The sequence below is a fragment of the Hordeum vulgare genome, chromosome 2H (assembly GCF_904849725.1).
Source record: "Hordeum vulgare subsp. vulgare chromosome 2H, MorexV3_pseudomolecules_assembly, whole genome shotgun sequence".
Classification (NCBI taxonomy): Eukaryota; Viridiplantae; Streptophyta; class Magnoliopsida; order Poales; family Poaceae; genus Hordeum; species Hordeum vulgare.
The window spans coordinates 619,151,550-619,295,728 of record NC_058519.1 but is presented as its reverse complement, the minus strand read 5'-3'; the positions used below and the strand labels follow the sequence as shown (position 1 = coordinate 619,295,728).

At 44.1% G+C, this 144,179-nt stretch overlaps 9 protein-coding genes and 1 pseudogene across 9 annotated transcripts; 5 read left to right on the top strand and 5 right to left on the bottom strand.

The window, feature by feature from the left end:
• The first annotated feature begins 6,097 nt into the window (after positions 1–6,097).
• On the top strand, positions 6,098–8,467 carry LOC123430872 (protein IQ-DOMAIN 19-like). The gene is made up of 4 exons (XM_045114707.1): positions 6,098–6,847; positions 7,037–7,267; positions 7,363–8,004; positions 8,130–8,467. The coding sequence occupies exons 1-4, from the start codon at positions 6,437–6,439 to the stop codon at positions 8,148–8,150; spliced, it is 1,305 nt and encodes a 434-aa protein (XP_044970642.1). The 5' UTR covers positions 6,098–6,436; the 3' UTR covers positions 8,151–8,467.
• A 4,769-nt stretch (positions 8,468–13,236) lies between these two features.
• LOC123428781 lies at positions 13,237–16,484 on the bottom strand (annotated as a pseudogene).
• A 4,020-nt stretch (positions 16,485–20,504) lies between these two features.
• On the bottom strand, positions 20,505–21,764 carry LOC123430871 (BTB/POZ and MATH domain-containing protein 2-like). Its single transcript, XM_045114706.1, has one exon. It carries the CDS (start codon positions 21,760–21,762, stop codon positions 20,689–20,691), a length of 1,074 nt encoding a protein of 357 aa, XP_044970641.1. The 5' UTR covers positions 21,763–21,764; the 3' UTR covers positions 20,505–20,688.
• A 5,774-nt stretch (positions 21,765–27,538) lies between these two features.
• On the bottom strand, positions 27,539–28,388 carry LOC123428780 (senescence/dehydration-associated protein At4g35985, chloroplastic-like). The gene is made up of 2 exons (XM_045112927.1): positions 28,320–28,388; positions 27,539–28,204 (listed from the first exon to the last, which is right to left on the bottom strand). The coding sequence occupies exons 1-2, from the start codon at positions 28,386–28,388 to the stop codon at positions 27,539–27,541; spliced, it is 735 nt and encodes a 244-aa protein (XP_044968862.1).
• A 7,168-nt stretch (positions 28,389–35,556) lies between these two features.
• Positions 35,557–36,450, top strand: LOC123430870 (acidic endochitinase-like). Its single transcript, XM_045114705.1, has one exon. It carries the CDS (start codon positions 35,557–35,559, stop codon positions 36,448–36,450), a length of 894 nt encoding a protein of 297 aa, XP_044970640.1.
• Positions 36,451–65,159: 28,709 nt separating this feature from the next.
• Positions 65,160–65,792, top strand: LOC123427905 (histone H4). Its single transcript, XM_045112044.1, has one exon. The coding sequence runs from the start codon at positions 65,234–65,236 to the stop codon at positions 65,543–65,545; it is 312 nt and encodes a 103-aa protein (XP_044967979.1). The 5' UTR covers positions 65,160–65,233; the 3' UTR covers positions 65,546–65,792.
• Positions 65,793–75,165: 9,373 nt separating this feature from the next.
• On the bottom strand, positions 75,166–80,250 carry LOC123427904. The gene is made up of 6 exons (XM_045112043.1): positions 80,054–80,250; positions 79,099–79,837; positions 76,876–77,623; positions 76,641–76,797; positions 76,384–76,446; positions 75,166–75,515 (listed from the first exon to the last, which is right to left on the bottom strand). Exons 1-6 carry the CDS (start codon positions 80,108–80,110, stop codon positions 75,363–75,365), a joined length of 1,917 nt encoding a protein of 638 aa, XP_044967978.1. The 5' UTR covers positions 80,111–80,250; the 3' UTR covers positions 75,166–75,362.
• Positions 80,251–80,807: 557 nt separating this feature from the next.
• On the bottom strand, positions 80,808–84,419 carry LOC123427903 (probable CDP-diacylglycerol--inositol 3-phosphatidyltransferase 2). The gene is made up of 11 exons (XM_045112041.1): positions 84,094–84,419; positions 83,752–83,882; positions 83,210–83,294; positions 83,064–83,113; positions 82,775–82,814; positions 82,636–82,680; positions 82,449–82,514; positions 82,070–82,184; positions 81,706–81,762; positions 81,518–81,616; positions 80,808–81,245 (listed from the first exon to the last, which is right to left on the bottom strand). Exons 2-11 carry the CDS (start codon positions 83,810–83,812, stop codon positions 81,192–81,194), a joined length of 672 nt encoding a protein of 223 aa, XP_044967976.1. The 5' UTR covers positions 83,813–83,882; positions 84,094–84,419; the 3' UTR covers positions 80,808–81,191.
• A 26,578-nt stretch (positions 84,420–110,997) lies between these two features.
• On the top strand, positions 110,998–115,456 carry LOC123427902 (myosin-3-like). Its single transcript, XM_045112040.1, has 3 exons — positions 110,998–111,690; positions 113,328–113,453; positions 113,543–115,456. Exons 1-3 carry the CDS (start codon positions 111,328–111,330, stop codon positions 115,130–115,132), a joined length of 2,079 nt encoding a protein of 692 aa, XP_044967975.1. The 5' UTR covers positions 110,998–111,327; the 3' UTR covers positions 115,133–115,456.
• A 6,220-nt stretch (positions 115,457–121,676) lies between these two features.
• On the top strand, positions 121,677–123,514 carry LOC123428779 (exopolygalacturonase-like). Its single transcript, XM_045112926.1, has 4 exons — positions 121,677–121,838; positions 121,977–122,141; positions 122,471–122,647; positions 122,771–123,514. Exons 1-4 carry the CDS (start codon positions 121,677–121,679, stop codon positions 123,512–123,514), a joined length of 1,248 nt encoding a protein of 415 aa, XP_044968861.1.
• The last annotated feature ends 20,665 nt before the right edge of the window (positions 123,515–144,179 follow it).

The following is a 144,179-nucleotide window of genomic DNA, read 5'->3' as shown; positions in this document are numbered from 1 at the left end:
AAATAATGTTTTTCTTAAATAAATAAATAAATAGATATATTAGTTAAATTAATTAATTAACATAATTAGAGTATGACACGTGGGTCCCCCACTAAATTAATCTGATTAATTAATAATTAATCTTAAATAAAACTTGTGCCTATGACGTTCGGGACCCGCAGGTCAGTTGACCAGTCAAATGTGATGTCAGCATGACATCGCGATGATGTCATAATGGGATTTTATTAAATCTTTTAAATCTGTTTTTAATTCCTAAATAATTAATAAAACTTTGGAAATTAATATTAAATAATCCGTAAGTCAGATCAAATTAATTTCAACATGAAAGTTGATCAGCAAAGCGAGACGAACCCGGATACACGGTCTGTTCGTCTGTCACGCGTCCCTAGCATAGCAAACATGGAACTTTTCCATCGTTTCCAGTGTAACCGGTAGTAGCCCGAGACCCGGAAAATATCGTCAGATATTCTTCCGACCCGTCTATGACGGATGTTGCTGCGTTAGCTCATGTCTAGCCTGCATCTTTCCATGTCATGCTTTGTGTTGCATCGGTGCTATTATTTATTGTTTCTTCCCCCTCTTCTTACCGGTAGACCCCGAGACTGACGATGCTGCCGGGTACATCTACGACCCTGCCGATCAGTCCTTTGCCGCAGAGCAGCAAGGCAAGCAAACCCCCCCTTGATCATTCCTATATCGCCTATGTTTTTCTTCCTACTGCTTGCATTAGTATTTTGCTACTGTTGTAGTTAGCTCCTATATCTGATGCATAGCCTGTTTTTGATGAACTGCTACTTTCAGTCCTGTACTTCTAATATGCTTAGTATAGGTGGAGCAGTCATCCCCCTGACCCCGTAGATCAGTTGCCCCGCTTGTTTTCAAGTCTCGATCTCTGATCGACGAGCCAGACCCGACACAGCACATTCACCCCCCCCCCCTTGTTGTACGATGCTACAGAGATACTATCGGGTACCGAGGGTGACACCTCGCTAAGTACTCCTGATGATATCTCTGTAGTATAGCTAGTCGGTCGTGGTTATCGAGGGTGATTCCTCTTTCACCATTCCCGACGACGTCTCTGTCGTGCCACCCCGCGAGTGTGGGACCCCCGAGGGTGATTCCTCTAAGCCCACCTTGACGGGTACATCGTTCGGAATCCAACGAGGGTGATACCTCGGATTCCCCCGATGTTACTACCACACAGTTACTCGACCATGTTACTGGGATCATTGGTGATTAGTTGTAAGACGGGTGGATTCCCGCGAGACTGTGTTGTTGGCCTAATTAAAATGCTAATGGATTTGGGTATTTGATCTGGGTTGGTCGGAGACCTTTTCGCACTAACCGGCTACGCGGGAAGAATTATGGGTACTCGGCGTCGCGGTATCAGCCGAAGCTTTTCAGATGCCAGCAGTGTAGCGGCGCGCGCCCGAGTGGTCCCGAGATGCATCGCGCTTGTGATTAAGGGATGCTAGGACTGACGTCGGCCGCCCACGCCACGTGCAGGAGCGTGAAGGGGAACTGGGCCCATGAACCCTTTGTGCTTAGGATTTAGACCGGCGGGCTGGCCTCTCTGATTAGTCTTAGGTGGGGCTGCGACGTGTCGATATTCCGAGGCCGGGCAGGACCCAGAAAAGTATGTCCGGCCAGAGTGTTATCGAGCGTGACGGGACATGTGGTGCACCCCTGCAGGGATGAAAATTAACTATTCGGATAGCCGTGTCCACGGTTACAGGACGACTTGGAGTTGTGCCCCGATCTTTTACAACTACAATTGTTACTTAACTGGATTTAGTTTGCCTCGGGATTGCTTCCTCGCAGGGAGTCGAGGGAGGATCTTTAGGCGTGACCTCACTTTAATATTGCTGCAACAATATGACTATTAATGTTTTACCCGTGTTCTACTCTCGTCTATTGCTGCAAGACCCTGAAGATGCTAGTCTTCGATAGGACTAGGCCTTCTCTCTCTATTCTCGCATTGCTGCAGTCAGTCCACATATAACCCCCTTCTTTGATACTGATGCATAATTAGAATAGTTCTGATGTAAGACTTGCGAGTACTTTGGATGAGTACTCACCGCTGCTTTGCTCCCCCCTTGTCCCCTTGATCCGTTTGCTGCAACCAGATGATGAAGCCCAGGAGATGGAGGTCCCCGCCACCGACGACTGCTACCCCGGCGGTGCCTACTACTACGTGGAGGCCGCTGATGATCAGGAGTAGTTAGGAGGTTCCCAGGCAGGAGGCCTCGCCTCGTTCGATCGTTGTATCTTTTGTGCTAGCCTTCTCTAAGGCACCCCATGTTTTATGTCTGTACTCAGATATTTGTTGCTTCCGCTAACTCGTGTGTTTATCGAGCTTTCGTATTCTAGCCCTCGAGGCCCCTGGCTTGTAATATGAAGCTGGTGTTATTTTATTTGTGTCTAGAGTTGTGTTGTGATATCCTCCCGTGAGTCCTTGGGTTTGATCGTACGCATTTGCGTGTATGGTTAGCGTATGATTAAGCCAAGGGCGTCACACATATCTTGAGGCAATCATGCTTAAGCTTCGCTTTGCTAAATCTTGGGTATGATTAAGTCTATCTCTTTTTCAGTTTTATTCAATAGAGAGAAACTGGACGAGTTTAAACCAGCAAGGGGTATCAGACAGGGAGATCCAATCTCCCCTTATCTCTTTTTTATTGCAGCGGAGGGCCTCTCGTGCCTCTTGAAATCTGAATCTCAATCATCGCACTTTGTGGGAGTGCAGGTGGCTCCGACAGCTCCGGTTGTTAACCACCTTCTCTTTGCGGATGATAGCCTGCTACTTTTCAAAGCGAGTGATGAAGGGGAGACTATGGTATCAAACCTATTGACTACCTATTGCAATGCTTCTGGCCAGAAAGGTAACAATGCTAAGTCCTCAATCTTTTTCAGCAAAAGTTGTCCTCAAGCTGTCAGAGATGCCATTAAAACGTCGCTTGAAGTGCACAAGGAAGAGCTAAGTGAGAGGTACTTGGGAATACCTACTGAGGTGATACAGGCAAGCAATGGAACTTTCAAGTATTTGCGAGATAGAGTTTGGGAGAAGATTAAAGGATGGATGGAGAAGATGTTATCGTATGGGGGGAGGAAGTCTTGATTAAAGCAGTTGCACAAGCAATTCCAGTTTATTCGATGGCATGCTTCAGATTACCACGTGGAATTTGTGAGAATATAACATCGATGATCCGTCAGTTTTGGTGGGGCAGTAAGAGGGGCAAAAGGAAACCATGTTGGGTTTCATGGGACGTTTGCACCACACCAAAATCTCTTGGTGGTCTTGGTTTCAAGGATATTGATTTGTTCAACTTGTCACTTTTGGCAAGACAAGCATCGCGGCTGATTGACGGGCCTGCAACGCTGAGTGCAAGGATTCTAAACGCAATGTACTATCCCTCGGTCTCACTATTAGAGGCTGAGTTAGGTGGGCACCCTTCGCAAATTTGAAGGGCAATTCTGAATGGAAGAGATGTTGTTGCACAAGGAATTATTAAGAGGATTGGGACAGGAGATAACACCAATATTTGGACCCAAATTGGTTGCCCAGGTCAGGCATGATGAGGTCGACCGCATTCCTGGTGGTTAATCCTCCACAACTAGTATCGAACCTTATTGATGCTTCGGCAAGTGCATGGCGTGAGGATGAACTACACATAATTTTTATTCCGATTGATGTCGAGGTTATCTTATCTATCCCACTATGCATGAAGAGGATGCGTGATTTTTTGGGCTTGGAGTGAAGATCTCCATGGCTTGTTTTCGGTAAGTTTAGCTTATATGATGCTTTTCAAGGCAAAATAAGAAGGGGAGAACTTTTTAGATGCCTGAATGGCACAGGAGAGGCGTCGGCTCTTGACTGAGAGAAGCAGGCATGGGTGTCCTTGTGGAACATCAACGTTCCCTCATATGCTGGTTACTCTCTAGGCTATCTGGAGATCGAGGGGAAGAACAATCCACGAAGAGATCTATGGCAGTCCGTTGCAGACCACCGGTTCATCGAGGCTTTTCTGCAAGATATCGATATAGCGTCAAAACCGGCACATCATAGTTCTGCGATTCATGCTCTCAGAACCAATGGGTGGATCCCCCAACACCGGAATTCGCCAAGATGAATGGCGATGCTGCAATTGCTGAAGGGTGTGGTGTTGTTGGTGTGGTGTGCAGAGATTCCGAGGGAGTTTTCCTTGGGGCTTCGGCCATCTCGTTTCAGCATATCCATCCAGTTATCTTGGAAGCACTGGCAATGAGAGAGGCGATGGCTTTAGCAGAGGACGTTTATGTCCAGAAGATACAAGTGGCGTCGGATTGCAAGACCGTGGTGGATGATATTAAGCACAGAGGAACCGGAAAGCATGCATCTATTATAGTGAAAATAATCGAGCGATCTCATGCTTTTACTTCTTGTGATTTCATTCAAGAATATAGGAGCTCGAATTTCGAGGTTCACGGACTCTCTAGGCATGCTCTTTCACTTGATATGGTCGACATGTTTGGTTAGGCATGCCTGGGAATTTAGATTTCCTACCTGTAAAGATTGATTCAGTCTAATAAAGCCTCGTGAGTTTGTCTCAAAAAAAGTAATAAAGAAACAGCGGGTTGCACGCCTGCGGAAATAGCCGAACGATCGATCACAAATTTGCATGAATATTTCAATTTTTATCATGATGTGGATAATGTTGATGTGATGTAGTTATTTCATATCTAGATGTGAAATAGCAAAACTGGTATGCTGGTAGTAATTGTTGTGTCCAGAGAAGAAATAAAGACGAGTCGACTCATTTCCTTTGGAAATCAATCGAGTCTATAGCTCTTCGATTCAGCCATAGATGGGGTCAACGCATCAGTTTGCTTCCGTGTTTCTCCTTCCGAAGTCAACAAACACAAATATCAGACTCCTCGACTTGCCATGCCCGTGTCCGACCTCTCCATCACCGCCAACCATCATCGCCGACTCAATGCTACTGTAGAGTAGGAGAATCAACTCATGGCCGGTGACGACGTGCCTTAAATGCAGCATCGATGGCCGGTGACGGGGCTCCATTGCAGCGCCGGTGGCCGACGACAAGGGCTTTGTTGCAGCTCTGGCGAAACTCCATTGCAGCTGCGTCGGAGCTCCAACGGCCCGAACAACGCTCCATTGCAGCCCCAGGTGCGCTTCATTGGAGCACCGACAAAAACTCCATTGAAGCCGCGGCGGAGCTCCAACGGCCCGGGCGACACTCCATTAGAGCCACGGGCACGCTTCATTGGAACGAGGACGAAGCTCCATTGGAGTCGCGACGGAGCTCCGGCGGCTCGGACGACACTCCATTGCTGCCCCCGACGCGCTTCATTGGAGCGTGGGCGGCCGCGGCGGAAGCTGAGACGCAGCGCACGGCGACGATTGTGGAAGCTACGATGCAGCTCGGGGATACTGCAGTGAAGCTCCGGCGGCACTTTAAAGCAGCGATGTTGGAGCTTCAACGCCTCACACGGACACGGTGCTCCACCGAGGATGAATCAGGCAACGCCGACGGTCGTCCTGCGATGACGACGGGGGGAGCTGCGATGCAACACGGTGATGCTGTGATGCAGCCATGGCGGAGCTTTAACGACCTCACGCGTGGTGCTCCAGCGATGTCTGAATCAACAACGTCGACGGTGGTTTTCTCCTCCGCAGCGACGGTACTGCATGCTTTAGTGTGCGGTGTAAACTAGAGAAAGAGGATAAGAAAAGAAACGAATGAGTATATGCTTCGGAGGGACGATTAGGTGGAGGAGATGGGAGTAGTGGACAGACCCACGACGACACGTGGGGCGCGAAGAGGACGGCTTACGCAAGAAACTTTTCATCCGGCTGATTCTCACCATTTTCCAAAAATAAATCAAATCTGCATCATTTCATTTGCAGTAGGTTTTGGACCATGACCCAAGAGGAATGCATGGACCCTGGAAGCTGCCTGCAACTGCATATCAAAGCCTGAGAAACTGATTCAGATTCACATCACGATGAGTAGCCCCAGCGCCTCGTCATCGTGATGCGCGAGACGACGATCCATGATTGACATGGACCCCGGCAGGCCAGCTCTGGCTGATCCGAGCTGAGCTCTCCGAGTACAGTGCACTCACCTTGTGTGTTTGTTTAAAGCCGAAAGATTCTGACAGCCAGCCTTTGTAGGGAAGCTCTCCACGTTCCTCCGTCCCGCCCGCACATGCCATCGCCGACCGGGCGCCAATGCCATTGCTCGGCGGCCCGCGTCGGATGACTGACACGTCCTACTACTGCTCCAAGCTCGCGCGGCGCGGCCGGGGTGGTTGGCTGGTTGGTGATGGCGCTTGCAATGCATAGGCTTCTTAATTTGTCTCCGGGGGCTATAATATAGTTCATCAGTCCGTCGGCTCTGTTGTGGCTGAGGGCGGTTCATCCAAGGTGCCGGCAATGGGGAAGGCCGGGAGGTGGCTGAGGAGCATCTTGGCCGGGAAGAAGGGTGGTGGCCGGAGAGGGGACAGGCGGGGGCAGTCACAGTGTGACTCGACGCCTTTAGCCGAGCTGCCGGTGGCTGCCAGCCCGAGGGAGAAGAGGCGATGGAGCTTCCGGAGGCCTGCGCCGCCGGTCAAGACCGCCGCCGCACCGTCGCCGTTGGCCCTGGAACCTGGCGGTCTGTCGGTGGCGGTGGCGGAGCGCGAGCTTGAGCAGAGCAAGCACGCCGTGGCGGTGTCCATGGCTGCCGCCGATGCCGCAGTCATACGCCTGAGGCCCCCCGAGGCGGAGGACGACATCAACTTGTATGCAACCCCTGTCCAGGAGGCCGCTGCCGCAAGGATTCAGGCCACCTTCAGAGGTTACCTGGTGAGCTTGACAATACCAAGTTTGATAATGTGTTGGTCCATCCATCTTTATGTGATTAGATCGATTAAAACGCAATGTGCTCCTGATTTAGCAATGCACGTTAAATCAAATGTGGATGCAGCTGAACAAATTCTGCAGAAGCAGAAGCATTTCTTTTCTGATTTGAGCTGAGCATGTGAGGTGGTGCAGGCAAGGAAGGCTCTCTGCGCACTGAGGGGGCTGGTGAAGCTGCAAGCGCTGATCAGGGGTCACCTGGTGAGGAAGCAGGCCAGGGCCACGCTCCGACGCATGCAGGCCCTCCTCATGGCGCAGACCCGCGTGCGCGCGCAGCGCATGCGCATGCTCGAGGACGAAGACCACGCCGCCGCTGCCCCTGTGGACCGCCGGTCGCCGCAGCACCCCAGGCGGCGCCGCTCCTACGTAAGCCCGCGCGCTAGCGCTAGTACGTAGTACCACGGGATCGTGCAGGCCGACATGATTGAACCAGGGAATGTGTGTGTGGCTGGTGCATGCAGGAGATGGACAGGTCCGGCGAGGAGCATGCCAAGATCGTCGAGATGGACATGGGGGAGCCGCCGCGGCGGGGGCGGAGCAGCTGCTCGGTCGCGGCGAGCGAACCATGGTCGAGGGAAGGCCGGCGAGCAGATTACTACGGCCCCGGCCAGTGCTCGCCAGCGCCGTCGGCGGCGTTCACCGAGATCACGAGCCCGCGCGCCTACAGCGGCCGCTTCGAGGACTTCGAGCCGGCGACGGCGCGTGTCAGCGCGTACGTGCCGGCTGGTTACGCCGCCGACGAGGGCGAGTCCGCGTCCGAGTTCTTCCCGAACTACATGGCCAATACCCAGTCCTCGCGCGCCAAGGCCCGGTCCCAGAGCGCGCCGAAGCAGAGGCCCGACTCGCCGTCGCCGCTGGAGCGGCAGCCGAGCCGTCGCCGCGGTGGCCCGGCGCCCTTGCCGAGAAGCGTCAAGATGCAGCGGTCGTCGTCGCACGTCGGCGTGCCATGCTCGGCGGCGGCCACGTACGCACACTACTACCCGTGGCCGGTGAAGCTGGACCGGTCCAGCGCGTCGCTCCATGAGAGCGAGTGCGGGTCGACGAGCTCCATCCTCACCGCGTCTACCACCGTCGGTTACAGCCGCTCCATGGTCGGATTCGAGGTACGCGACTGGATCACAACTTCACAACACACACACAAACACACACATTTCTTGGTTTCTTGTGTTTCTGCATCTGATCGCTGACCGATGAGAACTTCTTGATCTTGCTTCTCGTGCTGTTTCAGGTGCACAGGAACCAGTACTGAATCACTGGTAGCTGAAGCAAGATATAGTAACTCAACTTCAGAAGAATTCAAAGATAATGTGCCCTGCGTGCGTGTCAAATGTGGGCGCTCCCTGCCTTGTGATTCGACCCCTTGCTGCGTTTCAGTAAAGTGATCTGTTCATAAATCTGAACAATCTGGCGCGGTGAAACGCCCAAAATAATTCGTACAACATCAGAGTTGTATGCTTTTCAGGAGGCTGATAAATATGTTCGTGTGTTGCAGTGAGAAAAAAAAAATCATGCTGCCTATAAATATGATCTAAAACACGTGTTGAATATTCCCAACATGAAGAAGAATCGTATGCTTTCAGGCAGACCATATTTGCAAAACGCTAAAAAATGTATTCATTATTCGGTTAGGGCCAGAAACAATACACCCCAAAACAATGATTGCTTTGGTAACATGGCCATGACCGAGTGGACTTGATCGAGGCCTGCCGCACCTCCCCATCTGCTAGCCCCGCAGAAATTGCATCATGGGGGTCAATATTTAGCCAGAGTTCCTTTGGAAGCCTTCCAGCAAACACTCCGTGCGTTATCATTTGGCGTGTCGTAAGTGGCGTGTTGTAAGTCGCCGTCACGTGTCATGTCTCGAGTATTTTTTACGTATTTTGTCTTTTTATTTTTTCACATGCGTTTTTAGCTTTTTAGAATGGTTTTTCAGAAAAAAATTCTGTTTCGGTTTTTTATCAGACATTCTTAGCTTTCAGACAAAAAATATATTTATTTTACACGAAAAAACATGTTTTCCATTTTTCGCGAGATGCACGGTTTTGCTTTCGCGAGAGGCACGACCATGCCTTTCAAAAACAGAAAAAAAAATATTTCTTTTGCGAGAGGGCACGGTTTTGCTTTCGCGAAAGGCACGACCATGCCTTTCAAAAACAGAAAAAAAAAACATATTCCTTTTGCGAGAGGGCATGATTTTGCTTTCGTGAGAGGCACCGTTTTGTCTTCACGGGAGGCCGTGCCTTTCGAAAAGGAAAAAAATATGTTTTATATTTTTTTTCCGTGAGAGGCACGGTTTTGCTTCCGCGGAAGAGGCACACTTCGCCTTTGTGAAATGAACGTCCGTGCCTCTCGGAATGAAAAATAAAAACATGTTTGTTTCCGTGAGAGGCATGATTTGGCTTTCGTGAGAGGTACGATTTTGCCTTCATGAAAAGCACAGCCGTGCCTCTCGAAAAGGAAAAAACACGGAAAAAACTCATTTTCTGTTTTTCTTTCTATAGCAAGAGGTACGATTTTTTTTTTATGTTCGTGAAAACATATCAACATGGGATCTAATTTTAAAGATCTCGACGTGAGAAATCCAACGGTGAAAACGGTTCGAAATTTGGATGCATACTTTAGGAGATAAAGCATTTTGAAAATACGAATCTATGAAAAAAGAGAAAACTCACAGATTGCGACAAGTGGCACACATGTAGTGCATCACTTGCCGCAACCTGTGGAGATGAGAGTGATCTTTAAAAGAAATACTTCCTAATTAGTAATTTCTCTGCATCATTCCTTCCAAGAAAGTTTTAATGGTTTTGCTAAAACACATCTACTCCCTTTGTTTTCTAAATATAAGTTTTTTTTAAGTTTCACTCAAAAACTGTATATATATGTATATAGGCATATTTTAGAGTGAAGATTCATTCATTTTGCTCCGTATGTAGTCCCTAGTGAAATATCTAAAAAGATTTATATTTAGGAACGAAGGGAGTAGGTGTGAGATAATTATTGCACATCTAAGTCCTATATCATTGATCTTACGTGGAGATTCATGTGAGTATTTCTTTTCCTTTTTATATTTGATTTAGTTATTCTGATGTGCAATAACTATGTCACATCTAGACACACCCATGTTTTAAAGTGAATTTGACAAACTAATTAGGGCTCTACTTATGCTACCTAGCTTTCAAAATTATAGGGCTGAAAAGATGCACTGTGCATTTTTTGCGAGAACTTTTTTGATCTATTTCATCGTGCCACGACAGTACAAAAATTACATACATGTCAATAGACAGCCCATCAACGAATACATACACTAAACCGAACCAAAAGTGCGCCGTCGTCATCGTCCCTTCCTCACTCGAACGCGGACCAAACTAGTAATAGTAGACAGTCGTCATGCAAAGATGTCACGAGACAAATACTCTAGAACAACAACTATCACCGATAAAGAGAAGTATTGATTGAAAGAATCAAATATGTAGACACGAGCACAAAGACTAGATCAAGCAGATCCAGGTAAGACTAGCACCGACCAAATCTCGTGGGATCCGTTGAAAAATCATGAACATCAAGAAAAACAAAGCTTAGATATTTTTCTTGCTGTTTTGAACTTTTAAGGAAAATCAAATTTATGTAGCTAAAAAATCAAGAAAATGTTTTAAAGTCAAGAAGCCTTCAAAGGCACCTCGCCCCGCATGGGTGTGAGGAGCCCTGCGGTCCCTACATGGCCAGGCAATAAATGGCATTGCAAAGCATCCATCGATGCATATTTATATCGCGGTAACACGCAAAAATTGCTTTTGGAGCTCGGCCTCCGTGGTGGTCTTTAAATTTAAAATTCAAAATTTATGAAAAAAATTATATTTCTATATTTCAAAAAATTCTGAAAAAATACAAAGACTGGTGAGGGCGTAACACGTGTATAAATTTTCAGAAACAAATACGCTGAAATGTGGCATGTACAAAAAAAACAAATTCACATGATACTATTCATATTTCCATGCCATGGATTTGTTTTTTTTGTGTAGATTGTACTTCAAGGTATTTCATCCTAAAAATTTGCACACATACACATAACATCCTCTTTTACTTGCATATTTTTTTATATTTTTTTTAAACCAAAAAATATGAAATTTGATTTTTCAAAAATTTCAACTCCATAAAGCTCGGCCTCCAAACGTCCGTTCTCGGTAACACATAGATATTGAACATAGCTAACTAAAATTTAGTAACCCAGATAATTAAGCACATTATAATGCTTTTATGTTTCTCTCCATTTTCACGAGTGACATTGAAATCACGTCCCATCACAATGAGATATGAAGCTGAGATGAAAGGCCATTATTTTTGCTAGGACGGCCTCTACACCGTGGTCAACGGCACTATAGACCCAGTTCCAAACGAAATTGCCCCCACACTCTAGATTGTGAAGCTCGATCAGTGCTGCCGCTATACATAATAATGTTGTAATATATTCAGTTATATTTAGATGATCATAATTAACTAAACAACGGAACACTAACACATGATAATCTTGTACTGCCTCCGATCAACAATAATTTGAACTAATTTAGTACAACTTTGTGCTAAATCAACAACAATTAATATGGATAGAAAGAAGTGCTAGTACATTCACTCACGTCCAGATAATGGTAAATAAACTTAACATCATATAGAGACTGTCATCATAATTTACGAATATTCCATTATGAGCCCGGCTTATCTGCACCAGGTCAGAAAACAATAGATAAAAATTCAAAAATTCTTTTTATTTGTTTAAGGTAGTTAATTTGATGCATGAGGTGCGTTCAAATTTCAGACCATTTAAACATTTGATAGCTCTCGGAAAAAAACAAATTGGGTCCGAACAATACATGATACACTTTTTAAAAGCCCCTAAATTTGTTTTTTTGCCGAGAGCTACTCGGATGTTCAAATAATTTGAAATAGGAGCGGACATCACGCATCAAATTTTTTATTATGATTGCTTTTTGTAAATTTTCTGGATTTTTCTAGTATTTGTTTCCAATTTTTTATTCAGCAAGGGCACAGATGAGCCTGGGAGCCAAAACGCCTCACTCCATAATTTTGTACTATACTGTACAAGTAATCAACCAATACTCTCTTAATAAAGTGAACCGTAAAAAATATCAATGTTATTCTTGAAATAAGCTTTCGCCCTGCTATATAAATATAGCAACCGCCTGATACATCAGTGAGTCCAATGTTGGGGTAAACAACACACGTAGGTCCAAACAAAACAAAAGACAAAAACGATGATGACCCGCAACCACAGTGGCCACCGAAGAGTATCCACCTCACTCGTAGCACATCGAACCTCTAAATACCAAGCAACACCTTCAAGAAGGAACATGACGACGACGACGCTGGCACCCGGACTAGTCCTAGAGTTCCGCTGGTATGCAGAGGGGCGTGGAGAAGGGGAATATCCGACACCTTTTAGGAAGGAATAACGACGTCCACGGGCATCACTGCATCGGTGTTGGTAAGCCAACAAGGATTTCTCCCGTCCGAAAAAATCCACAACCCCGGATGATCCTATGTGCTCCATCAAACCTGCCACCCATCAACATGCGCCACCACGGTCTTGCCATCATCACGGCCTCCTCATCATGGTCATCGAAGCGAGACCGACAGAGCCGAGTGGGAGCAGCCGGGAACGAGGAGCGGCAGAGTCAGCAACCACGCAGGAGGGACAACCCCCGCCGCCCTCGGTCGTCAACGATCGGACACTGCAATAGGAGCAAACAAGTCCCTCTAGGCCCGGCCGAGCCCGAAAGGTGTCTGTGAAGCTCCCGTCACCGTGCTGCATTAGGCGTGCCGCCGTCTCCGCTACTTTGTCACATGAATTATGCCTTGAAGTAGACAAATGTCTTTAAATTTGTACTGCAAGTCTGCAACTAATCTGCCATGCTCTCTAAAAAACTAAGATAATAATAATGCTATTTACTAGCATAATTATGTCGAGGTATTAATAAAGATTACATGATATAAAAATGGCATTACAAAGCGTCCATGGATGCATGATAGTATCATGGTAACACATGGACATTACAATGGAGTAGATAATTAAACATGAATAGGATAGGTGTTTAGTCATCTTGATCTTTTAGCCATTCCAGGCTGCGGCGTGATGTTCGCCATGTATCTCTTTTTTCCTTTTTATATACTCTGTACTTACTGGATACTTATTTTGATTAATATATGGCCGTATGCATCACTCGATGCAGAAGCCGGGGCAGGGCCTCCTTTTCGAAAAAAACAAAAATCTAGCTAGTACCCCGCATAAGCATAATTAAGCACATGGTCATCTGTCCTCTCAACTAGTCACCATATGACACCTTGTCCAATATATCCTTCATGGCGGAAGGACGAGTTGCTAGCAAATCCTTGAATCCATCAGTCGCCATGACAGCACATAGCACTTTAGGTGGAGCCATGAACTCAACGCAAGCCTGTAGGGCATCCTTGCAACCGTGTTTCTCTGCTAAAACCAGTGTCGTTGCAACCGTCTGCACGTCAATGCTGTCACACAATTTGCGTTCACAAAGCACCTTCAACCTGTCCAATCTGTAGATCCGCCGCAACCAGCAATTGATATAGTCTCGCAACTTTGCCTTCTTTATAGTGCTTGTTGTCATCTGGCAAAGAATCCGTGTAGACAAAGTGCAGTAGCCCTTCAAAGATTGGAGGCTCAATGCCTTCAATATTGATGCATTGTGTTGCCTTCTGCTTTGTCGGGCCGAAGAGCTCCGCCATGAAGACCGGAGACCGTGCAGCCAACAAGCATCTGTGGGCTTTGAAGGATTGGTCACGAACAATGAATGTCACATCTGCTCCTTGTCCACCCTTCCACATCTGCTGGAGATGGTCTGTCAAATTCGACTGGGGAGCCAAGACATGGTGGCTCCTCTAAACCACGGTGTGTGGTTTTTCGATGACGGTCAGATGGCACCTTATTGTCAAGTAGTCGGATGATGATTCCAGCATTGGTTTTTCAATGAACTTCATAAAGCCCCAGTAAAATATTGGCGCCGAAAATGCACGTTCCTGTACCGTGAAGGCTGTTATTGGTACTTTGCCGTCTTCCTCCATCGCGATGAAGGAGAACTTGGCGCGCACATCCTTCACTTGGCTTAGTTCGCTGACACAACACAGAAATGCTGAAGCATGGCCGGCGGACTCGACCTCGCTGAAACCATCTGGGTAGAACCTGATAGCGAGATCGTAGCCGCCGACGTTGAAATTGCCCGAGCTAACATACTTGCCGACGCCCATGCCGTTGAGAAGAGGGTAATTGGTCACGTCGAAATCGTGAGTCGCGCTGAAGCTCTCCGTGAGGCATCACGACGACGTCTTGGATACGCGCCCGGCCGCGGTTAACCGCAGAGGTGCAGTACTAGCAATGGCGGAAGAAAAACGCCGGACCATGCTGGTTGTTGGTATCATGACGAGTTTCATCGGAATAGCACTTCAATTGTATCGGCGTTAGAGCTATAACGCACGAACTCGCATAATTCTGATGAGTATACGGGCTTGGTTTAATTTTCTGGCTATAACAAAGCCTATATACTCGTTCGGCCAGTAATTCTGTTTACCACGGCCCACAAACCTCACGCCTGAAGCCGTATATTTACGCGTTTGCCAAGCAAATACGGGTCGAAACCCTATCCCCCGCCGCCGCGATTCCCCACTCTCTCCCTCGCAATTCTCGCCGCCGGTGAGCCCTCTTCCGCCTCCAAACATCATGTGGGGCCATATGTGGAGCTCTGGCCACAGCTCTGGCGGTGGCGACGACCTCGAACGGGAGCGGTGCGTCCGCGTAGATGGCGTGAGGAAGCGTGGCAAGGAGGTGGATGAACCAAGGCCTCGAGCCGTTGTCAAGCCTCTCGCGACTGAGTACGACCATCAGCACGGGCGGACGCCCTCCTCGACTGCGGGCGCTTCCTCGGTCGTGGGCTCTTCCTCTTCCGCGCGGGGGGGGGGGGGGGGGCATCTGGTGTGGCGCTTCTCCTTGTGAAGAGGGAGTGGGCGGATGAGCCGGAGGACCGCGAGCTCGTCGTCGTCAAGCAGGAGCTGGGGGAGTTCGCGTGTCGAGGCGTCGCCGGGCCCGAAGATTACGTCGACGACGATGTTGATGTGGTTGCAGCCACCATTACCGAGCGGAGCTTGCGCAAGGAGGCGGAGCGCCGCCGCTACGACGAGGAGATTGAAGACCTCTTGTTCAAGCAGGCGGTCACGGCCAACCTCGCCGCTAAGGACAAGGACGACGAGTGGCGACACATCCACGAGGAGCAGAGGGAGAAGTTCATCGAGCTTGTCGGCTCCGACGAGGAGGACTGAACTCCTCCACCACCTCGTCCTCGGCCGTGAGCTCGTCCATTTTGGTACATCGACCTTGGCCTCACAGCCCCAAGATCCCTCACTCCCTTTAGTAGTAGTAGTAGAATGTAGTATATATGATCATTTAGTATGTGATGAACTAAAAAGGGTAATATTTCCAAACTAGAAGTAAAATCTTCTTTTACCAAAGATTTATTTTCTTTATCAAAAAAATGAAATTCTTTCTAGAGGTTTCATCCACGCTAGCCCATTCGAGCCAATTTGTTAATTCATTTGTGTCTGACGGGTTGGGGCACCTAGGATAAGCCCAAACGGAAATGGACGTCCCAAGCCTTTTAGTTCTCAAAAAAGTATATATTTCTATATAATATAGCGAAATATTTTAGTACAACATTAGTAAAGCAGAAATCAGATTTTAAGTAATCCATATCCGCCAAAAATTGAAATATGTTTTAGAATTTACATATAATATTCATGTATGTTAAATTAAATGTTGATGAGTGACACAAAATAATACTATCATAACATCTAATCATTTTTATGTTCAAATTTTGATGAGTGACACAAAAGGGATCAAATGAACCGACGAGTGAAAAGGACACTTGTCAAATTATGTTCAAATTTACACTGGGACCAAAATCAGCCAAGCTCGCTCTTGAAACATAAAACGAGCAAACATTTTTGTCAATCACTAGCGTAATAATGCATTGATGTATAATAAATATTACTCCTACATGTATAATAAATATTACTCCTAGCGTAATAATGCATTGGTGTATGGTTCTCCTATCACTGTGAGAACGCACCGTATAATGAAGCTCCCATTGTTTGCGAGCGACAGTGATATCAGCCTCGATCTGTTGACGAACTGAGGAAAGCCCCGATAGATGCATTCGGGGGTGAAGGTATACTCCACCTCCTCAAACTTGGTAACCTGTACTTCATCTTTGTCAAGCAGGTTCAAGGTGAACCTTGCTCTCACATCCTTTTCTGGCCTGACACAATTCAAGAACGCCGAGGCGTTGCCGAAACTGCCAACTCTCACGCCGTCCGGGAAGAAGCTGACCGCCCACCGGAAGCCACCGACGGTGAAGACGGTCGAGCTGACGGGCTTTTCGACGCCGATGCCTTCGAGCAGCGGGTAACTGGTGATCTCGAAATCATGGGTCGAGGTGAAGCTCGGGGTGTAGCATGTCGACGAGGACTTGGTGGAGTTGTTGCTGGCCATGGCAAAAGCCAAAATGTTTAAACTTTTTGCCCCAAAATTTATAGATAGCATTTGGATGTGACTAAGTACACAAATAAACTTTGCCTTAATTTTTATTTCATTTCGCTTTCTTTTTTTTGGCCCCAGGAGCATACGCTCATAGGAGCCAAATTGGCTGTCCGCATAGAAGTGGTACTAAAACTGGTATGATCAAAATAGCATCAAAATGCATAATACTCCCTCTGTTCTTAAATATAAGTCTTTGTAGAGATTTCACTAGTGGACCACATACGGATGTATATAGACATACTTTACATTGTACATTCAATCATTTTGCTCCGTATGTAGACACCTAGTAAAATCGCTTAAAAGACTTATATTTAGGAACGGAGGGAGTATCATGGTAAAACAGAAAAATAGAAATGCAAATGATTGTTTGTCCTATTTACAGGACTAAACACTACATGAAACTTTGTCCAGTATTTCCTTCATAAGCAGACGACAGCTTGCAACCAAATGCTTAAATCCGTCAATTGCCATAATATCCGGTAGCACATTCCATGAGGCAAGATTACTCCCAACAGGCGTTGCAAGCTCTTGCACATAAACTACCTATACGTACGCGCCTACTTATACAGCTTTCCTCAATACATATATATAAAGCAATACTGCCGAACTGATCACGATCAGAACCCGCGACTTTGCCAAGCATCGGTTGATTTGTTGACTGCATAACGTCGGGCATCCGGCAAATAATTCTTTGCCCGAGTGCATTTTTTTCTCCACTCGGCAAACAAATTGTTGTCGAGTGCTACGTTTTGTTTTGTTTGCACTAGGCAAACACATAATTTAGTTGCTCAGAAAAATATCTTTTTCCTTTCTTCTCCTTTCCACTGTTTCTTTTATTTTGTACATCACTTGTTTCTTTTTCCCTTTGATACTATGTTCTTTTCTACATTTTTTTATTTGATCATTGCCCCCCCCCCCCCCATCCCCCCCTCTCTCTCCTTTTTTTTTGTTTTCTTTTATATGCACTAAGACGGTTATCATTGCGTTGGAGTCGAGTTGTCCTTGCTATTCAATCGGAGACTTTTTGGGAAAGGAGGATTACCCCGGCCTCCCTGCATCAAAATGATGCATGCAGTCATATTATTAAACCGAACAGTTGACAAGTACTTAGTCAGTACAAGCTCGAACAGAATTGGATGCTAAATAAAACTTGCCACAACCGGCACAAATAGTTCAAGATAACTAGATACATATCCTATTATTGGACCATCATCCAAATCGATTGTAGTTATCATGTGCTACTGTCTTTCAGTCGGTGCATAAGCGATATGCTCCTCGGCTTTCGCAAGTTTGAATGACGACCACGCACAAATCCAGCTAGTTGGTATGTATATGACCTACAAAAGAATCGTTATGGTTTGTCTATTAAATATCACGTTATTTCGACGATTTGATATACCCCCAAAAAATGCACACACTCTGAACCGAATATGTGCCGCTATTTTAGGCTCTACCGATTTTGTCACGTCTCAAATAATATGTCAATACTATTAAAAGGACTGACATTAAAGGTCACATGTAATGTTGTCATAGTAGCTTGGTTAGTGGGCATTTGAGAAAAACATATTGGATAGTCTCATCCTGATTGTAAAAGCAACATCATGTGTTGCCTTCCCAAGTACATTTTGTTTTATTATGTTATCCTTAGTCAAGATCACTTCTTTGTGAAGGAACCACGTAAATAAAGGCACCTTAATTTCTCATATATGAAATGATTCTGAAATTGTATTGGAGTTAATCAAATCTAAATACGTAAACTTCACTAAGAAAATCCTCAACACATAGTGTTTCCAGTGCATTGTATATGGCTCATCATATAAGGAACTAGCCCGCCCACCTGGCCGTCCTCTTTGGCTTGCCCAATGAGAACCGCCAACACATCTATAACTATATTGAACAAGATAGAAGACAAGATCCCCTGTCTTAGTCCCTTTTGCGTCTGAAAATAATGACACATGTCATCATTTACCTTGATCCCTATGCTGCCCTTTTTTGTAAAGGATGTGGCATGCTTCCTCCAAGCATCATCAAAACCCTTTATACGCAGAGCACATTGCCGGAGTGTCCATTTACCTTTACCGTATGCCTTTTCGAAGTCCACTTCGAAGACGACTCCGTCTAGATTCTTCAAATGAATCTCGTGTAAGGTTTCATGTAGAATGACCACACCCTCCAGGATGTGTCTGCCTGGCATGAAAGCCGTCTGAGTTGGTTGCACCACACTATGTGTAATATGGGTTAGACAATTCAAACCAACTTTTGTAAATATCTTGAAACTCACATTAAGCAGACAAATCAGTCTGACCTGCTCAATACGAATTGCATCCTCCTTCTTTACCAACAGTGCAATGGTTCCAAAGTTGAGGTGAAATAATTGTAGTTGGTCATTAAATAAATCATGAAACATGGGCATAAGGTCACATTTTAATGGTATCCAACCACCGCTTGTAAAGTTCAGATGGAAAACCATCGGGTCCTAGTGCCTTATTATTCATTTAAGATATCGCATCAAACACCTCCTTCTCTGACAAGGGTGCCGACAGAATCTCGTTCTCATTGGTCCCTAGTTGAGGCAAATCCTCACCCATATGTCCCTAAAGCGAAATAGAATACTCTCTCGTGCCCCAAAGAGAATTTTGTAGATCTTTGAGATATACAATTCTAGGTTCTCATGTTGTAAAATCGTACCCTCATCCTTTCAGCTGGATAATTATCTTCTTCTTGTGGTTTCCATTTCTCAGTCAGATGAAAAAACCGGGTATTATTATTCCCACGAACCACTTGTCAGACCTTAGCTCTAAATGCCCATTTCATCTCTTTTTCTCTAAGAAGTTTACCTATCATATCATCGGCTTCCCTCTCAGGCTCTCAGCAATCTAGACTCGGCCCTTAATTTTAAGTCGTTAATAAGTTGAAGAAGCCTTTCTTTTTCCACTTTATAGATGCCATTTTCATTTTTTGCCTAGCCCCACAAGAACTGTTGCAGATGTCTAATCATATATTGTCATCGTTTAATATTTGATTGACCTCTGGTCTATTTAGCCTATTCCCTGCCTACCAAATCAATAGAACCTTCCCTCTCGAACCATGAAAATTCAAAAGAGGAGACGTTCTTGTTGCCCACGTGGGTCGCATCCCCTGAGTCAACTAGGAGGGGATGTGGTCAGAAATTCCCCTTTGTAACGCTCACATCGTTACTAGAGAGAACTTCTGCTCTCATTCCACACTCGCAAGAACCTGATCCAACTTCTCATAAGTTGGATTCTTCAGATTACCTTATCTCTGGCTGCGAGTTTGCAGTGCAGTTTGGCAACGCCTCGGGCTATCTCCAACTGTTACCTCGGTCCGGAATCTAAATCTCTTGGAGGTTGCTCCGGTGGTCGGGGCTGCATCGCCTTCCGCTTTTTTGCTCCTCTATTGTCTACATCTATGAAAATAATAATTTTGTCGTGGTCTTCGGGGAAGACATGCCCTCTCTGAATGCCACAATGAAAAACTGCCACAGTGATGCGGTTCTATGAACGTCTTCGCATGTTGGTGTCGCGTTATTTTCTCTGGGTTTGGTGGTGTTGGGTCTGCCATTCGGAGCCGCGTGTAATTACCCCTCTCTATAAAAAACATGAATATTTTGGCCTCTTTTAATGATATAATGGACAACCGACTCTACAAACCAAAAAAGACCGAGTGGCATCCCAAAAGGAAAATTTGTGGGCACTCTCAAACTTACTCTACATAATGTAAATATTCCTGACAATTCTAAATATTCAGATGTTTTGTTAATCTTAATTTAGAATGTATCTGAACGTGATGTGTGTTTATAATTAGTAAATTTACTTCAAAATTGCTCATTGGTTTGAGTAATTCTACAGAGCTACATCACCGCAATACTCGGATAAATGTTCTTAGTACAGTATCATAGTAAATTCAATCGGGTAGAGATTATCTGAATAAACTGAAGAATGGGACCGTGCACAGCGTGCAGAGTATTATCCCAAAGGAAGAACCGATACAACTTTTTTTGCCAAATGAGCCTGGAAACAGTACTAGAATTGATATGATGAAAACAGCATCAAAATGCATACACGAATGCATAGTATCACGGCAAAACATAGAAAATGGAATTGTAGATGATGGATTGCTTGTCCTCTGGACAGGTCTAGTCAGTACGAGAAACTTTGTCCAATATTTCCTTCATGAGCAGAGGACGGCTTGCAAGCAAATGCTTGAATCCATCAGTTGCCATAACAGCTTGCAGAACATTCTGTGGAGCCATGAACTCAACACAAGCTTCTTGGAGATCCCTGCAATGGTGCTGCTCTGCTAAAACCAATGTCGTCGCAACAGTCTCGACGTCAATGCTCTCACAGAGCTTGCTTTCACAAAGCACCATTAACCCATCTAGTCCATACCTATCCGCCGCAACTAGCAAGTGCTGAAGCTTTGCCGTGCTCCCATCTCTGGAGTGTTCGTCGTCGGGCACTGAATCAGTGTACACGAAATGAAGAAGCCCCTCGAAGATTTGGGGCTCGATGTCCTCCACCTTGATGCTCTGCGTTGCCTTCTCCTTCATTGGACCAAACAGTTCTGCCTTGAAAACCGGTGATCTTGCGGCCAGCAAGCATCTGTGAGCATGGAACAGTTGGCCACACACCCTGAATGTCACGTCTGCTCCTTCTCCCTTCTTGCGCATCTCTTCCAGCTGGTCTTGCAGATTCGGCCGCGTAACAAGAGCACGGTCCCTCTTGACCTCGGTGCGGGGTTCTCCGATCACGGTGAGAACACACCGTATAACGAAGCTCCCATTACTGTCAGACCAAGATTTCAGCCACGATCTGCCGGCGAACTGAGCGTAGCCCCGATAAACGCATTTGGGGGTGAAGGTGTACTCCATCTCCTCAAACTTGCTGACCTGTGCTCCACTCTTGTCCAGCAAGTTCAAGGTGAACCTTGCTCTCACATCCTTCTCTGGGCTGAGACAGTTCAAGAACGCCGAAGCGTTGCCGAAACTGCCATGTCTCACGCCGTCGGGGAAGAAGCTGATTGTCCAGTTGAAGCCGCCGACGCTGAAGACGGTCGAGCTGACGAGCTTTTCGACCCCGATGCCCTGGAGCAGCGGGTAGCTTGTCACCTCGAAATCGTGCGTCGCGGTGACGCTCGGCGTGAGGCATCTGGACGAGGACTTGGGCAGGCACTGGCCATGGCTAGCTGCAGCTGTGGAGTTGGTGGCCATGGCGAAAGCGAAAGAGGAATGAATGCAAGGGGCGTCGCAGGCTAGCATAGGGTCCGGCTTTTCTAGGCGAGGGAAGTGAAGGCGCCGGCGCACGCTCGCATGGGTACTTGGAAGCCGGCCGTTTGGTCTCCCGGTGAGCAGGGGGCAGGGGCATTAACTCGGAATGCTTACCGTCGTTTGACCTCGTCGCATGCAGTGGGAACAGAGACGAAATTCAATGGATTGAACATGAATTAACTCCGATCCGTGCTGTTCACATGCATCATTATTTCGACGATTGTAGTTATCATGTGCTACCGTCTTTTATTAGCGAAGGGAGGTGAAAGGCACGGGATGACAAAGGGATTCATCATCCAAACTGATTGTAGTTATCATGTGCTACCGTCTTTTATAACTCCTTGGCTTTCGCATGTTCGAATGACGACCACATACAGATCCGGCCAGTTGCTATGTATGAGCAAGTACAATAGGATGACGTAGGCGGGCTGTAAGACTTAAAATAATATATTTCTGATGAGTTGGAAGAGAGAGAAGATGAGAGAGAAGAGAAACGGGCTACAAACTAACAGCCGGCTGTAACACTTGCTCCTAGACAATGTGTGAGAGGGGATGGTGGGCCTTGTATCAATAAAGTAGTGCTCATTTACATCTATCTATTATACTTGCGGGCTATAAGCTTGCTATAGATGACGTGTCAACATCATATAGCCAACAGCTGGTTGTATTATTAACCATTCTCTATATGACCTGCAAAAGAATTGTAATGGTTTGTCTATTAAATATTACATTATTTCAACGATTTCATATACTCCAAATAAATGCACACACTCTGAATCGAATGTGTGCCGCTATTTTAGACTCTACCTTCCATTAGTGCAGCGGCCCACAAGGGATGTAAAAGGCCCGGGATGACAAAGGGATTCATCACGCGAGCACGAGATGGCGATATTTTCGTTGACAAAGGGCAACTTTTTTTAGAAGAATAACTAGGATCCGTCCATAGGGGCATTGGCCTTCACAAAATTTCAAACAAAACAAATAATTTGCATCTTCTTGGAACCTTCCGCCAGTTTTCGGAAGGTTCCAATCGGCTTTTTCTTTTTTTTTTGTTTCTGTGTTTTCTCTTTAGAATCAACTAGTTTAATACCCGTGCGTTGCCACGGGAGAAAAAAACATAACTATTGAATAATTGTTTCAGTTCACAAATTTATTGACATGATGGTAGGTGGTTGTCATGAATAAATTGATTTTCTCCCGTTTCTTTCCCCACTACAATTATCGTTTTCTTCGCAACCATAGGCTACTCGCAAGAAGACAAAGTAATATCTCAACTTCTTCATGTCTCTTTTTACTGTCATTTTGGATCTTGTGCTTCTACAAATATACTATATTTATTGATTTAAAATAATATTTATTTTGTATCTCTCATTTTTTGATGGGCTACGAGTATCATATTCAGCAACCAAAATGACATACTAAGTGCGGATTGCCAGAAAGAATCTCTGTGTGTGAACTATTTTCCTGCTTGCAAACAGGCGGCAAAGCATTTTCATTTTCATTTTGTCGGTGTATTGTTACTAATCGGTATCCAAACAAAGCATTTTAACTGTACAAGTGTATTATTCTATCATAATATAATCAGATTATTCTATCATAAACTAATCGGATTACATTATGCTTAAGGGAGAAAAAATATAATATAATCCTAAAAGTTCTACAGTTTTCCAGTTCCTAGAATTATACAGATAACCCAAAGACAATCCACCATAAATGTGTTCTGAGAAAAACATATGTGAATTTTATCCGTCATATTGAAGTGACAGAATTCAAAGCGAGAAACAATATAAAACACTGAATTTTATACAACACATTGAAGTGGGCAGAATCCATAGCGAGACAAACACTATATTTAATATGTGTGAAAGTAATCTGAAAAAAACAACCTGGACAAAATTATAATAATCAGTGAAGATAAGAATGAAGAAAATACAATTTCATTAACAGCTACCAATAAATCTTTGCGGGCCTTAGCAAATCGTTTTAGCTGTCCTCCAATCATATTGAATAGAAGTGCATCGAGGGTCAGCAAGGGTGCCATTCCAGGCCTCTCAACTTTGATTGCGACAAGCTCTCCAGAGTGTAGATGAGCTGCATGACTTGAAATATCAAAGGCATGCATTTCAATTTGGAGAACACAGGTCTGAAATGTATGCTAAAGGAAGCAAAATAAAATAAATGAGGACAAGGATGATCATACGAAAATAGCCAAATCCTAATCAGATACAACTAACCTTTGTATACTTGCCTCAGTGATGCTGCTGCAATTGGCTCTGGACTGATATCAGCAAATAGATCAGACACTCGAGAGCCCAGTTCAGACTCGATGGTCCTGATTGCATTACGAGTAGGAAATGGTGGTATTTGATCCTAATGAGATTGTTGTCAGCAAACACAGTGAAATGAAATCATCAATAGATAAAAGAAAGAAGAATAAAATATAGTACACCGTACAACAAGTTCTTAGCTTTCAGATTCCGAATTTAGTGCTGTTAATTACAGAAAATCTCATTGGGCTATTGTCATTTTAGGATCAAAACTTTTCACTGGCCATATATTGATGCCTTGATTCCAGAACCTTATCTCCATCTCTAATCCCTGACCTTGTCATTCCAGTGCAAAAAGATTATATTCTTAAACGCTTGGTTGTCGATCAAGTGAAACTATGTAATGCACAATGAGATGATACCTGCAGCTTTGAGAGCTCTTGACAATATGCGATGGGCAATATATCAGGGCGCGTGCTCAATGCCTGTCCAAGCTGCATGGTGTGGAAGGATAAGAAAAGGATTACATTATGAACTCCCGACCATGGCCAGGGAAAAGGATTACATTATAAACCTTGGACATTGTAAACCAACCCAGACCATTGCATGAAAGAAAGTTGGTGCTGATGGCATGAAGTGCAGAATCATACAGACATATGAGTATGAGAAGACCACCTTGCTAATCATGGTGCTGCCAAAGACCCAGAGCTACCACTTGAGAATGCCATGCTCATCTCACGTGTCCTACACGCGTCGCTGGGGCACCATCTCCATAATTCACACCAAGAACCAAAGGTACTACACGTGTGATGCACCGTGTACTGCCATCGTGCTCTAAAGTGACAGTCGCCGCCTCCTACATCAACTTCAGTCTCTATTTATGGAATTTAAGCAGACAATTAATATGCATCGCGATATTTCTAATTCATCGCATAAATTAATTTGGGTTTAATCTCCCAAACTAAAATAATGATTAGTTGTACGGAACAACATTCAGACAGAAACATTATATCTCAAACAAAACCAATGTTTAATCAGGGATGCCATTCTCCTTTGTCCTTTGGATGTTCAGAATATCTATTACTCCTTATATTAGATAACAGAAAAGAACAAAAAGAGAAATAATCAACAGCAATGGTGACGAGCAAGATAAGGAGCATAGGGATGTTTAGAAGCAGTTACCCTGGGGCAGGTAGTACACGAGCATCGACCAATGCAAGTAGGTTCATGACTTTCATGCCAAATTCTTTTGAATAGTCATCATTGCCATAATTATTCCTATTAACAATCTGAGAAAGATAAAAAGATGGGATCAGTCATATATCCTCAAACCAAATGAATACAAAAATGTTGATATAAGAGCGATACAAAACAAATAACTGTACACTTATGCTCTGCTACAAATATGTAGTACACAGTAATGGGAATTAAGGGCTCAAGTTCACCTCTAGAACACTGCTCTCCCGTTGAGCTGGTCTTTCACATGTCATCTTTGGCATGCTTGAAACTTGGCGTTCATTCAACTTTCGAGAATATCTTTGTCCCGCGGTTATGCTGCAAACCTGAAGAAATCATATGTACACAATAATGATTTAACTACCAAAACAAAAGACAAACTTAGCGAGTTACAAAATAAGAGCAGTCATAAGCACCTCCATAGGCAAATATATCGGTCTGCTATCACAACCAGCTTGAAGGCAAGGTCGATTGATATATTTCAGAGAGTAATTGTATTGCTTCTTAAAGTACTGGACAACTGATACGCGCACACCATCTTGATCAAACCTGCAAAATCAAATAATGACTCGACTACATACACGATAAAAAAACACAACTAATTTATTATTTAACATTGTCATAAGAATACATGACAAATGTAAATAAAGTGCATCAAGGAAACTTAGCATAAAAGTGAGCATATACATTAATTCCTTCAGCGGAGCAGAGGATATGCTAGTGATCTTATAGCGTATGGTTTTATCCTTCCGATGAGTGGCATCAACCCGGACACCTCTAAGGGCTTTCTTCAACTATAATGCAGCAGCAACAACAACAACCAAGCCTTTCTTCAACTATAAGGCATACTACTTCAACTATAATGCAAAAAATAAAAAATAATGCAACAATTAGTTTCGCAGGGAGAAAAATAATAGAATAGTTAAAGAGAACAATATATTGTCATCTTTCATACCTTAATACGATCCCGATCAATCAAGGGCCTTGAAGCATCACAGATATTCAGATATTCGAAAGCAAAATCCATCACTTCTTAGGCCTTATAAAATGTCGTTGCAGAAATATCTGAGAACATAAAATCGACTGACAAAAAAAAATGAACATAATTTGATCAATATATGCTTGCCCACTAAAAATAATTTGAACTGCAAAGGGATATGTTTAAAATAATCTAAGTACATATTGGTAGCTAGATTGTTTATATACAACACAGAGTGAAGTTTTTTGACCATGTATTGAAACCGGAAGGTCTTTAATTTCTTTATAGAGTCGTATGTCTTACTCCCACTGAAATCCCTATCAATCACCATGTCCATCTCTCCAAACCTAGGTGCCACCTGAATACAAGAAGATAAAGTATGATGATGATGTCTCTCATGCTTCAACTTCACATTCTCGACAACTGCCTGAACAAGCAGCATAAGGATAACCGGGTTAACTAAAATAGTGGAAGCGATATATTCTAGTAGGGCTCTCTCCTACTATTCTTTGCTTGATGCAATAAATGTAAGGTAATTAGATATAGAACTCGCCTCGATTGCTAAGTCCAGTTGCAAAATTCATCAAAATGCAGCTGTCTACAATCACCGAGTCTTTCGACATGAGTGCTTGCGATTCTTCCTATATGATATGATATGCAATCACGGCATCAAGCCATAGCTATAATTCACGAATCACCATACAGAACAGGAATAACCAGCCAAGTTTAACATGGCACCAGCGATGCCAAATAGCAGAGCAAGTCAAAAAAGTTCCAGTGTCAGAACGATTGCGTGTATAATTTGGGAAGATTATCCGTACTAATAAAGATATTTAGCACAACTGAAAAAACATCGAATGGAAATGAGATACCCATGATGGCACATCGCAACACGATTTATAAACTACTAATCTAATCTAACTATGAACTATGACATGCTCAAAGCCTGAAGAATTTCCTCCTACAACACAAATTATACTGATAATTCTTCACGACTGCAAATCAAAAACACACTTGGTATGAAAAATCTAAGAAAGACAGTACTACCTTTGAATCGAAATAAGATACACATGATCGCACTTTGCATCACGATTTAAACGAGTAGTACAATCTAACTATGAACTGTGATGTGCCCAAACCTTGAAGCATTTACTCATCACAATCCCACTAATTAATAAGTCTGCATGAGCAAATAGGAACACATTTATGTGATACGAATAACTGAGGAAAGAAAGCACTACCTTTTGATCCGCCTGAGCATCTCCGGGCTGACCTCGGCCTCAGTATCGCCGGGCTGGATCCTCTTTTGGAGCACCTCGTTCCCCCAGCGGAGCCTGTCCACGGTCATGACCCCGCACCAGATGATCCCCTTGGTGACGTTCTTAGCGCCGGACGCGATGGCCCTGGCGACGGCGCTGCAGTACTCCTCGACGTTGGACGCGACGACGGTCCAGTACGCGACGGCCTCGACCTCGCCGCGCACCCCGTCGGCCAGCCCCTCGCTACCGGCGACGGAGTGGGCGGAGAACCTGGTGTAGGCGCCGAGCAGGGCGTCGAGGCGCGGGTCGGGGACGGAGAGCGTGAGGCCGTAGTGGAGCGGGTCGGGGGCCGGGTCGTCGGGGGAGGCGGGGAAGGCGAAGAAGAAGGAGTAGTGGAGGGGGTCGAGCTTGACGGCCGCGACGTCGCGGGCCAGCGGCCACTGGACGGCGCCGAGGGCCGCGATGGCGGCCAGGGGGGTGTCTCCGGCCCGGATGCGGTGGAGGGAGAGGTCGCCGGCAGCCAGCGGGTGGCTGCGCTGGGGGACTCGCAACAGCACGTCCTCCGACGGCGCCGGCGCGTCGAGGGTGGCCGAGGACCGCGGGATCTCGACCGGCGGCAGCGGCGTTGGCGATGAGGAACTGCTCTGCGTGGACAGGACGGATCTGGGGCGAGAGGTGGGGGAGACTGGGAGAGGGACGTGTGACGTGGGAGGAGGAGGTGGACGAACTTTTTTTCTCTTTCTTAGCGTTTTTCTTTACGTGGGCGTGGGAAAAGGAGGTCGAACGAAGGAAAGGTGGGATCGTACGATCGCTCGGAGGTCGAACCATCGCGGAGGTTGAACCATCACGACGACACATCCTGCTTTAATAGTAGAGATTAGTTTTATTTATTATTATTATGGGAGCAGCTACACGTCAACCGGCGGAAAAGATCCGCCGCCTCGCAAGTCGGTGGATGCCACACAATCCAATAGCTCAATGTCTCTATCTACTTTGCAAGAAAGGTCTCGTTGTCGAAACATTTGCAAAAAAGATTATATTATAGATTATAATTTTTGTAACATAGGTTGTGTTGCGGTATTTTTCTAGCAACGGAGTTTTTGTCATAGTTTTTTTTACAACAAAGATTTTGTTACTTTTTTTATTGCAACAGAGTTGATGTTACAAAAGCGAATCTCTCAAACGTGTGTGTCGTAAACTGCAACAAGTTGTTGCTGTGGTGTTTATTCCGTAACAGCGGCTTTGTTGCAAAACCACCCAAAGTGTCTTTTAAATGTGTCACGTTATAACCTTAAGTGTTATTTTTTCAATAAAGATTATGTTGCAGAAAAATATTTCCAACAGACATTGTGTTATAGTATTTTTTTTCCTTTTTCACATTCTTCTAACATAGGTGATGTTGCGGAAGATTTTTGCAACAAGAATGATGTTGCAAAAAAAAAAACGATGATCAAGTTATGTACGCGTGGGCTACTTGTTGGGGCTTTGTATGTTAGTAACATAGCCTGTTTTACAAGGTGTGTTTGCAACATGCCCAATATTGCATACTTTTTGAACTGTCTCACGTAACGTTACATGGTATATAATTAAAAACTAATCGTACGGTCACATAGACGACGAATACGTGAGAGTCATCCACGGGTGAAAATGTAATGTTTCCCCATTATTATTACTATTGTTTTTTAAATATATATTTTGACAATTTATTGGATATTTTTAAAACAGGGTGAAGATTTTATAGACACAGATTGAATATTTTTCATAAACATCACATTTTCTTTCAATAACATTGGACTGTTTTTTAAGTTTTGCAAATATTTATAAAATGTCATGAAAATTTTCCTAAGTGGTAATATAGGTATTTTTTTTTCAAAATTACGCAAACAAATTTTTAAATAGTGTAATTTTACGGGCGTTCTACGAAAGATTTACAGACTCGTTAGTTGTGATTGGTTGGAACTTGATTAAGAAGGACGGTCCCACCAGTGAAAATTTGGAAAGGGGAATTAAATTAGGCCACGTTACCATTTCGTAGAAGTCTATTAGAACCTGTCCGTAACTTTAGCATTTTTGGCAGCCCACACCAACGTCGTCACCCATTATCGTGCCTCGTCCACTCTCTAGACCATGGCTTGCTGGCTATTGTTACAGGAAAAGGCCAGCAACTGTCTTAAAAAAAAAGTCCAGCAACTATTGGTTCAATAAAAAATGGCATCAGTTTTTTCATAGATGATTTTTATTTTTGTATATATAAAAAAGGTTAATGGGTTTAATAAAGGTGGTTAATTTACAAAAGTTCACAATTTTCCACTACAATCCAGAAATTATTAAAATATTCAGCAATTAAGAAAACTCAGAAAAATGAATAATGCTCAAGATTTCAAAAACGTTCAAAAAATATTTGAAAATTTTATAAATTTTAGAAAACAATCAGAATTATTTCAAAAGGATTTTCTTTTCACAAAAGAAGAACAAAAGATTGAGTAAAGCCTCGCAAAAATATGCATAAAAGAAAACCAAGGCAGAATCTTTTGCGAACTTCCCCAAACTGGTGGGAGCTACTCCCTCCATTTCTAAATATTCCCTCCGTCCCGAAATAACTGTCTCAAACTTAGTACAACTTTGTACTAGAGCTAGTATAAAGTTGAGACATTTATTTTAAAACGAATGGATTGTAGTACTATTCATCATCCAGGGTGCAGAATAAGTTATTCTTCACCCGGGATAATCTTACTATTGTTTTATAAATAAATAAATTCCGAATATAAATAGTTACATTCATATTCATCCACTATGTAAATTTGGCACAAAAAAACAAAAATATAGACCATAAAGTAAGAAAAAATGTATTTTATGTATAGTTTTCACTATGGTTTTACATTCGTAATTTTACGTAATAAAAATATTTTTTACGATGATTACGGTGCATAAATTTACAGAACGTAAAATTACGGTGCATTGATGTTCAAATAGAGGGGGTGAAGAATAACTATTTTTCACCTAGGGTGACGAATAGCGCGTGTATATATATATATATATATATATATATATATATGTATACGCGCTATTCTTCACCCCCTCTATTTTCACATTAATACACCGTAATCTTACATTTCTTAAAATTTAATATTATCTCATACGTAAAAAGAAACCCTAAGAAAATACATAGTCACCGTAAAAGATATTTTATGTCACGTAAAATTACAAACATAAAAACATAGTGTAAATTATGCATAAAATGCGATTTTTCTGGTCTTATGATGTTTCTTATGGCAAATTTTCCGTAGTTAATCAATATAAATGTATCTATTTGCATTTCAAATTTAATTTATTTATGAAATGGTCGTAAAATTATCTCGAGTGAGGAATAATTTATTCTGCATCCTGGGTGATGAATAGAGTTTCTATATATATATATATATATATATAACGTATTTAAAATATAGATTCATTTATTTTGCTCCGTATGTGATTTTATAATGAAATCTTCTAAAGACTTATATTTCAGAAACGGAGGACGTACATGGGAAACACATTTCCCTAAAATGGCTGTCCGATTAGGAACAACGTAGAGCCCTGAATGTGCACTTGTTACACTTAGCACACTATTTTGCGCCTTAAGCGGCAAAGATCCCCCCCCCCCAATTGTTGCCATGCTCAGTAATGTCCCGCCGTGCATGGCTTATGTTGTAAGGAATGATTGCATTGACATTTTAATTGATTAATATATGCATAGCTCGGATGATTCGCTTCTGTGTGATGGAATCAATCCATCAGGGTTCAAGTCCTAGACTTGGCGCTGATGCTCTCATTTTCTTGGATTTACTTTAGGCTTTTGAGCTATGTACGTATTATGAAAGAAGACGTTCTCGTCGACTGCGAGACATCTGTGGTGACTTCTTCAAACTCAAGATGTTATGTTGAATCAGTGTCTCAGAGATGCTCATACAGATAGGATGTGTGTGCGTTCATTTATAAAAGTGAGTGTATGTGCGTGTTATGAGCGTATGCAATTGTACCGTGTTCAAAAAATGGATATATTAAAAAAAAATGTTGTCATGCTTACCTTTGAAGCCAACAAAGATGTTATTGATAATTTCTTTCACAACCAAGGACGACTATCAAAGTATCAAGTGTTCGCGCACCATGTCTCTCACGGGATGAGAGTTTTACGACAAGCAAAAGCCTTCTAAAACGTTGGGTCGGTTACGCCGAGAAACACCGTCACCGATGTCATCGGAACGTTCCCATTTGTTGTCGCAAACACACTAATAGTGTCACAGTTTTTATTTGTGGCAACTGTGCCGTACACATAGACTTTCGACACACCTGAAGGGAGAGGAAACCAACTTAAAGGGGTTGGTTGGCTGCATCGTCAGCGGACTTTGATGTTTTCTTTCAAGGATTAAACCTCAAGTATTGCGAATCTATATCACACTTGCCTGGTGTGTGTGGACTTGGCCAGCTTTCCTATTTTCCCCATTTTTCTTTTTCTTGTTATTTGGTTTGGTTTCTAAGTGCCCTTTTTGTTTGTTTACTTCCCCTTTTACCCTCTTTTTATAAGTTTTTTTTCAATTTCTTGTGTTTCTTTCATGTTTTTCATTTTTTTTCCTTTTTCTTATTTTTTATTTTCTTTATTCATTTTTGTTTCTGTTTTACAAATACACTGACAATCATTTCCCATTTTTATTTATATAAATTCTCTAAGTTCCTTTTTTCATCATGTATTATAAAATGTACATTACATGTTCAAAATTATTCATTGCTTATTTAACAGTGGTTTATTGTCTATTAAAAATGTATTATATATTAGGAAATGTTCATCGTTTATTTGAGAACTATTGAGGTGTATTTAAAAATGTTCATATGTATTTTGAAAATGTTAACCATGTTTCTACATTTTGTAAATGTGCACGTGTAATACAAAAATTTACATCACTTAAAAAAATGCACATAGTGTATTGAAAATGCGAATGATATTTTTAAAACTTTCATCCTATACAAAAAAAAATTCATTTTATATCTAAAAATTGTCCAAGTGTATTTACATAATGTTCACGTGTATTAAGGAAAATATTCATTGTGTACTAAAAATGCTAAAGCTGTATTTGAAAATCATTCATCATGTAAATTGCTCAGTATGCATTTTAAAAATATTGAACTATATTTAACTTGTTCACATCTATTTGAAAAATGGTCATCGTGTATTAATATGGTCAAGTTGTATTTAAAAATATCTAGTATAATTTTTAAAAATGATCATCGTATTAGGGTCAATAGTCTTTGTTGAACATAACACTGTCAGTTGCAAGATCGAGAAACATAATTGAAGGAAGAAAAAATGAATTGGGGGGGGGGGGGATGAGCCCATTCTATATTTCTTGGTGGTTCCATCACTTTCTTGATTTGTTGCCTAAGTTGGGAGCAGCAAGCGAGCTTTTTCTAGGGACGGTCGACTCTCACTCACTATTGGCGTGGAGCAGTTTCAGGAAGGCGGCGGGAGAGCAGCCTTTAGCTCAGCCTCAGTCTCACTGGTTACTTCACCAAGCCGGTAGAGCCACCAACAGGTAGAACTACTTTGTGAGGTCAATTTGTTACTTTCTTGCGCATTCATGTTGCTCTATCAATAACTCTGTAATTATCTATGATTAATGTGTATTAGCAATTCAAATTGCATTATCACAATTCTTGCCGATTCGTCTGTTGTCAGTAGGAACTTGAATCTCATTGTAGGTTAATCGTGCCACAAGGTCACCCGTTTGCCTTCTATTCAGTTCGCCATGGGAAACATCAACTCTTGCTGGGCTCCGCAAGCGCGGACGCCGGTAAGCACGACGACGACGTCGTCGGTATGCACGACGGAGGCCACCACGGCGGCGCACAACTTCGTGGTGAAGAACTACTCGCTGATCAAGCGCATGGGCGCCGACAAGTACGTCGCGTCGAGCAGGTTCAGGGTCGGCGGCTACGACTGGTGCATCGACTTCTGCCCTGGAGGCGACGCCCGGGCGCCTGGCTACGCGGCGGCCTTCTTGCGTCTCTGCGGCGGCGCGGCGGCGACGGACGTGATGGTCAGGTACCGCTTGAGCATGCGGGAGGAAGGCGGCAAAGTGCACAACGTTTGGCCGCTGTGGAGCACAACCTTCCGATCGGTGGGTTGTAGATTCGGCAGCCTCCGGATCGCAAACAAGTCCAAGCTGCGAGGGGACTGCTTCATCATCACGTGTGATCTGACCGTCATAGGAACCCCCACCGTGCAGGACTGCGTTCTGCTGTAAACCTTCTTTTCTTTTAGGTTTTTGGGGGAGTAACGGCTTCTACATGTGATATGAAACGTGTAGGATGACTTCATTTGTGTTGAGCGCAGTATTGTTTTTTTCCTAAGAATATACGGGTCGAGAATTTCATCCTTTCGCAAACATTATAATGTTTTTTATTTCAAGTAGTCTATTTTCTTAAAGAACTTTTTATACTGTGTTGGGGTTGTTACGAAAGACCTGTAACATGCATGCATATAGAAGCCCGTACGTGGATGTAGGAGTGTTGTCCTCATAATGCCTGGTGGAAGAGAGACGATGTGAACATCTCCAATGCAGATCAACAATGTGTCGGTACTGGCAGGACCAGGCCTCCTGTACAATTTTGAGACGGAAGGAGTACATTTTTTTAGGGTCATCTTCTCAACTAAAAGGATATCGAGTGTTGAACAGGCCACAATGCCATATGAATCTGTACGATGACTAGCTTGCTTCCGGTGTGCTACTATAGCTAATTTAGATGTCGGTTCGGATGGGACAACTATTGTGCATGCACATCTATGTATTGAACACATGTTGAACATTTTTGCATAACGGATGAACAATTTGTAGATACAGGTTGAATCTTTTTTTAATACATGTTGAACATTTGTAAAATGCATATTAATCAGTATTTAAATACATATGAATATGTTTTAGATACAAAGCTATCATTTTTAAACGCATGTTCAACATTTTTCAAAAAAAAATATAAATATTATTTTTCAAATATGCAAATATTTGTCAGGTGTTGGAATTTTTATTTCAAATGACATGGATATTTTTTATATATTATTCACTTCCTTCTTAAATTATTAGACTTTTATAAAATCGTGAAACATAATTTGAAAACACATGAACATTTTAAAAAATCCATTAAGAAGTTTTTGAAGTGGTATGCACATTTTTTCGCAATTACATGAATTTTCGATATTTTCATGAACATTTTTAAAAATGTCTTGGAAAATTGTAAATGTGCAAAAAAAATGAATATCATGAACATTTTTCCGAATGATACGAACAATTTGTAAAATTGTGCAAACATACATTTTACATCATGAATATTTTTTAACTTGCAATGAACTTTCAAAAAAGATAACCAATGTAATTTTTGAAATATATATATATATATATATATATATATATATATTTAGGATATAGACGTGCCCGTTCCCTTTACGTGTGTCAACTCCTTGGGCTTCGAGCACATGGCACACGAATGGTACAAGATTATGTCGTATATAGTGCTCCTCCTGAAAGAAAAAAAATCTTATATAGTACGCCTTCTACTTGTCTGTTCTTAATCAAATTTTTTTTGACGAATTACTGAATTCTTAATCGCTTAGTTTGCCGTCGCCAACACACAGCTGTAGTACGCCTTTCCTTGCACGTTATTCTATTCACGTAGTATAAGATAATCTCTTACAAGCTGAAGGTGCAGTATAAAATCACGAACACCGTCGCCGTTAATTAGCTGCCAACTGAGCGTGTTCGCAAGTGTTCATCTATGTGCCCAACAAGTCACGCATGAGGATAAACAATCTGGGAGTGGCAGATTTCACACCAAGAGTCCCCCCTCGTATATAAGCCAACCATCAAGCACAAACTCGGCACACGCAGCAAAACAAAAAGCATACTCCTACATCTGAAGGCACCAACACTGGAGAGAAGAGTTCAGTAGGAACAATATTTCCCCAGAGATGGCTAGTAGATCATCTCTGCTCCAACTGCTGGTCGTGGCAGTAGCCGCGACGCAGTTTCTCGGATCCGAAGCGGGCGGCATTTCCATCTATTGGGGTCAGAATGGCGGAGAGGGAACACTGGCTGCAACATGTGCCACCGGCAACTACAAATTTGTCAACATCGCATTCCTTTCCTCTTTCGGCAATGACCAGCCGCCAGTCCTCAACCTAGCAGGCCATTGCGTCCCAACCAACGGCGGTTGCTCTAGCCTGAGCTCTGACATCAAGTCATGCCAGAGTCGGGGCGTCAAGGTCATGCTATCCATCGGTGGCGGGGCGGGTGGGTACTACCTTTCCTCTTCCCAGGACGCCAAGAATGTCGCGACGTACCTGTGGAACAACTTCTTAGGAGGCACCTCATCTTCGCGGCCTCTGGGTGATGCAATCCTTGACGGCATCGACTTCGATATCGAGGGCGGTACACCCCTGCACTGGGATGATCTTGCAAGGTTCCTGAAAGGGTATAGCAACTCCGGCAGGAGAGTGTACTTGACGGCCGCGCCACAGTGCCCTTTCCCTGATGCATGGGTGGGAGGCGCCCTCAACACCGGCCTCTTTGATTATGTGTGGGTGCAGTTCTACAACAACGCTCCTTGTCAGTATACTTCAGGCAGCACTTCCAATCTAGCTGATTCATGGAAGCAGTGGTTGACGGTTCCTGCAAAGCAGATCTTCCTCGGTCTCCCGGCGTCACCTCAGGCAGCTGGGAGTGGATTCATCCCAGCTGATGACCTAAAGTCGGATGTTCTCCCATTGATCAAGAGTGCAGGGAAGTATGGTGGGATCATGTTGTGGTCCAAGTATTACGATGACCAGGATGGCTACAGCTCTTCGGTGAAGAGTGATGTTTGAGAGGGTTGCCTTACGTGTGAACCATATGGTTGGCATTCCTTGTGTTGTGTGAGGACTCATCCATTTCCCCTTTCGATTTGTAAGTTATTATGTGGTACTGGTTTGTTGTGTGTAATATAAATAAATTTTTACTTACCTCGATCTTTCATTCCGCTATCTACTAGCGTTTTCAAATGAGGAAATGTAAATCAGTGATAATTAGTTAAACATGAAAAGATTTGCATATGATGGCTAGTTTTTATTATATTTAATGGTTTTGGGTGCACAAAGAACAAATGCAAAGCCTCTTTTGAACAAAGCTGCAAAAAAATGGCAAAAAGGCAACACAACAAGCCAATTCCACACCCACACCCAGAAATAATATTCCACGATGGGATATTAGTTTACGGAGATGTGTTTAGATAACTAAAATAGCAATCTAAATGCTCTTATATTAGTTTACGGAGGAAGTAGAACATTATTGGCACCATCCCACGATGGGATAGACGAAGTCAAAAACACACTTGAAACCTAGAGTCGTTAAAATCATCGAAAGCTGAAATGAATAATGATAAGGCGGGAATGATCTCGAAAAGAAGCTCGCGTGTGTTTGTTATTCCTTATGTTTTGTTTTTATGTTTTTATTGTTGTTTAGGTTCTTGAAAGTATTTAACTACTTGAGAATTCAAAAATGGTTAGGCATCAAGATGAAGAAACATTTTTACAAAAATGAAACCGAATTCCAAGTCTATCATCTTCAAAATGGGCCTCATGACTACCATTTTCTCCATCATTTAGCAAAATCTTAACCGCAAGGACCAAAATGCACTAGCACAATAACACAAAAATTACCAGGAAGCACTATACTTGAAGACAACGACTTCACTAAGAAATAGGTGATCACTCGGTGATGCTATTTGGCCTAACCGAAAAATAGTCTATGGTTTATCACGTCTCAAGTTAACACCTTCAAGATCACTGGTTCTCACCAGAAAAAAGGCACTCATTTATCAATTCGCTAAAAGCATCATCCACCATCTCTACCGTTCGACACTTGCTTACATAGAACACTATGCTTGATGGCCTCTTCCGCAAAAAGAAAAATCATTATGCCATGATCCATATAAGAAAAACATGTGGTTGTTCGCCCTGGAATCGAGGGTAGGTTTTCTCAGAGGAGGGAACCGACATTGTTGCCTCCTAAAGCCACCGAGCCTATGCCAAATATCAACAGTTGTTTTTTTTTCTTTTTGAAAAAGGAGGAGCGGAGCCCCCAGCCTCTGCATCAATCGATGCATGCAGCCATATTATTGAATAAGTTCAAAAATGAAGTCTTAGGTCCACAAAATGCTCATGATCTGAGCATAAAAACAAGTGCAAAGAATAAATAAAAACTGCCATAGCCGGCGAAACCAAAAGTAGGCTACGATGCCTCTACACTGAACCTATTATTAGCTCGCCATCCAAATCGGCTAAATATAGCCTGTGCGACCGCCCCCACCGGTTGCACCCAATAGCCATAAGCTCCCTCGAGTCTGCATGAGTGAGTAACGGTCACATATGGATCCAAGACGTGGCTCTGTAATAACCTGCAAAAAATTATTGAAGTTCTTGCCATTAAGAATCATATCATTTCTAGTGTTCCATATAGCCCAAAATAAAGCACTTATATCAATCCGGATAAGATTCGCTATAGTTACGTCTACTCCATTGAGTCACGTCCCAAATAGCGAATTAATGCTCGTTGGTGGATTAACGTTAAAGGTTATATGAACAAATCGCCATAATAGTCTTGCAAGTGGACAATCAAGAAAGACGTGTCTTATTGTTTCATTTTGATCACAATAGGAGAAAGTAGGTCTGCCTATCCATCTTCATTTTATCAAGTTGTCTTTGGTTAGTACAACCCCCTTGTGTAAAAACCACATGAAATTTTTCATTCAAAGTGGCACTTTGATTTTCCAAATATGCAATGATCTAGACAGAGACCCAAAGTTGATCAGATCCATGTATATGGACTTCACTGAAAAAATCCCGTTCGTAGCTAAATTCTAGTGGATACTATCTGACTGGTTACGGAGTTGAACGTTCATCAATCTTGTCACCAAGTGCCAGCATTCTCCCACTAGAGCTCGCCTGAGTTGTATCTTAAAAGGTATCATGTCTAATAGTGTGGCTACGTACTCTTCCATATATTGTACTTCCTCCGTCCGGAAATACTCGTCCTAGAAATGGATGTATCTAGACTTATTTTAGTTATAGATACATCCATTTTATTCATTTCTAAGACAAGTATTTTCGGACGGAGGGAGTACAATATTATATAAGGTAGGATATTGTAATGCTAGCGGTGTATCCTTGAGCCATGTGTCCTTCCAGAATCTTATTATGGTACCACTACCAACTACAAATTTCACCCGCTGGAATAAGGTTACCTTCATCTTCATTAACCCCTTCCAAAAAGGTGAGTCGTTAGATTTAGCTATAACCTGGGCCAATGTCTTGGATTGTAGGTACTTATTCTTCAATATTTGAACCCACATCCCTTCGGCCTCCGTAGATAACCTGTATAGCCATTTGCTAAGCACGCATTATTCTTCACTTTTAAGTTTTCAATGCCGAGACCTCCTTGGTCTTTGGGTGTGTAGATGATATCCCACCTTGTCAATTTGTATTTTTTTCTTAGCCTCATCACATTGCGAGAAGAAACGAGATCTATAGAAGTCTAATATTTTCTGTACCCCTACCGGTATTTCAAACAATGGTAGGAGGAACATTGGCACGCTTGTCAAAACCGGATTTATCAGCACTAGACGTCCTCTAGGAGACATAGGTTTGCCCTTCCAGCAACCTAATCTTTTTTTTCAAATCTATAATCAATACCCTTCCATTCACTATTTGTCAATCGTCTATGGTGAATGGGAATCCCTAGGTAACTAAACGATAGTGCTCCCATTTCACATCCGAATAGTTACCTGTAAGCATCTTGTTCCTCCTTTGCTTTCCCAAAGCAGAACAATTTTCTTTTGTTAAAATTAATCTTTAGTCCAGACATTTGTTCAAATAGGCAAAGAACATGTTTCATATTCCTAGCTTTTTCCATATCGTGCTCCATGAAGATGACCGTGTCATCCGCGTATTGTAGTATGGATACTCCCCCCTCTAGAAGATGTGGAACAAGTCCTCCTACTTGGCCATTTTGTTTAGCCCGACCAATAAGGACTTCCAACATATCCGCTACTATGTTGAACAGCACCGGCGACATACAATCTCCTTTGTCTCGATCCCTTATGTGTTTGAAAGCAATGACCTATGTCATCATTTACTTTAACCCCCACACTGCTACCTTTCTAAATGAAAGCATGCACCCGATCCCTCCAAGATACGTTGAGTCCCTTCATGCGTAAGGCTTGCTGAAGGAATGACCATTTGACTTTATCATACGCCTTCTCAAAATCCATTTTAAACATTACCCCATCAAGTTTCTTTGTATGGATTTAGTGCAATGTTTCATTCAAGACAATGACCCCTTCTAAGATGTGTCTCCCGGGCATGAACATTGTCTAAGTCGGTTGGACTACCGGATGAGTGATACGTCTCCATCGTATCTACTTTTCCAAACTTTTTGCCCTTGTTTTGGACTCTAATTTGCATGATTTGAATGGAACTAACCTGGACTGACGTTGTTTTCAGCAGAATTGCCTTGGTGTTATTTTTGTGCAGAAATCAAAGTTCTCGAAACGTCCTGAAAATTTACGGAGATCATTTATGGAAAATATGAAAAATATATGCGCCAAGTTCCACCTGAGGGGGTGGGCCAGTGGGCCACAAGACCTGGCTCCGCCACCCCCCCCCCCCCTGGTGGCGGTGCGCAGGCTTGTGGGGCGCACACGGCTCTGCCGCCCCCAATTCCAGCTCTATAAGTTCCCTTTCGTCCCAGAAAAAATAAAAAGAGAAGTTTTCGTCGCGTTTGCAATACGGAGGCGCCGCCACCACCTGTTCTTCATCTGGAGGGCAGATCTGGAGTCCGTCTTGGGCTCCGGAGAGGGGAAATCGTCGCCATCGTCATCATCAACCTTCTTCCCTCTCCAATTCCATGAAGCTCTTCGCCGTTCGTGAGTAATCTATTCGTAGGCTCGCTGGGCGGTGATGAGTAGGATGAGATCTATCATGTAATCGAGTTAGTTTTGATGGGATTGATCCCTAGTATCCACTATGTTCTGAGATTGATGTTGCTACTACTTTGTCATGCTTAATGCTTGTCACTAGGGCCCGAGTGCCATGATTTCAGATCTGAAATTATTATGTTATCACCAATATATATGTGTTTTAGATCCGATCTTGCAAGTTGTAGTTACCCACTATGTGTTATGATCCGGCAACCCCGGAATGACAATAACCGGAACCACTCCCGGTGATGACCATAGTTTGAGGAGTTCATGTGTTCACCAAGTGCTAATGCGTTGGTCCGGTTCTTGATTAAAAGGAGAACCTTAATATCCCATAGTTTCCTTTTGGACCCCGCTGCCACGGGAGGGATGGACAATAGATGTCATGCAAGTTCTTTTCCCTAAGCACGTATGACGACACACAGAATGCATGCCTACATCACATTGACGAACGGGAGCTAGCCACATATCTCTCCGTGTTATAACTGTTGCATGATGAATATCATCCAAACAAATCACCGACCCATTGCCTACGAGTTTGTCCTACTGCTGCTGTTACTACTGTTGCTACTACTGTTACTTGTCTTGCTCTGCTGCTACTACTGTCGCTTGCTACAGTTGCTACTTGCTACTGCTGTCACTACTGCTTTTCCTTGCCGTTGCTATTGCTCATTTCACTGCTGCTACCTGCTACAATTTTGATTCGCTGGTCGTTGACGGGAACTGACGATTTCCGTCAACGAGGCAACTTGGCGCCATAGGTACAATCGTTAGAAATAGTCTGCCGTGTCAACAGATCGTTTCTGACACCGTTGTTATCATATTACTTTGTTGTTACTACTTTGCTTGCAGATACTAATCTTCCAGGTGTGGTTGAATCTGACAAATTCAACTGCTAATACTCGAGAGTATTCTCTAACCTCCTGTTTGGCGATCAACAAATTTGGGTCGAATACTCTACCCACGAAAACTGCTACGATCCCACGCGCTGGTGGGCCGTCAACAACATTCTTCTAGTTTTGATTGCCGGAGAGTGCTAGCAGCATTCTTCTGGTGCCATTACAAGGGGAAGAACAACTAACATCAAGCATTTTTCTGGCGCTGTTGCTGGGGAGGTATTGCTATATTCTCTGAGTCACTTCGGATTTATATCTGCTGATCACTATGAAGAATCTGAAGGATCCAAAAACAAAAGTCTTGCCCTCAACTACGAGGGGAGGTAAGGAATTGCCATCTAGCTCTGCACTTGATTCACCTTCAGTTATGAGTAAGTTTGCGACATCACCTCCTGCTAGAAATCTTGATATGTCGCATGTGCTTGATGATGCTTATGATGCTACTGCTAGAGATGATATGCTTGATACTATGCCTGATGTTATGCCTGATACTGCTAGAGATGCAATGCTTGATACTGCTAGAGATGCTATGCTTGATACTGTGCCTGATGATGCTAGAGATGTTATTTTGCCTGACGATGCTATGCTTGATACTGCTAGAGACACTACTTTGCCTGATGTTCCACTAGGGGTGTTCCTTGATGCTCATATTGCTAGAATTACTGCCAATGCTCGTGATGCTTCTGTAACAACCGATACTATTGAGATAGAACCTGCTTTTGCTCCTGTTAGATCTAGCTCTCCTAGATATGAATTGCCTGATATACCTGAGGGTTACGTTATGGAGGGAGAGATAGCTGAGGATTTTCTTGCGTGTAAGGATGCCTATGATGCTGAGAAGTTACTTCTCAAGTGGAAGGAAAAATCTCTGAAAGCTAGGATGAAATACGACCCGAAGTTTGCCACTTCACCTATCTTTATCACCGATAAGGATTATGAATTCTCTGTCGATCCTGAGATAATCTCTCTAGTCGAATCTAATCCTTTTCACGGTTACCAGTCTGAGACGGTCGTAGCCCATCTTGCCAAACTACACGATATAGACACCCTTTTCACTAATGAGGAGAAGATCCGCCACTACTATATCCTTAAGTTGTTTCCTTTCTCTCTAAAGGATGACGCTAAAGCCTGGTTCACTTCTCTTGCTCCTGGATGTGTGAGTAGTCCCCAGGATATGGTCTATTACTTTTGTGAGAAATATTTCCCTGCCCATAAGAAGCAAGCTGCCTTGCACGAAATATACAACTTTGCTCAACTCCAAGAAGAGAGTCTTCCACAAGCTTGGGGGAGGCTCGCCCAGCTACAAAATGCTTTGCCTGATCACCCTGTTAAGAAGAACGAGATACTTGATATCCTCTATAACGGACTTACCGATGCCTCTAGAGACCACCTAGATAGTTATGCCGGTTGTGTTTTTAGGGAACGAACTGTAGAACAAGCTGAGACCCTACTGAATAACATCTTGATCAACGATAATGCTTGGACTATTCTCGAACCACCTCCTAAGCCAACTACGAAGAAAAGAGGTATTCTATTCCTCAGTCCCGAAGATATGCAAGAAGCCAAGAAATCTATGCAAGATAAAGGCATTAGATCTGAAGATGTCAAAAATCTACCACCTATCGAAGACATCCATGGTCTCGATAACCCGATACAGGTAGTGGAAGTGAATTCTCTGCGTAGGTTTGATGAGAGTGATATTCCTTTTGATAAACCTGCTAGCCTATGCTTTGATGAATTTTACAACTTTGTTGCCAAACAACAGAGTTTCAATGATTATATTAGCAGACATTTGGAACAAAGTACTCGTATGCTTAGCCATTTAAGTGCTTGTGTGGACAGAAATGTCAATGATCTGAAGCTTCTGAGTAAACACGCCTCTATGATTACTACTCAGGTAGAACAAGTACTTAAAGCTCAGAATGACTTGCTCAATGAATTAAATGACAACTCTGTGAGAGTCATTACTAGAGGAGGCAAAATGACTCATGAACCTTTGTATCCTGAAGGTCATCCTAAGAGAATTGATCAAGATTCTCAAGGAATCAATGCTGATACACCCAGTCATCCTAAGGAGAAGAAGAAAGATGATAGAAACCTACATGCCAGATCACCAAATACTGTCACACCGGAAGAACCTAATGATATTTTTGCGTCTGATGCAGAAACACAATCTGGTGATGAACATGAACCTGGTGACAATATGGACAGCGATGTTCATAATAATGCTCAACCTAGCAATGATGAGGATGTGGAGATTGAACCTATGGTTAATCCTGATAACCCACAACCTAAGAGATACTATAATAATGACTTCACTGCTAGGAAGCAAGGTAAAGAAAGGGAGCCATGGGTTCAGAGATCTATGCCCTTTCCTCCTAAGCCATCCAAGAAAAAGGATGATGAGGATTTTGAGCGCTTCGTTGAGATGATATGACCCATCTTTCTGCAGATGCGGTTAACTGATATGCTCCAAATGTCTCTGTATGCCAAGTACATAAAAGATATCATGACTAATAAACAGAAGATACCAGATCTTGAGATCTCCACCATGCTTGCCAATTACACTTTCAAAGGTGGAACTCCTAAGAAACTTGGTGATCCCAGAGTGCCCACTATACCTTGCTCCATTAAAGGAAACTACGTAAGAACTGCCTTATGTGACCTTGGAGCCGGTGTTAGTGTTATGACGCTCTCTCTTTATCGTAGACTTGAATTGGATAAGTTGACACCCACTGAAATTTCTCTGCAAATGGCCGACAAATCAACTGCTTTCCCTATCGGCATTTGTGAGGATGTGCCTGTTGTGGTTGCTAACACCACTATCTTAACAGACTTTGTTATCTTGGATATTCCCGAGGACGATGCCATGGCTGTCATCCTAGGAAGACACTTTTTAAACACTACAGGGGTTGTTATAGATTGCAACAAAGGCAATGTCACTTTCCATATAAACGGTAATGAGCACACAGTGCACTTTCCGAAGAAACGATATCAAGTACATTGCATCAATGCTATCGAAAAGTCTTCATCGATTCTCATTGGGAGCTTTGAATGCCCTATTCCTTGTGTCAAGATGAAGTATGATTTTCTTGTTGGGGAGATACATATCCCCATTGAGGTGACTTAGTGGCTATTACAAAATTCTCCGTTCTCTCTTGCGATTCGAGAAGGTTTTGTCATGAGGACTTGATCAACCCCATTGACGGATTTCTTTCGATAACCGTGAAACGGATGAATCAAAGAGTCACATACCTCTGTTTTAAGCTTTCATTTTCTGTTGCTTAGAAGAAAAATGATAGAATTAGTTTAGTTTTTCCTGTTTTCTGTTTTAGCGTCCCGGAGAAAAACACCTCGGAAATAAAAGTTCTCCGATGGTCCTGAAAATTTAGTATGATTTTTTCTGGAATTTTTAAAAATTACTCGGCCTGAGAGCTAGCCTGGGGGCCAGACCAGTGGGCCACAAGCCCTGCCACCGCCACCCACCCCCTGGTGGCGGAGTGCAAGCTTGTGGGGCCCACAGGGACCCCCTCCACTCATTCCAGCTCCCAGCCTCTTCTTCCACCTCCAGAAAAAATTGTTTCGCAGCTCAAACCCGTGTTCTTGCTCATTTGGCTGTGATTTTTTATCTCCTTGCTCAAAGCACCATTCTACGAACCGTTTTGGGGAAATTACTCCTTGGTAGTGACTCCTCCATTGGTCCAATTAGTTTTTGCTCTAGTGCTTTATCCTTCGTGTATTCTTGCTACCTTGGTGACCCTGTTCTTGAGCTAGAAATGTTGGTTTTAGCTGGTCCCAAGTAGTTTTAGCACGTGATACGGTCTCTAGGCACTAGTAGGAGTAGTTGCTACAAGGTGTGGTGGGTCTGTTGGGGAACGTCGCATGGGAAACAAAAAATTTCCTACACGCACGAAGACCTATCATGGTGATGTCCATCTACGAGAGGGGATGTGTGATCTACGTACCCTTGTAGACCGTACAACAGAAGCGTTACTGAACGCGGTTGATGTAGTGGAACGTCCTCATGTCCCTCGATCCGCCCCGCGAACCGTCCCGCGATCAATCCCACGATCTAGTGCCGAACGGACGGCACCTCCGCGTTCAGCACACGTACAGCTCAACGATGATCTCGGCCTTCTTGATCCAGCAAGAGAGACGGAGAGGTAGAAGAGTTCTCCGGCAGCGTGACGGCGCTCCGGAGGTTGGTGATGATCTTGTCTCAGCAGGGCTCCGCCCGAGCTCCGCAGAAACGCGATCTAGAGGAAAAACCGTGGAGGTATGTGGTCGGGCTGCCGTGGAAAAGTCGTCTCAAATCAGCCCTAAAACCTCCGTATATATAGGGGGAAGAGGGGGAGCCTTGCCTTGGGGTCCAAGGACCCCTAAGGGTTTCGTCCGAGCCAAGGGGGGGAAGGTCTCCCCCCCAAACCGAGTCCTACTTGGTTTGGTGGGTGGAGTCCTTCTTTCCTTTCCCACCTCCTCCTTTTTTTCTCTTTGATTTTCTTCCTATGGCGCATAGGGCCTTCTTGGGCTGTCCCACCAGCCCACTAAGGGTTGGTGTGCCACCCCCAAGGCCTATGGGCTTCCCCGGGGTGGGTTGCCCCCCCCCCCCCCGGTGAACTCCCGGAACCCATTCGTCATTCCCGGTACATTCCCGTTAACTCCGGAAACCTTCCGGTAATCAAATGAGGTCATCCTATATATCAATCTTCGTTTCCGGACCATTCCGGAAACCCTCGTGACGTCCGTGATCTCATCCGGGACTCCGAACAACATTCGGTAACCAACCATATAACTCAAATACGCATAAAACAACGTCGAACCTTAAGTGTGCAGACCCTGCGGGTTCGAGAACTATGTAGACATGACCCGAGAGACTCCTCGGTCAATATCCAATAGCGGGACCTGGATGCCCATATTGGATCCTACATATTCTACGAAGATCTTATCGTTTGAACCTCAGTGCCAAGGATTCATATAATCCCGTAAGTCATTCCCTTTGTCCTTCGGTATGTTACTTGCCCGAGATTCGATCGTCAGTATCCGCATACCTATTTCAATCTCGTTTACCGGCAAGTCTCTTTACTTGTTCCGTAATACAAGATCCCGCAACTTACACTAACTCACATTGCTTGCAAGGCTTGTGTGTGATGTTGTATTACCGAGTGGGCCCCGAGATACCTCTCCGTCACACGGAGTGACAAATCCCAGTCTTGATCCATACTAACTCAACGAACACCTTCGGAGATACCTGTAGAGCATCTTTATAGTCACCCAGTTACGTTGCGACGTTTGATACACACAAAGTATTCCTCCGGTGTTAGTGAGTTATATGATCTCATGGTCATAGGAACAAATACTTGACACGCAGAAAACAGTAGCAACAAAATGACACGATCAACATGCTACGTCTATTAGTTTGGGCCTAGTCCATGACGTGATTCTCCTAATGACGTGATCCAGTTATCAAGCAACAACACCTTGTTCATAATCAGAAGACACTGACTATCTTTGATCAACTGGCTAGCCAACTAGAGGCTTGCTAGGGACAGTGTTCTATCTATGTATCCACACATGTAAATGAGTCTTCATTCAATACAATTATAGCATGGATAATAAACGATTATCTTGATACAGGAATTATAATAATAACTATATTTATTATTGCCTCTAGGGCATAATTCCAACAGTCTCCCACTTGCACTAGAGTCAATAATCTAGCCCTCACATCATCATGTGAATTACATTGTAATAAATCTAACACCCATACAGTTCTGGTGTTGATCATGCTTTGCCCGTGGAAGAGGTTTAGTCAGCGGGTCTGCTACATTCAGATCCGTGTGCACTTTGCATATATTTACGTCCTCCCCTTCGACGTAGTCGCGGATGAGGTTGAAGCGTCGTTTGATGTGTCTGGACTTCTTGTGAAACCGTGGTTCCTTTGCTAAGGCAATGGCACCCGTGTTGTCACAGAACAAGGTTATTGGATTCAGTGCGCTTGGCACCACTCCAAGATCCGTCATGAATTGCCTCATCCAGACACCCTCCTTAGCCGCCTCCGAGGCAGCCATGTACTCCACTTCACATGTAGAATCTGCTACGACGCTTTGCTTGGAACTGCACCAGCTTACCGCACCCCCATTAAGAATAAATACGTATCCGGTTTGCGACTTAGAGTCGTCCGGATCTGTGTCAAAGCTTGCATCGACGTAACCTTTTACGGCGAGCTCTTCGTCACCTCCATACACGAGAAACATCTCCTTAGTCCTTTTCAGGTACTTCAGGATATTCTTGACCGCTGTCCAGTGATCCACTCCTGGATTACTCTGAAACCTACCTGCCATACTTATGACCAAGCTAACGTCCGGTCTAGTGCACAACATTGCATACATGATAGAACCTATGGCTGAAGCATAGGGGACGGAGCGCATATGCTCTCTATCCTCATCAGTTGCTGGGCACTGAGTCTTACTCAATCTCGTACCTTGTAAAACTGGCAAGAACCCTTTCTTGGATTGTTCCATTTTGAACCTCTTCAAAACTCTATCAAGGTATGTGCTTTGTGAAAGTCCTATCAGGCGTTTTGATCTATCCCTATAGATCTTAATGCCTAGAATGTAAGCAGCTTCTCCTAGGTCCTTCATAGAGAAACTTTTATTCAAGTAATCCTTTATGCTCTCCAAAAACTCTACGTTGTTTCCAATCAGCAATATGTCATCCACATATAATATTAGAAACGCCACAGAGCTCCCACTCACTTTCTTGTAAATACAAGATTCTCCAACCACTTGTATAAACCCAAAAGCTTTGATCACCTCATCAAAGCGTTTGTTCCAACTCCGAGATGCTTGCACCAGTCCATAAATGGATCGCTGGAGCTTGCACACCTTGTTAGCATTCTTAGGATCGACAAAACCTTCGGGTTGCATCATATACAATTCTTCCTTAAGGAAACCGTTAAGGAACGCCGTTTTGACATCCATCTGCCAGATTTCATAATCGAAAAATGCAGCTATTGCTAACATGATTCTGACGGACTTAAGCATCGCTACGGGTGAGAATGTCTCATCGTAGTCAACTCCTTGAACTTGTGAAAAACCCTTTGCCACAAGTCAAGCTTTATAAACAGTCACATTGCCGTCAGCGTCCGTCTTCCTCTTAAAGATACATTTGTTCTGAATAGCCTTGCGGCCCTCAGGCAGTACCTCCAAAGTCCACACTTTGTTCTCATACATGGATCCTATCTCGGACTTCATGGCTTCTAGCCATTTGTTGGAATCTGGGCCCACCATTGCTTCTTCATAATTTGCAGGTTCATTGTTGTCCAACAACATGATTGATAAGACGGGATTACCGTACCACTCTGGAGCAGCACGTGGTCTCGTCGACCTGCGTGGTTCGACAGAAACTTGAACCGGAGTTTCATGATCATCATCATTAACTTCCTCCTAAACCGGCGTCACAACGACAGAGGTTCCCCCTTGCCCTGCGCCACCATCCAGAGGGATGAGAGGTTCGACAACCTCGTCAAGTTCTATCTTCCTCCCACTCAATTCTCTCGAGAGAAACTCCTTCTCGAGAAAAGCTCCGTTTTTAGCAACAAACACTTTGCCCTCGGATTTGAGATAGAAGGTGTACCCAACTGTCTCTTTTGGGTAACCTATGAAGATGCACCTTGATGCTTTGGGTTCCAGCTTTTTAGGCTGAAGCTTTTTGACATAAGCATCACATCCCCAAACTTTAAGAAACGACAACTTTGGCCTTTTGCCATACAACAGTTCGTATGGTGTCGTCTCAACGGATTTTGATGGTGCCCTATTTAAAGTGAATGCAGTTGTTTCTAATGCATAACCCCAAAACGATAACGACAAATCAGTAAGAGACATCATAGATCGCACCATCTCTAATAAAGTACGATTACGACGTTCGGACACACCATTACGCTGTGGTGTTCCAGGCGGTGTCAACTGTGAAACAATTCCACATTGTCTTAAGTGAGCACCAAACTCGAAACTCAGATATTCACCCCCAAGATCAGACCGTAGGAACTTGATCTTCTTGTCACGATGATTTTCAACTTCACTCTGAAATTGCTTGAACTTTTCAAATGTTTCAGACTTGTGCTTCATTAAGTAGACATAACCATATCTACTCAAATCGTCAGTGAAGGTGAGAAAATAACGATATCCGCCGCGTGCCTCTACGCTCATCGGACCACACACATCGGTATGTATGATTTCCAACAAGTCACTTGCACGCTCCGTTGTTCCGGAGAACAGATTTTTAGTCATCTTGCCCATGAGGCATGGTTCGCACGTGTCAAGTGAATCAAAGTCAAGTGACTCCAAAAGTCCATCGGCATGGAGTTTCTTCATGCGCTTTACACCAATATGACCTAAGCGGCAGTGCCACAAAAATATGGCGCTATCATTGTTAACTCTAACTCTTTTGGTCTCAATGTTATGTATGTCTGTATCGCTATCAAGATTCAATATGAACAATCCTCTCACATTGGGTGCATGACCATAAAAGATGTTACTCATAGAAATAGAACAACCATTATTCTCTGACTTAAAAGAGTAACCGTCTCGCAATAAACAAGATCCAGATATAATGTTCATGCTCAACGCAGGCACTAAATAACAATGATTCAAGTTCATAACTAATCCTGATGGTAACTGAAGTGAAACTGTGCCGATGGCGATTGCATCAACCTTGGAACCATTTCCTACGTGCATCGTCACTTCATCTTTCGCCAGGCTTCGTCTATTCCGCAGTCCTGTTTCGAGTTGCAAATATGAGCAACAGAACCGGTATCGAATACCCAGGCACTACTACGAGAGCTAGTTAAGTACACATCAATAACATGTATATCAAATATACCTGATTTTTCTTTGGCCGCCTTCTTATCTGCCAGATACTTGGGGCAATTGCGCTTCCAGTGACCCATACCCTTGCAATAGTAACACTCTGTTTCAGGCTTAGGTCCATCTTTAGGTTTTTTTCGTCGGATTGGCAACAGCCTTGCCGCTCTTCTTTGAATTACCCTTCTTGCCTTTGTCGTTTCTCTTGAAACTAGTGGTCTTATTCCCCATCAACACTTGATGCTCTTTACGGAGTTCAGACTCTGCGACTTTCAGCATCGCAAACAACTCGCCGGGTGACTTGTTCATTCCTTGCATGTTGTAGTTCAACACAAAGCCTTTATAGCTTGGCGGCAGTTATTGAAGGATTCTATCAGTGATAGCCTCCTCGAGAGTTCAATCCCCAGCTCAGCTAGACGGTTTGAGTACCCAGACATTTTGAGCACATGTTCACTGACAGACTAGTTCTCCTCCATCTTGCAAGCATAGAATTTATCGGAGGTCTCATACCTCTCGATCCGAGCGTTCTTCTGAAAGATAAACTTCAACTCCTGGAACATCTCAAATGCTCCATGACGCTCAAAGCGACGTTGAAGTCCCGGTTCTAAGCCATACAAGACTGCACATTGAACTACTGAGTAGTCCTCCTTACGTGCTAACCAAGCGTTCTTAACATCCTGATCAGCCGTAGTGGGTGGTTCATCTCCTAGCGCAGCATTAAGGACATAATCCTTCTTTCCAGCTTGTAAGATTAGCTTAAGATTACGAGCCCAGTCTACAAAGTTGCTTCCATCATCTTTCAACTTAGCTTTCTCTAGGAACGTATTAAAATTCAGGGTGACTGTCGCGTGAGCCATGATCTACAACACAAATATATTCAAAGTGGACTTAGACTATGTTCAAGATAATTAGAGTTTAACTTAATCAAATTATTCGCTAAACTCCCACTCAAAAAGTACATCTCTCTAGTCATTTGAGTGGTTCATGATCCACTTACACTAGCTCAAGTCCGATCATCACGTGAGTTGAGTATAGTTTCAGTGGTAAGCATCCCTATGCTAATCATATCATCTATATGATTCATGATCGACCTTTCGATCTCATGTGTTCCGAGGCCATGTCTGCACATGCTAGGCTCGTCAAGCTTAACCCGAGTGTTCCGCGTGCGCAACTGTTTTGCACCCGTTGTATGTGAACGTTGAGTCTATCACACCCGATCATCATGTGGTGTCTCGAAACGACGAACTGTAGCAACGGTGCACAGTCGGGGAGAACACAATTTCGTCTTGAAATTTTAGTGAGAGATCACCTCATAATGCTACCGTCGTTCTAAGCAAAATAAGGAGCATAAAAGGATTAACATCACATGCAATTCATAAGTGACATGATATGGCCATCATCACGTGCTCCTTGATCTCCATCACCAAAGCACCGGCACGATCTTCTTGTCACCGGCGCCACACCATGATCTCCATCAACATGTCGCCATCGGGGTTGTCGTGCTACTCATGCTATTACTACTAAAGCTACATCCTAGCAAAATAGTAAACGCATCTGCAAGCACAAACATTAGTATAAAGACAACCCTATGGCTCCTGCCGCTTGCCGTACCATCGACGTGCAAGTCGATATTATCTATTACAACATGATCATATCATACATCCAATATATCACATCACATCGTTGGCCATATCACATCACAAGCATACCCTGCAAAAACAAGTTAGACTTCCTCTAATTTTGATGTTGCATGTTTTACGTGGTGACCATGGGTATCTAGTAGGATCGCATCTTACTTACGCAAACACCACAATGGAGATATATTTGTTGCTATTTAACCTCATCCAAGGACCTCCTCGGTCAAATCCGATTCAACTAAAGTTGGAGAAATTGACACCCGCCAGTCATCTTTGAGCAACGGAGTTACTCGTAGCGATGAAACCAGTCTCTCGTAAGCGTACGAGTAATGTCGGTCCGAGCCGCTTCGATCCAACAATACCGCGGAATTAAGAAAAGACTAAGGAGGGCAGCAAAACGCACATCACCGCCCACAAAAACTTTTGTGTTCTACTCGAGAAGACATCTACGCATGAACCTAGCTCATGATGCCACTGTTGGGGAACGTCGCATGGGAAACAAAAAATTTCCTACGCGCACGAAGACCTATCATGGTGATGTCCATCTATGAGAGGGGATGTGTGATCTACGTACCCTTGTAGACCGTACAGTAGAAGCGTTAGTGAACGCGGTTGATGTAGTGGAACGTCCTCACGTCCCTCGATCCGCCCCGCGAACCGTCCCGCGATCAATCCCACGATCTAGTGCCGAACGGACGGCACCTCCGCGTTCAACACACGTACAGCTCGACGATGATCTCGGCCTTCTTGATCCAGCAAGAGAGACGGAGAGGTAGAAGAGTTCTCCGGCAGCGTGACGGCGCTCCGGAGGTTGGTGATGATCTTGTCTCAGCAGGGCTCCGCCCGAGCTCCGCAGAAACGCGATCTAGAGGAAAAACCGTGGAGGTATGTGGTCGGGCTGCCGTGGAAAAGTCGTCTCAAATCAGCCCTAAAACCTCCGTATATATAGGGGGAAGAGGGGGAGCCTTGCCTTGGGGTCCAAGGACCCCTAAGGGTTTCGGCCGAGCCAAGGGGGGAAGGTCTCCCCCCCCCAAACCGAGTCCTACTTGGTTTGGTGGGTGGAGTCCTTCTTTCCTTTCCCACCTCCTCCTTTTTTTTCTCTTTGATTTTTTTCCTATGGCGCATAGGGCCTTCTTGGGCTGTCCCACCAGCCCACTAAGGGCTGGTGTGCCACCCCCAAGGCCTATGGGCTTCCCCGGGGTGGGTTGCCCCCCCCCCCGGTGAACTCCCGGAACCCATTCGTCATTCCCGGTACATTCCCGGTAACTCCGAAAACCTTCTGGTAATCAAATGAGGTCATCCTATATATCAATCTTCGTTTCCGGACCATTCCGGAAACCCTCGTGACGTCCGTGATCTCATCCGGGACTCCGAACAAAATTCGGTAACCAACCATATAACTCAAATACGCATAAAACAACGTCGAACCTTAAGTGTGCAGACCCTGCGGGTTCGAGAACTATGTAGACATGACCCGAGAGACTCCTCGGTCAATATCCAATAGCGGGACCTGGATGCCCATATTGGATCCTACATATTCTACGAAGATCTTATCGTTTGAACCTCAGTGCCAAGGATTCATATAATCCCGTAAGTCATTCCCTTTGTCCTTCGGTATGTTACTTGCCCGAGATTCGATCGTCGGTATCCGCATACCTATTTCAATCTCGTTTACCGGCAAGTCTCTTTACTCGTTCCGTAATACAAGATCCCGCAACTTACACTAACTCACATTGCTTGCAAGGCTTGTGTGTGATGTTGTATTACCGAGTGGGCCCCGAGATACCTCTCCGTCACACGGAGTGACAAATCCCAGTCTTGATCCATACTAACTCAACGAACACCTTCGGAGATACCTGTAGAGCATCTTTATAGTCACCCAGTTACGTTGCGACGTTTGATACACACAAAGTATTCCTCCGGTGTTAGTGAGTTATATGATCTCATGGTCATAGGAACAAATACTTGACACGCAGAAAACAGTAGCAACAAAATGACACGATCAACATGCTATGTCTATTAGTTTGGGTCTAGTCCATCACGTGATTCTCCTAATGACGTGATCCAGTTATCAAGCAACAACACCTTGTTCATAATCAGAAGACACTGACTATCTTTGGTCAACTGGCTAGCCAACTAGAGGCTTGCTAGGTACAGTGTTCTGTCTATGTATCCAGACATGTAAATGAGTCTTCATTCAGTACAATTATAGCATGGATAATAAACGATTATCTTGATACAGGAATTATAATAATAACTATATTTATTATTGCCTCTAGGGCATAATTCCAACAGGGTCTTCATTCACTTTTCTCTTGAACTTCAAAAATTTCAGCAAAAAGGAAACTATGTTCAGGAGGAAGTTTCATGGTGGTTCCTCAAGTAAGAAGGGTCCTCGTCTTTCTTTTCGGGAGCCCGAACCTTTCCGACTAAGGGACGCACCGGTACAACCTTGTGAATGGCCTTCCGATGAGTTCATGATTGAAGCAGGTTTCAAGGATGAGTTTGATACACTTGTCCGCAATGCCGGGTTAGAAGAATTTCTCTCGGATAAATGTGAACAGTATGCTATGCTCACTGCCTCTTTCGTGCGTAGATTTAAATTTTTAGTTGGTCGTGACTCATCCATACTGTTTGATCTGTACGATAAATCCTACCGTGGATCTGGAGGATTTTAATAGGATTTGCAAGATACCCGATGGGGGTAGTATTAATGATCCTTCTAAATCTTCGGTTAGAGACTTTGTCTCGAGTATAACTGTTGGAGAAACCAGAGATATCACGCAAGCCACCATAGGAAGCATCCATTTCCCTGCCTTGCACTACCTTTCCCTCTTCATAGGTAGGTGCATTAACGGCAAGGGTGCACATTTTCACCTATGCGCTTCCGACCTTAGCATCCTTAAGAGCGCAGTAACAGGTGACAGGAGCTTCAATATGGGAGCTATAATAGCAAGGAGGCTGAATAAAAATGCCAGTGAGGGGGATTTCTTTGGTGGAGTTTATGCTACACGCTTAGCAAATTTTCTTGGAGTATCCATCCGTCCAGAAGACCCTCCTCTCCGTACAACCTACCTTGATCGTGTCGCTCTAACACGCTACTAGTTCCTTGAGAGAGATCATGGATCCCTCCTATACCGCTTTCCATATTACCCTTCCTGCTCCTGCTTTCTTTGACTTTCAGGTAAAACGAAGATACTACATAACCATAGGAGAGGCAAAGGAGTATGAGAGGAAGGCGACGGCTGCTCGACTTCGTGAGGCAGCTATTCAGGCAGCGGCTGCATCACTCCCGTATAACACCCATTATGATTTTGGGTTTCGCCAGGACCATCCATGGCAGTAGACCAAGCTAGGCCAAAAGCCTAAGCTTGGGGGAGTACGTGTTCTCACCGACTTTACATTCATGCTTATGCTTTCACTTTGTTAGCCGGTGTTTACACTTTGCCATTGTATTATCCATGCTAGTTTATTTTCGTTTTCTTGTTTTCTTGTTTTGTGTCCTTTTGAGAAAACCCAAAAAGATTTTTCTTTCTTCTTTTGCTTGTTGGGAGCTTTCCCGTGTAAATAGTTTTCTTTTTCTTTGGGTCAAGGTAGAAGATATTGGTTACAATGTTTATTGGTTCTTGCATGCATACCTGTTTAGCTTTCAAAGAGCCATATTACTTTGTCTTCTCCTTTGTGTTTGCCTGCAGATTCAGCTTAGTCCAATGCACGAGCACTCTTATCATTGTTCACATCGTTCGATCATGCAAATGAAAGGCAATAATGATGATATATGATGAAGTGACTCAGACTGAAAAGCTGGTATGAACTCTATCTATTTTATTTTTGTAAATATGACTAGCTTGTCGACCCAGATTTAAGCTTTGTTGTGAGAGAACCATGTTTGCAATGACAAATTAGAGAACATAGTTTCTGATGTCATGCTTAGTAAGCTGAGAGTTTATAATGGTTTGTCTTGAATGCCAACATAGATTTTGAGATGACTATGATGTAGTATGATAGGATGGTATTCTCCTTTGAATGTTTCAAGTGGCTTGACTTGGCGCATGTTCATGCATGTAGTTGAAACAAAATCAACATAGCCTCTATGATGTTCGTGTTCATGGTGATTTATATCATGTTCATGCTTGCACTCAATGTTGGTCAAACTCATTGCATCTTGATGACTGTTGTCGCTCTGTAGTTGGTCGCTTCCCAGTCTTTTGCTAGCCTTCACCTGTACTAAGCGGAATACTGCTTGTGCATCCACCTCCATAAACCCAAAAGTTTTTCCATGAGAGTCCACCATACCTACCTATTTGCGGTATCTACCTGCCGTCCCAAGTAAATTTGCATGTACCACTCTCTAAACCTTCAAGAAATAATCTTTTTTGCATGCCTGAACCGCTCATGTGGTGACAGGGGGCTATTGGTATCTTCCATGCTAGAAGTGTTATCCTCAACATGTGTTTATTCACTGTCATTCACGAGAAAGGGGTCGGTAATTGGAATGCCCAGTTCCACGCTTAAATCGAAAACATAACTGTAAAACAAGACTCCCCCTGGATTGATGTTAGTATGGACGGTACCCGAGGATTCGGCTAGCCGTGGAGTGTGATTGATTGGTGGTGGAGGAGTTAAAACTTTACTTTTCTGTTTGGGAACCGCCTATAGCATGAGTAGCATGGAAGATATTGAGAACTCTTGGTCATTGCGTTGACAAATGAAAGCATGCCACCCAAAATTATTATCTCTGTTTTCAAAGCTTGAGCTCTGGCACCTCTGCAAATCAATGCTTCCCTCTGCGAAGGGCCTGTCTATTTATTTTCCTGTCGAGTCATCCTCCTCTTATATAAGCACCAATTAGAGAGCACCTCTGTCATTTTTATGCTTTGCTTTTGATTGATATTGACTATGATTATGACTGGATCTTTGTTGCTACGAATTACAATGTTTAGTCAGCCCTTGATCTTTGAAAGTGCTCTGCTTTTATGTTTTGCGGTCTCAAAAAGAGCTAGCGAGATACCACCTATTCATATTGCTTCATACTTGATTTGATTGAAGTGTTGGTATTTGAAACTCATTATTATTTGCTCGTTAGCTGATTATGCCATTGATATTAGTTTACCGTGAGACCTTTGTGTCACTTGCTTATGTGGTTAACTTGTGATCTTGCTGAAATTCTGGTTATGAGTTAGACATAGTTGCAACAACAAGATCAAACAGAGTTTGTCAAAGTTTTTCTTTCTCTCTCGGTTTGTCAACTGAGTTGCTTGAGGACAAGCAAGGTTTTAAGCTTGGGGGAGTTGATACGTCTCCATTGTATCTACTTTTCTAAACTCTTTTGCCCTTGTTTTGGACTCTAATTTGCATGATTTCAATGGAACTAACCTCGACTCACGCTGTTTTCATGAGAATTGTCTTGGTGTTATTTTTGTGCAGAAATCAAAGTTCTCCAAACGTCCTGAAAATTTACGGAGATCATTTATGGAAAATATGAAAAATATCTGCGCCAAGTTCCACCTGAGGGGGTGGGCCAGTGGGCCACAAGCCCTGGCTCCGCCACCCCCCTGGTGGCGGTGGGCAGGCTTGTGGGGGCCACACGGCTCTGCCGCCCCCAATTCCAGCTCTATAAGTTCCCTTTCGTCCCAGAAAAAATAAAAAGAGAAGTTTTTGTCGCGTTTGCGATACGGAGGCGCCGCCACCACCTGTTCTTCATCTGGAGGGCAGATCTGGAGTCCGTCTTGGGCTCCGGAGAGGGGAAATCGTCGCCATCGTCATCATCAACCTTCTTCCCTCTCCAATTCCATGAAGCTCTTCGTCGTTCGTGAGTAATCTATTTGTAGGCTCGCTGGGCGGTGATGAGTAGGATGAGATCTATCATGTAATCGAGTTAGTTTTGATGGGGGTTGATCCCTAGTATCCACTATGTTCTAAGATTGATGTTGCTACTACTTTGCCATGCTTAATGCTTGTCACTAGGGCCCAAGTACCATGATTTCAGATATGAAATTATTATGTTGTCACCAATATATGTGTGTTTTAGATCCGATCTTGCAAGTTGTAGTTACCTACCTATGTGTTATGATCCGGCAACCCCGGAGTGACAATAACCGGAACCACTCCCGGTGATGACCATAGTTTGAGGAGTTCATGTGTTCACCAAGTGCTAATGTGTTGGTCCGGTTCTTTATTAAAAGGAGAACCTTAATATCCCGTAGTTTCCTTTTTGGACCCCGCTGCCACGGGAGGGATGGACAATAGATGTCATGCAAGTTCTTTTTCCTAAGCACGTATGACGACACACGAAATGCATGCCTACATCACATTGACGAACGGGAGCTAGCCACATATCTCTCCGTGTTATAACCGTTGCATGATGAATATCATCCAAACAAATCACCGACCCATTGCCTACGAGTTTGTCCTACTGCTGCTGTTACTAATGCTGCTACTGCTATTACTTGTCTTGCTATGCTGCTACTGTTGCTACTACTCTCGCTTGCTACTGTTGCTACTTGCTACTGCTGTCACTAGTGCTTTTCCTTGCCGCTGCTATTTCTCGTTACACTGCTGCTACCTGCTACAATTTTGGTTCGCTGGTCGTTAACGGGAACTGACAATTTCCGTCAACGAGGCAACTTGACGCCATTGATACAATCGTTAGAAATAGTCTGCCGTGTCAACAGATCGTTTCTGACACCGTTGTTATCATATTACTTTGCTGTTACTACTTTGCTTGCATATACTAATCTTTCAGGTGTGGTTGAATCTGACAAATTCAGCTGCTAATACTCGAGAGTATTCTCTCACCTCCTGTTTGGCGATCAACAAATTTGGGTCGAATACTCTACCCTCGAAAACTGCTACGATCCCACGCGCTGGTGGGCCGTCAACAACATTCTTCTAGTTTCGATTGCCGGAGAGTGCTAGCAGCATTCTTCTGGTGCCGTTACAAGGGGAAGAACAACTGACATCAATGAGCTATCTGCGTCTCCCTATTCGTGTCAAACTTTGTAAAAAAATTGAAACTGACATTGAACACACAAATCGGTCTAAACTGCTCGAATAGCCTCCACCTTATTTGGCAACAACATTATTGTTCCAACGTTAAGGTGGAATAAGTGTAACTAGTCGTTAATAAATCATGGAACATAGGCAAAAGATCACCCTTTATAATATGCCAACATTTTTTTATAAAATTCCGTCAGAAACCCATCCGGTCCCGATGCCTTATTTTGTTTCAATTGTGCTATTGCCTCGAACACCACTTTCTCAGTAAAGGGAGCTGACAATACCTCATTCTCATCTGAACTGAGCTGTTGTATGTCGCCTGTTTTGCTCTCATCCAGAGAAACAAAATTCTCATCGGATGCACCAAACAGTTTCTTTTAATAATCGGAAATGTATAATTTTAGGTTCTCATGTTCTACAAGTGTACCCTCGTCCTTCTCAAGTTGAATTACTTCCTTCTTCTGATGCTTGCCATTTGCAATCATCCGAAAATATTGTGTGTTATCATCCCCGTGAACCACCTCCGTCAGCTTAGCTCGAAGTGCCCATTTCATCTCCTCCTCCCACAAAAGAGTTTGCAACTTCTTCTCAGCCTCAGTCTTAATATTTCGATCTGACATATTAAGAAGTGTAGACTCTGCTTTCACATCTAACTTATTAATGAGCTGAATAAGACTCTCTTTTTCCACTTTGTAAATGCCACTTTGAGTTTTGGTCCACCCTCTCAAGAACTGATGCAAGTGTCCAATTTTGTTTTGCCACCTTTCCATACTGGAAGACCCACCACATCCCTTTCCCATTCGGTAGCAATGAGATCCATGAATCCTTCTCTCTCGAACCAACTTAATTCTAAATATTAATTTATTTTTTTGTTACCTACATGCATGATCACATTCTCCAGAGTCGACCATGAGTGGTGTGTGGTCTGAGATGGGTCTTTGCATGGCATGGACTGAGACCAGCGGGTACTTCTGTGCCATTCCACGCTGGTCAGGACCCGATCTAACTTCTCATATGTTGGCACCGGCAGTGAGTTCGTCCATGTGAATTGTCTACCGGTGAGGTCAATCTTCCTCAAACCGAGACTCTCGATAACTATATTGAACATAAGTGACCATCTTCCTTCAAAGTTGTCATTATCTTTTCCTCTTGTCTTCTAATGATATTACAACAATTAATGAAGGCCAGACTTTCTCCCTCTCCTTGTTTTGCAAATGTCATTACATATATGTGCGATGTAAACTGTATAAAACATGCATCTAGATGTACATGCCTACTGATACAATGATTGGACTTCTACTTGAGAAGAAACATATTTTACAATAATATCAAACATCTCACATAATCATTTTAGTGTGAAGGTGGATTTGTTTTGTTTCTATCAATTCTTTTTATGCTCAAGAACCTCCTCCAAATGAAGGCTACTCGCCATGAGATGTTTGTACCTGACTGTTGCTAGCACGATACGTAGTGCTTCCTATGATGACATAATAAATTTAGAATACATATCCTTGAGCCGACCGCGTTGTGGTGTTCTTTCACCATTGCCAATGCTGTGCTGACTGTCTTTGCATCCATGCTCTTGCATGGTTTTGTTGTGCAGCTCACACCTCGAGTCTCTCTATGACTCTGTCCCATACCTATTGGACGCGACTAGCAAATATTGCGGTGCCGTCACGATGTAACCTTCGCCATTGTGCGACAGAAAACTTATGTAGAGTTTGTGTTCGTCCGTCTAAGGATAATAACAATATCAGCAAATTAGTGTGTCTTTGTCCACGCGAATGGGGACATGGTGCGGATTTTTTTTACAAAAATGACTCAAATCTATCACAAATGTTCACCAAATCACAAATAACCGTAAACATAATAAAAAATTGTATTGAAGACTTTGGACCATCAAGCGACCATTGTCATCGACGATACCAATGCCTTCATATCGGATCCGGCCTGGCCATGTCAATGACAATCGACATATCTTGTGCATATGCCATTAGGGACCAACACTCTCAAGTCGTAATCGTCACCGTTGAACCCTTAAATCAGTCCAAAGAACCTGACACCAAGTCTCATCATCGAATACGCACGACAAAAAATCCTAACATCACTTCTTCGATGAGTCAACAAGAATTTATGTCGAAGCTCCATCTAATCCGTTTTGAAGGATGAATTTAAGAAGGATTGAAGCTCAAAATTGACTACACGATGAGGCGTAGCCATCTGTGCGAGCGTCGTCTCCGGAAGGACTAAAACCTAACCTATCTAGTACTGGGAGATGAGGCACAAGGATTCCCCTCCTTGCCACCGTTTGCTGAAAATGCATGCAGAGAGGAGGCGAATCCATGTGTTTGAAGGCGGCGACTGGAAGAAGGAACATCTTGTCTCGGTCTGGGAGGAAAACTACGTGTCGAGTTGCCCTCTCCCCAACCCTCCCGTCCCCGCCTCGCGCCGACTCCTCAGGCGGCAGCCGGGGTGGCTCCCCCGCCTCCCTTCCTCGCCCCCTCCGTCCTCTCTACCGTGCGGCCACCAGAGGGTGCCCCCGGATCTGGACGGGTGGTTTCAGCGGCGACGGGTCTTCCTTTCCCTCGCTTGCAGCGCCCTACCTAGGACAGGGTTCGGCGAAGGGTACTGCTCGGCGGGCGGAGGTCCGGCGCCCTGGCAGCACAGGCCGACGGCAGGCATCGTGGTAATGCTGCCCTTGGCAGCGGCCGGGGGGCGGGGGGGGGGGGGGGAGGGGGGGCTGGTGGCGCTCGGTGGTCGGTGGCCCGACCCTGGCCCTGAGGGCCCTATCTAGGTCCTAACGGGCCAATACTTATGTGGCTTCGCTACCTCCAGCGCGGTGAAGTGGTGGATCGGCTCGGACGGGGAGCAGCGACATCGATGGCAATGCCCTCTGCAGCACGACTACGGCAGCTTCACGGGTGTTTCAGTGCCTGGCCGGGTGTGTGGGCCCATGGGCTTGGTATGCTCGTGCTGTCGTGTCCGGTCGGATCCCGTCGATGACGGGGGATGTTGGGCCCTCCCGCATGTTGACGGTGCTGCTGCTCTGAGTCCCGACTCCTATTCTTCGTTGTGCAGGCCCTACTGCACAGTGTCGTGATGAGACAGCGGTGGAAGCTTCAAGACTGTGTTCGCGCAAGGAGGTGGTCGGTTTGGTGGCGAGTTCCGAAACTCCCCTGTCCGACACCGACGCGGTGGTGCGTGAGAGTGTTGTCTGACCTTCGTGGAGGGCATTGGGGGCTACATTTCCTCTTCCTCGTTGCGTACCAAGGGATACCCTCGGCAACATCGACGTCATCGTTGCGTCCTTTCTTGGAGGTGTTGATTGGCACCGGCGCCTCGGGGTCATGGAGTTTGCTGTGAGATCCGTAGGCGCAGTGATTGCGAGGCTTCTTTGTTTTTGTCGATCTGTCGTTGTCGGCATTTGTTTATTTTGTATTTTTTTCCTTTCATTTTTTTGGACATGACTGTGGTGCTTCTGCCCAACACATATCGTTGGTTGTTTCGGTTGAATGCATTGTAATATAAAACAGAGGAAAATCTTTTTTCGTGACTCGAAGAAGGAAGAATTTGCCTAAATCACCTTGTAAGAGAGGAAATGATTCCATACCGACGATAACGGACATGCATCTATCAAGTTGTCTGCAATTTCCAATGCCATAAAACCTATAAAACCCTCGATAAAAAATCATTACTTTCAATTCCTTAGATGATGAACGAACACACGAACTTCGTGGCAAAAAAAGGCAAATGGCTCGCTTGGAACCGGCAAAACCCAATCATTTTTGAGCTGCCTCCCGCCTCACTAGACGACAAAATTTGAGACGACGTCAGCGATCCGCGCCATCTGTCCTTGGGTCGAGATCTTGACCGTCCATTTTCGTCCGGATCTAGCAGCAAGCCGCACCCTCCTCCCTCGTTAAATTCCCTTTTTGTTCTCATTCCCGAGCAGCAGCCGCCACCACCGCTTCTCCTCCGCTATCAAGACTAAAAAGCAAAGATAAAAGATAACGTGCAACTCCCCTATCTTGAAGACTGGAGTCCCCGGCAATGTCGCCAGATTTTTTTCTTGATGACGAGTTGATGGATATACTTTTCGCCCCACGTTGGTTACCCCAAGTGGAAGGTAGAGATGTAGTTAGCAGTAGATTTCCCTTACACGGGGACTATAAGGTTCATCAAACCAGGAGAACTCCGAGGATCAACAAGTAGGTGTCCGCTGCTTTGACGCTAGCAGAAGACGTGGACCTGCACACACAACAAATAACTTTGCTCCCAATGAGTACAAAGAGGTTGCCAATCTCTCCGGCCTTGTAGTTTGCAAATGATCAAAACACAAGCGGGAATAGTGATAGTGATTGCAACGGAAAAGTAAATGAAAGCAGTAAATGATGGAGGTGTAAGCAATGGTGGTGATATGGACTTGAGTCACATGATATTCACTAGTGATGTCTGTCTCCCAAAACACGATAAACAACTATGCATGGGTAAACAAATTACAGCTGGGCAATTGACATAATTATAAACGCACCGCAATGCTAATTATGCTACTTGAAAGTTAGAGGCTCAATAGTAATGGACAGTACGCCAAGACAAGTAGACCGTTTATTCATCAACATCTATTTACTAATCATCCACCTTGAGATATCTATCCAAAACATCTTGCTGGTATTAAGTTGCGAGCCCCACCCAAAGTGTAAACTCAAGGCAACGGACAACTTCATGAACGAACTTTGTGTAAGGTAAACAATCCTTACATAGATCGCCCTATCCAGGCCCAGATCTGGGCCGTGAGGGCCCCATCAGGGTCCTTGCGGGCCAGCGTCGGCGTGGCTTCGCTAGCTACGGTCCGGTGAAGTCGTGGAGCGTCTTGGACGGGGAGCAACGGCATCGATGGCAATGCCCTCTACAACGCAATCGCGGGAGCTTCACGGGTGTTCCAGGCCCTAGCTGGGCGTGTGGGCCCGTGGCTTGGTATGCTCCTGCTGTCACGTCGGTCGGATCCCGTCGGTGATGGGGGAGGTTAGGCCCTCCCGAGTGCTGACGGTGCTGCTGCTCCAAGTCCCGGCTCCTATTCTTCGTTGTGCAGATCTTACTACATAGTGTCGTGGTGAGACAGCGGTGGAAGCTTCAAGACTGTGTTGGCGCAATGAGGTGGTCGGTTTGGTGGCGAGCTCCGAAACTCCCGAGGTGAAGGTTGGGATCAGGAAAAATCCAGGTCGGTCTGGCCGATACCGACGCGGTAGCGCCTGAGTGCGCCGTCGGACCTTCGTGGAGGGCGTCGGGGGCTACCCTTCCTCTCTCCTCGACGCGTACCTGGGGACACCCTTGGGAACATCGTCGTCATCGTCGCGTCCCTTCTTGGAGGTGTTAATTGGTACCGGCGCTTCGAAGTCTTGGAGTTTGGTGGAAGATCTCTGGTGGACGCAGTGGCTGCGAGGCTTCTTCATTTTTGTCGATTTGTCGTTGTCGGCATTTGTTCTTTTTTATATTTTTCTTTCATTTTTTTAGGCATGAATGTGCTGCTTCTGTCCAGCACCTATTATTGATTGTTTCGGTTGGTTGCTTTGTAAAATACAAAACGGAGGAAAATCTTTTTTCGTGAGTGAAAGAAGGAAGACTTTGTTCAAATCATCTTGCAAGAGAGTAAATGATTTCGTACCGACAATAACGGAAATGCATCTATCGAGTTGTCGGCAATTTCCAATGCCATGAAACCTATAAAACCCTTGGTAAAAAAAAGTCATTACTTTCAGACCCTGATTGGCATACCGTTTTGTGCACAATACATCTGTAAAATAAATACAGATCTCTATCCATCGGTTTAATTTCCAGTCCAAAAACATCTATGCTCAGTAAAATACACCTGTAAATTTTATACCTACACCAAGCGCACCCTCAGTGTATCAGATGATGAACGAACACACGAACTTCGTGGAAAAAAAAAAGGCAAATGGCTCGCTTGGAACCGGCAAAACCCAATACGGAGTAGTAGTTTTTTAGCTGCCTCCCGCCTCACTGGACGACGAAATTTGAGACCAGGTCAGCGATCCGCGTCATCTCACCTCGGATCGAGATCTCGACCGTCCATTTTCGTCCGGATCCAGCGGCAGGCCGCACCCTCCTCCCTCGTTAAATCCCCCTTCGGTTCTCACTCCCGAGCAGCAGCAGCCGCCACCACCGCTCCTCCTCCGCTCCCATCCAAGATCCATTCAACTCCATCTGCTCGGGGCTCCACCATCATGTCCGGCCGCGGCAAGGGCGGGAAGGGTCTGGGCAAGGGCGGCGCCAAGCGCCACCGGAAGGTGCTGCGGGACAACATCCAGGGCATCACGAAGCCGGCGATCCGGCGGCTGGCGCGGCGGGGCGGCGTGAAGCGCATCTCGGGGCTCATCTACGAGGAGACCCGCGGCGTGCTCAAGATCTTCCTCGAGAACGTCATCCGCGACGCCGTCACCTACACCGAGCACGCCCGCCGCAAGACCGTCACCGCCATGGATGTCGTCTACGCGCTCAAGCGACAGGGCCGCACCCTCTACGGCTTCGGCGGCTGATCTGCTGCTGCTGCTCCGTCCAGTCTCCGCCGGCTGCTGTCCCATCAGCCGGAGTGCGCGTGTTGTTCCGTCGGTCTGTGTAGTAGTGGAGTATGAATGCAATGAAATCAGTCTTGGATGCATCTCTCGATATGTTTCTGTGAGCTTGTTAAATTCTTCCCAGCAAGAAAGGTTAGGGAATGATGTAGCTGAGGTAAACGTCGGATATTCATGAAACAATCACAGGAAACTGCTACAGGTGTTATGATATCTGGGCTTACAGAAACATCTTCTCTGATTTTGTTTCTGTCACACGATGCATTTCTTCAGGAACGAACCTACGCGCCTCATTGTTTGCAGCTTGAGAAATTCACTGGCGTGGATTATTATTATTTTCTTCTGAAAGGGGTCCAAATTTTCTGTCTCAACCACGCAGTGTGCAGAGGTCAAAATTCTAATGCGGGAGTTGCGTTTCTATTTGGTTATATGCAGAAACGTTCTCTGAATTTAAGCGTGTGTTTTATCAGTCATACTGAATACTGATCTGCGTTTCCAGCAGCATGGTGGCCATTCTTGACTTTTTCGCCTCTATCAATCTCCTTCCTCTTGCCAACCATGGCTTCTTTTTCAGTAGAACTAGTGTAATCTAGCCGATGGAGTATTCATAGTGTTTCATTATTTTTGCAGCAAATCGAACGGCCCCCATTTTCTAGTTTAGTGTTCTCTAGCCAATTCCTGCCATGCAATTCAGTTTTCTGGAACAAAATGGGGCTTTGTTTTCTTACTGTCACAAGCTAGCCTGTAATGGTGCACCCGAAAATAAAATCTTGAATCTTCAACCGGTCAGACAAGCACATGCTACTCATATTTTGTTGAAATACACACTTCCTTATGAGACTGCGTGTGTTGATATAAAAAGAAAACCGAACGCTGTTTTGATACAATGATGCCGGCCAGTTAAAATGTAATCTCAAACTGTTGGAGGAAGGTAGATTTGAACACTCCCCTCACATGGGGCTCTTCCAAACCTAAATCCCGCCCAGAAGTGCACTACAAGTTTCTAGTTGTGTCCGATGGGCCTTGAACTCAAGAATCTTTATGATACATGTGCGGTCTTTTACACATGCCATTTCATTTCTGTGCTAGTTTTGTTATATTGGTAGTTGTCTTCTCTTTCATTTTTATGAGGAATGAATTGTCACAAGCTCGCAATGTGAAGGCGCTCGTGTTTGGAGTAGTTGTGTGTGTGTGAGTGGGTGTGACATTGATAACAAATAAACGGTTCCAGCAACCGCACCTTGCAAAACCAACCATTTATATACCACTAGTGATCGAGTGCATCCACTATATACATCACGAGTCATTTCAACATCCTTTTCTATTACACTAGCCGTCGGTAGAAAAGAATGCAAGGGAAAACAATTCATTACGACCACCGATCAGGTGTGCTGCCTGAGTTCTCAAGTCACTGAGGCTCGACATCCTCGTCATCAATTGTTAGAAAAAGCAATGCAAAACAACACAAAAATTGGATCAGGTTATAGCTTAAGAGTAGGACACACGGGAAAGGAACGGTCAATATGAAATGGAAACACGAGACTTCGTAGTGCAATGGCTTGAGAAGGTACTATGCCGCCTTCGACCAGTTTACGTGCCCGAGGGCCTTAGCAACACGGCTTGACCTACCGGAAGCGCACATTACCTTTGACGTTGTTTCCTCATCCACATTTTTCATCAACGCGAGTGCAAGTTTTTTCTCCGTGTCTTCTCATAACGGAAGACTCGACGCAATGATTCAATAGATATGATGGACATAGAAGCATTCACGTTGGCAAGATGATGGCCGAGGGCATGGAGACAGGGGTAAGTGATGAGTTGCACCTGCTTGGGCAACCATTGAACTCTAAAATAAATGCAAGGTTTTTATTTTGGCCTTTAGAGCCCATTTATCTCTTAGTGACCTTTTTTATAGGATCCTCATGCAAATGATAGTATCTCATCATTTGCCCCTTTTGTCTGTGGGATTGCTGTGTTGAGAAGCATGTCTCTAACTTAGTGCTAGTATGCATTGCCCTCTACAGGGCTGGCCCTGGCATTCCAGAGGCCCTTGTGCGAACTGAAAAGATGGGCCCTTACACTATATAATAGGGAGAAAAAAACTTTGGACTGAGAAGTGTACATTTCAATAGCAAAAATATGGTCTTAATACACCACGGTCCAAAGATATATCAGATGATTATAGAATTAGGATACATGCTTTAACAACCCATAAGTCATGTCTTAACTCTTATATATATATATATATATATATATATATATATATATATATATATATATATATATATATATATACATACATACATACATTGTTCTCAATTCTTGATACAATACGAAAGAAGCTACAACTCCATCTCTAGCAGTCCATCTGCAAACGTGCATCAACAAATATCAGAGCCACCTGAAAAATACACAAAGAAGAAGTGAATGGCATACTCAAGAGAAATGACACCTTCTAGCATTTTTGGATGCAAAATCACTGATAATTGTGTCCAGATCAATGTTATCCAACATATCTTTCTCAATACATCACATGGCCAAGCCATTCAATCTCTCTTGTGACATGGTTGATCTCAAATGTTCTTTAGTAATTTCAGTTTTGAAAAACTTCTTTCAGCAGATGCTATAGTAACAGGAACAGTTAAGAGGGTTCGATAAGCAATGTACACATTTTGATAGCAATCTGCAGCTCTAACAAAATCAAAAATATCATCTGCTGACATGAATCTATTTGACAAAGTCATTTGAAGCACTTTTAATTCAGAACAGAAATCATCTAAATTAACATCTGACGAGCTACCATGAGAATATGTATTTGCAAATTTAGTGCAACATTTTTTAAGTTCATTATCATCCAAAGACTTCAATTTCTTGGAGTTGAATAAGAAACCAAATATACTTTCAAACGACTTCAAATCCTCAAATCTGTTGGTTAGTGAAGCAATCGCAACATTTATCATGACTAGAAAATATTTAACTCTAAACGACTCCTCCTCGGTTGCTTGTGCTTCTGCATTTTTATCATTTCCTTCGTCATCATTATTTTCATCAAACTGCCTTTTTCTCGTAACACGACGTTTTGTCGAAAATCTGGGTTTGATATCCATGGCAGATGCAATAGATTTTGCAATATTCAAACTAGATGTAAAACCATCATTTATGTAATTCTAAAAAAATGAGATCGCACCTTCGATTTGCTTAAGGTTAATGTCAATGCAAACAAACTTAGACAACAACTTCTTACTTATAGCGTTTATGGTAAATAAGACATCATGCCAAATGACCATACCAAGTAAAAATTCAAAATTCTTAAGTGCGGTAACCAAAGAATGTGCATCACTCTTAGTTTTTGGATCATCAGTAGAAGTTCTTTCCAATTCCAACAATGCTAACAATATCTGAGGAGCTTGATATCGGATAGCTTGGACACTTTTTATCCGACTCTCCCAACGAGTATCACACAAAGGTTTCAACTTTAGATCTTTAACTTTATTAACTAATACCTCCCACCTTTTAGTAGAACCCGAAAACAGTGTATAAATTTGTTGCACAACTCCAAAGAAAGTAAAAGCTTTGCTACATGATTTTGCCATGTCACAAAGTGTAAGATTGAGGCTATGACACGAACATGGCATGTACAATGCTCTAGGATTTATTTCAAGCAAACATGTTTTAACACCTTGATGTTTTCCTTTCATGTTAGAACCATTATTCGCATCCTTAGAGTACACCAACCATTTCCTATCACTAACCTCCCCATTACTTAGATTTCTTGAGTAGTACACATTTGAAAAATGCCTGCCATTTTCATCTGGATGATACAAAAGATTTAAATCCCCTGTAGGCCCTTTCTCTATTAGAATGTCTCTCGATTTGTTGTGAAGAATTTCCCAAGTTCTAGGGTCAAAAATATCTAAACTAGAAGTTTTTTGGTCGTCCTCTTTAGGATTTTCAGTATTAGATACATTCTCATGGCTACCCAAATTTGTAGAATCCTCAATGATAACATTTTCCTCAAACTAAGTTTTCATGAGATTGTTGTTCTCCAACACTACCAATAGTTAATACCTCTGGATTCTCGGCAGTGGTTTTTTTTAAACGAATTTATGAATAGCACCCTTTTGAGTTCCAATGAATTCATCACTAATTTTCTTCTTTTTTCGTTTCGCACAACCAGATAAATGCTTTTTCTGCAACATGGTTACAGAAAAAAAAGGAAAGAGAACACTTAAATCTGAATGTTTCCAGGGTCCCTGACTGAATGATTGACTGCTTGTCTTCTTGAATCACGTGCTTTGTCTCTTGGAGTAAAGAGTAGAAATCCCATGCTGCTCCACAGTCAGGCATGCTGCTCTAGAATACCACGGCTGGCTGCCTGGTTCTGGAAGGCTGGAATTAAGCAAGTTAAGCATCTTGGGGAGTCGAATTTACGAATAACACCCTTTTGAGTTCCAATGAATTTATAACTAGTTTTCTTCTTTTTTCGTTTCGCACAACCAGATAAATGCTTTTTCTGCAACATAGTTACAGAAAAAAAAGGACAGAGAACACCTAAATCTAAATGTTTGCAGGGTCCCTGACTGAATGCTTGACTGCTTGTCTTCTTGAATCACGTGCTTTGTCTCTTGGAGTAAAGAGTAGAAATCCCATGCTGCTCCACAGTCAGGCCTGCTGCTCTAGAATGCCACGGCTGGCTGCCTGGTTCTGGAAGGCTGGAATTAAGCAGGTTAAGCATCTTGGGGAGTCGAATTTATGAATAGCACCCTTTTGAGTTCCAATGAATTCATCACTAGTTTTCTTCTTTTTCGTTTCGCACAACCAGATAAATGCTTTTTCTGCAACATGGTTACAGAAGAAAAAAAAAGTACAAAGAACACCTAAATCTGAATGTTTGCAGGGTCCCTGACTGAATGCTTGACTGCTTGTCTTCTTGAATCACGTGCTTTGTCTCTTGGAGTAAAGAGTAGAAATCCCATGCTGCTCCACAGTCAGGCCTGCTGCTCTAGAATGCCACGGATGGCTGCCTGGTTCTGGAAGGCTGGAATTAAGCAGGTTAAGCATCTTGGGGAGTCGAATTTATGAATAGCACCCTTTTGAGTTCCAATGAATTCATCACTAGTTTTCTTCTTTTTTCGTTTCGCACAACCAGATAAATGCTTTTTCTGCAACATGGTTAGAGAAGAAAAAAAAAGGACAGAGAACACCTAAATCTGAATGTTTGCAGGGTCCCTGACTGAATGCTTGACTGCTTGTCTTCTTGAATCACGTGCTTTGTCTCTTGGAGTAAAGAGTAGAAATCCCATGCTGCTCCACAATGAGGCATGCTGCTCTAGAATGCCACGGCTGGCTGCCTGGTTCTGGAAGGCTGGAATTAAGCAGGTTAAGCATCTTGGGGAGTCGAATTTATGAATAGCACCCTTTTGAGTTCCAATGAATTCATCACTAGTTTTCTTCTTTTTTCGTTTCGCACAACCAGATAAATGCTTTTTCTGCAACATGGTTAGAGAAGAAAAAAAAAGGACAGAGAACACCTAAATCTGAATGTTTGCAGGGTCCCTAACTGAATGCTTGACTGCTTGTCTTCTTGAATCACGTGCTTTGTCTCTTGGAGTAAAGAGTAGAAATCCCATGCTGCTCCACAGTGAGGCCTGCTGCTCTAGAATGCCACGGCTGGCTGCCTGGTTTTGGAAGGCTGGAATTAAGCAGGTTAAGCATCTTGGGGAGTTAGGGTCGTTGCCTCTTAGGAAATCGGGTCAATCAATGGGATTTGGGGAAGATGAAGAAGAGAAAACGGGAGGGAGACGATGAGTTGGCGGCTGGCGGCGGCGTATTTCTGGGAGTTGGAGAGAGCGAAGGAAACGATGGGATTGACTTTGTTCGTGCGTTCTTCTCCTTCTTAATGGGCTGGGCTGTTCTCTTATATAATATATACTGTCTATTAGTATACATGTATAGGGTATGGGCCCTTGCTCGGGTTGGGCCCTAGTCCGTGGCACTTGCTGCCATGGCCTAGGGCCGGCCCTGGCCCTCTAAAACATTTGTTGTTGTATGCGTCGTCGCTCATACATATCATTTTCTATGTTGTCCCATGTTCTTAATGCATCTGGCTTAAATTAGGGGGACCGGAAGTCCAATTTTGTCCATTATGATTTCACAGTGCAAACAAAAATGCTATCTCTGTCTGCATATTTTGTGTGCCTCTTTGGAGGCACTGTGACAAAATTTCACGTTTTCTGCCATCTATTTAGATGCTTGTATAGTTCTCCTGATTAAAAGGAAGGCAAGATTCCATGGAGATTAGTCCGGACTAGTAGTGTATTAGGACTTGAGTTTTCACTTGGGATCGTGGTTTTAATTTTCTTATTAATTTGGCACATAGTGATAAATTATCTTTCGGTTTATAAAACAAAATATTAGTTAGATCTCAATCAAATTCAAATGGAAATTTCGGTCCTTTGAATGGAAGGGAAATTGGAATCACCGAATTCCGGTCATCGGGATGTTTTTTTGCACGGCTTGGATTATGCTTCTTTCTTGTCGTCTAACATTTTCTAAGGTGGTGATCACTTCAAGAGAACCGGCATGTATTGTGGGCCGACCATCACAGTTGTGACGTAAATTTGTAGCTTCCTTGGTATCGTCTTGGGGGGAAGTTCCCAAGTAGTTGTATGAAGGCATGGATCGGTTATTTCACGAGCGGGCATCTCAGGCTATCAAAACAGGGGTGATTACAACAAAAGGATTAATTTTTATTTTATGCAATGGAAAGTATGGTGTGACAGATTACATTTGTTTAACATTCTAGCGGTGATTGTGAAGAAATGGCAGATGTTTCTCTTAACAAGTCCAGTGACGGCTTGAGTGTTTATCCGTGTGGATGACCCTCTTTAGAGGAGATACTCTTTTTTTCAGGGTGTAGGGGATTCTTGTTTTTTCTTTCTAAAAATTGATATTGGCCAAGAGACAATCAAATAGGTTTTCTCTTTAGTGGGCATTTCCATACAGAACTTGTTATAATTACTTTATCCGTTTCTAAATATAAGTCTTTTAAGTAATTTTATTAGGGATCCACATACCGAGCAAAATGATTGAATTTACATTCTAAAATATGTCTACATAAATTTGTATGTAATTCACTAGTAAAACCTCTAAAAGACTTATATTTTGAAACAAAGGGAGTAATTACTTCCTTCGTTTCTAAATATAAGTAATTTTTAAAGATCTTAAAATATAAACTACGTACAGATATATACACATATTTTAAATTGTAGATTTACTTATTTTGTTTTGTAGTAGTTTTTTATTGAATCTCTAAAACGACTTATATTTATAAATGAAGGGAATATAATAAAACAAGCAGGGGATGGTGCATTACTCAAATGTTTCTGAGAATGCAATAAAATATTCCACACTAGAACAAAAACGGTTCCTCGAGTCATCTCCAGTTCATGATAGCTCCATAATATCACGGACCACTTTTCACCGTCAAAGCAGACCTTGATATCACTAGCCGCAAGTTTTAAAACATCTACTATATCTATATGTACAATGTCGTGATGATTCATAAAGCCGAAAATCACAAAATGCCAAAAGTCTTGGACACAGAGTTGAGAAGCATACAATTAAATTGAAGTTAGTTTCACCTTTTACCCTCTATTTATACATATGTTACATGGTTTATTCTGTTTATTTAATCTTCTGATGAGGATGGTAACTGAGAGCAACTCCAACGGAACGATCATTTTCGTCCTATGCAGTTCGTTTGGATCCGCGCGAATAAAAAGTTGACCCAACGTGCCGACCCAAACGGGCGCGCGTCCACTTTTTGTTCGCCTGCCGATTCATTCCTGACCCAATTTTGAGCCTGATTTGGGTTGGTGCGGACATAAAGCGGACGCGGACGACGCACGCTTTATCCATCCCTGACCCACCAGTCGATGGCACATTGGTCGTTTTCCACCCATATCGACAACGTCGACAGCTAGCCCTCGCCTCGCTCCTAGCTCTGTCACCGGCGCCGCCCAGTTCCGTTTCCTCCTCCCGTACCTCCCAAGCGCCTACCCACGCCGCCGGCCGCATCACCGATTTGCCCAAGAGCAAGAGAGTGCTAGGAAGGATGTCGAGCGTGTCTTTGGTGTTCTGCAATTTTGATGGGGCATAGTTCGGTGTCCTGATAGAATTTGGAGCACCAAAAAGTTGTGGAAAGTGATGACTGCTTGTGTGATCATGCACAATATGATCGTAGAGGATGAGCGCCCAGAACATCTTCACGATCAAGGGTTTGAGTTTCAGGGTCATATTGTGGTGCCGTAGCATGACGGAGAAGCGGCATCGTTTGCACAGTTCACCCAATTTCATCATGAAATGCGTGATTTCAAAACTCATATGCAGTTGCAAAATGATTTGGTTGAGCACATGTGGGATCATGTTGGCAATCAATAGGTGTATCTTGTAGACAATTTATTTTTTATTGGGCTTGTAAAACTTTGCTATATATTACTTTCGGTTGTGAAACTATGTTATATCATTTGCTTTTAAAAATATGCAAAATATTTGTATTTGTTGAAAACCGGCGGCTAGCCAGCCACGTTGACAAATATGGATCGACGCGTTGGATGCGCTGCCGACTCAAATCATAAACCAGACACACACACAACCGACGAACGACCCAAACGGACGAAAAACGAACAAAATCACCATCGTTTGGATCGGGCGATTGGAGTTACTCTGCGATGCCAACTTTGGAAGTGTAAATCAGCTAGACATGTCCTCTTACCCACCTTGTCCCCCATCATTTCATCATTTTCCATGCTTAGTACTTCCTCCGTTTCTAAATATTTATCTTTTAAAAAAATTATTATGAACTACATACGAATGTATATATACATAATATAAAGTGTAAGTTTATTCATTTTACTTTGTATGTAGTCCGTAGTTAAATCTTAAAAAAAAAAATGAAAACGGATGGAGTATAAAGGAATGCAGTTCTACCGTGCATTTACTACAAAACATGCATTAAGACTCCCCGTTGTGTCCTACTACGACCAAAGGTGCCCATCTTCAAATCAACTTAACAAAGGGTTTAGGTCGAAGGTTGTAGTGTATTCGTGTTGACCCTGTTTTATGTTACAGTATTTACCTGTTCATTTTAATCTTCAAATTAAATTAACTTAACAAAGGACCACCACATTTTACCCTCTATTTGTACATATGTTACAGTGTTCATTTTAATCTTCCGATGTGGCTAGTAACTCGGATGGCAACTATGGAAGTGTAAATCGGCTGGACATGTCCTCCTACCAACCTTGTCTCCCATTATTTCATCACTTTTCCATGCCGAGTTCATTTGCATTGCACTACTCAAATTTACTCCATTTGTGTACTTCCAAAGCGTATTTAACACTAGTGCAGCGTCAAAAACACTCTTTTGTTATGGGATAAAGGAAGTACAATATAAAGGAATGCAGTTCTACAGTGCATTTACCGCAAAACACGCATTAAGGCTCAACATGTCATATCCATCGCCTCCACAACGACCAAAAAGCCCATCCTTCCTCCCCTCAACAACAATTTACACAGTTGACTAGTTCAATAATTACCTTAATAAAGAAGAAGGTTTCAACCGAAGGTTGTAGCGTGTTCATATTGACAGAGTAAAACATGCAACCGTAGCCTAATCTTTTGTATCCCTGAGAGATGAAACGCACAGGGTGAAGCAACTAATTACAGTGAAATCTTCTCTACTGTGAAAACTGGGCCACCAACGGACCTCTTCTTTATCTCATCGCTTCCTTTTGGCTCCTGAGCTTCGCTTCGCTGTGGAACTGGAACTGGCTTTGTTTACTGTAGAAGAACCACGTTTGGCTCTAGCAGAACCTGCCTTCTTGACTGTACTTTTCTTCTTCTTGAAGTTGCGGAATCCCTTGCCGCTTTCCTGCAGGGAACATGTAGTTAGATAGCAGTACCACGATGCAGTGAAGGTAATAAAGTTATTTCCACTGGCCCATTAGCATCATGCTAATAATATAAAAAGAACACCAACTTTATCACTTCCGAAAAAGATGGAACGATTGAGCAACGTTTTTCTACCGACAAAGGATGCACCTGACCATTGCCAAGTTCATTAAACATTTCCATGGATCCCAAATAACACACACCATCGGTTTGTCTGACTCTCCAACAGGCTAAATTAGGAGAACAATCTCGTTCATATCCACTTTTTCAAAGAAAACAAGCTTTGCGAAGTAAAGTTTATCCAATGCTCATAACTGTCCAAATATCCTTGCCTCGAAAGGGGAACCAAATTAATTCTCCCCGTTCAGGAAGGGAACAGAGAAAATCTCAGGTAGTCTGGCTGCCAACATGTTTAGGTGTTAAATAATTGATGCCTAATCTCATGTGGAGATCATATCTACAGTAGGCATCCAACTGGTAATCTCCTCCCTACTTTTCTTACTCGAACAAGATTACGTGTAGTGAATCTGGATAGCTTCAACTGAAAGTACTAAAATTTTCAAAGGGATTTCAGCTTAGGCTTTAGAGCACAGGAATCAAACAAATCATCCCACCCACACTGGGGTGCAGCTCAACTGATTTATCTTCTCCTAATTTACCAGGCTGAGGCTATAGAATAAACAATCCCTACAGTAAATGTGTATTTATAATGCAAATAAGTTCATTCCCTAGGGCTATTCCGAGATCAGGCAGAATGGTGGATAGATGGTTTTCATATATGTGCACTGAATAAACCACGAGAAAGTAGATGCATCTTCGTTGTTTTTTAAAATGGAGAAGCATTTTACCTTTTTGTATTGTTTATAGGCATCACGTCCAGTTAACTCCTGTCCATTTTTGGAGACATAAACCTGCAGCAAAAAATATAATGAAGCAAATGATGAATGCATACCACTGAAACAGAAGTGGCTAGAAGGCCTTCATTTTATTTTTGGCGCATAAGGCCTTCATTTTATCAAAAAAAAAAACATGAAGCACGCAGGCTAGCAAACCAACTAGCCCTTACAGAAAATTAACTGGAACTCTGAAAATTAAACGTTCTTACCTTCCTGCCATCCTCTCCAGTGAACCAATGGCCAGAGCCAGACTGACTTCCCCCAGCATGTACCCTTCTTTTGCCAAAATCTGTTGGGACAGAGGTCCTACTGTTGGGAGTCACCCACCGATCATTAGCACCACCACTCTGGCCAAACTGGCTCCTACTAAAAGGAAGCAAAATAACAGCAATTAGCAAATGACACTACCAAGAAAACTAAAGCTTGGATTATGATGCGTCTTACCTGTAGTTCAGATTTTCTTCTACACCGTACTCATTTCGCTCGGAAGTGCCAGCCCCAATGGGAACAAAGTGCTTTAATCTTTCACGAACCAGGTTCTGCACCATCTGATCATGGTGAAAGAAATAATGCATGGCAGGTGGATGGTTGTCCGTCAGATTCTCTTCGAGTACAATTCCGGTCAAAGTGCTTTCATGCTGGAAATGTTCCCCGAATTCACTAACAGAGCTGTATGGTCCTGAAACCTTGGAGCCAGAAATACTGTTGGTTTTTGTCTGCTGGGATGGCCTTGAGTCTTGGACAGATTTGAAATACTCGCTGCAGAAGTCATCAAGAGCAGGTGTCGCCCAATTGTCCTTCATCATATCTTTACTCTTCTGCACAACAGTGCTCCCTTCAGATTTACTGTTTTGCTGCAATATAGGCTTCTTCTGCATATACATGTGAATGGATTCCTGTCTCTTCTTGATAGGTATCACAGGCTTCTTTGGTTTACTTTGTTTCTTGTTATCATCTGAATCAGTGTCCGAATCAACAAAATAAATTTTCCTCAGTGGGCTTATTGTCATCTTAGGAAATAGCTTCTTCGTGCAGCTTTCTTCTAGAGGTTCTGAAGCAACAGAGTTTGAGATTGGTGTAGATTTTGTTGTCTTTGCTTTGCTTGTTGATTGAGTCATCAGTACACTGTGGTTCAGAAGAGAAAATTTTGAATTGCTAGAGCTCCTGCAACTACCAACTGATGGTGTCATGCCTGCAAGTAAATAAGAGAAGATGGCTTAATCATTTAAGTGCTAAAGGTTCTCAAAGAAAAAGAAAAAACATAGCAAAGACTTTATCGCAGATGTTGTCAATGGATGAATTAAAAACAAGGAGCTAAAGGAAAAGGACCATGCCTACATAAAATTTGCTTCAGCACACTGATACTTACCTCCCTTTACTGACACGACAAAAATACATATCTGCTCAGTGCACTATGGAACAACTTCATTTTCTGGAACGCGGCACCTCGATTTAAAATCTCTTCCTACATATCTGCTCAGTGCACTATGGAACAACTTCATTTTCGGGAACGCGGCACCTCAATTTAAAATCTCTTCCTAACCTAACAGGTGAGAGAAAACATTTTTTTCCTGTTCATTTCAGGATTTGCTCATGGGTGGCTGATGTTGTTGTTTCATTTCTGTGCATGCTATAAGCTAAAAGAAACACATTTTTAACAAAAAAAATTGGGAACATTTCAGCATGAATATTTCAATATTTTGCAGCCACGTTTCAGGAAAAAAAGTTGACAGAGTTTCAGCAACATGTGAGCACCAAACGAAAACACTGCATATAATTAAGGTTCAATGTACCCAGATGATTCAGTTTGAGCTACATGGCATAGAAAGTAGTTCAAGGTTCATCCACTTAATAACAGAATGCTCATACTATCACCAGAGAAATGAAGCAGGCCGATTCAGTCAAAGTGTGGTCTAAGCCAGGATAGGCAAGAAACTTTTCTGTTTACATAATTTCTCTAGAAAACGATTTTTTACTAGAGGCAATTTGCTCTAGCAAATTAAGTGTATTAAAACCGTGTTTTCCAGCATGCATAAGCAAATGGTGAGAAATAACTATGTGGTGGAGCAAACTTGGCATGTCTATTGGGCTAGCAGTTGCTTGTTGGTGCACTTTGCTGCCATGGATCAAAATTGCAATTGGAAGGATTTCAATCGTCCATCAAGCAGACATGATATATGAAACTGCTTCTTTCTTATTATGCTGAAAAAGTCTGGTCTAGGAGGAAAACAGAAGATGATATTGTGAAATCAAACTGTGTGCAAGGCAGATTAGGTAAACTTCAGCTGATTTTGTCACCATACAGATCCAGAATGAATCAATTTTCCATAATTCAACTAAGAATAACCAGAAATGATTCCATGATTTCTGAAGGCATGCTTAGATATCTAGATGCTACACTACCTGGGTATCTGTACAAAAATGAACTAAGTTGCCACAAAATTGAACAATAAGGTCAGCGTTTCCATTGTCCATTAATTTTTTCACATACTAGATTACATAAGGAATTGACCACGCAAATTTGTATGGAAGATATCAAGCAATAGATTCATTGATTTATGCAGGCATGTGGAGATAATAAATCGGAATTGCATGATTAGTAACAAACACCTCTTAAGTAAGAGAATTAAGCTGAAATTCCACAAATAGAGACAGCGTTTCCCTCACCTCGTGGTGGCTCCTCGTCACTGAAACCTTCAATTTCGTCCTCGTAGCTCCCAATATCCCCAAGTGGTGCCGCCTTCCGGCTGAAATATGGAGATGCTTCGGTAGCCACGGGAGCTGCTGCTCTGGGAGGAGGGGGAGGAGGCGCCATAGATGGCGGCGCAGGACCTCTCCGCAACCTCTTCAGCACATTCGTCTCCGGTTGCGGAGGCAGGGGTTCCGGGTCCACGGTTCCTGCGGCAACGAAGTCATCGTCGTCGTCGTCGATTCCGAGTGAGAAGGAGGGCGCGTCGGGCGCCTCGTAACGCGGCACAGGACCCCTCCGCAACCTCCTCAGCCGGTTCGTCTCCGGCTGCGGAGGCAGGGGGGCCGGGTCTGGGGCTCCGCCGGCAACGAAGTCGTCGTCGTCGTCGTCGTCGATTCCGAGGGAGAACGAGGGAGCGTCGGGTGCCTCGTAGCGCGGCGCGTGCTCCTCCCGGCGGCCTCCAGCGGGGAGGTGGTGGGGCTCGCTGGCGCCCCCGTCGTCGTCGCCGTCGTCATCCAATCCGAGCGAGAACGAGGGCGCGTCGGGCGCCTCGTAACGCCGCGGCTGCTCCTCCCGGCGGCCTCCAGCGGGGACGTGGTGGGGCTCGCTGGCGCCCCCGTCGCCGTCGCCGTCGTCGTCCAATCCGAGCGAGAACGAGGGCGCGTCGGGCGCCTCGTAACGCCGCGGCTGCTCCTCCCGGCGGGCTCCAGCGGGGATCTGGGGCTCGCTGGCGCCCCCGTCGCCGTCGAAGCCGAGGCCGAGCGAGAACGAGGGGGCGTCAGGCGCCTCGTACCGCCGCGCGGGATCCTCGCAGCGGCCTCCGGCAGGGATCCGGGGCTCGTCGTCGTCGTAGCACCCGAAATCGAGGCCCAGAGAGAAGGAGGGCGCGTCGGGCGCCTCGTACCCCCGCTCCTCCTCGCGCGGGTCGGCGGCGGGGGCCGGGTCGTCGAAGTCGATGCCGAGGGAGAAGGAGGGGGCCGTGAAATCCATGGCGACGGCGCGGCGATGCTGGCTGGTTGGCTGGCTAGCTAGGGTTAGGAGAGATCGGGATTTGGGGAATGGAGGGAACGGAGGGGATTGTGGCCAGGTGATTCGGCGTCTCAGAGCAGGGGAGGATGGGCGGGGCCGTGGGAGGCCGCAGGATGGAGATCTGGCGGCGGGGAGATGGGTTAAGAGCGCCCCTCGGTGGCGGGAGAGCTTCGTTTCGTAAATCCAGTGGAGGGAACCGTGGAAATTCGAACGGATCTCCGTGTTGCTCTCGACTTATTTGGCGGAAATCGACCGAAATTCGTGTGAAATTTGTTGTTTGCTCGGCGTTTTCTACCTGCATGGGCATGTAAATTGTAAATGTGACGTGAATTTTTGTTCGTCTTTCATTCAACGTCGACCCGTTTGATACCGTCGTTGTGCCCTGTTCATATCCATTTGATGTTCCATCGCCTGGCCAGATGCCATTGCCGATGATCGGTTAGACAGGGCTTCGTTCCCCTCAAGGAGCAAACCATATGGTATTTCTTTTTCAGTTGCGGAGCAAACGATAATTGCTATAAATAAACGGAAACTAGGCATGCATGAAGTGGACTGTGGCATGCCTGAAACGCACGATTTCTAAAGAAAATTCCCAACCAAACTTCCATGCAGAGTGAGAAAAATAACTCCCAGACAACATACGCAAATGGAGCCAATCTGAAACCACAAAGAAAACAACCATGTAAATGTTGGCATGTACACCGGTACAACAGGAGGGAGGAACCCTTATCATTTCTAGCCAAGTACTAGTAACCAAATCACCACGCTGCTACGCAAACAAGATCGAATCATCATGTAGAAAAGACGTACACAATACAGAACTTGCCGATCCCTGTGTTTTTGTTAAGAAGCAGTTCTCCCTTTTCTAGTTTTCTTTCCACATGCTGCTTTTCCCCCAGAATGTCCAACCCCCGGACCGGAGACATGTTAAGATACATCAAGGAGCTACCATATGTGCCTTACAACCAAGCCCGTCTGACGGTATGTTTTTCTTGGATATGCCAACGCAAATGAAAACTAAACCATGGTGGTCCATTTTTGCTCACTTGCCTCTTTTCGAATCGAACGCCACACAAGCATCTGCAGCTGTTTTCATCTGCAACAGGGAAATGTACATGGATGTCAAAGGTCGCGGCAAATGATATCATTATTACTGTCAGAATCATGTGGAGTAACACATTGTTCTAGTCATATACATATGCCTAAAACTTGAACATTACAGACCACCACCACATGACTGTTATAGCCTAATTGCAAAGAAATAGCTGTTCTAAATCTAACAATCAGCAATGACATGGCTACAGCTCAATCTGGATACATCATGATGTGCAAATAACAGTTAGTAGCACTAAAGTTCTTGTTCAATACCTGGATGACATTGATCACTTGTTTGAGTGCCCACCCAATTAGAGTTGAAATAAACATGAAGACAACTAGGGGACTTTCCTTCAGAATACCTCTGCACGTCTGTAGCATACAGGAATGACAGATGCTAAGCAACATGGATGCTAATTGCTTGATTAGAGAAGACAGCCATAGAGATTATGCTATCTTACATTAAGCAAGCTTGTGGACTTCTCATCAGCATAGAGAAACAGGATAATGTACAGAACCTGTAAGTTGAAATTTTTGCATGTGAGAAGATGGAATAATTGGTGCTGGATGTGCAGATATGGCGTTCCGATGGATATATGATGTTTGCTATATCACTTCCATGGGCATAACTGCAGATGCACAATGGGCTTGTTCATTGGGTTGGCGTCACACAAATATGTCCTGTATCAAGCTGTTAAAACACACACCTATCCATGCTACACCCCATGTGCTCACCCAACCAAATAACATCCCAAAAAGCGCTCATGTTGTGTTCCTTGATTTGTGTTATCATTCAAGCTGTTTTAAGTGTGAACAGACATTTACCTCAGAAGCAACACAACAGAACGCCATGAACGGACGATATCCATAATATAACTTCAGAAGCCCATTGCCTGTGTGTTTCACATCCTTGTGGCTAGTTTTACCTGATAAGAAAGAACTAGTGCAGAAATTTATATCATAAGATGATTAGCGATGGATGTATAAATGAACTAGAGACAGATAAAAAAGTATAGCAAACGAAGCTCTTAAACAATGAGCAAAAAATCTATGCACCATAAGACCATCACACAATACTTGCACAGTTAGCATAGTTGGGTATTTATATCTTCCTTTTTGTGTCTTTACAGACATGATTAGGTGCCTACTAGAAGAACAAAAGAGAAATATGGCATGAGTTGTACAAATTGATAGAGAAACTAACCTGTACATTTGAAACCAGTGGCTCGTGATGTCCAACCCAAGTAACAGTATGAAAACCAAGCCAGGTCTGAAAAAAAAATTGCATACAGAGAACTTTGAAGAGACAATGTGGTACGTACGGAAATTAAGGCAGGTATCGAGATTCAATATACAAAGATTGAAGTGCTTTGAGCTGTAGTTTTGTTTACCTGTAAAACTGCGAGAGAAGCGCCAACAAACAAGCAGTGCTAACCCTGAAATAGATGAACATGAGAAATGAAACTAGTTCGTGCTGTAGAATAATTGCACCTGGTGTATGCATCATTAAATGATTTATTTAAAGAGTACCTATCTGTTACCATGTCCAACACAGCTCCAAATGTTGATGCTGATACATGCAATAGGATAAACTTGTCAGATAGTTTCAAAAACTTACCTATTATGTTATATAGAGAAATTAAATAATAACAAAAATCTCATTTAAACAGGACATATACAGATTTTAGTGTGATCATTATTTACATCAACTTCTGCAAAGTTCATTGAGATATAAATGCAAAGTTTCAGCATACAAAAAAGGCCAAAATCACTCTTATCTGTGGAAGGACAAACATGGCTTGAACATGTGACTTGTTACCTTGATTGAACCTCCTGGCAAACCAACCATCCAACCCATCACAGAAGAAGCTGGTATTTTCCAAAAGTGTTAGAATCATAGAGGTAAATTAATTGCATAATAAGATCATAAACACAATTGATCCTAGATAAATTTATGACGCTTGCCTGAAGAAGTATAGGATAGCAAAGAGTGTTCTGTTGGTATAGCACACAGCAAATGCAATGAAGTTTATGATAATCCTGAAATATCCTGCAGAATAACAGTAGTCATATGTTAAGATATACACTTTTAATCCACACACCAGCAACAATTTGTACGAGGAAAACATTGCCCTCTTCCGAATTTTCAGCGCCATGCTTGGATTTTACTATTATATGTCCATTGTTTCCTTTGGGTTGCTATTTTTTCTGTATTATGCTGCTTAGTGCAAAATGGTGAAGATGGTGCAGGAATATGATACGTCTGATGTATATATATGTATATAATACCTTAGATTAAAGAGGCAAAATCCAGGGGCAGCAAAGTGATAGTGTCTCAAGTTGCGAATGACATAATAGAATCATACAGCATGTTAAATGTGGACTTGTGGAGTTATATAATCAGCATATTAATGACAATTTTTTCTAGCATAGCATTTGCACACTGGCTATGTCAACAGCACCATGATAATACTGATATTTGAACAAGCAATCATCCGGAAGATTACCAATGATGTTAGGGATGTACAGGTACACCGACAGCGTCTTTTTAGCTGGAGGCTGCGCCATCGAAGGTCAGAGGTACCAACTTGTAGAAGACTGGCAGTTTCTTACTAAATGGGTATCCTTCCCGAGATTCCTGCAGAATCATTACATCATTCCACAGAATTGTCCAACAGTAGTCTCTCACATGCAATGTAATAAGACATCTCCCGGTAACAAAACGCTACCGCTACCGCTACAAACATCATCGTGGAACCCTCGTCTCGTCTCGACCGATCGATCCAGATCGGGGTGCGACCCTGACTCTCTGCTCGATTCGCTAGGAACACGGGACAGGAGGAACGTACCGCGTGGTTTCGAAGACGTCGTGGTCACCAGCGGCGCCCGACCGCGTCGTCGTCGCCGCCGCCGCTGGACCGCGGCCGCGCCGCAACCGGTGCCGTCGGTGGGGGATGGCCGCGCGGCGTGGGGCGGGACGGTGGACGGCGGGGCGGGGCGGGGACGGGCGGCAGTCCGTCGGGCGCCACGGGAGGAGCGGCGCGGCGGGAGGGGCGGGGGCGGGGGCGGGGAGCGGCGGTGGGAGGAGTGCACGGTGGAAGCGCCGAGGTGGGAGGCGAGGGCGAGGACTCAAGAGGGGACGCGGCTAAGGTCGTGTCGTGACAGGCGAGCGAGGCGGCCCGTTCTTTTTTTGTTTTTGACCCTCGCTTTATCTTCTCTTTTTCTAGGAGTATCAATCAAGGGAATAAATTCGCTTTGGTGAGATCTCAAATCTCAAGCATGCTGCTGTTATCCCAATCCCATGCCCCTTGTGCAAGTTGCAGCTCTCGGTCCGTCACATCGCTTCACTGCTCTGCTCTGCTCTGCTGTGCTGGGCCGCGGCTGGAACCAGAATAAAGTGGCCGCAAATGTTCTCCGGCGTGTGGAGCGCTCTTATCCCTTCTTTTCCTTTGATGTCTCGCTGGACTGTGGGGCCTGTACTTGTTGAACCTTATGTTTTCTTGTAGACTTTTACTCTCCCTCGGTTCCTAAATACTCCCTTCGTTCTCGTTCCTAAATATAAGACCTTTTAGAGATTTCATTATAGACTATATACGGAATAAAATGAGTGAATCTATACTTTAAATTATGTCTATATACATCCGTATGTAGTCCCTAATGGAATCTCTAAAAAGTCTTATATTTAGAAACGGAGGGAGTATAAGTTTTTCAGATATTTCACTAGGAGATCACATATGAAGCAAAATGAATAAATTTATATTTTAAAATATATCTACGTACATTCGTATGTAGTCTTCTAGTGAAACATCTAAAAAGAATTATATTTAAGGACGAAGGGAGTATATTTTAGATACTTGTGGATCGAGTTCCGACATTAAAATCGTTATATTTTGGTAAAATAAACTTTTATAGTCGTTTGAATCCTAAGGGTTTCTCCGATTCAAAGTATTCATAGGAACGTTGGAGGATTAGAATCCTTAGCGTTTTTTCCTTTGTTGGTCGTTTGATTCACATGATTGAATTGTATAAATTTTTCAAGGATTTCTAGCAACTACTTAAGGCGTCATTTTGTTTGTAGGAATTTTGTAGGAATTATGCAGGATAGGATTTTTACAAGAACAGAAAATCATTAATGTCCTCTGGTTTGGACGATTTTTGTATGAGTTATGTAGGATAGGATTTTTACAAAAAAAACGTGGATATAGAAATTAAACTCAATCAACATGAATAAACTCTATCGTTTTATCCTTAGTAGCAGCAACACAAAGACGCATCTTGTCTCATTCTATCACCGGGATATAGAAATTCGCGAGGTTGAACCTATCACAACACACCTTTCTCACCGAAGAAATATCGATCTAGTTGGCCAAACTATTTGTTGAGGCATAGTTTATGCCTAAGTAATTTTGGTGATTGATGACAGTACCGTACAGGACTAATCGTGTGTGTCAAGGTTTCAGGTAACACTCGTCAACGGCACAAGACAACTCGTCTCCTCTCTTCTGGAACGGAAACACGGCGCTCTCTACGATTCTCTTTATTTGAGTCATAGGAAAGCCGTACTATTAAGAGGGGATCCGTAGTGGAAAGGTTTGGGTGGAATCTATCTTTACACACGCACTCATCACAATTCTCCCCTTCTGTGTTGGAGCGGCCCTCGCCTACTTCGTCTTGAGCTTCTCTGCAAAATGGTCCCCAGCGGTAGTACCGCTGGTGCCAGCGGTACTACCGCTGCAGCCAGCGGTAGTACCGCTGTCTGGCGGTAGTACCGCCACTTGACAGCGGTAGTACCGCTAGCCAGCGGTAGTACCGCCCCCTGGTCAGCGGTAGTACCGCTCCAGGTGCCTTGTTTCACCTACCTAGCGGTAGTTCATGGACGGACCCTTTTGCGAAGACTTTCCCGGCGGTAGTAGTGCTTATGCACTACCAAGGGGCCAGCGGTAGTACCGCTGGTGCCAGCGGTAGTACCGCTGGAAGCCCCAGCGGTAGTACCGCTGCAACCAGCGGTAGTACCGCTGGATCTCGGGCAGAGAGTGGGAAAACGGTCTGATTTTCCCCCCCACTATATAAAGGGTTCTTCTAGCTGAGGAACCCTATCTCTTACCTCTCTAAGCTCCATTGTTGCTCCTCAAGCTTAAAAGTGCCCGATCTCTCTCCCTACCCAATCAAACTTGTTGATTCTTTAGGGATTGGTTGAGAAGGTCTAGATCCACACTTCCACCAAGAGAAAAGTTGATTCCCCCACCCATCCCTTGCGGATCTTGATACTCTTGGGTGTTTGAGCATCCTAGACGGTTGAGGTCACCTCGAAGCCATATTCCATTGTGGTGAAGATTCGTGGTCTTGTTGGGAGCCTCCAAGCTTCGTGTGGAGTTGCCCCAACCTTGTTTGTAAAGGTTCGGTCGCCGCCTTCAAGGGCACCTATAGTGGAATCACGGTACCTTGCATCGTGCGAGGGCGTGAGGAGAATACGGTGGCCTTAGTGGCTTTTTGGGGAGCATTGTGCCTCCACACCGCTCCAACGGAGACGTACTTCCTGTCAAAGGGAAGGAACTTCGGTAACACATCCTCGTCTCCATCGGTTCCACTTGTGGTTATCTCTACCCTTTACTTTGTATTTGCTTTTACTTGTGACTATATCTTACTTGCCTTAATAGGTCTTGTTGGTAGCATCTATAGGGATCACCTCTTTGTCATATTATTTGTGAACCCGTATAGTGTTTACCTTAACTTGTTAAGATTAATTAAAAAGTGGTCGTTGTCTATTCACCCCCCCCCCTCTAGCCAACCATATCGATCCTTTCAATTGGTATCAGAGCCACGTCTCTTTATTAAGGGTTTAACCACCCGAAGAGTATGGAAGGCGGAGAGGAAGTTAACCGTGGGAAACCCGAGGACATGGACTTGACTTCGGTCACTAGGGACGACTTGAATACGGCTATGGCCGCCCTCAAGACGTCCTTGACGAGAGAAGTCAAAACCATGCTTAAGGAATTAATTGATGGTCTTAAAAGTTCACCCGAACCGGCTTTAGTGGTTAAACCCACCATTTCCGATTCGGAGGCCAACTCCTCTAAGGAAGCGGCTAAAGGTATGCAACCTGCTTCACCTCATGAAAAAGATGGAACGGGAACACATGCTTCGGTTCCACCTCCCATGACATATGGAGGACCCGTTCTCGCACCTCGTCTTAATCCTGTTGGTCCTCCTCCTAAACTTGTAAAAGGTGACTTTGTTAACTGGGTATTTTCTATTAAGTCTCATTTGAATCACAGCTCAACAAACTTGTGGAGAATTATCGAGCAAGGATATTACCCCCATGACCCAAGCAACCTCACTCCAAGAGAAGATGCAGACAATCAATATAATCACTCTGCGCTGTTTATTCTCCAGTCTGTTGTGCCACCTGAAGATCTTCCCCACTTACGTCCCTTCACATTGGCCAAGGATTGTTGGGAGCATATTATGATGTTGTACAAGGGAAGCTCAAGTATTCAACGATCCAACTATGAAGTGATACTTGATCAGACCGATGAGTTTGTGATGAAGAAAGAAGAGGACCCTCGTGATCTCTATCGGAGGGTGACGGCTATTGCTGTGGCACTAAAAGACCATGGGAGTAAGGATGTGGATGACACTTGGGTCAAGCGCAAGTTTCTCAAAGCCATCATGCCTTTCAATAAAGCCATGTCATCTGTCATTCGTCAGCGGCCAGACTTCCACTCCTTGTCTTCCAGTGAAGTGTTGGATGAGTTCATTGCAATGTCAATCATGAACGAAACAGCCGACAATGCACTTGCTCGTGTCCGATCAAAAACCACTTCACACAAACTTGCGTTGAAAGCAAGAGCAATGCTTGAAGAAGAAGAAGAAGATGAGGAAGAGGAGAGCTGCCCAGAAGACACAAAGTATGCCTATCATGAGCACATGGCTCTTGCATCAAGGCAATTCTGGGGAAATAAAAGGAACTCAAGACCAACCTTCAACAAGAACAACTCTAGTGGATTCAAACCCAAACAACGAGTAAGGACATGTTATAACTGTGGCAGCGTGAGTCACTTCGTGGCAGAATGCCCCTATGAGAAGAGAGAAGACAACGGAGGCAAGCTCATTCGCAAAGACAAAACCAAATCATTTCCAATCAAGAACAACTTTGTGAAGAAACCTCACCCAAAAGGAATGGTGGCCCTGGAGGAGTATCCTTCTGATGATGATGATGATGATGATGATGATGATACAGTGGCAACGGCAACTGTTGCTATAGCCACTACCCCTTCCCAGAAGGTGTCTCTCTTCAACGCCCCCAACGAGAACCACATCACCAAGTGCCTCATGGCAAAAGGTACCAATCAGGTAACTCCTATCATTAAGACCAACATTGCTTCTGCTCCTTCATTGTTAAATTGTGTAGAAAATAGTGATGTTGGAGAACTTAATGAGCATGATCTTGATAAGTTTCTATGCACTATTAAGGGAGAAACCAAGAAGCATTTTGTTGCCCTCTTGGAACAACTGGGTGAGGCCACTGACCTCATTGAGTCTCATGAGGAGACCATCTCCGAGCTTCATGGACATAGCCGTGACTATGCCGATGAAATTGCCGAATTATCTAGTACTCTAGAAGAAGAGCGCACTCTTCGTTTGGCTCTTGAGGAGTCATATAACGATGACTGCACTAAAATGCAAAAGAAACTAGATCATGATGTTGTTCTTACTCGCATGCTTAAATCTGAAAAGTATGCTCTTGAGGTTGGCCGTGACAGACTCAAAGAAGAGTTTGACATACTTGACAAGGCCCACAAAGCCTTGAAAGGTGCTCATTTCGCTCTGAAAGAGTCCCATGATCAACTCCAAGCAAAGCTTACCAAGGAGATCTCTACTTGTCCTCCCTTTGTGTTAATTGATAATACTTGTGCAACTAACCCCTGTTGTGAGCATGTTCATCTTGTGGAGGAAAATGCCAAGTTAAAGGAGAAACTTGAGAAGGGCCTTGTGTCATGCAGACAAGGTGAGAAGAGTCTGAACGATCTCTTGAGCACTCAAAAGGGTGTTGTAGGAAATGAAGGACTTGGACTTACTTCCGGGTCATTTCCTCATATGTGTTATGTTGTGCTAGTGATGGACATGTTTATGCCAGATTTATTGGTTCCTACGATGAAGATATTGAATGGGCTATATGGGTTCCTAAGACCCTTGTCTCTAACATGAAAGGACCCATTAAAAAATGGATACCTAAAACCAAGCCTTGATCTATTGCAGGAGTTTGCTTCCGGTGGGGTGTCATGGTTGCTCGATAGTGGAGCAACAAATCATATGACCGGAAGCAAGGACTTAGTGGTGGATGTGCATCCTTCTCCATCTATGCCCACCCATGTCCAATTCGCCGATGCATCCTCGTCAAAGGTATTGGGATTTGGTAAGGTGGTCGTCTCTCAAGATTTGTCTATTGAGAAGGTCATGCTTGTTGAGTCTCTTGCCTACAATTTACTTTCCGTTCGTCAACTTGCAATCATGGGTTTTTCCACATTCTTTAATATTGACACCGTGGTCCTCCTAAGGAGCAAGACTCTTAAAGTAGCCTATGTTGGACATGTCGAAAATGGTCTCTATGTGGTAAACTTTTCAAAACGACCCACTAAGACTGCGACATGTTTAATGGCTAAAGTTGACGTGGGCTGGCTTTGGCATCGCCGTTTAGCTCATGTCAATATGAGATCTTTGCAAAGTCTTCTGACAGGGGACCATGTTCTGGACTAACAAATATGAGCTTTGCTAAAGATCGTGTTTGCAGTGCTTGCATTGAAGGAAAGATTCATGAAACTGCTCATCGTCCAACAACTCTTATCTACAGTAAGAGGCCATTGGAACTTCTTCACATGGATCTGTTTGGTCCTCCAACATTTGATAGTATTGGAGGCAGAAAGTATTGCTTAGTCATTGTTGACGATTACTCAAGATATACCTGGGTATATTTCTTCAAAAGGAAGAGTGAAACTCAACAAACGGTCATCAACTTTGCCAATGAAGCGCAACGTCAACATGAAGCAAAGATCTTGATGATTAGGAGTGACAACGGCACCGAGTTCAAGAACTACACCCTAGATGAGTTTCTAGGTGATGAGGGAATAAAGCACCAATATTCTGCACCATATACCCCTCAGCAAAACGGCGTGGCAGAAAGGAAAAACCGGACCTTGATAGACGCTGCAAGAACAATGATGGCAGAATTCAAATCTCCATACAACTTCTGGGCAGAGGCCATCAACACAGCATGCCATGCGTCCAATCGGCTCTACATCCACAAAGGCTTGAACAAGACTCCGTATGAGATTCTAACTGGAAACAAACCCAATCTCAAGTACTTCCGGGTATTCGGTTGTAAGTGTTTCATTCTTAGAAAGGGAGCTCGGTTAGCTAAATTTGATTCTAGAGCACATGAGGGTATCTTTGTTGGTTATGCTACAAACTCTCATGCTTACCGTGTCCTCAACAAGTCCACCGGACTAATTGAGGAGACGTGTAACGTGGAGTTTGACGAAAATAATGGCTCCCAAGTGGAGCAAAGTGGTCTTTGTGATATAGGTGATGAAATTCCTCCCGAAGCCATAAGAAGAATGGGGATTGGTCAAATACTCCCCATTGAGGAACCCCTTGTGGCCGAAGGAGAAGGACAATGCTCTACTCAAGTGGAGCCATCACCCCCACAAGCCCCACACGCTTCCGATGAACAAAGAGAAGACTCTCAACAAGTTGATCAAGCTCTCGGTCAAGATCAATTGCCTAACAATGGTGATATGCCCACTCAAGCACTATCCCAAGACCTTGAACCAACACGAGATCAAGATCAAGAGCAACCACTAATACAAGACCAAACCAGTGAACTTGCTCAAGTCGAAGGACAAGATGATCAGGAGACTGCCTCACAATTCCCGTCTGGAGCTCCAACAACCGGCTCAAGACGCAAGAGCAAACAAGCGACACAAGGCGACGCACCTCCGTTATCTAATGAAGAACTCTTGGAGCGTCGAGCAGCCAAGAATGCGAACAAGCTGAGAGTCAAATCACACCTTATGAAGAATGTTCTTGGCAGTTTAAAAAAGGGAGTATCTACTCGTCAATAGCTTTGGAATTATTGTGAGCATCACGCGTTTGTCTCGTATTATGAACCTCAACAGGTACAGGAAGCGCTCGATGATGAGGATTGGCTTATGGCCATGCACGAAGAACTTAACAACTTCGAGCGCAACCAAGTATGGGATTTAGTGCCTCGACCAACGAAGGAACATAATGTCATTGGGACCAAATGGATATTTAAGAACAAGCAAGATGCAAATGGAATTGTGATTCGAAACAAGGCAAGATTGGTGGCTCAAGGCTACTCCCAAGTCGAGGGTATCGACTACGGTGAAACCTTTGCCCCTGTTGCTCGTCTAGAATCTATTCGCATGTTACTTGCATTTGCTTCTCATCATAACTTCAAATTACAGCAAATGGATGTGAAAAGTGCATTTCTTAATGGTCCTTTGAATGAGTTGGTATATGTCAAACAACCCCCGGGATTCGAACATCCCAAGCTCCCCAATCATGTGTACAAACTCAATAAGGCACTCTATGGCCTTAAACAAGCCCCACGCGCGTGGTATGAGTACCTTACTGAGTTGTTACAAGATCGCGGGTTTGAAATTGGGAAGATTGATCCCACTCTTTTTACTAAGAGGGTTAAAGGGGATTTGTTCATATGCCAACTATATGTTGATGATATTATCTTTGGCTCCCCTAACATTTCATTCAATGAAGAATTTGCTGCACTAATGACTGAGAAGTTTGAGATGTCCATGATGGGAGAGTTGAAGTTTTTCCTCGGGTTCGAGATTAACCAAGGTCTCGAAGGGACATTCATCAAACAAGCCAAATACACTCAAGACATGCTCAAGCGGTTCGAGCTCGAAGATGTCAAACCGGTCAAGTTTCCCATGCCAACCAGATGCAAGCTTGACAGTGATCCCAATGGTAAAGCTGTGGATCAAAAGGTATACTGCTCCATGATTGGATCCCTCCTTTACCTCTGTGCATCTAGACCGGATATTATGTTGAGTGTAGGGATATGTGCATGGTTTTAATCCGCACCAAAAGAAAGTCATTACATGGCTGTCAAACGAATCTTTCGATATTTGGCTCATACCCCAAACTTTGGCCTCTGGTATCCCAAAGGAGCAAACTTCAATCTAGTTGGCTATTCTGACTCAGATTGGGCTGGAGATTGTGTGGAGAGGAAGTCAACGTCTGGAGGATGCCAATTCCTTGGTCGCTCTTTGGTAAGTTGGTCTTCAAAGAAGCAGAACTGTGTCTCTTTATCATCAACCGAGGCTGAGTATGTGGCGGCTGCAAGTTGTTGTGCTCAATTGCTATGGATGAGGCAAACTTTAAAGGATTATGGTGTCACTTGTGACAAAGTGCCTCTTCTATGTGACAATCAAAGCGCCATCAAGATTTCCCTCAACCCAGTGCAACATAGCAAAACCAAACATATTGATATTCGTCATCACTTCATCCGTGAACATATCAAGCTAGGTGATATTGAGGTTCACTTCATCCACACTGAAGAGCAACTTGCAGATATTTTCACCAAGCCACTAGATGAAGCAAGGTTCCGGGAGTTAAGGCATGAGCTAAATATCATTGGTTCAAGTAATGTGGATTGAAACTAGGCATATTGCACCTCACTTCACATTCCATCTTGGTCTAGATGTAGGCATAGACATAGGGGGAGTGTTGTTCTCTCAATGAACTCTCCCTCCCCCCATTATGCGTAAATCAATCTAGTCTTTCACTTTAGCCATTGTCAAATGGTACTTGTGCTTCAAAGACGAACATTGGTCATGAACCCAAGGATAACTCTTCGCGGTGTCATACCATTGTCTCAAACATAGGTGGCCTCGGCCATCGCCCCTCCATCCTCTCTTGCGTATAAAGGAGAGGTTATACAATGACAAGTCAGTACTTTTTCTTGGAAGTCATCCCTTTTTGCTCACTTGTCATGTGTCCAAGTTTTCCCGCTTTCCTTAGCCGTGTTGAAACATGTACAGTGGTACTACCGCCACGGTAGCGGTACTACCGCCAGGACCCCAGCGGTACTACCGCCAGGGGTGGCGGTACTACCGCCAGGACCCCAGCGGTACTACCGCCAGGATTCAAAATCTACCACGACCGGCTAGAAAATTTCTAGGGTTTCAAGGGGGAGCGGTACTACCGCCAGGGGGAGCGGTACTACCGCCAGGACCCCAACGGTACTTCCGCTGCACCACAGCGGTACTACCGCCAGACCAGCGGTACTACCGCTGCACCCCAGCGGTACTACCGCTGTCCGTACCCCTTGGGCTATATAAAGGGAGGGGGAGCCCGATTTTCCCATCTGTTTCTTCTTCCTCGCGGCTCCACCCTCCCCTAGACCGAAAACCCCCTCGATTGGATCTCACTTTGTGGAGATCCTTCTCCCCGTTGGTGTGGAAGGGCTGCTTCACTTCTTCTTCCTCCTCCAAAGCCATGAATCCCGGTAACAAAATCTCCTCCCTTCTTCTATTTGGTTGTTCTTCGTGTTCTAGGGTTAGGAGCATTGGGGATTGGATTCATCTTGTTGATCCTATGGCTAGTTATTGGATGGCATGAAGGAAATATTTAAGGGGAGTATAGGTCCAATGGTTTGTTGTTATGATTGCTGCCATGGTTTAGGATTTCATCGTCTTAGATCGAATACTTGAACTTTTGATTTAGATCTAAAACGTGCTCTCTCCTGCCTAGGCATGTGTGTACCTCGTGTTACTATGTGTTCCTCATGACAGTAGGGCTGGGGTGTACGTCTTAGTGTTCATATTCAGTCCATGCCCTCGAAAACGAGTTTTATATGTCAGATCTTAAAGTCAAAACCCCCCAACGGTACTACCGCCAGGAGCATTCACGGTGTTTTTGTTTTCTTAGCAATGCATGTTTCCTTTTTCTGCGTTTTCAAGATTCATTGCCTTGACTTTTCTTGTCGCCTATTTTTCGCTTTGTGGTCTGTGTCACAGGTGGCTCTGCTCGCCGTTCGAACCCCCCACGGGACACGGCATCCAAACAGTTTCACAACACAGAGGTGCGCGAGGGGTCTGCCACGTCTGGTCTGCCTCCCAAGAAGAAGACCTTCAAGAAGGTCGCTCACAAGGAGAAGAGGGTCAATATCCGTTCTATGTCCTCCAAGGACTTTCTGCAATTCCGCACCAAGAACCCCTATCTCAAGGAGAGGGAAGTGATTGATGGGGTTGAAAATGTCTGGGTAAAGGACCAGTGCAGGATATATCGAGATGTTATTGCTTCCTTCAAGAAGAACCATGTCTCTGTTCAGTGGATTGATCTGGCACATCTTCAGCGGAACATGGAGTACTTTGGTGATGCCCTTTCTCTGGTTGACAAACTGGGCATCAAAGACATCATTACCTTCAAGACGGACTTTGATCCCACTGCAGTGGCCCACTTTTATGTCACAGTCCATTTTTCACCTGATGATCAGCGTTCCATGATCTGGATGACTGGGTCAAAAAGGATGACTGGTTCCTGGACTGGGTTCATGCAGTTCCTTCACATTGACTTTCAGGGTGCTGACACTCCTCTTGGGCTGCGTCCACATGCTGCAGCCCCCACCAATAGGGCCTCCGCAAAGGACAGACTGCAGTCACTGTATCTGAGGAAGGGGGTGCTTCCCAAGCACCTGGACATCATGCATCGGATCTTTCGCAACACTCTTTTTCCTCGGATTGGTAACTTCGATGAGGTACATGGCTACTTGGCTGAAATGTTGTTACTGTGTGAGGATGCTATGTCTCAGGAGTCTGCTCAGCTGGATATTGCAGATGTGATGTTCACAGAGCTCTGGAACTGCATCATCAATCGTAAGGTTCCTATCTATGGGCCTTACCTGTTTGCATACATTTGCCATAAGTGGGAACAAGCTTTTCCGGATGAGGTGCTCTACGCACAATCTGATTACATTGTGCATGACCCAATCAGGCTGCGCGTCAAGGACAAGTGGGCCAACCCATCTTCATCTTCTCAGCACATGGACACTGATACAGAGACCGCTGCTGGCAGAGGACCTGCCTCTCAGCCCCGCTCATCTGCCATGCCATCTTGGGCTATCAAACTGCAGGACAAGATGAAGACACTTTTCTGTATGCAGGCCAAGAGACAGTACCAGACACATGTGGCTTAGAAGCAGAGCCATCAGAGGCATAAGCGTGTTCTCAGGACCTTGGATGTGGACATCTCCAGCGGCTCCGAGGACGACATCACTCCGGAGGCCACTTGGATGCATGCTCAGGGGTACCAGTGGTCTGGCGATGAGGCAGCAAAGGAGGAGCAGACCGACCAGGAAGGGACATACGAGTCTGGTGATCCTGAAGACGAGGAGTAGTTACGTGTGGCATTAGGTGTGACCCTTTTTGGTGTCTTGTGCCAAAGGGGAGAGAGTCTAGGATTTGCTTTCACTTCAAACTTTGCATTGCTTTGCTTTATCTCGTATGGTTTGCTTTGAACTTGGTTTGATTCGTTTGCTATCTTGTGTGAGACATGATCTTTCTTATGTGAGATTAGATTTATTTCCATCATATGCTGTGAGTCATATGTCATATATCTCTATCTTTTTATTCTCATATTATTATCTATGCAAATCCGGTATTGTCATCAATCCACCAAAAAGGGGGAGATTGTTGAGGCATAGTTTATGCCTAAGTAATTTTGGTGATTGATGACAGTACCGTACAGGACTAATCGTGTGTGTCAAGGTTTGAGGTAACACTCGTCAACGGCACAAGACAACTCGTCTCCTCTCTTCTGGAACGGAAACACGGCGCTCTCTACGATTCTCTTTATTTGAGTCATAGGAAAGCCGTACTATTAAGAGGGGATCCGTAGTGGAAAGGTTTGGGTGGAATCTATCTTTACACACGCACTCATCACAATTCTCCCCTTCTGTGTTTGGAGCGGCCCTCGCCTACTTCGTCTTGAGCTTCTCTGCAAAATGGTCCCCAGCGGTAGTACCGCTGGTGCCAGCGGTAGTACCGCTGGACTGCCAGCGGTAGTACCGCTGCAGCCAGCGGTAGTACCGCTGTCTGGCGGTAGTACCGCCACTTGACAGTGGTAGTACCGCTAGCCAGCGGTAGTACCGCCCCTGGTCAGCGGTAGTACCGCTCCAGGTGCCTTGTTCCACCTACCTAGCGGTAGTTCGTGGACGGACCCTTTTGCGAAGACTTTCCCGGCGGTAGTAGTGCTTATGCACTACCAAGGTGCCAGCGGTAGTACCGCTCGAAGCCCCAGCGGTAGTACCGCTGCAACCAGCGGTAGTACCGCCGGGCAGCGGTAGTACCGCTCCTTCCCAGCGGTAGTACCGCTGGATCTCGGACAGAGAGTGGGAAAACGGTCTGATTCCCCCCCCACTATATAAAGGGTTCTTCTAGCTGAGGAACCCTATCTCTTACCTCTCTAAGCTCCATTGTTGCTCCTCAAGCTTAAAAGTGCCCGATCTCTCTCCCTACCCAATCAAATTTGTTGATTCTTTAGGGATTGGTTGAGAAGGTCTAGATCCACACTTCCACCAAGAGAAAAGTTGATTCCCCCACCTATCCCTTGCGGATCTTGTTACTCTTGGGTGTTTGAGCATCCTAGACGGTTGAGGTCACCTCGAAGCCATATTCCATTGTGGTGAAGCTTCGTGGTCTTGTTGGGAGCCTCCAAGCTTTGTGTGGAGTTGCCCCAACCTTGTTTGTAAAGGTTCGGTCGCCGCCTTCAAGGGCACCTATAGTGGAATCACGGTACCTTGCATCGTGCGAGGGCGTGAGGAGAATACGGTGGCCTTAGTGGCTTTTTGGGGAGCATTGTGCCTCCACACCACTCCAACGGAGACGTACTTCCTGTCAAAGGGAAGGAACTTCGGTAACACATCCTCGTCTCCATCGGTTCCACTTGTGGTTATCTCTACCCTTTACTTTGTATTTGCTTTTACTTGTGACTATATCTTACTTGCCTTAATAGGTCTTGTTGGTAGCATCTATAGGGATCACCTCTTTGTCATATTATTTGTGAACACGTATAGTGTTTACCTTAACTTGTTAAGATTAATTAAAAAGTGGTCGTTGTCTATTCACCCCCCCTCTAGCCAACCATATCGATCCTTTCACTATTTCAATAAATAGGAAAAAAATTACGAAGCTATCATAATCATGCACATAAGAATCATATAAGTAATTAGAGGAGACTCAAATAATTATCATGAATAATCTGAACATAAACACACAGTTCGTTGGATCCTAACAAACGCACCGCACATCATATGGATCAAAGCAAAGATGCGATGACCATTGTATTGAAAATCAAGGAGAGAGAGACTGATATCTAGATATTGAATATGGACCCGTAGTGTTATAGCATATTTCTCCATACCTGGTTTTGATAATTGATGACAATTTCCATGGACTAATGGTTGCCTTAAGTTGTATTTATAGGATTTGTCCATAGGCACTTCTTGAAGTCCATTTGTTGAGTTCAAGGAGTTTATATGATGACCAAGATGGTATTCAAGTTATTATCCAAAGAATGGTCATAGAGACACAAGGTTGATCAAGATCGTCAGACAAAGAGTAAATCAAGATGATCAACACACAAAGCATACAAGATGTACCGAGAGGGATCAAGTGATCCCATGGTATGGTAAACATTGTCCATTACGTGTTTGTGTACTAACCCATGGTCTTCGCGAGAGTTCTATGTGGGGGTTAGGTGTATTTGCATGGGCTTGCGTCAAAAGGAAGATCTCATACAACCCATGAAGGATGACGTCAAGTGGTGACCGTCATCAAGATTGCGGTGCGCAAGTTCAAGTGGATCAGCACGAATATATCATGCTTGAAGCTTGTCGTCCATTTTGGTAGCAATGGACTTGTGAAGATATGCTGAAGAGTGGCTCACCCATAGTGAGTATGGGAGAGCAATCAACTAGTCTTCATCAAGCCAACGCAATCAAGAAAGGTGGTCCATCTTGAGGAGCCAAGATCATCATCATCTAGCTCAAGAGGACGAGGTGCAAGGTATAGGTTTACCCTTGATAGGTTTTCTGTTTTAGAATAGATTGTTGTACTATCAAGGGGGGCTCTCAAGTGAGTAGCTTGATCGTATCGTTCGTTGAGAGCTCAAACCATTTGCATCCTTGCATCATACTTCTTGGTTCTTGTTTGCTGTTTCTCTTTGTGAGTTTTAGAGTTTATGGTCATCTTCATGACAAGCTCGAGTTCATCAAAAATGAAGTCCATATGCATCTTCTATGATGTTTTCGATGTTGGGAGTTTTTACCGGTCTTATTCGAAGAAGGGTTCTCACCATTTTCTTATGGGCCTTTTCTAACTTGCTTCCTATTGATATTTCTATCAATATTGTGCTATCCCATGTCGTTAGCTTTCCAACAAACTTGGCTTCGTTGAAATCGGAGTCCGTATGCGAAAGTTAGAGCAGATTCAGTATCCAGCGGTAGTACCGCCCCCCGAGCTGTAGTACCGCCCCCGGAGCGGTAGTAATTTCTTACTACCACTCCCTAGCGGTAGTACCGCTCAGGGTGGGTGATAGTACCGCTTCGGGACGGTAGTACCTCTCTCTGAGCGGTTGTTTTTCGTCCGACTTTTTGCGAAGACTTTCTCTAGAGATAGTACCGCCAGGGCTAGAGGTAGTACCGCCAGGGCTAGCGATAGTACCGCCAGGGATAGCGGTAGTACCGCTGTGCTCGGGCTGTGAGTGGGGGTAACGGTCTGATTTCTTCCCCCACTATATAAAGGGGGTCTTCTTCCCCCTTGGACTAATTTATCCGTTGAACTCGTGTTCTTCCCCCATTGCTGACCTTCTTAGAGCTTGCTAACTCTCAATCCCTCCAATGATTCTTGCTAGTTCTTGAGGGAAAAGAGAGAGGAGATCTAGATCCACATTTCCACCAATCACTTTCTCCTCTATGTGAGGGGAACCCCTTGGATCTAGTTCTTGGAGTTCTCTGTGAGCTCCTTGTTCTTCCTCTCATATTTCTTCATAGCTTTTGTTGTTGTGGATGGATTTGAGTGTGAGGGATTTGACCACTTTGTGTGTTCTTGCCATTGCATGAGTTGCATCGATTTGAGTTCTCCACGGTGATACGTGGAAGTGAAGTTTGAGAAGTCATATTACCTTTTGGTACTTAGTACCCTAGAGATTGTTCTTCATGGATGCTTTGGCATCCTAGAAGCTTGGTGGTGTCTTGGAGCTCAATCATTGTGGTATAAAGCTTCGGGCAAGCGTCGGGGTATCCAATTGGATTATGGAGATTGCCCCGAGCAATTTGTACGGGTACCGGTAACCGCCCCCAAGGGTTGCCATTTGTACGGGTTCGTGACCGCCCTCAACTGTCCCTTAGTGGAATCACGACATCTTGCATTGTGCGAGGGCGTGAGTAGATTACGGTGGCCTTAGTGGCATCTTATGGAACATTGTGCCTCCACACCGCTCCAACGGAGATTAGCATCCGCAAGGGTGTGAACTTCGGGATACATCATTGTCTCCGCGTGCCTCGGTCATCTCTTACCCGAACCCTTTACTTATGCACTTTACTTTGTGATAGCCATATTGTTTATTGTCATATATCTTGCTATCACTTAGTTGTTTATCTTGCTTAGCATAAGTTGTTGGTGCACATAGGTGAGCCTAGTTGTTGTAGGTTTTGTGCTTGAAAAATTAAACGTTAGTTTTATTCCGCATTTGTTCAAGTCTAAACCGTAATTATTTTAAAGCGCCTATTCACCCCCCCCCCTCTAGGCGACATCCACGTCCTTTCACGTAGGTTTGTGGTGAACTACTCGCACATCATTGTGAGGGCACCAAGATTGATGAAGAGGCCCTCCATGATCAATCCCTCTCGAGCAGGGTGCCGGAACGGAGCTCGAGTGGCCTCCCGTCGAAACAGAGACTTGTGGTGGCGTAAAAAGTGTTTTGGAACTCCCTCTGGTGTCTTTAGGGTAGATGAGAATTTATAAGCCAAAGAACAGAGTCGGGAGGACATGAGGGAGGCACAAGCATCACCCCCCGGTCGCGCCATGTTGTCTTGTGGGCCATTCGTGAGGCCACCAACCTTCTCCCAATGCTCGTTGGTCTTTTTTTGGTCTAGAAAAAAACACCAAAATGTTTCAGGGCAACTGGAGTTTGTTTGGTATGGAAAACCGGAAAAGTGAAAAACACGCAAAAAACAGCAACTAGCATTGGGCACTAGGTCAATAGGTTAGTGCTAAACAATAATATAATTTGGTAAATAAATACCCCAAAAGTATTCTAGAATGACAATATATCAGCATGGAACAATAAAAAAATTATAGATATATTGGAGACGTATCAAGCATCCCCAAGCTTAATTTCTGCTCGTCCTCGAGTAGGTAAATGATAAAAATAGGATTTTTGATGTGACATGTTATCCATGATGTAACCTCATGCATGTATGATCATTGAGAAATGATGAATTAACACATCAATACTTATAGGTTTAAGCAGCAAATCATTATTTTTTAAAGTATACGATCCTCATAGATTGTTTTACCCCCATCCATCTTTATTATGTTAGCAAGGCATCGCTCCATATTCACCACATTAATACAAATGTCAAGCACCACAGTGTCCAAGTCAGGCAATTGGATCATACTTTTTCAATATGCATCAACTTACGTGGTTGCTATGGGTATCTAGTATGATCACATCTTACTTACGCAAAAACCACAAGGAGATGTGCAAATTGCTATTTAACCTCTCTCCAAGGACCGCCTCGGTCAAATCCAATTCAACTAAAGTTTAAGAAACCGACACCCGCCAGTCATCTTTATGCCACGAGTTGCATGTTGGTCGATGAAACCGGTCTCTCATAAGCGTACGAGTAATGTTGGTCCGGGCCGCTTCAATCCAACAATACCGCCGAATCGAGAAAAGACTAAAGAGGGCAGCAAATCGAACATCAACGCTCATAAAAACTTTTTGTGTTATACTCGAGATTACATCTACGCATGAATCTAGCTCATGATGCCACTATCGGGGAACGTTGCATGGGAAACAAAAAAATTCCTACGCACACGAAGACATATCATGGTGATGTTCATCTACGAGAGGGAGATTGGATCCACATACCCTTGTAGATCGCTAAGCGAAAGCGTTAATAAACGTGGTTGATGTAGTGGTATGTCTTCACGATCCATCCCTCGAACAGTCTCACAGACTGTCTCGCGATCCTCCCACGATCCGTCCCGATCAAGTGTCGAACGGACATCACATCCGCGTCCCGCACACGTATAGCTTGATGATGATCTCCGCCTTCTTGATCGAGCAAGAGAGACGGGGAAGTAGATGAGTTCTCCGGCAGCGTGACGGCTGATACATCTTCGTCGTATCTAGTTTTCCCAACTCTTTTGCCCTTGTTTTCGACTATAATTTGCGTGATTTGAATGGAACTAACCCGAACTAACGCTGTTTTCAGCAGAATTGCCATAGTGTTGTTTTTGCGCAGAAATAAAAGTTCTCGGAATGACCTGGAAATTTACGAGGATTTTTTGTGGAATATATAAAAATACTGGCGCAAGAATCAACCGGAGGCGTGGAGTGAGGAGCCCACAAGCCCACAAGGCGCGGGGCCCCATGGTCGCGCCTAGAAGGCTTGCGGGGCCCTCAGGGCTCCACCAACTCCAGCTCTATTTAGTCCCTTTCGTCCGGAAAAAAACCAATGAGAACAGTTTATCGCGTTTGATGATACGGAGGCGCGACCACCACCTGTTCTTCCTGTGGAGGACAAATCTGGAGTCCGTTCTGGGCTCCGGAGAGGGGAGATCGTCGCCATCGTCATCGCCAACCTTCCTTCATCGCCAATTCCATGATGCTCTTCACCGTTCGTGAGTAATCTCATCATAGACTTGCTGGACGGTGATGGGTTGGATGAGATCTATCATGTAATCGAGTTATTTTTGATGGGGATTGATCCCTATTATCCACTATGTTCTGAGATTGGTGTTGCTACTACTTACCATGCTTAATGGTTGTCACTAGGGCCCGAGTGCCATGATTTCATATCTGAACCTATTATGTTGTCATCAATATATGTGTGTTCTTGATCCTATCTTCCAAGTTGTAGTCACCTACTATGTGTTATGACCTGGCAACCCCGGAGTGACAATAGCCGGAACCACTCCCGGAGATGACCATAGTATGAGGAGTTCATGTATTCACCAAGTGTTAATGCATTGGTCCGGTTCTTTATTAAAAGGAGAACCTTAATATCCCGTAGTTTCATTAGGACCCCGCTGCCACGGGAGGGATGGACAATAGATGTCATGCAAGTTCTTTTCCCTAAGCACGTATGACTATATACGGAATACATGCCTACATTACATTGACGAACTGGAGCTAGTTACATATCTCCCCATGTTATAATTGTTGCATGATGAATGTCATCCGACATAATTATCCATCACCGATCCAATGCCTATGAGTTATTCCTACTGGTCCTTGCTACGTTACTTTGCCGCTACTGTTGTCACTGCTGCTACTGTTACCGCTACTGCTGTCACTGCTACTGTTACATTGCTACTGTTGCTATCACACTACTTTGCTACTGATACTTTGCTGCAGATACTAAGTCTTTCAGATACTTTGCTGCAGATACTAAGTCTTTCAGGTTTGGTTGAATTGACAAATCAACTGCTAATACTCGAGAATATTCTTTTGCTTCCCCTTGTGTCGAATCAACAAAATTGGGTTGAATACTCTACCCTCGAAAACTGTTGCGATCCCCTATACTTGTGGGATATCAACGATGCGCCGGTGATGGTGATGATATATTTCTGCAGGGCTCCGCCCGAGCTCCGCAGAAATCCGATCTAGAGGAAGAACTACGAGGTATAGGTTTGAGTTGCACGTGGCAAAGTTGTGTATCAAAAACCCTAAAACCTCTAGTATATATAGGAGGAGGGGAGGGGCTAGCCTTGGGGCTCAAGGGAGCCCCTAGGGCGCCGGCCAAGGAGGAGAGGAGGACTTCAACTCCAATTCGGTTTGGGAAGGAGGAGTCCTCCTCTTCCTTCCCACCTCCCTCTTCCTTTTTTTTTCTTTTCTCTTTGGTTTTTTCTTCCTAGCGCCATAGCCCACTTGGGCTAGCCTCACCAGCCCATTAAGGGCTGGTGCGCCACCCCTGGGCCACCAGGCTCACTACCGGGTGGGTGGGCCCCTCCCGGTGAAGATCTCGAACCCATTCGTCACTCCCGGTACACTCCGGTAATGCCCAAAATCTTTCCGGAGATCAAATGAAACCATCCTATATATAAATCTTCGTTTCCAGACCATTCCGGAAACCCTCGTGACGTCCATGATCTCATCTGGGACTCCGAACAACCTTCGGTCACCAACACTATAACTCAACTATACCGAAACGGCACTGAACCTTAAGTATGGAGACCCTTCGGGTTCGAGAACTATGCAGACATTACCTGAGACACTCTCCAGTCAATAACCAACAGTGGGACCTGGATGTCCATATTGGTTCCTACATATTCTATGAAGATCTCTATCGGTTGAACCTCTATGTCAAGGATTCATATAATCCCGTATACTATTCCCTTTGTCCTTCCGTATGTTACTTGTCCGAGATTCGATCGTCGATATCTCTATACCTAGTTCAATCTCGTTACCGGCAAGTCTCTTTACTCATTCCGTAATACAAGATCCTGTAACTAACTCCTTAGTCACATTGCTTGCAAGGTTGTTGTGATCTTGTATTACCAAGTGGGCCCCGAGATACCTCTCCGTCACATGGAGTGAGAAATCTCAGTCTCCATGCCAACCCAACAGACACCTTTGGATATACCTGTAGAGCACCTTTATAATCACTCAGTTACGTTGCGACGTTTGATACACACAAGGTATTCCTCCGGTGTCCGGGAGTTGCATGATCTCATGGTCATAGGAACAGATACATTGACATGCAGAAAACAGTAACAATAAACTGACACGATCATATGATACGTTTATAGTTTGGGTCTTGTCCATCACATCATTCTCCTAATGATGTGATCCCGTCATCAAGTGAGAACACTTGTCTATGGCCAGGAATCCATGACCATATTTGATCAACGAGCTAGTCAACTAGAGGCTCAGTAGGGACAGTGTGTTGTCTATGTATCCACACATGTATTTGAGTTTCCAATCAATACAATTATAGCATCGATAATAAAAAATTATTATGAATAAAGAAATATAATAATAACTAATTTAATATTGCCTCTAGGACATATTTCCAACAATTTCTGTGAAATAAAAAACACACAAAAACACAGGAACTTGCACTAGGAAGTGGATAAGTAAGTTAGTCCTCAAAATAATATAAAATGTTGTATATGAAAGTTGTAGAATATTGACATGCAGCAATCAAAAATTATAGATACGATAGAGACATATCACAGTATTTTTTATTTATTCAACAAAAAATCTCTGCAAAGTTTCATCCGCTTCTAAATTTTTTTATTTTCTCCATAAAAACAACACCACGGTAGTTTTGCTGAAACAACGTGAGTGTGGGTTATTTTCATTCAAATCATGTAAGTTTGAGTGCAAAATAAAAACAAAAGTATTTTGAAAAGTAGATACAATGGAGAAGTATCACATAATACCACGAGATACCTTCGATTAAGTTACACAATCATAGTCTCGGGTCTTTGCTTCACATTCTTCATGTACAGTGGGGTGTGTGTGTGGGAGCGGCAAAGTCCGTGTACTAAGTGATACATGCGTCGACACTAATGTGACCTTTTCTCCGCTCACGCCCGCCTATGCCCTCCCATGCTCGAGATCCACAATGAGGCGCATGCAACGATCCATGACCATGCCATAATCAGCCCGAGTATGTAGGTCAAGACCAATGAAAGAGGAGGACAAAGATTCTCAACGTTGCCATCGACGGCAAGAGAAACTAAAACCCTAACTACAAGGAAGATATCAAGTATAAAATTAGTGAGATGTATAACCGTTGGTTAGTTGATCCCATGAGTCAAGATCGCCACCTAACTCACATTTGTTTGGTGCAAACCGGACATGACCAAAAGAGGCCCAAGGAAATAGTGATGCCCGGAAAACGTCATCTCCAACGTCGACATAACCACGAGAGCTATATCTCGCTTATTGCAAGTATATAACTCTCTCGTCGACTGACGCAACCGCATATAAGGCCGGTCCATTAACGTATATATATACTTACTACTATATTAAACCGGCTAAGCTAGGGGCTCCTTCATTTTTTTCCATTTTTTTCAAGGGCTTTGTGAATTTGACATGTGGCAGCTGGTGAATAGTGTCCTGAACAGTAATTGCACTCATTAATTAATGGTGTGCGGTAATCCTACCCAGTTATCAGGGGCGAACTGTAATTATGGATGAATAGTATTTGATGCACCCAGTACTTCGCACGAACAATGTTTTTTAAAAATTACGAACCAACTTAAACTTTTTTTCTGTATATAGTAATACCTGTTAACATAGTTTCATATGAGTAATATTTTCAAAAAAAAACAAACATTTGTTAGAAAATAAACCTGAGATTTTACATATCGAAGACAAAGGACCTTTGTAGGTTTATGCTCACTTTGAAACAACATCTGAGTAAGTCGGTTAACAAAAATGGGGCCAAATTAGCTTTTTTCATTTTGTTTTCTCCCATCAATGATTTACGTGTTTAACACATGTTTATTCAAGCGCGCACTATACATGATTTCTAAAGGATTGATCTGCGTTCCTTTTTACCTTCGGTTCATTCATGATTTTACATGGTGGTTTGCTACCAGTTTTTGCCGTTGAACGGTCTGATTGGTTCATAATTTATGTTTATGTGTAGTGCTCTTGAATTTTATGTTTTTTTACGCTAGCTTTTTATCTTTTCTTGACTTATTTACTGCTTGGATGTGTCTAGGACACATCTAGATGGAATATAGTTATTGCATATCTAAATGACTAAATCAACAATAGAAAGTTAAAAAAAATACCTACACGAATCTTCATGTAAGATCAATGATATAGAACTTAGATGTCCAATACTTATCTTACATCTAGATGTGTTTTAGCAAAATTGTTACTGCTTTGTGATCATTTATGTGGCAAGGTTATGCGGATCTAGGCATGTTGCTTTGTTTTACCTATATTGAGGCATTTTTTAAGCACACACCGCTTCCCAACTCCTCTCTATAAAAAATTCCTCCAAGAAATGCTCTCTCACACCCTATCTTTTAGATTCCTGGTTGGTAGAAAAAGAAAGAAATCACATCAGCGACCGCGATGAAAATATGAGGACGGACAGCGGTAGTGCAACAGAAACATCATAACCTCTCCAGTCTCCACCACATCATACCCCTCGACTTCTAGTGGATCTGTCGCCGACGATCATCTCTAGAGGAGTTGCGGACGACCAACATAATGAGCGGATGGACACACTTACACACGGGTTCCCAAGTGGCGCGGTCGTGCCGCGGCGCTTCCATCCGCTAGTATACTTAAAGAAGAGAAAAGGAGAAGGAAATTTCCACAAATCGATCATGGGTTTCCTAGCTGATGGGTAGTATTGCTAGCCATTGAGGCATGGTTGGGTTCGTTCTTAAACAAAATGTGCAACCATCTTAAGGGAGATAAGCCGTTTTCAATTTTATTTCTTTCTCTGTTTCCACTATTTCTTCCTTTTTTCCTTTGTTCAACAAAAAAATGTTTTTTACAAAATCATGACACATTCAACATTTTATATTCACATTAAACATTTTTTGTGCGAGTTCTTCTGGTAATGTTTTTGAGCTTCTAGAATAAACCGTCCCCTCTGCACCTTATTCTAGAAGTCCTATTAAAAACATTTTTTTAGAAGCCTACTAGTTAAGTCTTAATTAGTAGACTTTTAAAAGAATAAATTTGCTTGGGCTTCTAGAATAAAGCTCGGCAGGGGGCAACTTATTTGAGCTTATTTCAAAAGCCAGCAAAAGAACTGGCCCTTAGAATATATGATTAGCATATTTTGAAAACTTATTTTATGCCTATTTTTTTCATACACATTGTACATTATGAGTATACATCAACAAACTCTCTGAAATATATGTTTAACATTTTTAAATACATATCTAAAATTTTATAATAGATGGTGAACATTTTTTCTATACAGATTTTTAATATTTTCTAAATGCTTGATTAATTTTTTACAAATACAAGATCAAACACTTTTGAATACATGGTCAACATTTTTTCTATACATATTTTAATGTTTTCAAATGTTTGATTAACATTTTCAAATACAACTATAACATTTTGGTAATACATGGTCAACGTTTTTTCTATACAGATTTTTAATATTTTCGAAACACTTGATTAATTTTTTCCAAATACAAGATCAAACACTTTTGAATACATGGTCAACCTTTTTTCTATACATATTTTAATGTTTTCAAATGTTTGATTAAAATTTTCAAATACAACTATAACATTTTGGAAATACTTGGTCAACATTTTTTCTATACTGGTTTTTAATATTTTCTAAACGTTTGATTAATTCTAAATACACGATCAACATTTTTGCTATACATATTTTAATGTTTTCAAATGTTTGATTAACATTTTCAAATACAGCTATAACATTTTGGTAATACATGGTCAACGTTTTTTCTATACAGATTTTAATATTTTTGAAACGCTTGATTAATTTTTTCCAAATACAAGATCAAACACTTTTGAATACATGGTCAACATTTTTTCTATACATATTTTAATGTTTTGAAATGTTTGATTAACATTTTCAAATACAACTATAACATTTTGGTAATACATGGTCAACGTTTTTTTATACAGATTTTTAATATTTTATAAACGCTTGATTAATTTTTTCCAAACACAAGATCAAACACTTTTGAATACATAGTCAACATTTTTCTATACATATTTTAATGTTTTCAAATGTTTGATTAACATTTTCAAATACAACTATAACATTTTGGTAATACATGGTCAACGTTTTTCTAAATACATTTTAACGTTTTCAATTGTTTGATTAACATTTTCATGTACAACAATAACAGTTTAGTAATACATGGTCAACATTGTTCTATACACATTTTAAACGTGTCCAAATATTTGATTAACATTTTCAAATACAACAGTAACATTTTTTGTAATAGATGTTCAATATTTTTTTATACACATTTAACATTTTAAAGATACTTGATTGTCAACTTTTCAACTGCAATATTAATTTTTTTCAATAGATTGTCACATCTTTTTATGCACATTTAACATTTTGAATGTGCTTGAATAATATTTTTCATATACAAGCTTAACATTTATTGAATACAATACAAGATAAAAAAATACATGGGCAACATTTTTTTCTGTACACATTAAACATTTTTCCAGTACTTGATTTACATTTTTCAAATACACATTTAGCATAGTTTTTAAATTCTTGATTAATATTTTTCGAAAATACATGACCAACTTTTTCGCACTCATTGTATATTTTTTTGTACACTTTTCGTATGCATGAGAACCATTTTCTTTATACACATGTAAATTTTTAAATGCTTGGTTAACATTTTTTTCTGATATGTTTTATGTAAGTTGTTTATTTTAATATGTTTATTTACAGTTTTTGAAACTATGAATTAAAGTAAATGAGAAATAAAAAGCGAAATAAAAAAGATGTGAAGAAATCAAAGAAACGAGGCCGTGGCCTCCTTCACGCCTGGGCCGGCCGCGAGCGCTTCATCCAGATCGCTTGAAGCTTTACTCAGAAAAATAAAAAGTGGCCTGAAGCGAAATATAGCCGATCCCTAACGAAAGGTGATCCACTTCTTCGGCCGGGAGTCGAACAGAACGGATTGTTGGACTAAAGCTGTACGTAGTTTCCCCCCTCCAATCGATACATGAGGAATTCGTAACAGTGATCGTGGCGACGGCCTGATCACCCCCACGGCAAACGGCGTGCCCCGCATACGGCATACTGTTGGAGGATGCTAACCGAGAACGCGCACAGCTGTGCTTACTGCAGCCGTGCTACGAGAATCCAAGAAGGCCGAGCATGGACACCGTCGAGCAGCAGCTCAAGCGCTCAACCACCACACCACGCACCATTTCACGGTCGATCTAAATCTAACCACCATGCTTGTGACGAAATGTTCCAACAGCCCCAGCACGTCGACCGATTGGCCGGTCAGTCAGTCAGTCAGATCAGATAAACATGCATATGCATGGACGACGTCCGCTTGACTCAGATCTGCTACTACGCCTATGATTACGGAGCTAGCCAGCAGACGCCGACCGAACACCAATGATGCGACGTCGACTGAAAATGTCGACAACGCACATGCAGAGCGGGAATATCCACAGTAATTAAATTAAATCTCGCGGCGGCCCGGTCGTCGGTGACCTCCTCCCTATCGCCTACACGTCAACCAACCAACCAACCAACCAACCTCCATCGTATTCCCTTCGGCTGCGTACGTACTGCTGCATCGTATTCCCTCCGTCTGTCCCCCTGACCAAACCACGTACAACATCGTATTCTCTCGGGTCTGCTCAGCTCGGGTCGTTATCTCCGGGCTCGACATTGTGTTTACAACCAGCTGTCTCCTTCCTACCACACCACCACGAACGATGCCATCGGAAGAAGAAAAATACATGCCGGTCAGGTGGCCGTGTGACGGCGGGCACAGACCACCGATCACCGTGGCGCCTGGTTTTCACCGTCACGCCGTCGGCCGGTTTAAATTTAAATTTCAAATCTTACCCTGCTCCATTGGCAGCGCTGGGTGCCTGCCGCTGCCAAAGTTACAGCGGTCAGACGGAGAGAGCGACAGAGGCGCACGGGCCACGTACGGCGTCGTCTTCTCGGGGCCGCCGCTGGCAGGCGGGTCCCGTCCCGTCCCGGCCCTGGCGTCCGGCGTGGCCTTGCCTCGTGCTCCGCGCCTCGGATGCCTTCCCGCGGGGCCGCACGTGCGCGCGGCGGCCACGTTACGCGAGTTGCTGCTGCCGGACGACGTGGTGGGTGCGCCGCTCGGATCTGGAGGGTGACTGGATCGGGTGGACGGGCTCGACCTCCACCACGACATGGAATGGAGGCTGTTCCGTTGCTGCCCTCCCTTTTGGAGCTACTACGTGTACGTGGAGCGGCGAGTCGGTCACGCCGATCTGTTTTATGATGCGCTTGGGCTCACATATCTAACGCATGCGCAACCGGCTGTCCCGCAAAAATCAGCTCCCGATAAAAACCTTTTTTACGGGACCGCAAACGCTCCTGCACAACAGATTCCATAAACGGGCAATGCAGTAATGTACAATGCATGAATTAGTACTCCCTCCGTTCCTAAATATAAATATTTTAAAGCAAAATGAATGAATCTGCATTCTAAAATATATTTATATATATTCATACGTTGTATTTTTTTATTTAAAAGAACTTATATCTAAGAACGAAGGAAGGTAGTTGTAGATCAGATCATGGGACGAGTGGTGCTTCACACATCCCCATTACGCAACGGGCCCCTTGGGATGATACGCCTATCTCGGCGATCTCCGTGCAGCCGTAGCCCTGCGGCACGCTGCAGCACAACTGCACACAAGTCCCGGCTCACGAGCTGAGGAGGCATCGTCAAAACACTCGAAAACGCCCACAACAAGCCAAACCAAACCAAACCCGGCCCGCGCAGCGCGAGCCGAGGAATCCATCCATCCCATTCCCCTCCCTCTCTTCCCACCCCGCGCGGCCAGGCCCAGATCCGTCCTCCCACCCCCGCCCCACGCTCCCCCAGACCCAAACACCACGCCATTGCCGAATCCTCCCTTGTTTACTCCTCCCCACCTCCCCTTTTCCCAACGCCTCCTTCCCACCACCCCCACACCCCCAGCCCAGCCCAACGTCTCTCTGACCCTCCACTCTTCCAGCCCCGCTCTCTCTCTCTCCCTCCCTCTCACCCTCCGATGTCGCGGGAGCTCCGCGTGCCAACCCCACCCCGCAGATGAGCACCAGGAACCGCGCCGCCGCCCCCGGCCCCGCCGCACCGACGGGGCCGTCGCTCCGGACGCCGCGCCGCCTGCGCCGCCGCCCGCTCAGGGCCCCGGGGTCGGGCGGCGGGCGGAGGAGCGGGCCCGCCACGCCGCTGCTCAGGTGGGACGTGGGGGTACGCAATGGGGCGCCCGAGAAGCGCGGGGAGAAGGCGGTGGCTGGGCCCGGCCCCGGCGGCCCTGGACCCGGCCCGCGGGACAAGGCGCGTGATGTGTCGGTGAGGCGGCTCGCGGCCGGGGTGTGGCGGCTGCGGCCCCCGGAGGCGGTCGTCGGCGGCGGCGGCGGTGCGGACGGCAGGGTCCACGTTGGGCTCGAGGTGCGCGCGGGCGCGGATGCATTTTCGTTTTGGTTTTCGTTTTCGTTTGCAGCTTGTGGTGGGTTGGTACGGAGGCGGTGATGCGCTCATTCAATGGCGGCTCGTGCTTCGTGTGATTTGTCGACCCGCTTTGCTCGCTAACCATCTGTTTCCCGCACTGCTTTATCAGTAGCTAACCCGCAGCGTGTTCAGCGAATCCTCTTAGTCAAGTCCAGCCTCTGTTTCTTAGATTTTCTCCTGATTTGATGTGTTTTAGTCGTATAGCTTAATAAATCGTGCGTAGACAGGCATAGAAACCTACTCTCTCCGTTCCTAAATATAAGTCTTTTAAGAGTTTTCATTATGAAACTACATACGGATGTATATAAACATACATTAGAGTGTAGATTCATTCATCCTGTAATCAAATAGTGAAATCTCTAGAAAGACTTATATTTAGGAACGGAGGGAGTACCAGCTAAAATGGTTCTCATTCGTAGCTCCAAGCCACAGATCTCTCGCCAACATTTCGGGCATCCTCTCTGCGATTTCTCCACCGAACTATGCACTGTACATTTTTTGTTTCTCTGTTTTTAGCTAGCTGCACTAGCCAAATCCACGAATCCATTTCCCATTTCTTACTGATGTTGTAAGTTGTAACTACCACTGCTATCGGCGGCAGCACTGCTTTGCTACCCGTTGTAGCTTCGACGCATTTAGTGGCCGTCTTAACGCAGGACGCGTCGGGCTGAAGCACACATCCATTTAATGGAGGCGGCCGTGCTGTGCAGCCACGGGAAGGAGATGGCCGTGATCGCTGTCCCATAAATTTACCCATCCAAAAGGCACTTGCATTTTTCCTGCGCCCGGAACTCGTCATGTGATCCCCGAATTGGGGCCCAGGCATACATAGGATCCTTCCTTCCCATGCCCGTGCAGCCACAAATGCACTGTCCGTATGTCTTTGCCGTTTTGCTGGTGAAGAGCCGTTTATTTCCCTTTCGCGGAATGGGTTGTGGGAAGAGCACGGATCGGATTTTGGATCTTGCAGGTAGGTTGGTGGGTGTAATCGGGTAGCTGCTGTCCAAATCTTGTTTGTTTAGGCAATAGGCACCCGATTAGCCCGTATGATTGGACTGAACTCGTGTGCCGTGCAGCAACAGACATGTGCATCTTGGGTTCAGCTATGACTGTCTTGTCCCATTGGAGACTATTCTTGCCCCATCACCATCAGATATTTTTGATCGAATCTTAGGTTAAATGTGATAAATATTCGCGAAGATGTATATGTAGCTGGGTAGGCTGGAATTTGGATTCACTGTGCATGCTCTCATTTGAGAGGGGTCTGCATCTGCATGTGATGATAGTTTGGCCCCCTTCAGATTCTCTATGTCTTTTGAGGATGTCCTTCGGGGAATTGACCTTTTTGGTTGTACATGGATGGTGGGAGCCTTTTGTGTCTCTTTCAAATAGCCACACTGTGAGAAACAGTAACTTGAATGCATGCAGATCGTCCTCGTTCTTGGATGGATTGGGGAGATTTTCTAAATTGCTTAATCATGGAACAGGGAGTGCACATGTGGCGATAGTTTTCGTGTACAAACTGATGCATTTTCTTCTCCTCGTGACTTATAATGGCTGTATTTGCTATATGACAGCATATCCCGAGGCATCTACAAGTCCAGCTTCTTAAACAAGATACGTTGGGTCATCACCAGAATCTTAAGAATGAGATTTCAAGCCCAATTTCTGTTTTGGAGCGAAAGAGTGAAGAGCTTCACAAGGTGAGTCAGAAGTCAACTATAATCTTGACTATTTCGCATGTAGTGGTATGCAAAATTATTTGTAAGTACTGACGGATTTAATTCTGCAGGTACAGTTTCATGGTGCTTCACCTATGCTACCTGTTACCACTATGGAGAAAGCAACAAAATGGGAGCCTGATAACATGAAAGGAATGGAATCACATGATGCCTATCTGATAGCCAGCCAACTAAATCTTCTGGATGAGCAGCAAGATGCATCTTATGTTGCTAACCTCCAGTTGGAACTCCGGCAAGCACGTGATCGTGTGGGTGAGCTGGAAAGCGAGCGCCGGTCAACTAAGAAGAAACTTGACCACTTGTTCAAGAAACTTGCAGAGGAGAAAGCAGCTTGGCGCAGTAGAGAGCATGAGAAGGTGCGTGCTGTTCTTGAAGATATGAAGGCAAACCTTGATCATGAGAAGAAAAACAGGAGGCGGCTGGAGCTGATTAACATGAAGCTCGTCAATGAGCTGAAGGAGACCAAGATGTCAGCAAACCAGCTGCTGCAAGAGTATGATGAGGAGAGGAAGACACGTGAGCTCACCGAGGAGGTGTGTAACGAGCTAGCAAGGGAGGTGGAGGAAGACAAAGCCGAGATCGAGGCCTTGAAGCATGACATCCAGAAGCTGCGAGAGGAGGTGGATGAGGAGCGGAAGATGCTGCAGATGGCTGAGGTGTGGCGTGAAGAACGGGTGCAGATGAAGCTCGTCGATGCAAAACTCACCTTGGATGCCAAATACACAGAATTGAGCAGACTGCAACAGGATGTTGAGGCCTTTGTTGCTGCATGCAGTTCTGCTAGAGGAGACATCACAGTAGTGGAACAAGCAGAGAACATTATACATGCGATCAGGTCAGTCAGAACACAGGATGTTGAATTCAAGTATGAGCCACCAGCGGAATCAGAGGACATATTTTCAATTTTCGAAGAGCTGCGTCCAAGTGAAGAGCCTGTCATTAAGGACATCGAGCAGTGCTACAAGAACAGCTCCACTGTATGCGAATCAGAAATCCAAGAGGCTAGCCCAATGACAGATATATTCCTGGAGAAGCCAGCCAAGGCGGCGTACTCGAATAAGAACCCTCACAATGAGAGTGAAGCTGGAGATGCCAGCAGCTGGGAAACAATAAGCCATGAAGAAATGCAGGGCTCAAGTGGTTCACCCGATGGAAGCCAGTCGTCGATCAACAAGATCTTCGACGGGAGCATCTCTTGGACGAGCAGAAACGATTTTGAGTACGGGGAGATCGAGAAGCTAAAGGATGATCTGGCCGACGCGTACCTGACGACCATGTCCCAGCCCAAGAAGAAAGAGTCAGCCATATCAAAGCTGTGGAAGTCATCTCGCCCGAAGAACAGCGACGTCTCGAGGAAGGATGCCACGGAGGCACTGACCGGCAGATCATCGAACGTGCGGCTGTCAGTCGGGACCCATTCCACCATCGAGAGCGGCATTCAGGATATTGGCCTGAGCTCGCCGAGCGTGGGGCAGTGGAGCTCGCCGGACTCGATGAACATCCAATTCAACCGCGGCTTCAGGGGCTGCATGGAGTACCCGCGGGCGTCCCAGAAGCACAGCCTGAAGGAGAAGCTGATGGAGGCGCGGATGGTGAGCCAGAAGGTGCAGCTCCGCCAGGTGCTCAAGCAGAAGATCTAGAAGTGTGCCAGAAACACGAGGCGAAACGGTAGAAGGAATAATCTCAGGAGTACTTACTTCGATGCTTCGTATTTTTCATGTTGTCCTAGGGTCACTTGTAAGTTGTAATTGATGTACTAGTAAAAGAACCGAAATAGATGAATCGAGTCGGCCTTTGTGGGTCGGCTGGTGCTGCTTCTGTATCTTGCCGTGGCTCTGGGGATAGATATGGCTTACATTTTGGTAGGCTGCGGTGAGGTCCGGGCATGGTGTAATATAGACATAAACAGGCAGCAATGTTCAGACAAAGTTCACGCCCAGGAATCGATGTTTTTGTTAGGCTTTTGTTAACTGTATCCATCTACCTCCCTGCTCCCTATATATGCTGCTCTGACTCGGTGTTCCTGACTTGTTTCTTTTCTGAATGATGATTTGGAGGTAGCACATGTTTTGGAGTGTGAAAAGACGCAAAATGATGTGATCAAGGAGCCTATCTTTGCCTTTGGAAAGCGTACATATGCGTCATTCTCCCGAGAAGGTGCAGGCTTCGTTCATCCTGAAAGTGGCACCTCCCACACCCGACTGGTGTTCACCAGTTGAGAAGTGTCCACCGGGGAGTGGAGAGCCAGGGCGCGCAGGTTTTGTCTGCCCTGAACTGCCCTGCTAAGAGTATCTTCAACAGCTGTCTAAAAAATGATTCACACGTTAAATTATTTGCTTTTCTATGCCGGACGGCTACAACAGAGGTTGTAAAATTATGCGCGCATTACATTTTTTGAACAAGCGTTGAAAAACCCTATCGCACGCACTATACTTAAGGCGCCGGCTTACGCGCGTTTCATAATTTGCACTGCGTGCTTTTCGAACATGCTTTTTTGGGCATCTGCCAAAGCAACGTTGGTCCCCGCACAATAAAAATGCTACAGTGGCGCGCTAAAACTTTTATTGAACGCGAAACTTTTGCGCGGTTATTGGAGATGCTCTAACGAGCCAACAACATTAGGGCATGTACAATGATGCTATCTTAAAAGTGTCATGTGGGATAAATGATGAGCTGAAGAAGATAGAACTCATAAAAAGAAGTTTGTCTTTTCTTATTTAAGAGAGGACAGGAGGTGATCTCTTAGCCCAATATATTCCATCATGTTTTTAGGAATAGCCGGTTATTTAAGATAAGATTAAAATGTGACCCATTGTAAGACATTTTTTTAGTCATCTCTATATTACTTACAAGACTTAAAATAAAACCATGTTATCAACCATTATACATGCCCTTACCAAGGATAACTCTAATCAGCTAGCAACTGCTCGTATCAGTTAGGGTTATTCTCGCGGGTTAGCAATTGCTAATTACAGTTGTCGTTTTGTATCGAAAACATGTTTCCCCGTTTTGTATTACAACACAACCAACACCGATACAACCGACAATAGATGATGGAACGGAAGCAACACAATCACGTCCAAAAGAAACGAAAGAGAAAAAATAAATAAAAAAATACCAACAGCGGCAGATCAACAATAGGTGCTAGGACGAACCAACATGTGGTTGGATGTTTAGATGGATTATGGTATCTCCAACCCATGAGGGTTTGAATCCTGATGCTCGCATTTATTCTTGGATTTATTTGAGGATTTTTGGCAATGCGCATTCAGTGTGAGGAGACGTTTTTATCGATGACGAGGTGTCTATAGTGACTTCTTAAATTTCAAGATGATGTGCCAGCTCAGTCTCTCGGATGTGTTCATAGGGGTAGGATGTGCACGTGTGCATTCATAAAGGTGACTGTATGCGCGTGTATATGAGTGCTTGCGTTTGTACTGTGTTTTAAAAAAATAGGTGTTGGGACGAAAGCAACACATTCTCGACCGCTGCGCCCACCGAAGATCAAGCTCCTAGACTCTCAAGCGCCGGTACCAATCAACACCTCCAAAAAGGGACGCGACAGTGACGATGCTGCTGCCAAGGGTTTCCCCCGGTACGCGGCGAGGAGAAGGGAATGGTAGCCCCCGACGCCCTCCAGTAAGGTCCGGGTGCCGTCACCGCGTCGGTGTCGGTCGGGCCGACAGAGATTTCTCCTGACCCCAACGTTCCCCTCCGGCGCTCCAGAGCCCACCACCGTACCGACCACCACCCTACGCCAATACGATCTTGAAGATTCCCACGCCGTCTCACCATGGCACGGCACTGTGAAGCGGAGGAGCGGGACTAGGAGTAGCACCACCGTCGATATACGGAAGGGCTCAACCTCCACCGCCAACGACGGTAACCAATGGGACGTCGCAGCAAGAGCATACCAGGCCCCTGGGTCCACAGGCCCGGCCGGACGCTTAGATGCCCGTAGAGCTTCCGCCATCGCGCTGCAGAAGCATGCCATCGACGTCGCCGCCCCTGATCCGAGCCGCTCCCCCACCTCATCATGCAGGAGGCATCTTGGTCGCACCGGAGCCAGACACTAGGACCCAGATGGGGCCCAGATCTGGGTTGGGGCGCGCTACCGGCCAACCCGCGCCACCAGTCCGCCCCGCCGCCAAGGGAAGCGCCACAACCACGTCGGCCGCCCGCTCCTGCCACAAGGTCCGGGCCGCAGCCAACCAAGATGCACCGCCGCCGGCCCCTTCCCCGGGAAGGACGAACGCGAGCGGGAAAAGGAGGTCTCGCCGCCAGCCAGCACCACCCGAGCCAGAGCCGGGGGCGCCGGCCGCCTCCCGGGGAGATGGCGCTAGGGCGCGGGAGGGAAAGGGGGAGGATTGGTCTGCCGTTTTGTCTCACATTGCAACAATTGCTACTTCGGTTAGATTGGTTTTATCTCACGAAGATGTACCTGCCCTTATACCAGAATCAATGTTGTTCAATAATTCACTTTTAGTGATTACGGTAACTATATATTCATCATTCTATCAATGCATGATGGAGACAACAAACTTCGTGTTTCCTCGAAAAAAGAAGAAAAACAGAAACTAGTATTTAACAGTCTAAGTTGATGCTCGATTATACTGTATAGCATCAAACACAACTTGTACAAATTACAAACCACAACGTTTTCTAGCTAGCAGGTGCCTGTTGCTCGGGATCACTAATGAAACGGTGAACATGAGATCATCAAAACAACCTACACACAAAATTGAAATAGACGGACAGAGTGAACAAATTAAAGAAACAGGTCATCGTTGATGTTTTTTTTCAATCCGACTAGGTTATGGTCGGGAGGCATAGTTGATGCTGATAATTCTCTCACGTAACAAACACAAACGATCAGCACACCCTGCCCTTCATGTGTTCGACGGAATATCGAACTATTTCTTTTTTTATTCTTTTGCTAGTTTGTAGGCAAAATGGATTCACCGGATGAGGAATTTGATTACAGGGATCTTGGCAACTACATGGACAAGGTGTTCATCGATACGTTGGATTTTCCGACATCGCTGATGATAAATATGCTGACATGATGGTGATGATGAGCATCCATGAAGAAATATACTACTCTCTCCGTTTCTAAATATAAGATGTTTTAATTTTTTTTACTATAAACTAGAAGTACATCCTAAAATATGACTACATACATCTGTATATAGTTTATAGTAGAATATGTAAAAGATCTTATATTTAGGAACGGAGGGAGTAGAAGAAAGAGGAACATGTCCTCTCAACTTCGAGGGTTCGATAAAAGGGCAGGGGACACACAGTTTCTGCTCCCGAGCTCATTTGAGTTTGGTGAACAGTAAAATAATAATAAAAAAACGTTCAGAAAATCCTGATTTTTTTAAAGTGCATGCAAAAAATTGGCATGAAATAACATTCTTACAAGGTGTGGCAAAAAAAATCAATGCTCTGAAAAGCGTATTTTTAGAGTATCGATTTTTTTTCACACCTTATAGGAATGTTATTTCATACCAAAATTTTGAATACACCTAAAACCTTTGTCAATGTTGGTCTCAAGAAAAAAACCGGATTTTTTTGACTTTTTTTTTTTTAAATTGTACTGTTCACCAAGCTCAAATGAGCTCGGGAGCAGAAGGGCACTTTGGGCAGGATAGTTGTTTCACATGATATGAAAAAATGGCGCCATGAGTCTCTACAATGACTACTTCAAACCCAACTCAACATACCATGACGATTGATGAGTAGTTATTTGTTCCTCCGCAATGAGCATCCATGAATATATTATCCTTACTTCACATTGAGAAAGGATTGATGCGGGTACTTCTCTTTGCAGAAATGCAGAACTACATTAAGGATGCTTGTACATGATAAAGCCCCAAACGTTGTTGCTGAGTACATCCGGATAGGGGGATGACATGCATTGAGGCCATGGAGATGACATGAGTTAAGGTAACCTCTAGTAATCTTATGAATAGGACATGAGTGTGACTAATATGATCCAGTCGTGGGGTTAGACTACGACAGCCTAGTACGATAAGGCAATAGGTGAAACTTCTTTACGCCAAACTAATAATTCTAAGCACAATCCATTGTCCTGTTGTGAAGAAGCGCAACTCCTTGTTCTAGGTGGATGTTCAATCTTAACCGGTCTTCATGGAAAATACCGGTAGATCAAAATAGTGTTTGGAATAGAGGACAATGTAATGGACCTCTGAGATCTAGTTGGGGGTTGTTCAATTATACATGGGATTTGGTCCATGTAACAATAAGTCCAGGAAAATATCAAAGGTCCAAGTTGTGTAAAAACGTAGTGACAAGTTTGGTATCCCCTCATGAGTATAGGAGAGTTTAAACCACCACATAAGATATTATCTTTGACATACTATTGAAGATTGAGAAGATGAGAGGTATACCTCGTTACTCCATGCCTCACGTGCACGTGTCGTGTTTTATGTTTCGTGAACGAGCCGAGCTTTGACCTATGTCATGTGTGCGCTCCATTTTTTCCGGTTAGGAACATATATAATTATAAGTCACTAATGGATGTGCTACGAATCCAAGACATAGGATTGTGACTATTGTCGACTCGGTTGTAGGCCCATCCCCAAGTCTCCCTACCAGACTCCATATATGTTGGAGGCGGTGGCAACCCTAGCTGTCACCCAAATGAGATCATATATGCTTCCTCGCGCCCACCGCCCACGATTGATCATCTCCCTGCTGCTGCTTCCTATGATCTGATTGCATCGACCACGTGCATGACTATACGGGAGAGTATGCCACTGTAACCATGTCCATTGTGATATTGCGTTGGGAGAAGGGTGGTTAGGTTTTTGGGAAGCGTCTTGGCACAACTGGTCGATGTTGTTCCTCTTCTTCCTCTACCTCAACTACATTCTCGACCTCCTTGATATCATCATGGGTGATGAGACCATCAAGAAGGTTGTTGCTGAGAACTCTGTAGCTTCGTCCTTTCCAACCAAAGGGTATGATCTATTAGTTACTCATGTAGTCATGTTTATTCATGTGTTAGCCATACTAACTATTTACGTAGTTACTTCTGATCTATGCATAGTATGCGCTTACATGATTAAATATTAGTATGAGATTAATACTATCTTTTACTATCATCATGTTTTACTTATGGATTAAATCAATCAAAAACTTGCTAATTTACCCGGCAATTGTTCCATGTCTTCCTGCAAAGAATGAAGTGGCAACATTTTTTAGTGGGAGAGCAAAGTATAGTTGTGGCTTTTTTTCAAAGAAAGTATAGTTGTGGCTTTGTTTCAAATAAAGTATAGTTGTGTCTTTTTAGTGGGAGAGCAAAGAGTAGTTGTGTTTGAGAAGAGGTGAAGTGAGACGGTGAAAATGCATAATGTTTCATATTGGCTCCTTCTCACAACAACACATCACCTCCTTGACACAAGAAAATAGCAAATACTACAGGTATATGTGTGAAGTCAGTGTACTACATTGCAACCGTGAAATAAATCACAACTGCAACAACAATATGCTCCACAGGATATTATTGCGACTTCACAGGATATTGATACATCTATCAAACACACATCGGCAATAGGCGCAAATGGCGATGAAGTAGAGAAACCTAGTAAAACGAATGCTTGTAATTTGATATCATCACTTCTTGGTACTATCACAGTGCAGCAGTCCTAGAAGCAACCAACACAAAGCAGAAGTGTAGGTCTCGAGCTGCACAGATCGAAAGAACCCTGAACAATCACTGAACATATTGTTTCTTCAGACTAGGAACAGCACATGCATCCACCATCGTGTGATGAGGCCAGACACGCGGCGCCTGATTCGATAAGGCATGCAGGGACCTATGTTTAGAGACCAGATCCGAATTTCTTTGTGGCTGGGGTCTCCCTCGCACGCCACGCGTGAGGCGCGACAGCGCTCCCGCGCGCACGCCCTCCGCGGGCATCCTATACGCTTCCGCACCTCCGCACGTCGCTGCTCTCCAGTCCCGCTGTGTGAACCAGACACAGCCCAACTGCCCCAGTTTGATCGACACCGGCATCCCCGAAGCAGCGCAGACGGCGTGCTGGGGTCACCTGGGAGGAGCTACCTAGCTGTCTAAGTCGTGTCGACAAGGGATCTTATACTCCGACAGGGAGCTAGCTAGCGGGTGAGGAGGCGAGCTCGCTGGACAAGTCGATCATGGAGCAGCGGCCGCGGCCGGTGGTGGTCGCCGTCAACGCCCTCCTCTGCGTCGTCTCTCTCTGCGTGGCCGCGGCCGGGGCCGAGAACGTCACCGCCGTGACCACCTACGACGCCAAGAACTACGGCGCCACGGGCAACGGGGTCGACGACGACACCAAGGTACGCACGTGCTTGTAGTTTCCTCCATGGATCGATCGTCTGATTTGCTCCCATGTTCGTTGGTATGATCTATGTGGTGTGTGCTCGATCGGTATATATCCGTATGCGCGTTCATGTTGGTGGTGTGCATGCATGCAGGGCCTGATGGCGGCATGGAAGGCGGCGTGCGGAACGCCTGGCACGGTGACGCTGATGATCCCGCCGGGGACGTACTACATCGGGGCCACGCAGTTCCACGGCCCCTGCAAAGCCTCCGCCATCACCTTCTTGCTCCAGGCAAGCACTTGTGTACTCTTCCCTCCTGCCACCCTCCGACGCCACCAGCGGCCAACAATGTTTGTCGCCACGACTCATCGCCCAGCAGTAGTCCTCCCCAAGCCGCCACCTCCGTTGGTCTGCCACCGCCAGCCGCCCCCCTTAACCTCGCCGTCCTCTCCGGCTCCGGCCAGCTCGCCCCACACCGCATCAAATATATGAAAAAATATTGTATGTGCATGCATATATGCATGAACATGATGAAGAACAAAAGATTAACGTGTATACATAAATTGTTTTCCGTGCATGCATGCCACGATAGGCACGATAGGGGAACCAAAAATGGGACTCATCATTAATTATATAATTTTGCGCAGGGGACGCTCATGGCGGCGACCGATCTAAAGCGATTTGGCAACGACTGGATTGAGTTCGGGTGGGTGACAGACCTCACCGTGGCCGGTCAGAACGGCGGCATCATCGACGGCCAGGGCGCCGCCTCCTGGCCATTTAACAAGTGTCCCGTCCGAAAGGACTGCAGAGTCCTCCCAACCGTGAGCATCCACCCAATTTCGTCACACCCAATTTCCACCCAATTTCGTCACACAAACGCACGCGACGCCAGCATCTATGACGATCGAAGCTATCTAATGTTTAAATGGATGGGGTGCATGCAGAGCGTGATGTTCGTGAACAACGAGAACACGGTGGTGCGGGACATCACGTCGGTGAACAGCAAGTTCTTCCACATCGCGCTGCTGCACAACAACAACATGAGGATGAGCAACCTCCGGATCCACGCGCCGGAAAACAGCCCAAACACGGACGGCATCCACATCGAGCGGAACACGGGGGTGATCATCTCCGACAGCCACATCGGCACCGGCGACGACTGCATCTCCATCGGCCAGGGGAACCAGAACATCCACATCGCCCGCGTCCACTGTGGCCCGGGCCACGGCATGAGCGTCGGCAGCCTCGGCCGCTACGTCGGCGAGGGCGACGTCACCGGCATCCACGTCACCGACATGACCTTCGTCGGCACCATGAACGGCGTCCGCGTCAAGACGTGGGAGAACTCCCCCACCAAGAGCCTCGCCGCGCACATGCTGTTCGAGAACATGGTGATGAAGGACGTGCAGAACCCCATCATCATCGACCAGAAGTACTGCCCTTACTACAACTGCGAGCACAAGTATGTCTCCGGGGTCACCCTCAAGGACATCAAGTTCAAGAACATCAAGGGGACGTCCACGTTGCCCGTCGCCGTGCTGCTCCGGTGCGGCGTGCCGTGCCACGGCGTCGTGCTGCAGAACGTCGACCTCAGCTACAACGGACAGGGAGGCACCTCATCCAAATGCGAGAACGCCAATGCCACCTACGTTGGCTACCAGCATCCAAAGCCATGCGATCTAATTTAGACGGCCAGTTCCATAGTTCCTTGGTGGATGCTATAGCTCGTGCGATCTTCGTTTGATTTTCTTCTTCTTCTTCTTCTAATCTAATTAGTTAGTGTTTCATAGACGATCTTGTTGCTTCTTGTTGCTTAGATATAGGACCATGAATTAACTGTATTTAGTTCACAAATAAATCAGTTCTAATACACACGGGGCTACTCGAAGAGGATCTCAAAACTTAATTACCAATTGCAATGGTGTATAGGTGGCTCGTCATAAGTTCAACAAAGCTTCACCTGGTCATCAAATCCGCTGTGAAACTTAATACTACCTCCGTCACGGTTTAGAAGGCACGCACGTGTACCTAGGTCATCAATTTAGCTTATATAAAATATATTGTTTAATATAAAAATTATATCATTAGAAAATAGAACATTAAAGTTTTTTAATGATTTTTTTTGTAATATATGCTTATCATTAAGTTGGTCAAATTGACGACCTAGATACACGTGCCGGGCTTATAAACTGAGGTGGGGGAGTAGTTAAGTTGGTAAAATCACTTTCTATGCATGAATCCAGAGTTGTAATTGTGTTAAATATAGTGTACTACAAGATATGTTACAATTAAATTTGAAGTTGAGCTTTGTCTAGATAAGGTAGGAGTTGTGTCCTAATAGAACACTTGTGCCATCTTAAAGATCACATTGCACAGACTTATCAGTTGAAACTGTTGTTAGGGCATTTTCCTTCATTAGTATTTTGATGATGACAACAACTCATTATGTGATCTAACCGTGTGTCAAGGCATTTAGGGACATCACTTTGGACACAAGATGATTGGGCTACCCCTCCATATGGAAAAGAACGAAGACGGTGTTCTCTACGTGTTTATTCCTTTGATCGTAGGGAACCAGTACTTTTAAGAGGGAATTCACATCGGATGGTAGTGGGTGAATCAATACACGTACACATTGTTTTATCTCCCACCCGGATTCCTCCCGATCCTTGAGAGAGGCCCTCTTTCCTTCTCTAATCAGCTTGTTTCTCTCGGGCAGTTGTACCACTGGGACACGTAAATCAGGAACAACTGCTCTCAGGTTGCCACCCAACGATTGTACCGCCGCCTTTGGCGGTTGTACCCCCTAGCACCCCTAGCAGTTGTACCGGCCCAGTACCGTTCCACCACGAGACATGTTTCTTGTTTGGTGCTGTAGTTGGCCGGTTGCGGTGTCGGTGTCAAAACCGGCAGATCTCGGGTAGGTGGTCGCGAACTGTGGACCTTGGATCGATGGGTTGTAGGAAGAAGGGGGAGAGAACGATTTACCCACGTTCGGGCCCTCCTATGGAGGTAATACCCTGCGTCCTGCTTGATTGTATTGATGAAGATGATTATAGAGTAGATCTACCTCGAGATCATATATACTAAACCCTAGATGATTCACCCTCCTCCACACGGATTGGGGTCTCGTTTATATAGACACTAGGGACCCTAGGGTTTACAAGTTGCCGACTATTAGTCAAGGATAGATGAGCTGACCTAGTCCTTCTAAACTTGGAGTACACGCCAGTCCTCGGAGCCTTCCTTGTTGCGTACGAAGTCGTCAACTATCCGGACTCTGATGATTCGGTCCATGGGACGGCGCCCCGAGGACCCCTTAATCTAGGACTCCCTCAGTAGCCCCCGAACTAGCCTTCAACGCCGGTGTGTTCACTCTTCGTCTGCCCCACATATCGGTAGTAATCGGCTTGCAAGGTGAGTTCCACTCATGCTCGGCTGACTTTGATTTGATCGCTTCGGTAACATGTATGTCTTCAAAACTAGCATCTTTTTTTAGCAAAGGCATTAAAAAGCCCATATGTGAATAGTCCCTCAATTGGCAGGCTTTTCTGCCGAAAGGTTGTCTTGAACCGTGGCTCGAGGCCATGATTCAAGGGACACGTTCTCTCGAGGAGATCGTGCTTCAGCATTTACTGGGATGAAAATAACTGCATAGGCTTACCTACGCACACAACGGCTCGATAATTTTTTTTGGGAGGGGGGTGGCGGAGCAACCGACGCAGTAAGAGGGACCCTTGGTATTAAAATCCCTTACAAAAAAGGAATAAACATCCAAATCTTTACCACCTACATCCTCGGATTCATTCTCGCCTCTTCCAAGGTCGAGCGCCCAGATCTAATCCCCTTTCTGCTCTCTTTTCCGTCGCCGTCTTCGAGCTCGCCCCATGGCCGACTCTCACGGCAAGTGGGAGGTGTCGACCGTCTCCGATGCCGACATCCGGAAGCTAAAGCGCCCCGGGCATCTTTCCTCGGACATTGCCCACTGTGCGGAAGAAGCAGGCTAGGTGATCCCTACACCAAGGCCGGGTGAGCGGGTAGTGTTTATTCCCCATTTCCTCGGGGGCCTAGGCTTTCCCCTCAACCCTTTCGTCAGGGGCCTCATGTTCTACTACGAATTATATTTCCATGACCTTCCTCCCAACTCCATCATGCACATCACCTCCTTCATCATCATATGTGAAGCTTTCTTGCAGGTTCATCCGCATTTCGGGCTCTGGCTCAAGACGTTCAACGTTAAGCCAATGTCGATGAAAAGCTGATACGTCTCCAACATATCTATAATTTTTGATGGTTCCATGCTATTATCTAGTCAAACTTTGGATGTTTTGTATGCATTTTATATCTTTTTTGGGACTAACTTATTAACTCAGTGCCAAGTGCCAGCTCCTGTTTTTTCCGTGTTTTTGACCTTTCTCAGAGGAGAATACAAAACGGAGTCCAAAAGGAATAAAACCTCCGAAAAGATTTTTTCCGGAACAGAAGATACGCAGGAAGCTTGAGAACCAAGGCAGAGGGCACCAGGGGAGGCCACAAGCCCCTAGCCGCGGCTTGGGGGGCGCCTAGCAGGCTTGTGGGACCCCTGTGTCTCCTCTTCCCTACTTCTTCCGCCTATAAATCCCCGAAAAATCCAAAACCACGGAAGAGAGCCACAAAAATACTTTTCCGCCGCCGCAAGCTTCTGTCTCCGCAAGATCCCATCTGGGCACGTTCTGGTGCCCTGCCGGAGGGGGGATTCGGATACGGAGGGCTTCTTCATCAACACCATTGCCTCTCCGATGATGCGTGAGTAGTTCACCATAGACCTTCGGGTCCATAGCTAGTAGCTAGATGGCTTCTTCTCTCTCTTGGATCATCAATACAAAGTTCTCCATGATCTTCATGGAGATCTATCCGATGTAATCTTCTTTTGCAGTGTGTTTGTTGAGATCCGGTGAATTGTGGATTTATGATCAGATTATCTATGAATCTTATTTTAGTTTCTTCTGATCTCTTATATGCATGATTTCATATCCTTGTAATTCTCTTTGAGTTGTGGGTTTTGTTTGGCCAACTTGATCTATGATTCTTGCAATGGGAGAAGTGCTTGGTTTTGGGTTCATACCGTGCGGTGACCTCACCCAGTGACAGAAGGGGTAGCGAGGCACGCATCGTGTTGTTGCCATCAAGGGTAAAAAGATGGGGTTTATATCTATTGCATGAATTTATCCCTCTACATCATGTCATCTTGCTTAAGGCGTTACTCTGTTTGTCATGAACTCAATACACTAGATGCATGTTGGATAGCGGTCGATGTGTGGAGTGATAGTAGTAGATGCAGAAAGTATCGGTCTACTTGTCTCGGACGTGATGCCTATATGTATGATCATTGCCTTAGATATCGTCATGACTTTGCGCGGTTCTATCAATTGCTCGACGGTAATTCGTTCACCCACCGTAATATTTGCTATCATGAGAGAAGCCTCTAGTGAACACTATGCCCCCCGGGTCTGCTTCACATCATATTTTCAGCTCTACACTTTTACTTTGTTGCACTTTTCACCTTCAGATCTCACCTTGCAATTAATCGTGAAGGGATTGACAAACCCTTTATAGAGTTGGGTGCAAGTTTGTTTGTTTTTGCGCAGGTACTTTGGTGACTTGTCTTGATTCTCCTACTGGATTGATACCTTGGTTCTAAAACAGAGGGAAATACTTACTGCTACTATGCTGCATCACCCTTTCCTCTTCAAGGGAAAAACCAATGCAATCTCAAGAGGTAGCAAGAAGAATTTCTGGCGCCGTTGCCGGGGAGGAGGATCAAGTCAAGAATAGTCTCCCGTCAACGTGCCAATTTCTGGCGCCGTTGCCGGGGAGGATGATCAAGTCAAGAATATTCTCCCGTCAATGTGTCAATTTCTGGTGCCGTTGCCGGGGAGGAGGATCAAGTCAAGAATAGTCTCCCGTCAACGTGCCAATTTCTGGCGCTGTTGCCGGGGAGCATCAAGTGAAGCTTATCCAAGTAAGTGTCGCAAACTCATCTTTTGCATTTACTTTTTTGCCTCTCGTTTTCCTCTCCCCCACTTCTGAAAAACAAAAATTTACAAAAATATTTGCCTTTTTCGTTCGCCCTTTTCTTTCGCTTGCTTTCTGTTCGCTTGTGTGCTTGTCTGCTTGCTGAAGTCACCATGACTGAAAACACCAAACTTTGTGACTTCTCGAATACTAATAATAATGATTTTATTAGTACTCCGATTGCGCCCGCCACTAGTGCGGAATCATATGAAATCAATTCTCCTTTGCTGAATCTTGTTATGAAAGAGCAATTCTCCGGCCTTCCTAGTGAAGATGTTGCATCCCATCTTAATACCTTCATTGAGTTATGCAATATGCAAAATAAGAAAAATGTGGATAATGATGTGATTAAATTGAATCTATTTCCATTCTCATTGCGAGATCGAGCAAAAACTTGGTTTTCATCTTTGCCCAAAAATAGTATTGATTCTTGGAACAAGTGCAAAGATGCTTATATATCCAAGTATTTTCCACCGGCTAAGATTATCTCTCTCCGTAATGATATCATGAATTTTAAGCAACTAGATCATGAACATGTTGCACAATCTTGGAAGAGAATGAAATTAATGATTAGAAATTGTCCCGCTCATGGCTTGAGTCTTTGGATGATTATATAAATCTTCTATGCTGGTTTGAATTTTGCTTCTAGAAATATCTTGGACTCCGCCTCCGGTGGAACTTTCATTGAAATCACATTAGGAGAAGCCACAAAACTCCTAGACAATATCATGACAAACTATTGTCAGCGGCACACTGAAAGGTCACCTACTAGTAAAAAAGTGCACGCTATAGAAGAAATTAACTCGTTGAGTGCTAAGATGGATGAGTTAATGAAATTGTTTGCTAGTAAAGGTGCTTCTTTAGATCCAAATTATATGCCCTTTTCTTCCTTGATTGAGAGTAGCAATGAAAGCTTGGATGTTAATTTTGTTGGTAGGAATAATTTTGGCAACAACAATGCTTTTAGAGGAAACTATATTCCTAGGCCTTTTCCTAGTAATCCCTCTAATAACTTTGGCAACTCCTACAACAATGCTCATGGAAATTACAATAAATTACCCTCTGATCTAGAGAGTAATATTAAAGAGTTTATCAACTCGCAAAAGATTTTCAATGCGTCCATAGAAGAAAAACTACTCAAAATTGATGATTTGGCTAGGAGCGTTGATAGAATGTCTCTTGATACTGATGCTTTCAAAGTTAGATGTGCTCCTCCCAAGATCAATATGGATGAAACTTTGAAAGCTATGCGTGTTTCCATGAATGAGAGTAAAGAAAGAACCGCCCAAATTCGTGCTAGACATGAATGGCTTAAAAGGGCGTGTTCTCGTGATGAGAATCACGAAGATCTTAAAGTGCTTGGTGTGACTCCCATTGAATCCTTGTTTTCTACTGTCAAACCTAATGATGATGTGGCTGGATATGAATCCACTTTGGATGAAAAATGCCCCAATGATTCGGAGTCCATCTATCTTGATGCTAAAAGCATTGAAAGTGGAGTAGAGGATATCAAAACTTTGAGTAGTAATGAAACTACTACTTTGGATTTCAAGGAATTCAATTATAATAGTTGCTCTTTGATTGAGTGTATTTCCTTGATGCAATCCATGCTAAACTCTCCACATGCTTATAGCCAAAACAAGGCCTTTACCGATCATATCGTCGATGCTATGATGAAATCTCTTGAAGAGAAACTTGAATTGGAAGTTTTTATTCCTAGAAAACTTCATGATGAGTGGGAACCTACTATCAAAATAAAGATCAAAAACTATGAATGCAATGCTTTGTGTGATTTGGGGGCTAGTGTTTCTGCGATTCCAAAGTCTTTATGTGATGTTCTAGGCTTCAATGAGATTGATGAGTGCTCTCTTGATTTGCATCTTGCAGATTCTACTGTTAAGAAACCTATGGGAAGGATCAATGATGTTCTTATTATTGCAAATAGGAACTATGTACCCGTAGATTTCATTGTGCTTGATATTGATTGCAATCCTACGTGTCCTATCATTCTTGGTAGACCTTTCCTAAGGACTATTGGTGCTGTCATCGATATGAAGGAAGGGAATATTAGATTTCAGTTCCCATTAAATAAGGGCATGAAACATTTTCCTAGAAATAGAATAAGATTGCCTTATGAATCCATGATGAGGGCTACTTATGGTTTGAGCACCAAAGATGACGATACATGATTCTACCGCCTTATGCCTAGCTAAGGGTGTTAAACAATAGCACTTGTTGGGAGGCAACCGAATGAATTTATCTTTGCTTTTTTGCTTTCTATTTTGTTGTGTCCACACCATCATAATTATGTTATGATTGTGTTTTTTGTGTTTCTTTTTGTGTTTGAGCCAAGTAAAACCTTTATGACTAGTTTTGGTGATGGTTGTTTGATCATGCTGGAAAAAGATAGAAACTTTTGGCTCACGAAATTATTTTTCATTTTTATCCAGAAAGATATTTTGAGTTGATTCTTTTTTCTTCTGGTTTATATGCCAATTTCCCAAATTATCGTAATTTTTCAGAATTTTTGAGATACCAGAAGTATACGAAGTATACAGATTGCTATAGACTTGTCTGTTTTTGACAGATTCTGTTTTTGTTGTGTTGATTGCTTATTTTGATGAAATTATGGATAGTATCGGGGGGTACTAGCCATGGAAAAGTGACAATACAGTAACCTAACACCAATATAAATAGAAATCAAGTTTGCTACAGTACCTAAGAGGCGGTAGTTTGTTTTCTTGTGCTAATGATATCACGAGTTTCTGTTTAAGTTTTGTGTTGTGAAGTTTTCAAGTTTTGGGTGATATTCTCATGGACAATGGGATAAAGAGTGGAAAGATCTCAAGCTTGGGGATGACCAAGTCATCCCAAGCCAAATTAAAGGACACCAAAAAGCCTAAGCTTGGGGATGCCCCGAGAAGGCATCCCCTCTTTCGTCTTCAATCCATCGGTAACATTACTTGGAGCTATATTTTTATTCACCACATGATATGTGTTTTGCTTGGAGTGTCGTGTATTATAGGAGTCTTTTATTTTTGTTGTGTCACGGTCATACTTGCTGCACACCTTTTGAGAGAGACATGCACTCATCGTGAATTTGCTAAAATACTCATTGAGCTTCGCTTATATCTTTTGAGTTAGGCAATTTAGCTCACATGTGCTTCACTTTTATCTTTTGAGCTAGATAACTTTGCTCTAAGTGCTTCACTTAGATCTTTTAGAGCACGACGGTGTCCTATTTTGGAGAACTAAGAACTCTCAATCTTCACTTATATCTTTTTGTGAGTGCTCTCTCTGAGTAATTTGGTAGTTGGCTTGTGCTATGAAAGTAGTCCTAAAGATGATAGACGTCCAAAGAGGATAAAATAAAACTTCCATATTCATGTGCATTGATTAGAAAGAGAAGTTTGATTCCTCTCAATTAGTTTTGAGACATGGATTTGGTAATATTAAGAGTCATGTTAGTAGGGTGTTGTGAATCTGGAAATACTTGTGTTGAAGTTAGTGATTCCCGTAACATGCACGTATGGTGAACCGCTATGTTAGGAAGTCGGAGCATAATTGATGTATTCATTGTCATCCTTTGTGTTGCGGTCGAGATCACGCGATGGTTAACACCTACGAACCCTTCCCCTAGGAGTATGCATTTAGCACCTTGTTTCGATTGCTAATAAAAACTTTCGCAATAAGTATGTGAGTTCTTCATGACTAATGTGAGTCCATGGTATAGATGCACTTTTACCTTCCACCATTGCTAGCCTCTCTAGTGCCGCACAACCTTCGCCGGTACACAAAACCACCATAGACCTTCCTCAAAACAGCCACCATACCTACCTATTGATACGTCTCCATCGTATCTACTTTTCCAAACTCTTTTGCCCTTGTTTTGGACTCTAATTTGCATGATTTGAATGGAACTAACCTGGACTGACGCTGTTTTCAGCAGAATTGCCATGGTGTTGTTTTTGTGCAGAAATTAAAGTTCTTGGAATGTCCTGAAAATTTACGGAGAATTTTTCTGGAAAATATGAAAAATACCTGCGCAAAGATCCACCGGAGGGCATGGGCCAGTGGGCCACAAGCCCTGTTGCCGCGGCCTCCCCCCTGGTCGCGGCAACCAAGCTTGTGGGGCCCACATGGCTCTGCCGCCCCCAATCTCAGCTCTATAAATTCACTTTCGCCCAGAAAAAATCAGAAGAGAAGATTTCGTTGCGTTTGCGATACGGAGGCGCCGCCACATCCTGTTCTTCATCTGGAGGACAGATCTGGAGTCCGTTTTGGGCTCCGGAGAGGGGAAATCGTCGCCATCATCATCATCAACCTTCTTCCCTCTCCAATTCCATGAAGCTCTTCATCATTCATGAGTAATCTATTCGTAGGCTCGCTGGGCGGTGATGAGTAGGATGAGATCTATCATTTAATCGAGTTAGTTTTGACGGGGATTGATCCCTATTATCCACTATGTTCTGAGGTTGATGTTACTACTACTTTGCTATGCTTAATGCTTGTCACTAGGGCCCGAGTGCCATGATTTCAGATATGAAATTATTATGTTGTCACCAATATATGTGTGTTTTAGATCCGATCTTGCAAGTTGTAGTTACCTACTATGTGTTATGACCCGGCAACCCCGGAGTGACAATAACCGGAACCACTCCCAATGATGACCATAGTTTGAGGAGTTCATGTGTTCACCAAGTGCTAATGCGTTGTTCCGGTTCTTTATTAAAAGAAGAACCTTAATATCCTGTAGTATCCTTTTGGACCCCGCTGCCACGGGAGGGATGGACAATAGATGTCATGCAAGTTCTTTTCCCTAAGCACGTATGACTACACACGGAATGCATGCCTACATCACATTGACGAACGGGAGCTAGCCACATATCTCTCCGTGTTATAACTGTTGCATGATGAATATCATCCAAACGAATCACCGACCCATTGCCTACGAGTTCGTCCCACTGCTGCTGTTACTTGTCTTGCTCTGCTGCTACTACTGTTACTACTCTTGCTGCTGCTGTTACTTGTCTTGCTCTGCTGTTACTACTATCGCTTGCTACTGTTGCTACTTGCTACTGCTGTCACTACTGCTGTTCCTTGCCACTGCTGCTACTCGTTACACTGTTGCTACCTGCTACAATTCTGGTTCGCTCGTCGTTGACGGGAAAAGACAATTTCCGTCAACGGGCAACTTCTGGCGTCGTTGATACGACAGTTAGGAATAGTCTGCCATCAACAGATCGTTTCTCACACCGTTGTTATCATTTTACTTTGCTGCTGCTACTTTGCTTGCAGATACTAATCTTTCAAGTGCGGTTGAATCTGATACATTCAGTTGCTAATACTCGAGAGTATTCTCTCACCTCCTGCCTGGCGAATCAACAAATTTGGGTCGAATACTCTACCCTCAAAAACTGCCGCAAACCCACGCGCTGGTGGGCCATCAACAACATTCTTCTAGTTTCGCTGCCGGGGAGTGCTAGCAGCATTGTTCTGGTGCCGTTGCAGGGGAAGGTCTGTTGTCACGGAAGCAACATTTTTTTGGCGCCGTTGCCGGGGAGGTATTGCTATATTCTCTGAGTCACTTGGGATTTATATCTGCTGATCACTATGAATAATCTGAAAGATCCAAAAACCAAAGTCTTGCCCTCAACTCCGAGGGGAGGTAAGGAATTTCCATCTAGCTCTGCACTTGATTCACCTTCAGTTATGAGTAAGTTTGCGACACCACCTCCTCCTAGAAATCTTGATATGTCGCCTGTGCTTGATGATGATTATGATGCTACTATGCCTGATACTGCTAGAGATGCTTTGCTTGATGATGCTAGAGATGCTATTTTGCCTGATGATGCTATGCTTGATACTCCTAGAGATGCTTTGCCTGATGATGCTAGAGATGCTATGCTTGATACTATGCCTGATGATGCTATGCTTGATACTGCTAGAGATACTACTTTGCCTGATATGCCACTAGGGGTATTCCTTAATGCTCATATTGCTAGAGTTACTACCAATGCTCGTGATGCTTCTGAAATTGTCGATACTATTGAGATAGAACCTGCTTTTGTTCCTGTTAGATCTAGCTCTCCTAGATATGAATTGCCTGATATACCTGAGGGTTACGTTATGGAGGGAGAGATACCTGAGGATTTTCTTGCGTGTAAGGATGCCTATGACGCTGAGAAATTACTTCTCAAGTGGAAGGAAAAATCTCTGAAAGCTAGGATGAAATACGACCCGAAGTTTGCCACTTCACCTATCTTTATCACCGATAAGGATTATGAATTCTCCGTCGATCCTGAGATAATCTCTCTAGTCGAATCTGATCTTTCCACGGTTATGAGTCTGAGACGGTCGTAGCCCATCTTACCAAACTACACGATATAGCCACCCTTTTCACTAGTGATGAGAAGATCCGCCACTACTATATCCTTAAGTTGTTTCCTTTCTCTCTAAAGGATGACGCTAAAGCCTGGTTCACTTGTCTTGCTCCTGGATGTGTGAGTAGTTCCCAGGATATGGTCTATTACTTCCGTGAGAAATATTTCCCTGCCCATAAGAAGCAAGCTGCCTTGCAGGAAATATACAACTTTGCTCAACTCAAAGAAGAGAGTCTCCCACAAGCTTGGGGGAGGCTCGTCCAGCTACAGAATGCTTTGCCTGATCACCCTCTTAAGAAGAACGAGATACTTGATATCTTCTATAATGGACTTACCGATGCTTCTAAAGACCACCTAGATAGTTGTGTCGGTTGTGTTTTTAGGGAACGAACTTTAGAACAAGCTGAGACTCTACTGAATAACATCTTGATCAACAATAATGCTTGGACTATTCGTGAACCACCTCCTAAGCCAACTCCGAAGAAAAGAGGTATTCTATTCCTCAGTCCCAAAGATATGCAAGAAGACAAGAAATCTATGCAAGAGAAAGGAATTAGATCTGAAGATGTCATAAATTCTCTGTGTAGGTTTGATGAGAGTGATATTCCTTTTGATAAACCTGCTAGCCTATGCTTTGATGAATTTGACAACTTTGTTGCCAAACAACAGAGTTTCAATGATTATGTTAGCAGACATTTGGAACAAAGTACTCGTATGCATAGTCATTTAAGTGCTTGTGTAGACACAAATGTCAATGATCTGAAGCTTCTGAGTAAGCATGCCTCTATGATTACTACTCAGGTAGGACAAGTACTTAAAGCTCAGAATGACCTGCTCAATGAACTAAATGACAACTCTGTCAGAGTCATTACTAGAGGAGGCAAAATGACTCAGGAACCTTTGTATCTTGAGGGTCATCCTAAGAGAATTGATCAAGATTCTCAAGGAACTAATGCAGATACACCCAGTCATCCTAAGGAGAAGAAGAAGGATGATAGAAACCTGCATGTCAGTTCACCAAATACTGTCACACTTGAAGAATCAAATGATATTTCTGCTTCTGATGCAGAAACACAATCTGGTGATGAACATGAACCTGGTGACAATATGGACAGCGATGTTCATAATGATGCTCAACCTAGCAATGATAAGGATGTGGAGATTGAACCTACGGTTAATCCCGATAACCCACAACCTAAGAGATACGATAAGAATGACTTCACTGCTAGGAAGCATGGTAAAGAAAGAGAGCCATGGGTTCAGAGACCTATGCCCTTTCCTCCTAAGCCATCCAAGAAAAAGGATGATGAGAATTTTGAGCGCTTTATTGAAATGATAAGACCTGTCTTTCTGCAGATGCTGTTAGTTGATATGCTCAAAATGTCTCCGTGTGCCAAGTACATGAAAGATATCGTGACCAATAAACGGAAGATACCAGATCTTGAGATCTCCACCATGCTTGCCAATTACACTTTCAAAGGTGGAACTCCTAAGAAACTTGGTGATCCCGGAGTGCCCACTACACCTTGCTCCATTAAAGGAAACTACGTAAGAACTGCCTTATATGACCTTGGAGCCGGAGTCAGTGTTATGCCTCTCTCTTTATCGTAGACTTGAACTGGATAAGTTGACACCCACTGAAATCTCTCTGCAAATGGCCGACAAATCAACTGCTTTCCCTGTTGGCATTTGAGAGGATGTGCCTGTTGTGGTTGCTAACACCACTATATTAACAGACTTTGTTATCTTGGATATTCCCGAGGACGATGCCATGGCTGTCATCCTCGGAAGATCTTTTTTAAACACTGCAGGGGCTGTTATAGGTTGCAACAAAGGCAATGTCATTTCCATGTCAACGGTAATGAGCATACCGTGCACTTTCCGAAGAAACGATATCAAGTACATTTCGTCAATGCTATTGAAAAAACTTCATCGATTCTCATTGGGAGCTTTGAATGCCCTATTCCTCGTGTCAAGATGAAGTATGATTTGCTTGTTGGGGAGATTCATATCCCCATTGAGGTGACTTAGTGGCTATTCGAAAATTATCCGTTCTCACTTGCGATTCGAGAAAGTTTTGTTATGAGGATTTGATCAACCCCATTGACGAAATATACAGATTGCTACATACTGGTCTGGTGTTAACAGATTCTGTTTTTGTTGTGTTGGTTGCTTATTTTGATGAAACTATGTATAGTATCGGGGGGTATTAGCCATGGAAGATTGAAAATACAGTAACTCAACATCAGCACAAGTATAATTTAAGTTTGCTACGGTACCTAAGGAAGTGGTGGTTTGCTTTCTTATACTAATGTTATCACGAGTTTCTGTTTAAGTTTCGTGTTGTGAAGTTTTCAAGTTTTGGGTGAAGTTCTTATGGACAAAAAGATAAAGAGTGGCAAGAGCTCAAGCTTGGGGATGCCCAAGGCACCCCAAGAGATTCAAGGATGCCGTAAAATCCTAAGCTTGGGGATGCCCCGGGAAGGCATCCCCTCTTTCGTCTTCAATCCATCGGTAACGTTACTTGGGGCTATATTTTTATTCACCACATGTTATGTGTTTTTGCTCGGAGCGTCTTGTATCGTAGGAGTCTTTTATTTTTGTTGTGTCACAATCATCCTTGCTGCACACCTAGAGAGAGAGACATGCACTCACCGTGATTTTGTCGAGCTTCACTTATATCTTTTGGTAGACAATTCAGCTCACATGTGCTTCACTTATATCTTTTGAGCTAGATACTTTTGCTCTATGTGCTTCACTTATATCTTTTAGAGCACAGCGGTGCGTGTCTTGGTAGTTGATCTATGCTTTCAAAGTAGTCTCAAAAGGGGTAGTTATCCAAAGGGATACAAAAACTTCCACCTTCATGTGCATTGAATAGTTAGAGAAGTTTGATTCATCTCAATTAGTTTTGAGTTGTGGTTATGGTAATATTGAAGTCACGCTAGTAATGTGTTGTGGATCTAGAAATACTTGTGTTGAAGTTAGTGATTCCCGTAGCATGCACGTATGGTGAACCGCTATGTGATGAAATCTGAGCATGATTAGTATATTGATTGTCATCCTTTGCGTGGCGGTCGGGATCACGCGATGGTTTATATCTACCAACCTTTCCCCTAGGAGTATGCGTTCAACGCTTTGTTTCGATTACTAATAAAACTTTTGCAACAAGTATATGAGTTCTTCATGACTAATGTTGAGTCCATGGTTTAGATGCACTTTCACCTTCCACCATCACTATCTTCTTAGTGTCGCGCAACTTTCGCCGGTGCACAAAACCCACCATTAGCCTCCCTCAAAACAGCCACCATACCTACCTACTATGGCTTTTCAAAGTCATTCCGAGATATATTGCCATGAAACTACCACCATGACATGTGCCATCACGTCTACATTGCCGTTACATGATCGTAAGATAGCTAGCATGATGTTTCCATTAATGTATATGCCATGGTAGATCATTGCCACGGTACACTACCGAAGGCATTCCATATAGAGTCATCGTTGCTTTAAGTTTTGAGTTGAAAGTGTGATGATCATCATTAATGGAGCATTGTCCCATGTGAGGAAATAAAAGAGGCCAAAGAAGCCCACCAAAAAAAAAGAGGCCAAAGATCCCACCAAAAAAAATGAGAGAAAAAGAGAGAAGGGACAATGCTACCACTTTTCCACACTTGTGCATATTAAGCACCATGATCTTCATGATTGAGAGTCTCTCGTTTTGTCACCACCATATAGCTAGTGGGAAATTTTCATTGTATCACTTGGCTTGTATATTCCAATGATAGGCTTCCTCAAAATTGCCTTAGGTCTTCGTGAGCAAGCAAGTTGGACGCACCCCCACTAGTTTACTTTAAGAGCTTTCACTTACTCGTAGCTCTAGTGCATCATTTGTATGGCAATCCCTACTCATTCACATTGATATCTATTGATGATCATCTCCACGACTCACTGATATTCCTAGTTAATGTGACCATCTTCTCCTTTTTCGTCTTGCAACCTCCACCACATTCCACACCATCTATAGTGCTATAACCATGGCTCACGCTCATGTATTGTGTGAGAGTTGAAAAGGTTTGAGAAAGTAAAGGTGTGAAACAATTACTTGGCCAATACCGGGGTTGTGCATGATTTAAATTTGTTGTGCAATGATGATAGAGCATAGCCAGACTATATGCTTTTGTAGGGATAACTTTCTTTTGGCCTTGTTATTTTGAAAGTTCATGATTACTTTGCTAGTTGGCTTGAATGATTATTGTTTCCACGTCAATAGCAAACTATTGTTTTGAATCTAATGGATCTGAACATTCACGTCACATAAGAGGAATTACAAAGGATACCTATGCTAGGTAGCATGAAAGCATCAAAGATTCATTCTTTATCACTTCCCTACTCGAGGACGAGCAAGAGTTAAGCTTGGGGATGCTTGATACGTCTCAAATGTATCTATAATTTTTTATGGTTTCATGTTGTTATCTTGTCATCTTTGGATGTTTTATGTACCTTTTATATCTTTTTTGGGACTAACTTATTAATTCAGTGCCAAGTGCCAGTTCCTGTTTTTTCTGTGTTTTTGGCTCTTTTCAGATCTGATTTTGGAACGGAGTCCAAACGGAATAAAAACCCAGAAATGATTTTTCCCCGAACGGAGGAAGATCAGGGGGCCTCTGGGCCAAGCCAGGTGGGCTCCAGGGAGCCCACAAGCTCCCACTCCGCCACTAGGGGGAGGCGGCGGTGGCACGGCTTGTGGCCTCCCTGGCCGCCCCCTGACCTAGATCCTTGGCCTATATATTCCAAAAAATTCACCAAAGAATCAGGGGAGCCTCGAAAATACTTTTCCGCCAATGCAAGCTTCCGTTTCCGCGAGATCTCATCTGGAGACCCTTCTCGGCGCCCTGCCGGAGGGGACTTTGGAGTTGGAGGGCTTCTTCATCATCATCATCGCCCCTCCAATGACTCGTGAGTAGTTCACTTCAGACCTACGGGTCCGTAGTTAGTAGCTGGATGACTTCTTCTCTCTCTTGGATCTTCAATACAAAGTTCTCCATGATCTTCATGGAGATCTATCCGATGTAATCTTCTTTGGCGGTGTGTTTGTCGAGATCTGATGAATTGTGGATTTGTGATCAGATTATCTATGATATATATTTGAGTCTTTGCTGATTTCTTATATGCATGATTTGATATCCTTGTAAGTCTCTCCGAGTCTCGGGTTTTGTTTGGCCAACTAGATCTATGATTCTTGCAATGGGAGAAGTGCTTGGTTTTGGGTTCTGCCATGTGGTGACCTTTCCCAGTGACAGTAGGGGCAGCAAGGCACACATCAAGCAGTTGCCATCAAGGGTAAAAAAGATGGGGGTTTTATCATTGGTTTGAGATTATCCCTCTACATCATGTCATCTTGCTTAAGGCGTTACTCTGTTCTTATGGACTTAATACACTAGATGCATGCTGGATAGCGGTCGACGTGTGGAGTAATAGTAGTAGATGCAGAAAGTATCGGTCTACTTGTTTCGGACGTGATGCCTATAGAAATAATCATTGCCTTAGATATCGTCACGACTTTGCGCAGTTCTATCAATTGCTCGACAGTAATTTGTTCACCCACCGTCTACTTGCTTTTATGAGAGAAGCCACTAGTAAACACTACGGCCCCCGGGTCTATTCACGTCCATCGTTTACACCTCCGCTTTTACTTTGCTTGTTACTTTGTTGCTTTCAGTTCTCACTTGGCGAACAATCTATAAGGGATTGACAACCCCTTCATAGCGTTGGGAGCAAGCTTTTGTGTTTGTGCAGGATCTTGAGATACTCCTCCACTGGATTGATACCTTGGTTCTCAAACTGAGGGAAATACTTACCACAGCTATGCTACATCACCCTTTCCGCTTCGAGGGAACACCAACGCAAGGCTCCAAGGCCACGGGGGAAATCCTTTGCATACTTGCCTAGGAAGTCCCTTAAGGCGTAGACGCAGCTCAAGGATTCCTGGTGGCGTTGCTGAGGAGTATCAAGTAACACTCCTATTTCTGGCGCCGTTGGAAGGTCTTTTGTTGCAGTAGCACAAGGCAGCTTGCTTCTTATGGGCAGGGAAATATTTTTCACAGAAGTAGTAGACCATATCCTGGGGGCTAAGCACACAACCAGGAGCAAGAGAAGTGAACCAAGTCTTAGCATCATCCTTTAGCGAGAAAGGAAACCGCCTAAGGATATAATAGTGGCGGATCTTTTCCTCACTAGTGAATAGGGTGGCTATATCGTGCAGTTTGGTAAGATGGGCTACAACCGTTTCAGACTCATAACCATGAAAAGGATCAGATTTGACCAGAGTGATTAACTCAGGGTCGACAGAGAATTCATAATCCTTATCGGTCACAAAGATAGGCGAAGTAGCAAACTTCGGGTCGTATTTCATCCTAGCATTCAAAGATTTTTCTTTAAACTTGAGCAGTAATTTCTCAACATCATAGCTATCCTTACAAGAAAGAAAGTCCTTAGCTATCTCTCCCTCCATAACATAACCCTCGGGCATATCACGCAATTCATATCTAGGAGAGCTAGTTCTAACAGGCAAAATAGCAGGTTCTACTTCAATAGTATCAGCAGTTTCAGAAGTATCATCACATCTAGCAGCAATTCTAGCAATTTGTGCATTAAGGAACGCACCTAGTGGCAAAGCAGTATCAAGCATAGCATCATCAGGCAAAGCAATATCAAGCATAGCAGGAGGTGGTGTCGCAAACTTACTCATAACTGAAGGTGAATCAAGTGCAGAGCTAGATGACAGTTCCTTACCTGTCCTCGTAGTTGAGGGCAAGACTTCAGTTCTTGGATCTTTCGGATTCCTCATAGTGACCAGCAGACGTTTATCCCAAGTGACTCAGAGAATATAGCTGTGCTTCCCCGGCAACGGCGCTAGAAAATTGTCTTGATAACCCACAAGTATAGGGGATCGCAACAGTTTTCGAGGGTAGAGTATTCAACCAAATTTATTGATTCGACTCAAGGGGAAGCGAAAGAATATTCTCAAGTATTAGCAGTTGAGTTGTCAATTCAACCACACCTGAAAGATTTAGTGTCTGCAGCAAAGTATCAGTAGCAAGGTAGTATGATAGCAGTAGTAGCAACAGTAACCAGTAGCAGCAAAGTAACAGCAGTAGCAACAGAGTAACAGTAGCAGTAGTGACAGCAGTATCGGCAAAGTAACGTAGCAAGGACCAATAGTAAAAGACTCGTAGGCATTGGATCGGTGATGGATGATTATGCCGGATGCGATTCATCATGTAACAGTTATAACACAGAGAGATATGTAACTAGCTCTCGTTCGTCAATCTAATGTAGGCATGTATTCCGTATGTAGTCATACGTGCTTAGGGAAAAGAACTTGCATGATATCTATTGTCCATCCCTCCCGTGGCAGCGGGGTCCTAATGGAAACTACGGGATATTAAGGTTCTCCTTTTAATAAAGAACCGGACCAATGCATTAACACTTGGTGAATACATGAACTCCTCATACTATGGTCATCTCCGGGAGTGGTTCCGGCTATTGTCACTCCGGGGTTGCCGGGTCATAACACATAGTAGGTGACTACAACTTGCAAGATAGGATCTAAAACACACATATATTGGCGACAACATAATAGGTTCAGATCTAAAATCATGGCACTCAGGCCCTAGTGACAAGCATTAAGCATGGCAAAGTAGTAGCAACATCAATCTTAGAACATAGTGGATACTAGGGATCAATCCCCGTCAAAACTAACTCGATTACATGATAGATCTCATCCAACTCATCACCGTCCAGCAAGCCTACGATGATATTACTCACGAACGGTGAAGAGCATCATGGAATTGGCGATGAAGGAAGGTTGATGATGACGATGGCGACGATCTCCCCTCTCCGGAGCCCAAAACAGACTCCAGATCTGCCCTCCAGATGAAGAACAGGAGGTGGCGGTGCCTCCGTATCGTAAAACGCGATGAATCCTTCTCTTTTGATTTTTTTTTCGGGCGAGACGGACTAAATAGAGCTGAGGTTGGAGGCGGTGGAGCGTCTTGGGCTCCACAAGCCTGCCACGCGCGGCTAGGGGGGCCGCGCCTGGTGGGCTTGTGGGCTCTACGCTCCACGTCCTCCGCTGATTCTTGCGCTAGTATTTTTCATTAATTCCAGAAAAATTCTTCGTAAATTTTCAGGTCATTCCGAGAACTTTTATTTCTGCGCAAAAACAACACCATGGCAATTCTGCTGAAAACAACGTTAGTCTGGGTTAGTTCCATTCAAATCATGCAAATTAGAGTCCAAAACAAGGGCAAAAGAGTTCGGAAAAGTAGATACGACACAGACGTATCACATACCGGATTCGTATAATGGAGCAGTCCTTTGTAATAGTTCCAAATGGAGCATGGTAGCAACATTTACAGTATGACATAGAGATTTGTAAAGCACACACGGATCTGAAAGGTTCACACCCGTTGACTAAAACCTATCTCGCAAGCAAAACATAATAAACCCCAGAACTGATTGGGTGTGAATCACATAGTGATGTGAACTATATTATTGACTCTAGTGCAAGTGGGAGACTGTTGGAAATATGCCCTAAAAGAAATAATAAATTAGTTATAATTATATTTCCTTGGTCACAATGGTCATTTATTATCCATGCTATAATTGTATTTATTGGAAACTCAAATACATGTGTGGGTACATAGACAACACACTGTCCCTAGTGAGCCTCTAAGGACTAGCTCATTGATCAAAGATGGGCAAGGTTTCGTGACCATAGACATGAGTTGTCATTTGATAACGGGATCACATCATTAGGAGAATGATGTGCTGGACAAGACCCGAAATATGAACGTAGCATGTGATCGTGTCAGTTTGTTGCTACTGTTCTCTACATGTCAAGTATTTGTTTCTATGACCGTGAGATCACGCAACTCCTGGGAACCGGAGGAGTGTCTTTTGTGTATCAAACGTCATAACGTAACACAAAGACAATGGTGGCAAACTTATGAGAAGAGGGAAGACAATGGTGGCTAACTTATTCGCAAAGACAAAGCCAAGTCATTCCCCAACAAGAACAACTTCTCCAAGAAGATGACCCAAAAGGTGTTGGTGGTTCAAGAAGCGCATCTCTCCGATGAGGATGATGACGATGACAAGAGTGTTGAGGTTATGGGAATGACCACGGTGCTATTACATCCTCCTCCCCAAGCAAGGTGTCCCTCTTTGATGCCCCCAACGAGAACCGCATTGCCAAGTGACTTATGGCCAAGGCATCCAACAAAGTAACCTCAAACATCAAAACTACCATTTCCACTACCCCTTCTCCTATGGATAGTGAATCTGACCAAGAGGAGGTAAAAGTTGAGGAAAATTCCTTTGAAATATTAATGAGAAAGGTCAAGGGTAAAACCAAGAAGCATTTTGTTGCTCTCTTGAAATAACTAGGAGAGGCTAGTGACCTAATTGAATCTCATGAAGAAACTATCTCTATGTTATAAGGACATAGTCGTGACTATGCCGATGAGATAACGGATCTTTCCATCGCTCTTGAGAAAGAGCAAGGTCTTCGTTTGGCTCTTGATGAGTCACACATTGATGACCTTGCTAAATTATAAATGTTCATTCTCTTATTCTTACTCGTGTGCTCCAATCCGAAAAGGCTGCACTTGGGTTTGACCTTGATAAACTCAAGGAAGAGTTTGCCACACTAGACAAGGCTCACAAGGCTTTGAAGAGTGTTCATGCTTCACTAAAAAGGTCTCATGTTCAAATCCAATTAAAACTCACTAAGTAAATATCCACATGTTCTCCTTTTGTATTAATTGATAATGCTCATGCTACTAACCCTTATTGTGAGCATGTGCATCTTGTGGAGGAGAATGACAAATTTAAAGAGCAACTTGAAAAA

Excerpts from the sequence above, each read along its gene's own strand:
- LOC123427904 (XM_045112043.1), bottom strand. The coding sequence starts at position 80,110 with ATGGATTTCACGGCCCCCTCCTTCTCCCTCGGCATCGACTTCGACGAC. Across the intron at positions 79,838-80,053 it reads ACTTCGACGACCCGGCCCCC|ATCCCCGCTGGAGCCCGCCG; the intron begins GCCGCCGACCCG and ends AGCGAGCCCCAG. Across the intron at positions 76,798-76,875 it reads GAAGAAAATCTGAACTACAG|TAGGAGCCAGTTTGGCCAGA; the intron begins GTAAGACGCATC and ends GCTTCCTTTTAG.
- LOC123430870 (XM_045114705.1), top strand. The coding sequence starts at position 35,557 with ATGGCTAGTAGATCATCTCTGCTCCAACTGCTGGTCGTGGCAGTAGCC.
- LOC123430871 (XM_045114706.1), bottom strand. The coding sequence starts at position 21,762 with ATGGCCACCAACTCCACAGCTGCAGCTAGCCATGGCCAGTGCCTGCCC.
- LOC123428779 (XM_045112926.1), top strand. The coding sequence starts at position 121,677 with ATGGAGCAGCGGCCGCGGCCGGTGGTGGTCGCCGTCAACGCCCTCCTC. Across the intron at positions 122,142-122,470 it reads CTTGTGTACTCTTCCCTCCT|GGGACGCTCATGGCGGCGAC; the intron begins GCCACCCTCCGA and ends AATTTTGCGCAG. Across the intron at positions 122,648-122,770 it reads ACTGCAGAGTCCTCCCAACC|AGCGTGATGTTCGTGAACAA; the intron begins GTGAGCATCCAC and ends GGGTGCATGCAG.
- LOC123430872 (XM_045114707.1), top strand. The coding sequence starts at position 6,437 with ATGGGGAAGGCCGGGAGGTGGCTGAGGAGCATCTTGGCCGGGAAGAAG. Across the intron at positions 6,848-7,036 it reads CCACCTTCAGAGGTTACCTG|GCAAGGAAGGCTCTCTGCGC; the intron begins GTGAGCTTGACA and ends GAGGTGGTGCAG. Across the intron at positions 7,268-7,362 it reads CCAGGCGGCGCCGCTCCTAC|GAGATGGACAGGTCCGGCGA; the intron begins GTAAGCCCGCGC and ends TGGTGCATGCAG.
- LOC123427905 (XM_045112044.1), top strand. The coding sequence starts at position 65,234 with ATGTCCGGCCGCGGCAAGGGCGGGAAGGGTCTGGGCAAGGGCGGCGCC.
- LOC123427903 (XM_045112041.1), bottom strand. The coding sequence starts at position 83,812 with ATGGCGCAGCCTCCAGCTAAAAAGACGCTGTCGGTGTACCTGTACATC. Across the intron at positions 83,295-83,751 it reads GTACATCCCTAACATCATTG|GATATTTCAGGATTATCATA; the intron begins GTAATCTTCCGG and ends GTTATTCTGCAG. Across the intron at positions 81,617-81,705 it reads AGTCCACAAGCTTGCTTAAT|ACGTGCAGAGGTATTCTGAA; the intron begins GTAAGATAGCAT and ends TGTATGCTACAG.
- LOC123428780 (XM_045112927.1), bottom strand. The coding sequence starts at position 28,388 with ATGGTTCGACCTCCGAGCGATCGTACGATCCCACCTTTCCTTCGTTCG. Across the intron at positions 28,205-28,319 it reads CCTCCTTTTCCCACGCCCAC|AGCAGTTCCTCATCGCCAAC; the intron begins GTAAAGAAAAAC and ends CTGTCCACGCAG.
- LOC123427902 (XM_045112040.1), top strand. The coding sequence starts at position 111,328 with ATGAGCACCAGGAACCGCGCCGCCGCCCCCGGCCCCGCCGCACCGACG. Across the intron at positions 111,691-113,327 it reads GGGTCCACGTTGGGCTCGAG|CATATCCCGAGGCATCTACA; the intron begins GTGCGCGCGGGC and ends GCTATATGACAG. Across the intron at positions 113,454-113,542 it reads AGAGTGAAGAGCTTCACAAG|GTACAGTTTCATGGTGCTTC; the intron begins GTGAGTCAGAAG and ends TTAATTCTGCAG.